The sequence below is a fragment of the Gordionus sp. m RMFG-2023 genome, chromosome 5 (assembly GCF_954871325.1).
Source record: "Gordionus sp. m RMFG-2023 chromosome 5, tfGorSpeb1-WG-v2, whole genome shotgun sequence".
Lineage (NCBI taxonomy): Eukaryota > Metazoa > Nematomorpha > Gordioida > Chordodea > Parachordodidae > Gordionus > Gordionus sp. m RMFG-2023.
In genome coordinates, this window is record NC_088779.1 from 4,405,203 (window position 1) to 4,527,429 (window position 122,227).

Sequence of the window (122,227 nt, forward strand, 5' to 3'; positions counted from 1 at the left end):
GCCAAAATAATATTTTTGTAACCCTAGATATTTTTACTCATAGATTGTAAAAAGGTTTAGTTTGGACCATTAAAATCTCGAGGCTTATATAATGTTCATTTGGATATAATCTTTATCTGGCCATTTTTAAAAATCGACCCGAATCGGGTATTTTAACAACACTAGTTAGCATAATTAAATTGATTAAAATGACGATTAAATCAATGATTTAAAAAAAAAATTATAACTTTTTTTTGAATAAAAAGCATCATTTAAATTAATTCTTATTTTTTTGTATTTATTTAATTCCAATACTAGTTTTATATTCAAATATAAAAATATTGAACCGATTCTGAAGCTGACTCATTTGATTTAGATATCATTGATTGATTCACGTGTAAATATATCAATTAAAATAGCTTAATAATTTTGAAATGACCTACCTTTGTAACCAACCTCCACTTTCCATAAAAATACAAAATACAAGAAAATCTAAAAAAGATATGTTTTCCATACAAGTTTTAATTAATTGCTATTTTTTTGGTATAAACTCCTATAAAATCATTTTAACATTGTTAAAATTAAAAAAGATATCAAAAATCATTTTATATGTATTCTAGTTTCTATAAAATTTAATTATAATAATCTTTAACATTTTTTTTCAATTAAAAAAATGGTAATATATAATTTTATCAATATTCGATACTATTTTTGATATTAATACTTTTTAGTCAATTCAATATTAACATTAACATTGACTCATAACTTATTTTACGCAAGAGTTTATTTTTTTTAAAAAAAACTATTTATTATATTATAAAATTTAATTTTAATTAAATAAATCGTTTTTTTTAAAAGCTTTTGATTTTATAATAAATAATCATAATTTTTGCCAACCCTATCTACCTAGATTGCAAAGCTTTGCGGCCAAGCACGGTAACGATATAAGATCAAACCCCACCCTCCGAACCCAATTTCACGCCATGTGCGCCTCCCTCGGGGTCGACCCCCTTTCTAGCGCCCGGGATCCTTCTCTCTCCATGATCGGAAAAATATTTTTGGGAAGAGAAAGCGGACTTCTAACAAGATTTTACACTGAATTGGCCGTGCAGGTATAATTTAATATTGCGTAGTAGTATTGTCACCGTAATGTAAAGGGGTTAGATCAAAATTTCACAAACTGTTGATCAAATTTTTCCCCAAAATTCCTTATTCAAAATGGCTGATTTTTTTTAAAAAATATTGTTGTTAAACTCCGTTTTAAATTGGATACCACGGAATGGATCCTCATCAAATTAGCACACTTTCTATATTAACGGGAAGTGGGAGGGCAGGTTGGCGGGGTAAAAAGGAATTGCCTCCATATATCTTTCAAGTAGTCCGGTTCTACTAGGGGTATCGGATAAGTTATGGTATGTTGTCTTGAAATTATTTTTCCTCATCAACTCGTTACCTATCTTCAAGTTTATTAGTGGTGACTTAGATATCCTCCATTTTAACCATATTTTTTTCATGTTCGGATGTATTATTTTTACGAATAGGTGATTGAAGCCTGTTTAGCCTCCCGGACGCGTAACGGAGGTATACTTCCACTTAGCCAATTGACTCGTGACGTTACGCGCAGTAGAGGTCCTTACGCGCCGCCCATAAATGACGCTGATATACTAGAGACTATTAGACTCGTGGAAAGACATTTGGGCAACGGGTTCAGGGTTGTTAGGTAAATATAAAGGAATAAAACCCCCTTTTTTTTAAGAAAATTAAATTCAATATCACATTCCTCTCAAATATATACTTGAGTTATTTTAAATTATCTGGACATGTTTTTTTTTATATTTAAAAATCAGCGTATTTATTGGTTTTCATTAAAGTTTCAAGTTTATCAATTTAAATTTTTTGATTCAAAATTTCCTAGGTAGGATATATGTTGAAATTTAGAGAAGAGATGAAAATGAAAAAAATAAGGAGAGTAGAGAAGATAGGAAATTATAAAAAATTAACATCTCATATTTAGGTTGCCCAAAAGTGAAACTAAGATATCCACTACCGAAATACTCGAAGGAAACCCCGGGAAAAAGAGTGAAGAAGATGACGACGAAGAAGAAATATATGTTCAATGCGCTCCAGGAGATTTAACCGTTGACCATTTGAGGCTCATAGAACTAGCCAGGGTCAAGAAAGAAGGAGATAGCAAAAAAGAATCAAGTAAGGTCAGATTAAAATAATTTTTAAAAAAGAGATAATTTTACTACAATATATACTTCTTATTTCAAAATCATTTTGAAAAGTTGGCGCATCAATTTTGATCAATTGAATGGAAAGAATTGAATTGTTAGAAGATATGAGTAATGAAGTATTTTTTAAAATATTTTTCAAATCAGCCAGACACGCCAATACAGATTTGCAAAAATAATTCAAACTTTGGCTATTTGTCAGCTTTTCTTTAAAGATCTTCTTCTAGGCTAATGTTAGATATCGGATAGTCAACCAACATATAGCAATTACTAAACAACGTTCATTTTTTTTAAAAAAATCTTAAGACCTATTTATTTTTTTAATATTTATTAATGGAATCACGTGGTCGAGTTCGATCTACTATATATCATCTCCCAAGTATTGAACCACCAATTTGGCTTAAGAAAGATAAACATGATCTTACGGGATTCGAACCCAGGATCTTCGGATTGAAATACAGGCACTCATCCAACTTGGCCAGAGACGCTTCTAGAAAATGAGTAAACAAGTGCCATGTTATATCTAACATTAACCTCTTTTTTTACAACGATTCACTTTAAGTTTAATTAATTTATATATTATTAATGCAACCGAATAACCATTTCAGTATCTGACATTTACGATCGATTTCATGTGCTTTCTTTATTATGATGTTTTTTGCAATGAACGAAACAATCAGTAGTGTTGTTAAATTGTTGGACTTGGCCGATTTTTTGGATCCTTGGGAACTCGAAAAGGACCAAATCTATCCACAAAAAAGATTTTATCCAAAAAATATATTGACCAATCCTGGAGATTTCTTATCTATGGCACAAATTTTTATATAAGATTAAAACTAATACATACAACACTTACTTTCAAAAAACCTGACGCCAATTGCGCATTTTATGTTATTTATCATATATCTTATTATGCGTAAATTTTTTTAAACTTATGAAATTCTAATATAATATTTTATTCTTGAAAAATAGTCTATTAAAATGCTTTTGCAGATTATTAAAATTTCTAGATTATTATTAAAGTATAAAGTAAATTCTAATAACGCTTCACCCGATCCCAAGCGGACCTGTAGTGAATATCTCCTACTCCCATTATTCTACCTGTATATTAAGCTTCGCAACTTCATGTTTCTATCAAGTGGAAAGTAGAATCCCAACTAGTTATTCATGATCAATGTTGAATTATATAAAAATATTATTAATTTTAAAAATATTAATTAAGACGCCTTATCGGATAGGAATTTAATAATATACCGAGAGATTTGAAAAGTTCTAAAAGTTGAAGCCAATAAATTGTATATTATTAAAAAATATTTATATTACAGATAAGTAAAGATACCGGAAGTACCGGGAAAGCCGCGTTGACATTCGACGAAATGGTTAAAGCCACTGGTTGGGAACCTGAACGGGTTCGGTTAGGTTATTTTTTTTTTTTTATTCATACCTCATAAAATAAAGGGGAAATTTTTGATTCATCCGTCATTAAATAGATGAGAAAATTTTGATTATTTTACATGATATTTATAATAAAACACTTAAGTATTTTTAAAAAAATTAGATATAACGATATATTTTAGTAAATCATATTTTGCAGGGATGTTAATATATCTAAATTGTAGATGCTATCAATATTATCTCCATCTATCTACTTTCTTTATACATTTTTTTATAGAAGGTGTCTGTGCATCTTTGTCAGGATACATTGTTTCATTATCTTGAATTATTGAATAATAAGAAAAGCTCGCATTGTTTTTTTGATTATATAAGAAATTCTAAAGATCATTTTTTTATATCTTCCTCGTGTAAGTAAAAGCCTAAAGATATTATATGGCCTCCATTGGTAGTTAATTTTTTCTTACTTTTTGAACTCGCATAATCTATATTTCGTTTAAATATCGAATTATTTTTCCGAACATAAAAAAATTGCAAAACATTAATTCTGATGCTGAGCATTTAAACTTTAAAGAGAATCAGATCTTTTTATATTTTGTTATTTATAAAAGGTATCAATTATCTAATCAAAGATGGTCTCGTGTGGATAGATGAACAAAACTTGGATCACAATGGACGAAGCGTTAGCATGTATTGGTTCCTCAACTTTTTCTAAATTTTTGTTTTCTAGTCTGGTAAAGGAATTAGAACATCATGAAACTCTTATAACGAAAATTTATTATATTATGATTTATATACTATTTTATAATTTAAATTTTTATAGTGTTATTATATTAACATATTATAAACCTTATCGTATTATTTATTATTAATTGTTATTTGATTCCATCTCCTCCGCGTATTTTGGCTGTATTAAAGGCCTTTCCCTTGACGTCGCTAGCTTTTCACTTTTTGAAATCTTGAAATAAGAAGAAAAATTTTTTTTGTCAAAAATTTAAAAATAATAATCAAGGGTTTTAAGCATCTATACGCCCATCCTCTTCCCCTGACGTTGATACCTCACTTTCTAAGTAGGATTGAGATTTTAGTAAATCTATATTATATTAGGTGGCAAAGGTATCCAAAATTGTATAAAACCTGATAAAAGAATTTTTTTAAAGGAAAGGTTAAATACCACTTATAAGTCAATTGTCTAGCGATAAATGAGGACTGTGAAATTATGTTGGTAAATTGGGTGCTTTTGGAATATGAGGAATAACGTTTTTAAATATGTATTTATATAATATTAGTACCATAAATCTAGCAAATGATATTCAAATCTGACTAATATTTTGGATACAAATAATTTTAATTATTCGAATTTTGTTAATTACATTCGAGTAATTAAACCCTAATATTAATTCGAATAGTAAAAAAAATTGGGCTGTGCAGATATTAAATATCAGATCGGGCCGATACTTTTAAAAACCCGATCCGATATTCTTTGTTTTTAAAAAAATGGAACGGCCTTAAATCTATACAGATAAAAACCTGCATTCGTGTGGCAAGAATTCTCTTGGGGGGGGGGGGGGGGGGGTAGATTAAAGCACAAAAACATAATTAATGTAAATTTATAATAAAAAATTCAATTTTCTTTGGGATTGAGCATTTTTTTAATGATTTCTACAGTGCTTGGTATCAACTTTCTACATATATTCAGAAGGACTAACACCCATTCAAACTTTTTTTATAGGGTAATTCTCACTTAACTTCTTGATTTGAGCCGATTTTAAAAAAAAAGTCTAATTAAATATTTTATCCAGAAAATATTTCGCAAGCTTAAAGATTTTGATCATATATGGCACAAAGGTTTGGACATCTAATAGAGAAACCTCGAGGCTTAGGCAAATTTTTCTGGGCTAAAATATAAGCTGACCAATTTTAAATTCAAAGATAAATTATATTTATGATTTTTTTTAAATAGGTTTAATCGGACACCAGTCTCATAAAATTTCCAGCAACTGTGGAATGAGATCAAATATATTAACCGGAACTAGATTATTTTTTTAAATATAGGAATAGGAAATAAAACAGCTTTTCGAAAATAATTCAAACCCGAAATCTTTTTTAATATGGGTTCTCGAAATTCGAATTTAATTATGGAATAAGGTCATTTTTAAGAAAAAAAATTGAAAAGAATCCTTAAAATTTTAGGGTTCGGGCATAAAAGCAAAATTTATTTTTAATGTGCAAAAAAAGTATGAAAATAATTATTTGATATAGGGTGTCTCAGACTTTGAAACCGAATTATAAATATTAGAGGAACCATTATAAGAATATTTTTCAGAGAACCAACGGTTATAAATGTGTTCGAACCGATTTAAACTTACTTTCAAAATTATTTAATTAAAAGATGGATATAATTTAAAATAATTTTCAATTACTTATTTCATTTCATAATAAAATAATGAAATTCAACTAATTTCTGTTTGGTTTTTATTTGTAAGTTTTCAAAAATATTTTTATTTAATTTTTTAAAATATTTAACAAATTTTATTAAGTTGATCAAATATTATGATTAATTATTCAAAATTTCAAAAACCCTAAATGAAACGACATAAATTCACTTTAAAAAAAAAAGGAAATAAACCAATCATGAAATTTTACTAAAAATAGGAATGGTACAAACCCGTTATAACGATCGGTCTCATAGCCTAAAGAAATTTATACAAATTGTTATTCAATTTGAAATTTATAGTGACTTCTAAATAGAGTTGAATTTCTCCTTTTTCTGACTTGAAACACCCCCCCCCCTCCATTAGATGCCTATATCCTGCCACCCCTCCCCCCCGGAAAGAAATTGGAAGTAAAATGTGCCCTCCGATTTTAACTCATGGAATAAATTTGTAGTAAACGATAAGAGGTACGAATAATAATTTTAAACATTTTAGCAGGTATATAATTTTTTTTGTCTTGGGTAGGATGGGTGGGGGGGGGGGCATTGTCCTCTTGCTCATCGCACCCTCGTTTTTATTTAGAAAAATCTAATTAAATATAACTATTTCGATATTCATCATACACCAACATTATTCAATATAAAATGCATTATATATTTATTTTTTTTGACATCTCTATAATAATATAATTATTTTTTTTAAATTTTAGTCATAATTGTAGAAATAAATAAAAATTAAATGTAGAATTTGACTTTTTTTGCACCGAAAAATATATTTGAGTCAAAGATGGATGGTAAAAAATAAATATCTGGTTCATGTATGTGGAAAGCAATGACATATAATAATACCTAGACTGACGATGCATTCATTAAAAGTGTACATCAATGAAAAACAGCTGGGAATGCCATTTTGGTTACCCATAATTTTAAACAAGAGGTCAATTTATTCCTATGTCTGACGCAAACGTTTTTAAAGAATTGCCTGATCATCGCGATCGAAAGAAGTTATCAATTTAATAGCAGTTTTTATCATGAGAATAATTACTATATGGGTTACCAAAATGGAGGGTGGGTCCAGCTGATTTGTATTCAACGACGCTTTCAAATGCATTATTATGAATGCATAGTCAGTCTAGATATTATTATATGTCATTGGTGGAGAGGCACAGCCCTTAGTATAAAAAATATTCGAATAATTTTCTTAAATATAATATTTTTCATTTTCAATTTATTGTTATTATCAAAATTTTGGCCATATATTTTTGAGAAATTATTTAAATTATTATCTCAATTTTAATTGTTTATAAATTGGTTAACTAGTTTAAAACCCGTTTATGTCATCTGTTATTATATCCGAACAGCTTCTCTTTTGATCTATTTTATATCACCCCCACCCCCCATTTCCTGTTGACTCCCGTTGTTGATTTTCACTAAATTGTAAAAAAATCTCTGAAATCGTCTATTCTTTAAGATTGTGTTTTAAAAATTTTTTTTATAGATTCATAGCCTTAAATGTATTGGTGGCCATATTAGCTTCGTAAAAAAATATTTTTTATATCTATCATATCAAAAATATTTGACGGCTTTATATATTTATAAAAAAGTTATTTGTCATAGATTTCATCGCTTCATATATTGACAGCCATATAAATTTTTAAAAAAATTTTACTTTATAGATTTCATCGTTTCAAATATAATGGCAGCCATTCTACATTTGTAGAAAAATTTGAAAGAAATTTAATTGCTTTCTAATTTTATATGATTTTCAAGGGGGTTTTTTTTATCATATTTTTTTTTAGTCTGTCAATGAATGGTTAATATTTAACTCTTTATAAGAATAGAAATGAAAACTCACTCTAGAATTTCTTAAATGTGCCAAAGAAGTACTAGGTGATTTATAATAAAATAAAAACATTGGCATTTAAAGGTTCCAAATTTTTATAAACTAAATAAGCATTATATTATCGATTAAATATTTATGTATACGTGTAGACACTGTGTTCCCCTTTTAGTTTTAGCAATAAGTCTGTCTCAATCATAAATATAATTTAACAAAATTTTAAAGATTGAAGAGAGGGATAAATTATTAATGATTTTCCAAATTTCATCAAATTATATCAACAGGGTTTAAAGTTATGCCCATTTAAAGTTGGGTAAACAAAATACCTTTCAAACTTGTAAAAAAAAATTTTTTTTATATATTTTACTTTTCCAACTCTACCAAAAAACATGAAAAAAATAATCAACATTTAAAAATTACTTTGATGTTGTACTAGCAATCGATTGACTGCAACTTGCATTTTTCTTTGAAACACCAGAGTTAATGTAAACCTTTTTATACTGAGCTACATAAAATGAACTAATCTCTGAAAGGTATTTTCGTAGAAATTGTTTGGTATTACCAGAGGGGCAATAGTATTCGCATAGGTTAGGTCCTGGGCTTGCTTCCATTTTTCAACTAAAGCTCTTTGTGGATAATCCGATGCACTGGAATTTGCGAAATACCAGTTTCGCGGGATACCTGATGAATTTTTCAGTAAGTGCCAGGCCGGTCTTCTTAGCTCTAGGCAAATATTTCAACCACGGAATAAACATTTCCATAATACCAGCTGTGCGTAATCTACCATACCGTTTTCTGCTGATCTAGTAGCGTCAGCAATCAATCATTCAGATGCGATAGGATAGACCAGTTTCTGTTAGGAAATTCCTTCAGAAACCTTTTTGGTTCCGTAATGTTTTTCTTGTCTTAATTTTTTAATTAAACTCAAGTTATCTTTTAGGATAACAATTTATCTTATTATCGTCTGCTTAAATGTAAAGTTGATATAAAATAAATATAAAAAAATGTCTGAAAATCATTATTCTTGTTATTATCGTCTGCTTATAACTATGAAAAATTGAATTTTGTTTATCCAGAACTTTGGACCCTGTTGATAAAATTTAATGAAAATTGCAGAAAACTTTGATAATTTATCCCCTCTCAATCTATGAAATTATATTGAATTATTTTTGGAATTGACCGGATATACTGCTAAAACCAAAAAAGGGTATGAGTTCTATAAATCATTTCTATAAATCCGGTTAAAAATGGATTAAAATATAGCATAAATTAAGTATTTAAACAGTTAGGCGTATTTCAGAATACAGCCGAACTAACATGAACGTCAAACTTAAAAGTATGTGTATTTTATAAAAATATTTTCTATATTTAAATAAATTCTGCCTGGGCTGAACGGACATTTTAATTTTCTGGTCGGGCTCTTAGGAACAAATAAAAAAAATAAAATTTGCTCGGGTTTTGGCAGGTAAAATTTTTTTTAAAAAATTTTAAGCTGGCCCGGGCTGGAAGAATTAGGTCCTCTGCAGATCACTAATATAAATTTCTCATGCGGAATAACAATGGATTTCGAGGATCGAAGTAAATGTCAAAATTGCTTTTATTATAATATCTAATAAAATAAAATGCTGATATACTTTAAAAAAAAATGGAATAAATTTTAATTTAAAATAAAATTTGGTTCGCCCATAATCAAACCATTAATAAAATCAATTGTTGATTATATTGATGCTATTTAGCAGGCGCGCATGCAGGAATTTGGTCTGGAGGGGGGGGATAATAAAATTTTTTAAGAAATATTATTGTTTTTTTTAAATATCAAGCATAAATTTATTAGGACTAATAACTATTCCTAATACACAATTTTAAATTAATGTGAATTATAAAAAAATTATATGTAAAGAATCACTTAATTGACCCAAAATAGAAATTTGAATTTTTTGAGCCTTTACACAAAATGTTTCTTTGGAATAATTGTATTTTGTATGTTATATATTTACAATGTAAAATCCAATCTTCGTTGGGATTGAGCTAATTTTTCAATTATCTCATCCTCGCTTGTCGTCAAATGCCTAAGAATATTCAAAAGATACAAACCTTTCAATCTACTTTAGATGTTGTCTTGGTATGTTTTTCAGAGGCCTGCAAACCCGGCCTCTGGGCCAGACAGTATTTTTATTTTTTAAAATATACCCGGGCCGGGCCTGAATTTTTGAAAAAAAACACCCAAGCCGGGCCTGAATTATTTTAAAAAAAACACCCAGGCCGGGCTGTATTTTTTAAAATAGCCTCTATTTGAAATCGTTTTTATTAGCTATAAAAATCAAAAATAAATATAATTTATTTTAAAAAATTCCGGGCCGGGCTTGAAATTTTTTAAAAAAAAGCCGAAGAGTTTATAAACCCCTTTAATACATTGGGAATTTAATCTAAAATGTGTTTGAAATAATGCAGAGCATCCATAGCATTTTTTGGGACTTTATCAACCATAGTTAATCTTATAAACATAGTTATTCAGCTAGTAAGGCATCATAAGATACTTTAACATCTTCATAATAAAAATCTAACAAATATTTATTTTTTTTCTATCACCATCTGAAAAAGGTTGGGAAGGTATTTGGGAAGTAATATTTGCAGATTAATAAGTGCTGCATGATGAATTAAAAATTTATTTATTTGGGTTATAAATGTATCCGTATCTAAGATATACTCTTCTACTGATCCTATATTAATGTTTTAACTATGAGCTTGCCTTGCTACAAGTCGAGGGAGACAAATATTAAATACGTATAGCTCTGCTTTTGACTCAACAGTAAAATATAAAATATGAAATTCTTCATCAACATTAGTCCTAATTTCCTTGAGTTCTGATAAAATGCTCTCCGCTATTCTCATCTTCTTAATCAAGTCAATGTTATGTTTCTGAAAAGTAATACTTAAAATAGTTTTATAATTAAATAATACATTCTAATGAGAAATAAAATTTGGAATAAGCATTGAATCCAATAATTTTCTTGCTTCTGAAAATATTTCTTTCAGGCCATTGTGATATAGTAATAGCAAATAATTGGCTCTTCTAACTCCTTAAAAGCTGTTACTGCTTGATGGCAGAGACTCTATCTCGTTGGAAAAAGTTGCAATTTCTTTTTCCCTGTTGGACCAGAAGTTTCAGAAATAATTATTATTTGACTAGAAATTTGAAAATGGTAGATAAATATTACGCCACTAAAAATTTGAAAATAATAAATAAATATTACGCCGGAAAACTTGAATCGAAATTAATTTATAAAATAACTTATGAATGTGATAATAAATGTAATTAAATATATATTTAATATGAGATACGAATAGATATTAACAAATATAAATTTTGAAAAATATATCTGGCATCTGCATTTTTTGGCTTTGGGGGGATGGGGGTGGAAGGGGGAAGGGGGGGGGGGGGGGGGGGGGGTTGTCCCCCTGCCCCCCCCCCCGCTGCGTACGTCAATGCCTTATTTGTGTCCTAAGTTTTAAGTAAAATATATGACCTTACAGTTGAGCTTGCCTATGTCACAAAAGAAAATTTTTTTTAATGGAATATTTTTCCTTTGCTTTGAATTAATAAATCTATAATATAATTTAAAGATCGCTCTAATTAAATTTTATAATAAAAATTTGTTACATAGATGGCGTTAATCTAATTTTTTTCAATTATTTGAAATGATGATTATAGTAAAAGTTTAAAATTATTTTCTTATCATATCCGATAATATTAATCTTATGGTTATAGATAATTTTATTTTGGAATCAATAAGATATATCATTTTTTATAAAGCAACTATTATTCATTACCAACCAATTACAAATGTATAAATAATATGACCGCGTATCGCTGTAAATGTCTTTTCGTGAGACTACAAAAGGTGCAAAAATACCATGACACACGTTTGCATAATTATTGCTTCAACAATTATTTTTTATTTTATTTATTTTTTTTTAAATAAAATTTTTTTTAATTCACAAAATGTAAATTGTATATAATTAGTATATTAAATTATATTTTTGGAGGGAGGAGGTCAAAAAAGGGAGCAGTGAATGGCGATACATTTAGATCTGCATACTGTAAGTCACACTCACAAGTGATGCCGCATTTTTTACCGAGGGATTTGAAGAAATTTAGGGCATGATTGCCGAAAAAATCGGTTGTGTCGGATAAATCGGTATGAGATTGCAATTGGTTAGGGAAATGTATTTGTTAATTTTAGAGTTTTCCTCGCATGAATGAGTTGTTACTAATAATTTTTTTACTATGTTCCAATAATCATAAACTATAATAAAATAAAGTTCTTTCCTGGAAGTGAGACTTACAAGTTCTCAAAAAAAAACAAGAATAATATTTTAAAATTGTAATTCAAATTTTCCTAGGGTTCAGATGGAGAAGGCATTTTATTTTACTTATATTATTTTAAAAAAATTTAAAGTTCCGTTTGACACATGTTCAAGGGAGGCGATAGATTGGTAAAAAAACATAATGTGTTAATTTCGATTTTTTTCTAGACTATATCAATCGGATTAGAATTGACATTTATTTTTGGAAATGAAGAGACGCATGGTAAAAATAATTCCTTGGGTTCAGAAACAATGTAAGTGCTCTTATTTTGGCGCCTATATTTAAAAAAAAATTAAAGTTCTGGTTGAAATATGTTTAGGAGAAACGATTGGTAAAAAAAACTTAATTTGCTAATATCTATGTCAACTGAATTAGAATAATTTTTTGGAAGAGAGGCATGCGAAGTCCCCCAAAAAATGTAATAACACGACATTAGCAAGGAATTTTGTGAACTTAATTATTTTTAATTTCAAAAATATTTCATTCCATTAGACATTTACAATCTAAACCCACCCTACCATTAATAATTTAGTCCCCTCACGCTAAATTTAAATGAGCAAAACGATACCTACTATCTCCGTTTTACACTCTACTTCCCTCCTACCCACTCCACTTTATTTTAAATTCAGTGACTTAAATGTTTCCCGAATATCGGTAGTGCCACTACCGAATTTTCCAGGTTAGCCGCCAATTATTGGCGTCATATCATCAATCCTGGCACTCTCTATTTCATAGCAGGTGTACCTCCGTCAGTGATTAATTTCTCTACATATTATGAAAATATTTTGGCTCCTGACAATGTGTGCTGATTTGGCCCCGTTTAAATTTAATATGAATATATATTTTTTTAATAAATTTTAGATTTAATGTAAAACGTATTTTTTAGTCAATTGAATAGTTAAATTAGTAATGATTACCAATCGAGTAAGAATAGTAAATTTTATTATTAGTATTACGAATAATACGTTGCGTATGATTTTATGCAAATTTGCAACCATTCTGGCCTAATGCTAAATTACTTCTAGCCCGACCCCCAACTCAAGAAAGACAAAATGGGAGGGGATAAAGGGAAATTTCCCCCTCCCCATCGCAAATGGCCTAATAAGTGTACTAAAAATTCTCCAAAAAATATGGGGAAAAAATTTACCTAGCAGTGCTTCCCTCCACCCTCTTAGAAAAATCCTGGGTAAGCCAGTGTGCCCCACACCCCATAAAATTTTACATACTATATATATAAATTAAATATTTTTTTTCTAAACCTTTTTGAGTATATATATATACGTTCTGCCTTTTTTTAAAAAAAATTTACATGTGCCGAATGGTTTTTATATTTTAGCCAGAAAAACATTGCCTAAGTCTCAAGATTTGGCTAAAAGACCTCCAAAACTTTGTAACATCTATAAACAAAATCTTAAGTCTTGATTATTATTTTCCTGGATAAGATATTTAGTTAGTCGTTTTAAAAAAAAAATCGGCTCAAATCGAGCCGTTTAACAACATCTCTAAGAAATACTACCTCTAAAAATAGGTTGAATGGGTGTTAGCCCTTCTTAATATAGGCACTAAGCACTGATGAAATCATTGAAAAAATTAGCTCAATCCCAAATAAGATTGAATTTTACATGATAAATTCGTAATATGTTTATTAATAATATTTTTTCCCCATTTTTAATTATACCATATTTTTATACTTTGTAACTTGTAAGTTTATATATACATGAAATAATTTGCCCATATTAATCTATATTTCCTTCTTGAATATAATTTAAAACTACATACCAAATTTTTAAATGCTTTTAAAAAAAATTTTCGAGACTTTATAATGATATTCTATATGTCGATATATTAATCATGTATATTTAATTTATATTTGAGTTTGTGTAAATTGTCAATATTTTAAAAGGTAGTCTTGATATATTTTGTGAAACTTAAATATTCATAAGTCACTCCTAGGTTATTTTTATTTAAAAATTCAACTAATACCCCCCCCCCTACAGCAAATTCCTGTGTACGCCCCCGTGCCACAGGAAATTTTCAAGCCTCTTGTCAGCCTCTAATCGGAACAACTTTTTTATTTCACTCAAAAATATGAATCAAATCCAAACTACTGAGAATGGATCGAATCAGGATCGAGAAAGAAATTAAATTACTGAGGAAAAGGTGCGACTTTCAAGGAAAACGATATTATAAATAAAAAATCATTTTGGTGTATTTTTTTTATCTTCTTTAAAAATAAATATCTATAAAAAATATTCAAAAACAAAATAATGTAAAATTTTGCGGTGGTCCGTGAAACCCCGAATATTAATTTCAGAAACCTGCAGGCCCAGCCCTAAAGTCCGGTCCGGGTACAAGGGCCGGGCTGTATTTTAATATTTTGAAACATACCCAGGGCGGGCCTAAAAAAAAGCCAAATAATTTAAAACGCCGTTATTTCCTATAAAAATTTAAAATGATTTCTGCAGGTCTCTGATAAATTTAAAATAAATGTTCGCTCAAACCAAATTTGAGAAAATATCTCGAGATTTGGACTTTGTCTTTAGCTAATTAACCATTTCTTTCTTATTATCATACCATGGGTGACGCATATTTGAATTAGGCAAATAATAATCTAATAAAACAATAGAAAAATTATAAATAATTATTGGCAAATTTAGAAATTATTTTTTTTTTTTAAAGAAACAAAAAAAATCAAATCAAACGACGATTTGTTGTTATCAGGGACCGCAAAATAAAAGGTTAAAATTCCCATTAATATCTATTTAAAATATTTAAATTTTTAATCAAAAAATATATATAATTTAATATTTATTTAGAATCTTTAATTTTTTTTTAACGATTAATTTGAATTAATTATAATTATTAATTTTCTTTTTTTTATAATAAAAGATATTTTATTTAAAACAAAATATTTGATTTAATAATTAAAATTTATCTATATTTTTTATATTTTATTTTATTTTTATTTTTAAAGCTTTTAAAAATTGTATAATTTTAAAAAAAATTTTATTTTTTGAATTTAAAATTAAATCTATAATTGAATATATAAAAAAAATTAAAAATTTTATTTATATTATTTTGATATTAATCGATATAAAAAAAGTATTTTTTAAAAAAAATTGCGTATATGCCCCATCCCATTAAAAGAGTATAATCCGAATATAACAATTTTTTATTTATTCTGATTGACTAAATAGTTATTTGCCGCGGTCATGGTTGTTCCTAGGAACGTTGGACCAGTCCGCCGCATTGGCTCATGTTTTATTTAAGCATAATTTTTAGGAAGAACTACAATGTGGAAGGGGTTGGCAAAATCTTATGGGCTGAGGATTATTCAAGGGAAGGAAAGAGATTTTCGTTTTAATTTCTACTTTAAAATAGTTCTGTTACAAAAAAAAAAATACCATAAAATTTTTCACAGAATTTGCGAAATGTGAAGAGACCGAGGCGCTAAACGAGACCACTTTATTTCATTAAAAAAATAATAAAGCTGAAAGAATGAAGTCACAACATAAATAAATATGAATATTTTATCTCGATTTGACTTTCGTAATTATGTATGAGTTTCTTCCCTAATTTCAGATAATATTTCTTAACATTTTTTTCATTCAAAAAGTTTGATATCAAATTGCTAATAGGCAATATCTCTCATCGTGCTTATATGTCCTAAGAGACAAAATATAATAAGCAGAAATTATATCTGAAGTTTCTTGTCCAAACAAGGAGCAACAAGATGAAGCCTTCATCATAAAAAGTATAACGACTTAGTTCGAAAAACCTATCATAAATGCTTATTGAAATAATTCAATGGTCTGGAAAAGACATTTTTTAAGAAGCAGTTAGACAGGGGCGGACTGGCGACGCTACAGCCTCGTGGGCATTAGCAGCCTCATTTATATAAGGGCTTCGCCCCCATACCCCTATTTTGCGGGCCTTCGGCCCGCTTTTGCCTGGACTTCGACCGGGTTCACTTAAATGGCTTCTTTGATTTACATGATTTTTATTACTTCTTATTTTTTGAAAATAAGTTCAAACGTTTTACATTTTTAGTTAAAAAAAAAGAAAAGTATTAGAAGATAATCATATATTTTATTTTAAAAAAGTGCATATCTAAAATCATATTCATTACCTTTAAAAAATAATATTCATTGAAAATATATATTTTATATTGAATTTACAACGATATTGCACTATAAAATCAAATCATGACATGTTAAATATAAAAAAAAATGCATACTCAATATATTAAATCAATTAATTATAAATATAAAATTATTGCAGTTATACAATATTACAGAGAATAAAATTGCTGCACTTTTATAAAATCAGGCACTGATCATATTGTAAATAATATTTATAAGATTCTAATAAAAGAATTAAGAAAATATGTAATTTTTACGTTAATAAATCTCTCATAAACTTTGAACCTTTGCGCAAATATACAGGAATTCAATCTACGCTATTAGTTCTCGTTCAACTGACATCATTAAAAACGCTTCTAATTTTTCTTGGTCAATATTAGCTCTCAGCTTATTTTTATAATTTTTAATTTACTAAATTTTTTCTCACTATTAACCTGCGCAAATGACAAGGTTAAAATGCATTCATATGCCAAAAATAAATTAGTGTCACTTGTATGTGTATGCATACTGTATCTTTTATAATTTCATACACGCATATTAAACACTCGTTACATTTATTATCATATTGTAATATTCCATCTTCTTCATTTGACTCCTCACTTGTACATGCGATATCATCGTCCGTTTCATTTAATTCTGCTACCAAATCTTTGAATACACTGGCAAATGAACATAAATCGTTATGAAATTTAACACTCAATATATATGCTAATTGTGCCAGTTTTTTCAAGGCCTTTTCAGAAATACCTTTATATTTATTTCATCAAAATGTCTTGGATGCAAATATTGCAAATTCAAGATAAGCTCTCAATTCGCAGAGAGTAGTTCCGACAAGCTTTTTATAATTTGATCAATTATAGGACGAAATAGTCGAACCTATTAAGGACAATTGATTCTTGAGGACGTCTTGGCATTTATCACTATATATTCTCTTCCTCGTTCTATTCGATCTTTTACAGAGCATTTTGTACTCAGATACTCTCTGGGAACTATAAATATGAAAATGTTTCATTTAAATTAGCAGCCATTTTATTGCTTTATTTTGAATCGATGTAATAATCGATGATACAGAAGATTTTGCATCTTCTTTCATTTTCCATGCTGACAAAGTACCTAATTTATGACAGTGGCCCCATTATTTTAAAAATTTCCAAATATATTTTAGCTGTACTTAGAGTCTTCAATTTATATAAATTATAAAGTTTTTGCCTTAAATTATTTATTATCTATTATAAATTGAAGTGTCTTTATCGTTATTGGGAGCAAGCTCTCTTTACCATATATCCATCTAAGGGCTTTTTCACGTGCCCACTACCTTATCTCACCTATTTTTTGCAGCCTTCTCAACTTATTTTGGCCAGATGAATTATTCTATTTAACCCAAGCATCTATCCTTTTATCTAATTCACCGACCTGGATTTTATTCGATTTCAATGAATTAAGAACAAGAAATGTTGGCTATATTATTTCTACAATAAATCAATGTATAAAAAATAATATAATAAATTTATCAAAACTTAGACTCTACTCAAACGGAAGCGTTTTCACTTTATTTGAAAATAAAAACAAAGAAAAGATCGTGGTATAGCGTCAAGCGACGTTATTGATATATTATGCATTAAAATATAGTAAACGACATGACAATTCTCAAGGAATGTGATATTCAAATCATAGAGATATCAATAAAAATAAATAAATGATAAGAGAAAATAATGTGATCAATAATAATAATCTTTTTCTAATCGGCCTCTATTTTGATTTTCCTCTGATGGGCCTCAAAAATCGACATTTTTTCGCGGCCTCGTGGACAAAATGCCCACCGGGTCTTATGGCCAGTCCGCCCCTTCAGATAGAACATTGGACACAATTCTACAACCAAAATTTTTTTTAACACGACTATTTTGATTTCTATTTGATTCAATCTATGGGAATAGCTGAAAACATCATATTGGTGCTTAAGGAAATTAGGCCAAATGTAAATGACGAATTTCATAAATAATATGTCGTTGTTGTGTCAAAAGCATATCTTAATGAATTTAATATTTGTCTACCCCGACTCGCAACAAGGCTAGCCTCTTGTTCCAATATTAATATAGTCTCTTGAAGAATACTAAAAATAAAATCCCTTTCTTGGATACTTTTATAATCCAAATGAATAAGATTCTTGATTCTTCAGGCTGCACTTACAAATCAGCCAAATATTAATACAGCAGAATCCTTCCTAATCTATTTCGAATCTTGATAGAGAAAAAATTAAGTATTTGGCAATTTTTATTATGAGGATGTTAGAGTATCCCATGATGCATTATTAGATGAATGCAAACTATGTTATAAATGGTTAACTACAGTTGATAATGTTCCAGAAAATGTTATAGATGCTTTGAATTTCAAACACATTTTAGACTTTCCTAATATATAAAAACTATTATATATAATGGCAACTCTACCCATTAGTATCTCTGTAAATAAAATAACCTTTTCTCTTCCTGAAGAATAAAAACTTACATGAGAAGTTGAAGTACAACCTCTGAAAATAGATTGAATTCTTAATATATGCAGATAAAATTATTGAAAATTTAGCTCAATCTCAAAGAAGATTGAATTTTACATTATAAATATGTAGTATGCTATTATATTTTTTTTCCATGATATATATATATATATATACATGCAATAATTCTTAAGAATATTTTTATGCATTTTTTTTTTAAAAAATTAATTTAAATTTATTTATCATATTTTAAATGCTTCTTAAAAACATTTATTACAAAAAATTTCCTTTTCGAAACATTTATTTTATTGATAATAAATTTCTGAAACTCAAAATATTCTTGAATAAATCCTAGAAACTTTTTTTTCTAACTCCCCCCCCCCATACCAAGTTCCTGCCTACGAACCTGGTAAACTATAATAATTAAGCTTATAAAAAGTAGATTTTTTAAAATTTAAATAAAATGAATTATATACAGATTTTCCAGGGACCTAAAACCTTTATTTAACGGTTCAGTTTGGTTACGGTTCGGTTATGATTCTTAATAAAAAATTTATAAAGTTTCGGTTCTATTAGGTTTGGTTCAGCTAATTGTTAAGGTTTATAAGGGTTCATTTAGGTTTGAAAATTTTTTTTAAAAATTATTTTTATTAAAGTAGCACCATCCTATAATGATTTTAATTATAAAAATTATTTAATCAAATTTTTGCCGTCACTTAAGTTAATAATATTTTTTATTTATAAAATAAGATGAAATTAATTTATTTTTATTATAAGTATCTACGGATAATACAGTATAAAAAATATAAGAATTAATAATTCATTTTTAAATATATTTCTCGAACGTATAATTATAATATATTTTCTTAAGTGAATTTAGTTAGTTGTGACTTAACACAAATTTTAGCTCCGAAAAGGCCCTTTCAACAGAAACTTGTGTTGTTGGGAAACCGCAAATACTATAAGAGCAAGTTTGTATATTTCTGGATATTCAAACTTTTTTTAATTCCCACAATATATATAAAAACGGATGATTTTTTAAAGATTAATTAAATAAATGCAAACTAAAATCAAAAATTTGGTTATTTAAATATTTTGCATACTAAATTATAAAAAATAGTAGTTTGGCTCTAATACTGCAAGAAATAAAATACAAAAAAAAATGTAAGGTCAAAGCAGAACAAATATTGTAAAATTATGATATTGATAAACTAATTAGAATTCGTCATCAATTCGTAAAGCCACATCATATGGATATTATTGGTTTAAGACTTTACAATCCCTCACGCCTAAAAAACAATACAAAAAACAGATTTGAACAATTTGCAAACTTGCATTTCAAGATAACACTAAATATATTATTCATAATAAAAGGCTATAACCAGTGTTGTTTAAAAGGCTCGATTTAAGCCGATTTTTATAAACGGCAAGTTCAATATTTTAATCAAAAAAATATTGTCTAGGCCACAAGATTCCGACTATAGATGTCCAAGCCATTGTGTCACCTATGAGCAAAATTTTTAGGCTTGCCTAATACTTTTCTGGATTATATATTGAGATAGCCTATTTTAAAAATCAGCTCAAATCGAGCAGTTTAACTACACTAACTATAACTACTAATGCTTTAAAATATACTCAAATGCCAAAATTCTGTAAATAATATCTAAAAAAATTAAAACCTTTAAATTTGTCCATTTTGAATAATGACCCTTCTATCAAACTACTCGTGGGTAGGTGATGATATTTACATTAAATTAATTAAGTAAATGCAACTAAAATCAAAAATCTACAAATTAGTTATTTAGATATTTTGCATATACTAAAATAGTGAAAATAGGAATGCGCTAATACTATATGAAGCAGTTAAAGATTGTGGATGGATTTAAGTCATAAAATTACTATATACTCTTTATGGATATTAAACAAATATACTGATCATTTAATAATTATAAATAACGACGCAGATATGGTAAAATTAAACCACAAGGAAAAGAATGTAAAAACGTAAATTTATATAGCTGAAACCGGTTCAAATCGGTTTTTTAATAAAGGTTCTTTAAACTCCTTCGAAAAATTATATCGGTTCGTGTAGGGTTACAGTTCAGATATTTATAAAGGTTTATAATGGTTTAACGGTTCATTATGGTTCATTCCTGATCCATGAAATTTTATTATATATAAATATTACTAAATTGATATTGATCTAAGTGCTGGCATGTGGCTGAGGATAAAATTATCGTGAGGGGGGGGGGGGGGTATTCCAAGCAGCTGCTTCTTAAAATTTGAATGGGGGGTACAAAATTTTAGTTTTTATTTTATCTTTTGTTTTACAACACCCCCCCCCCCCCCCATAACCAAAAGATTTCTTGTGTCATATAAAATTATTTTTCCAATTTAAAAATATGCCCAAAAAATTTCACAAATGCTTAATTAATAATCGCACACGGCATAATTATAAGAGATGATAAATGGATAGACCATAATAGAAAAAACATGGGAAGGCAAAAATTTTAGCGATATATAAAGAAATTGGTTTGAAATAGTAGCTTTTAAAGACATTATTAAACTAATTGCAGATTCGAAACCTGTTCTCTATATATTCAAAAAAATGAAGAAAAGAGAAGGGAGAGAAAACTAAAGGGATTATAATCCTAATTATATGCTAAATAATATATATATTCTCATTGAAACCATGAAAAATATGGTTATATAAAAAAAAATTTAAAAAAAGAGATTAAATTTAACAGGTGTTTTTCAATTATAGTTAATGGTACATGAAGTTTTGAAATCAAAAGCAATAGTTTTGTTAATTAGATATATTGGAAAATAAAATATAATATGAAAACTTAGTTACAAGAATCTATCTCCGCAAAACTATGATGGTGCTTTAAACATGAGTAGAAGGATCATAGGAGTATAGTCTTTGGTTAGAGTAGAGATCTCAAAGGCAGTTTTTTGGTGCTATTTTGTCGATTAAATCTAATCATTGTTCAATTGCTAATTGATAAAAGAACTAAGAAATTTTTTAGGAATTTTAGACGAGATTCACGTGTATTTCAATGGTATTAAAAAATATACAATGCTCAAACATGTCAAAATGATGTATAGACAAAATTGCAACGATTATTACGCATCAAGAATACCACTCGGTTATATTATCTTGCATGTTTATATTTAAAATGTTTATTTTATATTTATAGAAGCTGGCTATCATCATATAACGCTATTGTAAAAAAAAATTCCTCTTGTAATACCTTTTGAGGATAGCTTTGAAAAATATAAGGGGTTCTGAAGATTATGCCACTTTTACCATGGCTGGTGATATTGTTTTTAGATCACTTTGTGTTTTGGATAAAATATTGTTGATAACAAGCTAGGCTTGTACAAAATCGCAACCTATTTCGAAGGATATAGGGTTTGCAATAAATCAAATTGGCAAAACATTGCCTGATTAATTTGAGAAGTATAATTTAAATTATTGTCTCGTATTATTTTTTAATCCTAATAGATAATATAACACCGAATTTCTGAGGTTTTTTTTCAAAAGCACTAGATTTTATGAAGGGGAGAAATCTGCCTTTTGTTTTTGTTCTAGACCTCAAACATTACAATCCAAAAAGAAGAGATTTATATACTTTCATTATTAAATATAATATTTTCTTTTAGCTATAAAACCAGTTTATGCTGCACTGACATTGGGCAGTTTAATGAAAGATTCAATTTGCGAATCAATAAAATTTTTAAATCAAACAATTTTTTACACCAAAGGGAATGGCGGAAAAGACATTTTTTAAGGATGATATTGAGGATATCTATTTTATCATTTAAATTCAAATCAAATTTTTGGAAAAAATGTCTAAGTTTCGAAATATTTATATTTTGGTTAAAACGACGGATGTAATTATTACAAATGGAGGTTAAAGAATCTAAAGATTTGTCAGATTCTGAGAGTTTTAAATTTATTTTATTAAAAAATTTATATCAATATTATTTAACTTCTTATTATTCGATGATGATTCCGAGACTTATGATTCAGACTGGAAAAATTGTTTACTTTAAAAATTTTGTGCTTCAAATTTATCAATTTTATATAAATATTTATTAACCATTCCTACCTTCATGTACTGTCAAAAGGGTGTCAAAAAATTTAACTGTTTTTTATTCGAGGGGGGGGGGAGGTAATTTTTAGGTGGGTATTCTGCTTCCATCGCTTAGAAAGAGTAAGGGGCCACTGGGATGATGTAGCTAGGCTAATATGTTTAACTTTTTAAAACACCTTAGAAGATTTCCCCTTCCCTTCCTAGAAATTAAATGATAAAATTTATGGACATCCGTTCACCCCAATTTTTGTTTTAAAAAATTACCGACCCTCGTTTAGAGCCATATTTTGTACATGCTAACAAAAAGAGAGAACATTTTATCTAATACTTTTTACAAATTAAGCGTTTCAGCAGCTGCGCATCCTAACACAAGTAATGCATTTCGAGCCAAATAAAAATTCGACCAATAAGAACGATACCATTTGAGACGTATTATTTGTGTTTTTGGATTAAAAATATAACATAATCGACCATTTTAGATCATGCGTAAACCGCCAATCAATCAACACAAATTAGCATTATTAAAATTATAATTGACATAATAAAATATTTGTTTTAATATTTATTATCTGAAAACTTCAAATATTATTTAAAAAATGAATATAGTTTCCTTATTAATTATTTTTATTATATATTATTATATTAAATATATACATAAACGTAAACATCCTTGAGGAGTGTCAACTAAAAATCGATATTTGAGAGAGGATATAACTTTGAGGGGAAAGAAAAAGGCAATAAAACATTGGCTTGACATTTGTGTTTTATTATTTCTTCAACATCCCTGTTGCGAACCCGTTACCAACAAAACAGTCACTATTTCTCGGTGAAGCGGGGGTTATGACTATATCTATTAGAGACTGACACGGATCCAAGATTTTCGTAAAAGGGGGGAGGGGATCATAAATTATAAGGAGTATTTTTAGGTCCTCTCTCTTTGGAGAATTTGAGCCGGATTTTTGGGAAAAAATGGGCAGGAGCGTTGAGGAAATTTTTATCATCTTAAAAATGATATTTACGAAAAGCTGACAAATTGGTGAAAAGGGAAAATCTTCGCCCCCCATCTTGGGTTACGCCAATGGATATGGTAGAATCGTTAAGAAAAGTAAATCCTTTTTTAAAATGTAATTAATTTTTTTTTAATGAATTAATTACTCTTGGAATAGGTTAGGCATTGCAGTAACTATGCCACCCCCTCCCCCTTCGAAAAATTGCTTGTTCTAGCAAATATCAAATGCACACAATATATCACTACAAACAAGAAATCTGAAAGAAATATATGTAAAAGTTTAAAAAATAATGATTATAAAATTCAAAATTTTTTAGAGAAAAAAAAAGAAGTGAAAAAACAAAATTATTTTTTTGCAAAAATCTATTATAGCCAAAGGGTTTACAAATAAGTAGACCTAAAGAGCAAAGAACTTCAATAAAATTTATGGGGGAGAAAAACTTTAACTAATAGTGATTTCCCCCCCCCCGTTCTTTAGCAAAATCCTGGCTAAGCCTATGACGTTAGGTTATGGTTAATTAGTAAAAAAGGTCTCGCAAAAATATGGATTTTTAAGGTTTAAATATATATTATTAAAAATGGTTTAATAAATTATATTCCGTATCATTTAAAAATAAAATCTGACTTATGGCTACAGGAAAGTGGTGTAGCAAAAAAACAAACTATTTTTGTGATTAGGTGGTTAAACGATTTGTATATGAGGGTAATATTGTAGAGAAATATAAAATTGATGGGCTATAAAATGGAAAATAAGATAAAAGAAAATTTTGCAAATAATCTGAAATTATTTTATTTTTTTTACGGTAATTTTTTTAAAAGGAAAAAAAGGTCGTTATTTATATAACTATTAAATTTTTTTGAAAACAAAAAAGAAATGAAAATTTAAGGAATCACGAAAAGCACCCGGGGTTACTTTTAGCCTTTATCGCGGGGCGTGTTATAAGCGTTTTTTATTTTTATTTTTTAGATTTTATTATAGATAAAATCCTACGTAAATTAAATGAAAATTTATTTTGGAATATTTTGATATAAAATGAATCCCGAGTAGTGAAGGTTCCCGCCCCTTTCGGTGTTATGTCAGGTCCTATCTATCTTAGAAGAATGTATTAATGGGCAAACCGTTTTTTCGAGGACCGCAGTTCGGACCGGTTTTTTATTAATATTTAAGTTTTGCCTTTTTATTCGATTCATTATTTTTTTTTAAGTAAATTTTTGTATATATGTTATTTTATATTATTTTTCTAGAGGAGTTACTTTCTTCTGTGATTCTTTTTCCTTTTTTTAATGTAATTTTTATTTTGTACATTTAACTATGAAAAAGAAATGTTTGTCAATAAAATAGCATTTTACTTTTAAATTAAATAATAATTTATTTATTTATTAAATAACAGTATATTATTTAATTATTTATATGTGATTTGATATTACTATTAACCTAAAATAGTTTTATATTTAAATTAAAATCATAAAACTAAGAATTTAATTTTAAAAAAAACGAAATTATATTTAAAAATAACCAAAAAAATTAAATGAATAGTCCTGGGTCCTTTTAAAGATAATGGTCTAAATTGGTCTTTTATTTAAGGACATTGGTCCGGTCTGGTCGGGACTAAAGACCGGGCCGGGGCCTTTATTAATCCCGAGTAGTGTTGTTAATCGGCCCGATTTGAGGGCGATTTTTAAAAACGGCTAATTCAATTATTTTAGCCGGGAAAATATTTTGTTAACCCATCTCTGACCTAAATCTTCAGGCTTGCTTAATATTATTTTTCTGGATAAAGTATTGAGTTAGCCCGTTTTTTAAAATCGGCTCAAATCCATGCGTTTAAACAATACTAGTCCCGAGAAAAAAGGTCGTGCGAAAAAAATCGATCAAAAACTATGGAAAATAACTACACCAAAAACTGCGGAAAAGAAAATTGGTTGTTTTATATTTTGACCAGCCCGGCTCGCCCCAAAACGACCCATCAATCGTTTTAGAAAGGTCCGGTTAATATAGGTTCTTTTCTATAAAGATTTTATACAAGTTTTCCTCCCCGGTATAGTATTTATATGATTTGACGTAAATGGTTTCGAATTACAATAATAGCGGTGAGTCAATTTAATAATTGCCTAGATTGCAAACCATCGTCATACCTCAATAAATCTAACAATAAATCGGAGCTCACACCAAACATTCTATAACCTTCCAATCTATCATCAAAAGATAGTTTAAAACTTGAATGATTGCATCCAATCCCTTGGGAATCAGGTAAATCTCTTATTTAGAGTTACGCGTGTATCTCCTCATTCCCATCAGACAAAAGTTAGAATCCTTTACTAACAGCTGAAATAAGGAATGTAAAAAGAAAATACACAAAACTAACAAATATATTTTCATTCCAATCATTTTAAATACCTATGGAAATTTTTCTCCCCTGACTTATGAATTGCTTATAAAGCAATAAATCAAGATGTTCTCCAAATAAACCGCAAGAATTTCTCCATCTTGATTAAAATATGCAGATAATTAGCTCCTTCTTGGGAACCGCCAAAAAATAATGGGATCTGTATATAATTAAATTTTTATCAGTTGATACAATATTGGCAAACGACCTCATCAAAATGTGAATAAGATGCACTGCTCACTATACTATTTTGATCGTGTCATATTATGTTCTTAAATTATTTTTTATATATAATATATATATTTAATTTATTATTTTTGAAACATACATATTTATTAGTTGTACTTATAATTTGTTCGGGCAATGATATATAGCGTTGGAACGTTATTGATTTTTTTTAATCTGTTTTATTAAAAGATTAGATAGCGTCGTAATTTTAATCCTTATTACAAAAAAAAATTGATGTTTTCGAGTAGCGTCGGCTCAGTTGCTGTAGACGTTGATTGCGGGATCACTTTATAAATCTTGTCCTGGGTTCGAATTCAGCAAGTATACAAGATTTTTTTCTGAAGCTAACTAGGTGGTTCAGTGCTGGAAATGATATATAGAATATCGGAAACGACCACGTGATTCCACCATTAATGCATATTAACATAAAATAATATCTAATTGCATTTTAGGTAAATCTTGGTCGTCGTCATGATTTAGTAAATTGCTAGCTATAAGACTACTAACTGTATATTATTTACCCTATTTTTGAAATATATATATAAATATATATTTTACGATATATTATATCATTATTTTAAGGAATCATTACTATAAGAAGATCAACACCGGGGTTTTAAGGCACATTATGTAATCCTAGAAATTTTTGCTCATAGCTGTCAGAAATGATTGGACATCTATTTGCCAAATCTTGATGCTTACATAATATTATTTTAGTTTGAATCTTAATAGAGCCGTTTTAAAAAATCGACCCAAATCGGGCCTTTCAACAACACTATTTTAAGGGGTAGGTGTAAGATCAGAGTTTTAATTATTCAATGATAATACGGTATTATCTCATTTTTTATTGTGATAATGAGGAATCCTATATTTACAATGTGCAAAATTGAGCGTTCGCGTTTTGTCGTGACTTTTTTATTTAAAGTAACGCCTTCCTTGTTTAAATTGTGGTTATCTATTTATTAGTATATAGTCAATTTCTTTAACTAAGGGCTCTCTTATAGTCACTTTATTGCAGCTGGTTAATTTTCGCGTCATATGTTTTCAAATGTTATCATAGCGTTATCATCATAACGCTCTATATTCATCATTTATATATATACTCATTTATTGGCTTGATTCTGTTAATTTCATTGCGTTAAATAAACGCAACGCTTGAACCTAACGCGCTTGCTATAAATGCTGTCTAAGTTATAATAAAAAATTGTTTTTTTTTTATAAATTACATTATAGGCTGCCTTTCTATTTCATCAAATTTCTAAGTAAAATGGATTTTTAAAGATGAGTTATTCTATTTTTTAATAAATAACTAGGAAAAAAGGGGATTTTTAATGCCCTTGCCTTTATTATTCTTATCTGGGTAATAAAGTTTTGTCTGCTTTATTGTGGAGAAAAACTAAACAATCTCTACGATTGTGTAATTTTTCAATAATTTGTTTGGTCAATGAAGATTAAATCTCTATCTATTATATGTATGTATATTAAGTAAATCTAGTCCATTTAATCATTTATTTATATTTTGGAAAAAAAATAGATTATCGTGAAAATTCGAAAAAAAAAAAATGTCCACTATAAAATTAGTGAAATCGTCCTAGGGAAAAATAAAGTTATATTTTTTTATACATATAAGATAGGGGGTTTTAAACCTATTATAACTGTTCGCTTCACTCCTTTTAGCGATCTGGCATAAAGGTTCGGTTACGGTTCAGAAAAAAATAACGGTTAGTTCCGACGGTTCAGTTGGGTTCAATCTGGGTCCCTGATTAATTATCATATTTTATTATTTTCATATTTGCAAATAATAGTATAAATTTTTAATTTTATATAATTAATGATATTTAGTTTTATATAACTATTTTATACTCAAAATAAAAAACTGTCCGAACTTACTATTCGACTCGATTATTCCTTGTTATCCCCGGTTCGTTTTGATCCGGTCTTAAAATCCTGCAATCTTGAATTTTATATTTATCATTAATAAATATATATCTTACCTGGCAAATCTTGCATATGAAATGTCGAGCCTTTTGCATGGGAATGTGCTGATGTGAGAACGAAATTCGTTAATTTTTGCATATATAAATATTAGAATTTTTTAAGATGATAGCACTTGGCCCTAAATTAAAATAAGCTTTGTAAATCGATAATTTATATGATAGTAATCTTTTTAAATGGCAATAAGTATAATACAATCAAGTAATTAAGTTCTCCCAATTTTTAATGTTACTTACATATTGACATCTTACTCCCGCAACGGCTCGTGTCTATGATTTTGATTTAATTTTGATTTAAATCAGATTTAATTATAAAAAAATGTCATTATATCTAGGCTACTCTTATCAAAAAGCAATTTCCAATTGAAACATAAAAAACATTTTTATTCTCAAGCCTATGTAGATAAATGATAAGGTCAGACAACTGATCAAGAAGTATATTCAAATTTTTTTTGATTGATAATATTATAACATAAGTCCATCCAAATTTGTCCTCTGCTCATTATTGCAATCAGCATGTCTTATTTTATATTTATAGTTTCTCAAACCTCAGACAACCCCAAAAAACCATTGACAATTCCTGCCGACCTATCTAATAATAGTCTGATTAATTTAATTAACCATGCAACCTCATTCCAACTGTATCAGCAATTTCTGCCATGCCTAACCGCTAATGGTACAGAATTAACTATATCCCAAACTTTTAATCCAACTATTTAAAAAAATACTAGAAGGGGCTCGTTCTCATTTATTGAATCATTCAGCAAACTCGTCTATTCAATTCGCACTAGCTTCAACAATCTAAAAAAGTTGGAGAACCATTTTTTATTCGTATATTATACCCTCCAACATACAAATTTTAAGGCACGTCAAATCTTCTCATTTATTTTTAACTCTCCTTCAACCACATCTCCCTGGGACAATTCCTGAATCTGTTATAAAAAATATATTTAATTCAAGAAATATCCCCTTCAAAAATAATGAAAGCCATTCAATCGTTTAAAATAAGACTCCGCAAGTGGTCTAGATGGCATCAAAGTTTTATACCTCCAAAGTATTAGGCTAACCAAACAACCTTTTAAGCTATATTCTCGTTAATAATTCAAGAAAACTCCTCAATATCATCCTAAATGTGAATATTCCGTCTCAAATTCCTATAATTTCATATGGTGGCCGGCTTATCGCTAAAAGGATAGTGGCTTAAGGCCTATCACAATTAGATCTATCTTCGATTAAATTCATATGTTCCCACTTCCCAGAATCAAAGATTGTTGTTCTAATTTTCTTAAAACCCCACCAAACCAAATTTATCCGTCGAGGTTCTAAATCTTTAGCCCATGCCACTCTAATTTATCTTTCTATGGCGAACCCTGACAAATGTTTTTAAAACTCGATTTCAAAAGTACATATGATATCAATAAAAGGGACCACTTTTTTCCTCTTTTTTTGTTCAAAGAATTTATTCGAACTATATTTATAGCTATACCACCATTACATTTTTAAGATTCAATAATAATATTGTAATATCGCGGGGTGAGATCCAGCAGGTAGACCCCTTATGAGGCCTTTTGGCTTGGGGTACATAGTTTAATATCTAATATTGAACACAAGTCCAATTTATCTCCCAATTTTTCGTAGTTAAAATCTTATATATATTTTGAATCGTAATAATATTTTTTAAATCTCAATTTTGTATCAAGACGCAATCCGAATCATGAGGTTCGTCAAATAAAGCCCTAATTTTGGAGTTTAGGCTAATATGTAAATGCTTAAAGCCATTTTGATTATATATGCTTCAATCCGTTTGGTAAACAATGCAAGAACAAATATTAATAGAGAAAATTTCTAGTTGGCATCAAGATTTAAGATGGAACGAAAAATATAGAATAAATAAATCAATTATAATACAATAAATGCATATAAAATTAAATTACTTATCTTCATTATAAAAAATCAATTTTTCAATCATATTTTAAAATATGAGACTCAATGTCCCTGGCTCTAGTTTGATACTTTTATGATTTAGTAGTATTACAAAATAATAGTCAATAGGCTTGTGGCATTCTTGCAAGCGCTTAATAAAGGGGTGGGAAATTTCTCTACCTATGGAAATATGCCTTTTCTCGTAAATATCATTTGAAGCTATTAAATAAATTTCCTCTAGATCTCCCTCCCCCATATATACAATATATCGCTATAAATAATGTTAATATTTTTTTTATTTAACCACTAAATCAAAAGCATTTTTATTTTAAAAAAAGAGGTGAAAAACCAGAATGATTTATATAGAAATATAACATAGCCAAAAGTCTACATGGTCCAAAGACCCTCCAATAAATGAAAACCACACCTAGTAATAGCTACCACTCTCTCTAGGAAAATTCTGGGTACGCCTATGAAACTTTGAGAAATGTGACACCAAAAAAGGGAAATGGTTTACTTTGAGATTGAAAAAGATTATACAATGGATCTTACCCTGCAACTGTGAATGAGGGAATGCGGGGTTAAGCCCGGAGGTTGAGCGATTATTTAGTAAAGTAATCATATTAGTAAATGCGCTTTTACAATTGGAAATAGAAGATGTCAAGCGTCTATCATCATACTAATTCTTTGGTTTGAAAAGTATCCCGTTTTTCAATGTGAATATTGTATTTAGAAATTAAATATGCATATAGTATTGTTTATATTAGGTTTTTCGTTTTTTCAATCTCTTACTAAATAGATGAAGAAATTTCTCTAAGTATTAACGAAAACACGCAAAACTTTACCTAATCATATTTTCAAAAGAGGGAGGATGGGGGGGGGGGTCTACTGGTTACAATTTACATTCTTATATTATATTTCAAAAATAACTTGTTACATTGTAAAATACTTTATAGATGATTAAAATAACTGAATATTTTTCATATATTTATTTTTATCACGCAAAATAATTTCGCGAAAGATATAATTGCCTTAAAAAAAATACCACAATATATAATAGTTATTTACACTGAAAAAAATCACTGCAGAATAGGATTTTCTCTCTTAAAGATATATGTTAGGTTAAATCTTGCTTTATATTTTTAAAAAATTTATTACTTTAAAAATAAAGCTAATTCTCGTTATAACTCCGGTTATTATAACCCCCCATTCTCCCCTAGTTACAATGGTAAAAATAATCAAATTATAATGATTAAAACAAGTTTATAGGATTGGGTATTTATGATCATATCAAGGCAGGTGCGCGCGCATGACGCTAAGGGGGGGGGGATAATTAATTGTTTTTACAAATATTTTATGAGTTATTTAAGAATATATTAAGTTTCAGAAATTTATTAGGACTACTAATGACTATAAAATATTGACAATTTCTAACACAAATTCAAATATAAGTTGATGATAAAATATTAAATGTATGTCGGTGTTTGAATAACTATAAAATAAATGTCTCGAAAAAGAACTTCATAAAAAATAGATAAATTTTTCAAGTATTTAAAATTTGATATTGTTTAAAGATTAATGCTGTATATAAACTTACAGAGTATTCATGAAAAAAATATATGGTGCATTTAGAAATGGCAAAAAATATAATTAAAAGCATCTTATAAATTTATAATGTGAAATTCAATCTTCGATGGGATTGAACTAATTTTTCAATGATTTTATCAGTGCTTGGTATCAACTCCCTATGTTTATTGAGAATGGATAACCCAAACAATCTATTATCAGAGGGAGTAATTCTCAGTAAGGATTCTGTTGTAATTATATTTGCAGATTTATAAGTGCTGCTTGATTAATCAAGAATCTTACATTCATTTTTAGTTAAAAAAATGTATCCAAAAGGGGGATAAAAGAGATTTATTTCATAGTATTCTTCGACTCACTCACTCTATATAAATAAGGAATTGCCTTCCTGTGAGTGACTAATATTAAACTCATAGGGGCTCTGCTTTTGACTCGACAATGACATAAAATTTATGAAATTCGTTAACTACATTTGGCCTTATTTTCCTTGCTTTAACCTATTTTCATAGTCTCAAATCATCTCCTTTTTTTTTGAGATATTTTACTTTAATTTTGCAGTGAATCAAATGATTTGATGGGAAATTTTAAAATGGTATATAAATAAGTATAGTGTCGAGGAAAATTTGAAATCAATATTGATTCGTAGAATAAATTTATAGCGCATTTATTTCTGCTGTGAATGTGATAAATAAATGTAAAATATATGTGCGATAAAAGGTATAGGAATGGTTATTATATAATACAAATATATAGTAATAAAACAATAATATTTTTAAAAATTTTAGCCGGAAACGCGAGGGGGGGTTGATCCTTCTATCTCCGCCGCGTATACTCCTGCATCAAGGTTGTATGACTTGCATTTTGTTCATTTGCGAAAAAAAATTTATGCCTAAATTAATAGCATCATTGCATAGCGTCATCTGATTTTGTTAAATGGCTCGATTTGAACCGATTTTTAAAAACGGCTGACTCGATATTTTATCAACAAAAAAATATTACGCATGCCCGAAGATTTTGCCTATGGTTGGCACACAAATGTTTAGACATCTATTAGCGAAATCGGCTAAAATATTGATTTCACCGTTTTTAAAAAGCGGTTCCAAAACGAGCCATTTGACAACACTAGCGTCATCATTTAAATTACAAAATAAATAAAAACACGCGCTTCTTATTTCTTATTTCTCATATTGTTTTTTTGTGTCATTTTACCCCATACCTAGGGAAAAGTAGAAATAAACCTAGCTGCAAATAAGTAGATGTTTATAACTTTTTTAAAAAATAGTTGGCATTTAGAAAAAAATATCCCATAATTTATGATATGTGGACAGGTATCATGTTCTTTTATGAAAATTTATTTATATCCCAAAACAAAAATTACTTAAATTAAAAGAGTATATATATATATAATTATCCTTGCAATTATATATTTTCTTTAGATAAATTATTATTAAAAGAGACATGCTTACAATTTAGTGTTTCTTTAATAGTATTTTTCATCATTATGTAGGTGTATTTCTTTCATAAATGCGCATTTAGTTTAAATCTACAATATGTTAGATAAAGGAAATTTTTTAAAATTTGAGAACAGTATCAGCTGAAACCGATTTCCCATTTTAGATAAAAAAAAACATATATAAAATTTATATTTAAATAAAAAATAATTATAACTTTTTTTTAAGTGACATTTAGCTTTAAAGGGTAGCATATTGCCCAGATATTCCAATTTTTAAAAAAAATGTTAGATTGGTCTACAAAATTCAAAGTTAAGCCAACAAACCCATTTACTAATGATTTTACCAACTTTTGACCAATCTGTTATATAACCCTCTCCAAAATTTTTAATTTCAGTTTTATAATTTGTCAAAATTTTTATATATTATTCAGACAACATATAACATACATATACAAATACAAAGCTCCTTTTTGGTAAATTATATCTATCTCTATAATAATATGTCCGTAATAAAAGTTTTTTATATAATAATAAAAGTAATATACCAAATTTTATATTCGGGTTAATATAATTTGAATCCCATCTTTCTTTTTTTATAAAAAAGATATTATATTTATCATATATACCCTATTTTTATGGCAATTAAAAAAAAATAGATATAAAATATAAAATTTAATTTTTATTATTATTATATTGTTATTATGATGTCGGACAAAGGACAAGAGAAAAAGGAAGGGGCTAGATATATACTAGATATAGATAGATCATTTAATTATATGTATTACAAATGTTTTTTTTTTGGTAACTAACATTAAATATTGTTTCATTTTCTATTTTAGAAGCCAAAAAATTTTTTTATAGGTTTTTGTTTTGTTTAATATAAAATATTTTTGTTGGTTATATTGTTATTAAAATTATAAGATGTATTATATAAGATTTCTCGGAGAATTTTTTTTAAATATATTTTTGAGAAGTTAATAAAAGTTTTATTGATTTTTTTATCCCCTTTTCCTTATTAAAAAAAATGCCGCGAAGAAGTCTTAAAGCAATATTTTTATGAAAATTTATGCCGATTAGATTGGAGTAATGATATATATATATATCAGAGACCTGCAGAGGTACCATTTGTATGGCCCGGCCCGGCCCGGATTTTTTTTCAAAAATTATTTTCAGGCCCGGCCCGGGTATATTTAAAAAAATTAAATAGGCCGGGCGAGGCTTAGGGTCGGACCTGCAGGTCTCTGATATATATATATATAGTGTTTTGCTCATCCTATAGCTATTTGCTAAACAAAAACTAAATTTGCTAAAAAAAAGGAACATATTTTATTAAAATGCGATAAGTCCCATTTATTGTTTTAATATAATATTAAAGAAATCACTCGGTGGTTTCCGATGTTATATATCCAGGAAAAAAAATCCGGTCCTTACTGAATTCAAATCCAGATCTATTAAGCACGTGACATTTACACCCACTTGCTAGACCACTGGTGCTCTACTCAAAAACAACAATTCTTTTCGTATATAAGAATAAATTAAGACGCTATCTAATATTTTGATAAAAACACCCTTTAAAAAATTAATAATGTCAACTGCACGTAGGAAATTAAATGAAATATATCTATGAAATATATCTCTCTCCTATGTAGACAGTTTAATTTTATATACAAAAAAAAATGTTTTCATAACTCTAAAGAATACTAAATTTATTTACTATTCTTTTGTATAGATATTTAATATTTATTTTAGGCATACCATTAATAAATATATCAAATGGGAAGCCTAAATTCTTATTCCTAATTTCGGTGTAAATATGATATTATTTGTACCATATTCTTATATCTATTTGAATTTGATTTTATAAGAATAACTTTAGTATTTTTAGGTTATCATTTGTCTTGATCAAACAGATTCATATATATGACATTATTACTTCTTTCTAAACAATTTTAACTGATACGAAGACAAACTTATATATAAAAAGTTGCCTGAATTAAGTTGTAATTTAAATAAAGTTAGCTCAGGGTAAGGGTTTTGATTAAATATTTCATTTTTATTTATTCTTTAGTTTAATATTTAGGATTTTACCCAGATGGTGCATATAAAAATAAGTGAAGGAGGTTGTTGTACTATGTACCCCGTAACTATGTCACATGCATAGATTTATTATATGCAAAGACTGCTCAATAAACCAAAAGGATTTTAAAATAACCTTCCTTATTTGTATGCTCCATGATTAGATTTCTATTATATAGTGTCCACAATTTTTAAGTTAAAGGATATGGTAGTACTTTTGTGATTTCAGCGCATCTCATTAAATGAAACAGAGCTACATTAGGTACCCCTCATTTACATCAGACTGGATATTAAAAAGAAAATAAAGGAGCCATTATATGTATCATTTTCATGGGTTAGTAGGCCGGCCGCACATATCTGTAGACATAACAGATCGAGACTGTTATTTAAATGGCTTGTAGCCTCTAAACAATAGGCATTGGAGATAGGAAAACAGTTACACCCAATAAATACAAATCATTCAATTTACTTTGATAGGTGGGGACGGTGGCCCAAAAAAAAACATTAAAAAATCTCTATAACCTTGAAAGAGCGCATTTTGTATTTTACAAAATGTTATATTTTATTAAAGACTATATGAAACTTAAACATTGATGTAAAATATTAACGTAAGGGGGTATCGGCGCTATACTTTTCAAAAGCAACGGTAATGTATTACCTTCTGAGCCTCATTATATTTATATTAAAGAAATTTAAATTAGAATCTAAAATTGTTATAAATTATAACATTAGTTAATTATTTTTATATACATATATCGCAATAGTTTTTTATATATTTCGATTTATTTAAAAAAATAATATACCTCCATTCGCATCTGATCAGCTTGTTAGAAACCTTTTAGGAATGCACCATCTCATTATACTCACAATTTCTAATTTTTTAAAATTGTCTTCCTAAATGATTACATTACAAATCCACTCAAAAAAAACATGCCCCCCCCCTTTATTGTAGCAATATTTCCTGAATGTACAAACTATTTTTTCAACTTTCTAGATTGAATAAACTTCTCTTACGCTTAATAAAAAAATATTATCCTTTCAGAATAAGACATGCAATAGAGTGATATACTTGGTTCCGTGATAGTCAATGTGTATGCTATATTATACCATATATAAAATTAGCGCCTAGATAATGATGCCTAGAAGATTTTTTAATACCGAATAATGAAAGTACCATTGTAAATCGACTAATTACTATTATAGGTTTGTTTTTAAATTTTAAATATATTTAAATTCTAATGATACAGTCATTAATATCTTATAGTTTATTTTTCTTAATTATTAAAAAATATGCACCCACCTCGGTTCGTTTATTATGTGTGTGAAAAGTAAATAATAAATTTTAGATCCCCGATATTTAATCGTTTAAAAAAGGATATCTTCAATATTTTACACACAATCCGTTCAGCCCCTTCCTCCACCCATTTTATATAAACTCCGCTTGTAAATCTTAAGAAAGATGTTAGAAACTCATGGAGTCTGCCATAGATCTCAAGTATACAGTTCTCATATAGATGATGGTCTCACTCCTCTTTTGAGGTCTAGGACTAGGCTCATTATATTCCTTAGTTTATCCACCTTCCTTTCATTACTCATTAAATCTTGCAAAAATATTTATAGCATTATAGAACCCGACCTATGGAGTATTACTTCTAATATCTCCTTTAAAGAAAGAGGCTAAGATTTACCTGAACACCGTACTCCGTTGGATACCAATTAGAGACCTTCATGGGCCTAGATTTTAGGACCAAGCCCGGCCCAGGCCCATCGTAAAAAAATTTTAAGCCCAGGCCCAACCCGGCCTGTTTTAAATATTTAAAAAAATTCCCAAGACCGGCCCAAGCCCGCTATAATATTTAAAAAATTTCCCAAGCCCAGCCCAAGCCCATAAAATTATTTTATGTATACTTAACTTATGCTGAAGTAATACTAATAGAAATATAATATTTTATTTAGTAATAAATATTAATAAATGATATAAACAAAATTTAAATTTCTATTTTCAAATTATCATTTAAAAATAATATATTATCTACAATTTCGTTATTTAAATTTGTTCTTCTTTCTTCAATAACCCTTCTAATAGTACTGAAATTCCGTTCACTGGAAACATTAGATGCTGGAATTGCATAAATTTTTTTGGCTAGATTTTTTCATGCTTCTTCCACCAATCTAGGATGCAGTCATCATAGTTGATATTCTCTTTATTTAGCTGAATATCCATATATAAATTAATCTCATCAGCATCCGTCTCATTATGAAGTATTATATCATCCTCCCATGAAGACATATCCAATAATGAGGATGAAGCTAAAAATATTATATAGATAAAAAGATTTATAAAGAATAAATTACTGGTAGCTCTAGTAATCCTCGAAGTAGGAATAGGAACATGCACATGCACTTCATCCAGATCTGAAGTATCTAAAAATATTATATATAGATAAAGATATTTATAAAATATATGTTACTTGAAACTCTAGGGATATTTGCTTCATTTAGTATATAGGAATTGGATGATGATCTGAATAATCAATCATTAAGGCCCTTGTACTATTTTTTAATTCAAGTGCTTCTTCCAAAGTAAGCATTTTTAACTGGCGGAATTTAGGATTTAAAAATGTAGCGATTTTGTATAAAATATCTATTTGGAATTTTGATATTAAAAATTCCTTTGCTCTTAATTTTAACTTTCTAATTTCACTATTATTTTGATACGCTTCGTATAAAATAATGTCATATCGAAAATGTTGGCCATCTTTGGGAACATTTTTGGGAATATTCCCTGATTCGCTGTTTTTTTTCGCTGTTTCGTGCCCAGGCCGTTGTGTTAAGTTAAGTAAAATTATACCAATTTCCGATTTAAAAAATATATACTCTCCCAAGGTGTATAGGAAATTTGATAAATAACACTAATAAAATCAGAATGATTTGTTATATTTTTCCTATTAAATATCCTTAAAATAAGCTAAATTTGAATTTAAAAATTTAGGCCCAAGCCCGGCCCAAGCCCTATTGCAAAAATTTCCAACAAACCCAAGCCCGGCCCAGGTCCGCTAGAAAATTTATAATTAGGCCCAAGCCATGGGCTGGCCCGGCCCGGCTCATGAAGGTCTCTAATACCAATAGCCTAAATTCCCATCCATTTTCTTTCATTTAAAAAATTTCTTCTTCAGCGAGAAAAATGTATAAAATTCCGCTTCTAAATCAAATCCTGCAATTTTTAACCCATCAATAATCCGGTGAAAAAAAATGAAGTAAGTGTTTGAGAAAAATTGGAATATAGATTCTAAAATATATTTAATAAAGTTACTGAAAATTTCATATAATAATTATCAACTGTTTTTATGTAATATCAATTCTAGCATACCTAGGGTCCTATAGACTCCCACCGTAGTATTGAAGGGTTAATCAAACCTTCACCTATCCAGGTTACGAATAACTAAAAGCAATACTCAGCTATACTGACACTCATAAAGAAATAATAACTAGAATCGACCATCAATTTTGTTTTCTTCTAACAAAAGCTATAAGAAAAGATGGTATTTATACTGACATTATCAGCAAAAAGATTGATTCAGATGAGATGTGAACTCTTCTCTGTTTACCCTTTAATTAGATTAATAGCGTTAGCATCCCTCAATTCTCTCCATGTCGCCTTTCAGGTGTATTACCAAACAGACAGTTAATTCCATAATTAAAAAATATGAGGCCAACTATTATAATATTTTCTTCTCTCTTAACTCTCCTCACTCTGCAATAAATAATAGCTAATGGGATAACCCGTATTCCTTAGAAAGAGGTTTTACTCCAGGCTTCAGGTTGTTTCGGTTTTTAGACTTCTATAACTGCCAAATATAGCAGTTTGCCCCCCCCCATATTCTATGATACTACTGCTTCATTTCTATTCGACGTCTCAAATTTCTAAAATGAGGGGAAAAAAATATAAATCAATTAAAGATGATCCTCATTTGTGGCTTAAATTGCATTCCAATTCATGGATCAATAAATTATATTGGTCTATAAAAAAAGAAAATTTTTATTACTTTTATAATAAAAATAATAAAATATTTAAAAATATATATAATATAATGTAAGAAAATGTAAAATAAAAGTTAATCGTTCACTATAAAATTTATAGAAGAAATATAATGTTATATACATTTTTTTTAAGAAAAAAAGGATTTAGACAAATTTTAAAGAAATATATAAAAATTTAAATATTCCAGTTTAGTAGTGTTGTTAAAAGGAACTCAATATTTTATCCAGCAAAGCCTAGAGATTTTGCTCATAGATGGCACATAGGATTGAACATCTATTGGAGAAATCTCGACCCTTCGGGGGCAATATTTTCCTGTCTATAATGTTGAGTTAGACCTTATTAAAAATCGGCTCGTATAGAACCGTTTAACAACACTACTCTTTACCCAATAATAATATAAATTTATAAAAAAAATTTTTTTTTAACTATTACTTTTTTTTAAAGATTCTTTAAGAAGGAAATACATTTCCATTAATACGCTCTTTATTTTACATTCTAATAGCAACGAGAAAGAGTTAATAAAAATTTTTATAAAATATTTCATTTTGAAATGGGTAACTTCCAATAGCAATATTTAAGCTAAAAAAAATTAAGCAAACTTCCAAATTTCGTTAATAGATAATCAAACCATTCTGCTGCTATCTAGGAGCAAAATCTCCAGGATTTACGTAATATTTTTGGGCTAAAATATCGGGGTAGCCATTTTTTAAAAATGGAGCCGTTCAACCGTTTCTATTCTTGTTATCACTATTATACTAAAACGTTATTTTTCATAGCTGTTGCTTATAGCACAGCTTTATTCTTATAAATAACTTGTTTGCTAAAGTATATGTTACCATATTTTTAAGACCTAGCTAAAAAAAAAATGACATAGCCTCCCCCCCCCCCTTTATAAATTTGCAAGTTTTAAGTAAATTTCATTTGTACTTTACCTATATATAGGCATACACAATAGAATAAAATTATCTTTTGAAATTTATTTATAATTTTTCTATTGTGTAATATTACCATACCGACGCAAAAATTTTTCCAGTGAGCCTTGCCGAAACCAGTATTTGTTCACTGATAAACAGACAAATGCTAATGGGATAAACGTGGGAAACTCCTCAGGAGAACAAACCCTTGGGATACCCAACCTACCTAACCAGACCACATTATAAGCAAACCCTCTGTAGATTAGATCATCACAGAGACCTATATACCCATCGCGAATTATATAAATACATATATATATATATTAACCCTCCATCTTGGTTGGAAGGTTCAATAAAAAATTATACCTTACTCTCTCCGCACCTACTTTCCCATAAATTCCAATATAATATACCACTATAAACAATAATTTTTTTAAAAAAATAATGACACTAATTAAAAAGAAAAAATAATGTTTTTATATTTTAACAAAAGGTCAAATCGAGCTAAAATTATAAAAAAAAGGTCTTGTGATCTATTATTATTTTTTCCTTGTGCTACAGGGTGAAAATTCATGTACTATTCCTTAATAGACGTTATTATGCATAAGTCTAAATTTATCCTATTTTTTGAAAAATTATTCTCAAAAATATATTTATTTCAAAGATGTAGGAAATAGAATCTTTGCATCATTACTGAAAAATTTAATCTCCCATAGAGATGCTTTAGATATATTACAGGTAGGGCGGTGGGGGGATTGTTGTAATGTGGAGCTAATATTGTTCTAAAGAAATTTTGATAGAAGTGTGATACCCTTCCCTGCATCTTCGCGCAATTCTTTTAAAGGCTCTAATTAGTGATGCAAAATGGCTTCATTTGTGCTTTTATAAAATGGCCAACTCAATATTTTAGCCAGAAATATATTGCCTAAACCTCAAGATTTCACTAATAGATTTCCAAAACTTTGTGCCATTTTTGATCAAAATCTTCAGGCTTGCGTAATGTTTTTTCTGGATAAAATACTAAGTTAGGCGTGTTTAAAAAAAAACGGCTTAAATGGAGCGGCAATTTTTATATCACTAGCTATAATTATCAGTAATAGGAGGTTTTCCCGATTATTTAATAATTCGATTGCAAAGCAAAATCAGTCTTTTTTTAGTTCCATAATAATTCAAAATAATTAATAATATCTTGAAAGGTATTTAAAGAACAATTTTCTATATGTAAAAGTCGTACCTCCGCAGGTTCTCTGCTAATCATAAATGATATTTTCCATTTTGTAACTAGGAATTTTTATAGCAAATGCATTAAATATGATGTTTAGTTAAATGGTTCGTTTCGAGCCGATTTTTAAAAACGGCTAACAATATTTTTACCCAGAAAAATATTACGCTAGCCTGAAGATTATGTTCATAGAAGGAACAAAGGTCCAGACATATATTATCGAAATCTCGAGACTTAGAACAATATTTTTCTGGCTAATAAGTAATTGTAATTAGAAATTGATTACAATTTTTTTTGAGTAATTATGCCCATCCATCTCTGATATGTGATGATCGTTTTCTCACTTTGACCTTATTTATTTCGAGTAAATTGTTGTGAGGACTTTAGGACCTGAGCGATATCAAAAGGCAGAACACAACAAAATCGATTGAATTTTATAGTTGTATTAAATACAATATATGCAAACCGTTTTAAACTGAATTTGACATATAAAATAAAACTAAGTTTTATTTGCTTTCTAAAATCGATCCTAAGGCAGCCGTCCAGTTTTTAAAAAAATCGGACTGAAGTGAGAAGGGTCGTGGTTTAACTTCTTTAGTCTAGTGTTAAAGCAGCAACATAGATCCAAGCAACCATCTTCTTCTGTTGAAGATAATATTTATCCCTTATTTAGACAATCTAATTCAATCTATCGTTGCGATTAACAAACCCCAAATTATTTGTTATTTAAATTGTAGCAATTCTAGACGCTAAGAATTTGATCGATTAATTTTTTTTTTAAATGGCTGCGAAATTGTTCCATGGATATATAAATTTACAAAAGATCAACTTTTGGTACCAAATGTAAAAAAGAGAGGCAAAAAAAACGAATAACACTAAATTTAATTCGAAAGTAATAATCAAGTTATTACAAGATATATAAAATCTCCAGTAATCAAGCAAGCACTTTTAATGGTTATAACCCTTCCCGAATAAAGTTTATCGTGAAAATGATCAAAAATTATCTTGTTAAGTTACGACGATATATAGTAACCGATAACCGAATCGCGGACAAAGAAAAATTTTGTTCAGAAATCCATTCCATTATAATTTCCACAAAAAGATGGGATGATCGCAAATGACACATTAAGGTCAATTTATCTTTTTTAAGTATATAATTAAATTTATGTTTTTGGATGGACAATAACCGAAAATAATATTAAAAATACTAAATACCATAATAATATGATTAGAAAAAAAAATTACCCCTCCCTTCCCCCAATCTGCAAAACTATTGAGTGTTCCCATGAAGATAACCTTTGCCCTATATAAATAAATTGGCATCAATGCTCAGACTCAGTTCAGTTCAAGGAGAAAGTCTATCAAAATATGCCAAACTATAACAGATTCTTACACAAGATCCAATATAAATATATGAACTTAAAATTCTTATTAACATTATCTAAAAATATAATCCTTATTTCATTTGAAATAATACTGAGGAGGGGTATTAAAGGTATTATGTAAGGAACTCGAACACTTGCTTAACAAAATTATCAGGTCATTTTTTTTTGGTTGATTATATTAGAGGCCAAGTTTTCCCCTGTAAAATTAAAGGGATCATTTTTCTATAACCTGACCTACCAGTTCCTAGAATATGCTGCATCCTATCAAGATACTTATACGGGCTATTAGGGTTAGTTTATATTTAAAAAAAATATGATGGTGTATTACATTCAAATATTGTCACCGGTATATGCAGGGGTAATGGCTAAATGTCGGCTAATTCGGCTCAATTTTCAGGCAACTGCCAGAAAAAAATCCGTTAAAACTAAGGCGTATTAATTTATATCAGTCTTTTCAAATTTGAGATGCTATCTTTTTAAGGAAAACCCCCGAGATCAAAGTGTCATGCTATCTTTTTAAGGAAAACCCCCGAGATCAAAGTGTCAATTTTCGTCTATAAACTAGGTTTAGCCGACTGAAAATTGACTGAAACGGCTAAAAAATATAGTTATTACCCAACTATAGTATTAAGTAATTTCATAACCGTGTTTTACATCGAATTTAAAATAATATAATATAGGTATTACAGCTAATGGCGATATAGGCTTAATTTAGAATTTAAATTATTTCGAATATACCTTCTTTTTTTTCAAGTTAATTTCTAATCGCGAATAATATTAAAAAATAAAAATAAACTCACCCTTTAGCTCTTATAATCAAATAATTATTTAAATATAAAAACAAAATACAATAAATAGAATGGGCTGATTAATCTTATAAGTGAGCATATAGATTTAGTAAAAACACAAAAAAAAGTAATAGTCTTAACCATTTGTCATTTTGTCTTTTTTTAATGAAAATAAATCTAAGCTGGACCCTAATAATAACTTTACGCTTAGAGGGGCAGTAAGAATAAGAATGTTGCTTAAAGCTAATCATCCCTCCCCAATAGTCCTAATGCTTATCCACATCACATAAATCAACTCCTGCACATACTAGGGTTTTCTAGAGTGAACTATTGAAGTGATAAGAGTAGGGGCAGTCATATGGCTGCTAGCAGACAGACAAAAAATATATATAATAAACTCTAGGAAATTACACCCGACCGACCTTGCTACTTTTTATACTTGTCACACCAATTTGAATTTGGTTTATATAATGGGGGTTATTACTGATTTTTCATCTTCTTTTCTTTCTTTCATTATTTAGTATTTTTTTCTTAACCACACCTCTTCTATTCATCCTAAATATGGCGCAATCATCCCCCGGTAAAAAACCGTCAAAGTATTATAAATTTGTAATAGGGTTTTGAGTGAAAATTTTGCCTTCATTTTTGTTTGTCGATGATTTAATTTGGCATTTTAGAATTGAAAAGAAAAATATTACCTCATAAATGTGGTAATTTTTCTATACATTTTTTAAAAAAAAAATTAGACAATCTATAAGTTTAGAGTCTCAGGAGCTTGATGGAAACTCCTTTAGGGTTACAATTTAATGTAAATTTCTTTCTTTTTTTCTTTCTTTCTTTCATACAATATATTTTTTTATTCAAAAAAATATTTCCGTAAAGTTTATTTGGTTTGAAAAATATATAATATTTATCTTTTTAAAAACCATATAAAATTATTACATTTTTTTGCCTTAAATTATGAATGAGTATATAAATATCGTAGATGATAATAATGGTATATAGTATTATAATCTATAAAGTATACTTAATATTAATAAATATAGTTACTTAATATAAAATAAGTTATTACAAACGTTATGGTTGTGTACAATATTGTAATAAAAAAATATTTATATTAGTAACGAAAATTCTAATTAAAAAAAAGAAAATATAAATAAATTTTTAATAGTTATATTTATTATACACATAGCAATTTTATTTAATCATAAAATTAATGTCCCTTTTTTAAAAACCCTATATTGTTTTGTCTCCCTCGTACCCTATCCCTAAGCCTTCTTCAGCAACTAATTTTATACCATTTTATATATAAAAGCTATGATAAATAAATGACATATAATACCTACTAACCCAGACTGTTTTAAATCATTAAACTACATTAAAGAGTGTAGTGCATACACAACGAAGGCAATTAAAATGCATTTCGAAGAAATGTAGGTAAACTATAACTTACATTCATTGATGACTAAAGCTGACTTCAATGTAATAAATGAATCCTCATCTAGAGTAGTATTAATTGTCATTGCATGGAACACTTAGGTGTTAGGGTTACAGAAGGAGGATCGATAAAAAAAAAACACAAAAATTGTCTTTTCTAATTGCAAAAAAAAAAAAATACAAAAAAACGATAGGTTTAAAAAAAAATTAAATTCTGAAGAATAATCTTGCTAAAAATGGTGGCGGGTTAAAACTTTAAAAAAAATCAATAAAATTAATAATAATAAATAAAAATTTTATTTTTTATTTGTCAACAAAAAAAAATAATGTTTTATTTTAATTATTTAATGTATCACATTCTTTTTGCACAAAATATAAAGAATATTGCTATCTTCTTAGAAACTTAATAGAAGGCTTTTTTGAGCCAAGCCAACACTTTAAAATGCGTTTTAAAAGACCTTTCTTTATAATAAAAATAAAATAAAAAGGGTTTATGTTTTTTTTGGTGGTTATAATTTTTAAAATTTTCTATTTGTCAGAAGTAGGGAAAATTATCTAATTCTTGATTTACTATCTTTGATTTGGCAATTGGGAGATGGCTACTTGGGCCAGCAATAAATTTCAACGAATTTTTATAAAAATTTACATTTTTTTTAAATGGGTGACAAACAAAAAATAATTATTATACGCTTTCGTTGTTTTAGCGAGAGGAGAAGGTTAAAAAAAAAAGCAAAAAATTTACAAAAGTTTAAAAGAAAATTATTTTAAGTTGTAATAAATTTATTTATTATTATAAATATAATATAAAATTGAGTATATTTTGGCGTTAATTATTTTTTTATTTAAAAATATTTAATAAATCATATGAGATAAATTGGATAGTGAATCCGTAATACTGATATCGCTATTGTGGTGGTTTAACATACCTTGGTGACCATTGTCGTTAAAGCTATTATTGCTGCTATTGTTATGATGATGGCCACCGCCGTCACCCGCTAATAGCATGCCGTTCTTTTGACTAGACTTCTTGTTTTTCATCCGCCTGTTTTGAAACCAAATTTTGACTTGCCTCTCCGTCAGGTTGAGATTTCGCGCCAATTCCCAGCGTTTTTGCTTGGAAACGTACGCGTTATAGAGGAATTCTTTCTCGAGCTCCAGAGTTTGGTATTTGGTGTAAGGTCGTCGTTTCTTGCGGTTGTTACCGTTGGTAGGCCATTCTATAGAATCAATAAAATATTAATATTATAAAATGTCAGTTAGGCGGATAGTTTGATTTAGCATTGTTTTATAATTTTGTTATTTTTTGTATTTCAAATCATCGATTTTATCATGGAATGCATTCCAATAGGTATAATAATACCCACCGTATAAAATTTCAGACAATTATATATAATTGAACTTTTAAAATTTTTTTTAATTTACATTAAAAAAATATGGAAACATAATTTATAGGGTGGGTATTTCTACACATATTGGAATGCGTTTCCATAAATTCACATCTTTGAATTTTAATAAAAGGCGCTCGATTAATGATTTAAAATGGAAAAAACCTACTGTACATGTCGGGCCTATCAAACTATCACCTTATCAAAATGTCTGTATATACATACTAGCATTATTGTTGTATATAATTAAAGAACCTTTAGAATAAGAGTAATGAAGAAGTTAGGAGATTGGAAGGGTTGGAATACTAAGTTGGATCAAAAGAATCTGCAGGAGAATGATGAGCCTAAATTTTTTTATGATGCTAAAAAGAATGGCGCAAACCAAAAAAAAATTAATAATTTCCAAAAAATAGAGATATTTCAAAGTTTTCGCACTTTTTGTACGTTAAAAATTGTATTGTCTACTTACGAATTTTTATAAATTCCGAACATTTTTCAATATTTTAAGGCGATACCCTATATATAATTTATGGCTATTATAATTAATGCAGTTTTAATACACTACTAAACGCCTCATTTTCTCAAAATACTAGATGATTCAGGCAAGACCGACACTTGAAGCGCTTTATGACTAAATCAAAATTGGTAAAATCCTTTTTTTTTGGCTAAATCTTGGGGATTATTCTTATAAATCTCGAGGGTTAGTTAAGATTTTTTGGCGATATTGATTTGGACGTAAATTGAGGTTTGCGATAAAGCAATAGGGAAGACCGGGGTATGATTGAGCGGGTAAAAATGGTAACACGAATAACTTTTTAACCCCTTGAGCATAAAGACCTTAAATTTGGAAGTGAGGATATTATTTTTATTTTTATATTTAAATTTATTATCTATGTTCATCTTTTGAAAAAACTTTCCAGGTTTGATATATTTTACCAAAAACCCTTATTTACCCAAAAATTATATAAAATTATTCTCTAGTTTTGTTTTTGGCGAAATATATCTAGACTCATAATTAAAAATAATTTCCATACGTGTTCCTTAAAGTCATAGCTATATAAATTTATCAAAATCTTATAGCTTAACTAAAAGCACCCAATAACGTTTTATGTAATATATCACCTTAGGGTAAAGTTATTATGGGTAAAATGGTTAAAATATGTTTCGATTAGATATTCTTGAACAAAAAAGAAAAATTAATAGTTTGCGGTTACTTGGAATAAATTTAAAAATAACCGCAAAGGGTAAAAATAATTGAAATACATACGATATGCCTAAAATAGGAACACTCAAAATGTGCTATTTTTGTTTTAAATGAATGTCAAAAATTGCAATGTTTTGTTCAATAGAACAATTCAATTTTATTTTAACCAATTTATCCTAATGCTTGGCCATTTAACCCTGGGTTATGGGGTAAAAATGGCACACTTCGCATAATTGATCATAGCTCAGAACTCGGTCTCGGATCCCTGAATAAAATCCTCTGGATCGGTTAGAGAATATCTTTTATCGGATTGGGACTAGCATAAAACAAAATAAGTAAGATGAAAGGGGAACGTGGTTCATTTTGAGCCGATTTTTAAAAAAGGGCTAACTCGAATATTTTTTAGGCAGAAAAATAATTAACTAATCCCTCAAGATTTCGTTAATAGATATCCGAACCTTTGTGCTATCATCTATAAATCATAATCTTCAGGCTGGTGTAATATTTTTTTTTCGGGAATATTGAGTTAAGGCCGTTTTAATAATAAAACTAATGTTTTATATATAAATAACCAAACCAACAATTATTTTCTTAAAAAAAAAATATGTATTCAAATTATAAAACTATTATAATTATATAACACTTTTATTAACCAAGGATCAAAAAAAAAGAAAGAACAATAACTTAAAAATTGAAATTCATATATATATAATATACCATGATTTACAGTCGGTTATTTTATTTTTTTTTTGAAATATGAAATTATATACATACATATAAAAAATATATAATACATATTTAATTTAAAATTTTTAATAATTGAAACATTTTATAATGTGTTTTCTTTCATTTTGAAATTTTTTTTTTAATCTATACTATTATTTTATAAGAATAAAAAAATAAATAAGTTTTTCCGAGAGCGGTTTCAATCCCTTTTATATAAATTATATTATCCAATCCAATTGTATATATAATAAATTAATCATTTTATTTTGTTCTTTTTTTTAAATTTAATTCCCTTTTTTTCATCTTTTCTCCCTTCCTTTGGCCGATGTCGGCATCGGAATACCTTTGCCCGGCCATGCAGATTCCTAACCAATCAATCATCATCAAAAAAAACAAAAAAAAAATCGCGATTATAATAATAAATTTTTCTTTTACAAAATAAAAAAACAAATATTTTTTAAAAAATATTTTTTTCGGCTAAAAAAAAATCTTAATAAATAAAATTATATATATACGAATAAATATTCATAAGCTAGAAAATTTGAAAGGCGGTTTCTTTACAATTTTCTACTTCTTTAAAAAAATATAATTATAAATTACAAAATAAAAAGAGTTAAAAAGCTTTTTTTTATTATTATCATTATATTATTAATATACCTTTTTTTCTTTCTATTTCTCGTTTTAATGTTGTTTAAAACGGTTGAATTTTTGTTTTGTAAAGAAAAACGGCCAATTCAAAAATTTTACGGAACACTGGAAGATTTAAGCTCATAATGGAAGAAAGGTTTGTGGAGTTTTGGAACAATCTAAATTCGCGAAATCTACGAGATTCACATAATATTAAACTTAAAATCGGTTAAATCAATTCCTTTTCTTTCGTTCGGGATAGGTTCTAAATCGCCTAAAAATTGGAAATTTCTCTTTACATTTAATTGATATTAATTAGATGCTAAAAAGTGTAAACACTTTGTATTTAAGTTCGAGTTTTCAGAAAAATTACTAAAAAAAATAGTGGAAATTTTATCATTACTCCCAACTTGGGGGAATTCAAACTTGGAATATGGATGATATTTCCTCCATTTTTAGCGATTTTTTTAAAATTCTCAACTTAAATACGAGTGTTGTTAATTTTAAATTTACTTTAAAAAGTTTTCTAGGAGATATAAGCGAGATTCACAATATTTTAGCTCATTTTAAGCGATTTAGAAACGGGAACCGCCCGTTCTTTCTTTTTCTTCTTTGTCAACCTTTTTTTTCAAAAATTTTACCGAAAAAAAATAAAATTATTATAAAAATTATTGGGCATAAGAAAGCGTAAAATTAAACAAGTTTTTTAAATATATAATATCGAAAAAAGGGGGGTTTATATAAATTTTTTATCTTTAATATAATATATATTATAAACATAAACAAAAATAAATGATTTACTGGGCGGTACAGATATCAAATAAAAATATTATTTTCTTTCTTCTTTTGTTCTTTCTTTATAAGTTTCATTTATATTTTATATATTTTTTTTAGACATATAGACAATTTTCATTTTTTAAAAAAAATTACAAAAATATAAAAATGGGAAAAAATCAAAAATTTATATATAATGTACTTCATTTCAATTTATTTCTTTTTTATCCTCAAATTCTTATATAATATTTTGTATTAAATTTATATTTTTATTATTATATTTTTGAAATATAAAAGTTTTTCTTTCTTGTGTTTATATCACCGCCCCTATAATAAATAACATCAGGAAAAAGTAAATATAATATTTTTTTAACATTATAAACTTTTTTAATTATAATTTTCGTATTTTTATTATTTTTTTTATTTTTTTTAGGGGTAGGAAAAAATAAAAACAAATTTGATAAAAAAAAATATTTTGCTTATTTTCAATAATAATATAGTGATGTTAGAGATTATGGCGTAAATGACATTATAATTAATAACCTAAAGCGTCGCTTAAATGCGAATCAGCTAAACCCGCCATTTTGGTAACCCATGTACTAATTCTCATGTTTAAAAAACTTACTATTAAATTGATAACTTGCTTCCTCGATGATCAGGCAATTCTTTGAATAAAGTTTGCGACATAAGAATAAATTGGTCTCTCGTTTAAAATTTTTTAATAACGATATGGGTAACCAAAATGGCGTCCCCAGCTGTTTTGATTGATGCACACTTTTAATGAATGCATCGTGACCGTGAGTCTAGGTATTATTATATGTCATTGGGCGTATTCCCAAAAAAATATTACGACTCAAGTTAGTGTTGTTAAACCGACCGCCATATTTAAAAAACGGCCCGGCCCGATTAAAATATTAGCCAAGATAATATTATGTAGTATTTGTTACTCAATTCAAGTCGATTTTCTAAAAATCGCTAACCTGATATTTAATTCAGAAAAAATGTTACACAAGCCCAAAAATTTTGCTTATAGATTGGCAAAAAGGTTGGGGATTCCTATAAGCGAAATCCTCGAAACTTTAGTCAATATGAATCAGGCAAAAATTTTTTTAAATCATGGTCCAAACAAGATCTAGTCTGAGTGAATGTCGGTTCTGAGATTTGGTTAGATAGGTTAACTGAACTAGAAATATTCTCTTCCTTCCAATACCCATGTGTTAAAATTATTAAACTCTGGTCTTCGTTAACAAAAAAGCATACTTTTTTTTCTTCTTCAAAAACTTAACATTATAACTTATATTTAATTAAACTGTGCGTGTTTACGAAATTTTTTAACTTAGTTTTGTTCAATTTCCCGAAGATGGGATTTAAAAGGGAAGAAGAAAAAAAAATGATTTCCAAAAAACATTTAGACACAACTATATTCGTATTATATAATATCTGATTGTTTAGACCTCAAAGTTAAAAATTTTATATAAGATAGATTCATTACCAATCATTGGACATAATCTCTCGCGATTATATATTTATCGGTTCCCGTTCTAAATCGCGAAATCAAATTGGGAATATGGATAATATTTCCTCCATTTTTAGTAATTCTTTTAAAAAAAACTCAACTTAAATACAAGTGTTTACTTCCCTAGCATCTAATTAGTATTAATTACAAATTTATTTTAAAATTTTTCCAAGCGAAATTCCCAATTTTTAGCGATTTAGAACCTATCCCTACTTATCGTGTCTTATCTTCATTTATAAGTTAGACTTATTATATTTATATATATCATATGGGGATATGGAATCCATGGGGGTTCGGAATCTCTTGATTTTAAATCCTTTACCGAGGGCGATTTAAAAAAATTTTTAAATCCAATTTAACCTGAAGTGTATTCTTGCATGTGTAGAGTATTTACCCTATAAATTTCAACCATATATAAAAATTAATATAAATTTAGGAGTAGTTCTAAAGTTCATTGCAAAATTGTTTGAAATCTACAGTTTGTGGTACTCTGTCGAAATACAATTCATGTAATCTTCAAAATCTAAGAATCGCCCTTAATAAATGATTTAAAATCGAAAGATTCCGAATCCCCACGGATTCCGTATCCCCGTTATGACGTATAATAGCCTTTTTTCTTTTAAAAAGGTTTATAAAAAAAAAATAACCGAGAATATCATTTTCTTAGAGTTGAAAAGAATAAAAACAAATAAAATGTATAAATAAACTAATATGGAAAATGGGAGAACATTTTCCCACCATATTCTTTTCATTGTCAGCTGACATCAAAGATGGGTATAGATAGGGGTTTGAATTTATATTTCTTTTTATAAGATCATAAGGATCTTTAATCCCTCTCTAGGCAAAAATAAAATTAAGAATATCTGGCGTACATAAAATTGGTATATAATAAACATAATTTTTTTCCCATTTTTATTCAAATGATTTTTAGATTAGAAAAATCAAAAAGATCAAAGAATATATATAGATAGACTAATATTAAAAAAAAGAAGTTTAATCTAATCAACGCATTTTTCGCAAATATATTCAAAATTTTTTTTTTTTTTAAAAAAATTAGAAAGATAGCCGATATGATTTATTGATTCTGGGAGGAATAAACAAATGAAAAGGTATTTTATCAATATTCTTTGTTCATTTTGTGTCATGCCAAAGAGTTGAGAACTTTTTATAATAATCATTGTTCTCTAATTATTTCTTTCTTTTCTTTCTCTCTCTCTTGAGGTTAGAATGTGTGTTTTAAATTAAACAAAGTATAAAAACGCCTACAAATAATTTTTTTTTTAGATTTCCATATGTTTTTGTTATTATAATATTGGTTTTCAAAAATATAATTCACATGAATTTATTAATAATTCTAATATAACTAAAATATCTTCTTATAAAAAAGGTTTTCGCAAAGCCTAAATAAATTTTTTTTTTATCTATGGTCAAATTTTGCCTAATACCTACCCCCCCCCCTCCTCATCAATAGAAAATATTAATTATGTAATGCATATCGTATCCCTTTGATTATAAGCATAATTTTAATCATAGATATCCAATAGCCGATCTTCTGGTATTATTTTTTAAATAGATAGAATTTGTTGGATTTTTTCACTATTCAATTTGCAAATTATTTGTTATACTTAGTTAGGAGAACATTTGGACCCTCAGACTCATTTTCGAGCGATAAATATAGTTAATGAATAATTAAAAAAGAAATTGAAGAAATTTACAATTTAAAAATATTTGGAAATAATATTATATGAAAAAAAATTAATGTAAATTTAAGTTTTCTTGTGTCATAAATTGTCTGGAATTTATAGGGTGGGTATTCTACATTTAATTGGAATGCATTTCCGAAAAACCCCATTTTTTTAAAAAAATTTGATAAAACGCGCTCAAATAATGATGTATAAATCCAAAAAATAATTACAATCAAACTATCGCTTTACCAAAAAATGTTACCCCAGTATATATCTTATGGTTTTAACCCAAAGGCTCGCCCATTGTTTCATAAAATTTAACCTGTTCGCTCCGCCGACCAATGTTTAAAATCTATTAGAAAGGCCTGGGCGAGCTATAAAAAAACCCCGACCATTGTAGCCTTCTACAACACGCTCCGTTTCTGCAGTCTTAAATGGAACAATCTACGAGATTGTGAAACCGTCAAGATGACTTAAAAATCTGATTATCTCATATTAGCCATTATAAACGAATTACCCATCATCAGAATTTTGGGAAAACAATAAAATTTGATGCCTAGATTAGTCTAGATTCTAGACACGCTTTATGTTTTAAATTGATAAATTCGATTTTTAGAAAATAGGCGCACTGAATTCCCCCAAACATACGATTTTAACTAGAAATATTTGGGGTGTACCCAGCTAGTGTTGTTAAACAGCTCACTCAATATTTTATCCAGAAAAATATTATGAAAGCCTAAAGATTTTGCTCTTAGATGGCACATAGGATAGAAGATCTATTAGCGAAATCTCGACGGTTAGGCAAAATTTTCCTGGATATGAAGTTTTAACAACATTAGTACCAGCTAGAAGATATACAGTGAGCGTGTTTTTATTAGCTGAGTTCACTTTAAACTCTAGAAGATCTTTAACGCGCCTTCAGTTGATTTTTTTTAAAAAAAAAAGCCCATTAGATTATTATAACCCTATTGATAAAATGAACAACTGTGCCTTATGAAGCTGGTCTGATAAAGAATCTAGTGGTAACAATTATCCATATAAGATGCAGTTGTCGTATCATGATCAGATGATTCTTTACTTTTAGACCTTCGGTCATTAGTTACGCATCTAATCACTTATAAATCCCGAGATATATGTCCTGCGTAGAGAAAGTGTAAAGACATTTATCCCTTCTGAAAGTTACATGTCCTTATAAATATCATTCCAAGCTAATAATATTTTCCCCCCTATGATAAAATTTATGGGGAAAACCCTACCTAATATCCCCTCTAACAAACTCCTGGTAAAGCCTATTCCCAAAGATGTGAGGGATGATTGAGATATGCATCTATTCCATTGTCTTATCAATAAATTGAATACAAGGAATGGAACAATTAGTAAATCACCTAGAGTGCATTATATGGGGGACTGTTCTATCACAATTTGAACCTCGAGATTCGTCACTTCTCAACAGCCGATCATGCTCCCGCTACATGGCATACGGCAGCCACATGTCTTGGGATTTGGCTTGCATTGATATTGTTGCCCCTTCTAATAGCAATTATTAATTCTGGAATTGTCAAAGAAAAAATATATACTCCTTTGTACTATACCATCTATTTCTTTTGATCGTAGACTCAACTTCTTGCATCTTCTGAATAAGCCAAAACACTTAATGGTCAGAAGCCCAAAATCTAAAGCCTCCAACTCTGCATTTACACTTAGCCATGAATTCGAGCTATCTGTGAATGCAAGATAAGACTCTTTTTAATTAAATAATAAAATTAGGAAATTATTCGTTATAATATTAATCATTCAAAAATTTTCTTTCTATTTGCCTATAGAGATGTTGAGCTTAATTATTTTTAACCCTTTTTTGTATTTTTATGTTATAGTGTTTAGGAATTCAAAAGTCTTGAAAAGTTTATAAATGTTTGAATTGACCAGAACAAAATGTCACCAGTTGAGAAATATCTCGAAAAAGCTGTTAAAGTAATATTTTAAAAAATGACTGATCGAAATAAAATATATATACTTCTAAGGGGCAAGAAACGTACAAAATCCGATCAAATGCCGGCCCGATATAAAACCCGGGTACTCGATAAAACCGATAATTATTTATTTAAACATAACATATTTCGATATTCTTCTTTTTTTTTGAAACCATCTATCAAAATACGATTAAAAAAAACAGTGGATGTTTATGACAAAATATATATATATAAAAGATTTTAATAAAATCTAGATTTAAAATTATCCCCAGATATGGCTGAAAAGAAATAAAATTGAACGTGGAATCTATTAACTATAAAAGATTAGGTCTACCCGAAACTGAAACAAACTTATCCTGTAATTCACAAGTTAGCGTTGAATTCACGGCGAAGTATATAAAAAATGATGTATTAATTCTGATTGAAAAATGGGCGGTTTATAAAAGGGCTTTATAGATCAATGTTAGGAATAATATATGGGCATAGACAAGAAAAATATTTTACAAGTCATTCTGGATTTAAACTTTTAAGGTTGGTTATTATTTTTTAAGAGAGATTTGATGGGGATATAGGTTTTTTAATATAATTTTTTACTAAATATATATATATACATGTAAAATGTTTCGTAAACGAAACAAAGGTTTAGGTATACTCTCACATGGTTTAAAATAGAGGTCTGCGAAGCCCGACCCGTTAAATGAATTTGTACAAATCGCGCAGCAACATTTATTAATCCCTGCTCGTTTAAATCTTACTAAAAATCCATAACAATCCTAATTTTTTTCTTTGTGTATTTTCCAGTAAAAACATTTTTTTAGATATTTATCTATACCTAATATTTCCCTCCAATGTCAATTAGGGCTTTTGATATCTTTCTCCTCTATGGTTACCTATCTCTACCCGTTTTATAAAATCAGTTCGATATCTGTATATAATGTATATATTGTGTATTTTGTTATCGAATTCGTAATCATAAATTAAAACTTGTTTAATTTACTATATATTATTTATAAATTTAAGTAATTTTTTTTGTTAGACAGCTCTTAAAGAAATACAAAAAAAAAATTAACATAATTATAATTTATCTTTCAAATAGTAAATTCAAAATATTAGAAAAGTTTGAAATTCAAAAAAATAAAAAAAAATCAATCAAAATTTTAATGCCCCGGGCTATATTAAAATTTTACGAAATCTCAGGGATTTCGCGATACTACTTTGCCTGATATTTTTATAATATTAAATTTTTTATCTCATGCCGGGCCCATGAATTTTTACGTACCACCTGACCCCAGCCCGGGGCCAGAATTTGCAGATCTCAAGTTTAAGGGAGGAGCAGCTTGTTAAATTAATATAATGTGATCCCAAATCTTCGGTAATTTCGTTAAATTTATTTTTTCACATAATTCCAAAATTTCATAGAAAGAAAGAAAGAAATTTTCTCCTCTCTTCTCTTCTCTTCTCTTCTCTTCTCTTCTCTTCTCTTCTCTTAAAGGTCTAGACATATATTATCGAAATCTCGAGGCTTAGGCAATATTTTTCTGGCTAAAAAATTGAGTTAGCCGTTTCAAAAAATCGGCTCAAAACGAGCCGTTTAACAACTCTAGTTTTAAATATATCGGCGTCTCAGTATATTTAAAATATATGTCTAAGTTCCAAAAATCGGTAATTTCCTCCCTATAGTTTCCCCAATTTTAATTTTATGTTCTTTTTTTGATCAAATATTATGTAGATTTTTTTAATAGTATTTTTAGAAAAATATTTTTTTATCCTATTTGGTTCATACATATAAATCAAGGTTGAGTTTTATTTTTGATATAGGTTAATCTTTGAATATAATCATAGCTTAATTCAAATAGAGTAATGATCTTAGGAAGAGAATTTTTTATTTTATTTTTTAATAATTACTGAAATAAGGATAAGGATTGAAGGGGTTACAGATATAGGATAGCCCAACTTTCTCTTCTAATTTTAATTTCAACTAATAATGACTTCAAAAAATAAATTTACGAAATATAATTAATAATTTCGCAGCAGGCATTTTTATGTTAAATTTACCATTCATTTTCCATAAAATGTATAACGTGTAAATTATTTTAATCTTTAAAAAAACTGCATAAATGTTCTAAAAATATTTACCCAGTAAAAAAAAATTTTAAACAGTGAATATGAAAGGATTAAAAAATATAGTCACCTAAATTTAAGTAAAATGATGGGCAGACAAATATAAGAGTTGACAGGGAACTGTTATATTATTGTAAAAATAATATATTGTTATTTTCAATTGATATTGTAAATCTTTATTTTTTTTTACTGTCTAATAATTTCATATTATATTTTGACTTTACATGTCCATTTAAATGTTTTTTATTTTGAGACGTCAATTTAACATATTATACCGATTACCGTGTTTTGATGATTTAATGAAACATATTGACGATTAAATTCAAACCCATTCATATAAAATGATAATATTTGCAAAAATAATTAAAATATAGACAAAGCATAATTGAAATTTCTTTTATTATTTCTTTTGTTGTACATTTGTAAAGATTATAATTATATATGCATGTGTTTTAATTATATCGTCAATCGTTTCATTAAATCATCACAACACTGTAATTTATTTGGCCAAGTATATATATATGCCTGTATTATGTATGTATACAACATTATTATTGAATTTTAAAGAAAATAAATAATATAATTCGTATATATATTATCAAAATATTATGGAATCAAGTCCCCCCCCCCTTACCTTGCAATAGGAACCAATATGCATACAAAAAATATATGTCTAGTAAATTTATTAAAGTAGAAGAAATAGGAAACATAAAAATAACATTATAATTCCTTTTTGAGAAATAAATATCCAATTAATTGAATTAGGGTCTGTATCTCGTAGACTTAATTTATTGTTAAAGGACCTAACAGATAAAATATTGTTAACTTAAATTTGAGAAAGCGCATAAAGTATTATAAAAAAAATATGTAAAATTCATCATTCTTTTACATATTTAAAAACAAATACTTAAAAGATTTCATTAAAGATTTCTTAGCCCAACTCGTTGGACAGTATAGTTTTTGATAATCAATAAGTATCTTTAAAAAAAATATTATAGATTTAATCTTCTAGGTAATGAAATAGTTTTTTTAAATGATATTTGCGCAACTATGCAATTTTATAAAGTCATTTTTACACGAAAAGACGTTAGTGGAAGCGGAAAAATTAAACATATGCATTCTCCTATTTATTCACATCAGAAAAATCTCTCCCGTAACGAAATTATATAGATCGAGCAATATATATAAAGGAAAATTTTTTGACGCTAGGACATAACATTATCCTGGTCATATATTTAAAATTTTTAAAGACAAAGAATTTTGATAAAGAATTAGATGTTAATAAGCCGATTTTCTGGAGACATTGCGAGACAAATTACAAATGGCTCATCGATTTTAGAGAGTCTGAAACAAATTAAATAATTGATATTATATCATAATATTGTTTAAAAAAATCAATATTGTAAAAAAAAATTTTTTTCTTACGGAAATTTCCCATTTTTTTTCCTATTTTCCACAAATTTCCCTCATTTATAGTTTCTCGGGGAAATTTACAACTCTAGTTATGAGATAAATACCCATTTTGAGGTGACCACAATCAATAATCACTCTTTACTTTTTTAACGATTCTTAAGAAGACATTTTATTATAAAATGACAAGTTATTATTTATTTACTCGTGTAAAAGTAAAACATACAATATTTAAAATTGCAGGAAAATATTTATATATATTTTATAATTTTAATTGCAAGATTATTGAATTTTGCCATTGATTTTGATTTAAATCATCAAAATTCTCCCTTATTATTATTATTTAATTTAAAATATAACATTATTCAAATTTTCTGGATATTTAATTTTTACAAAGATTGAATTTAATAAAATAATTATAATATATAAAATAATTACAAAAAAAAAATATATTAATTTTTATATCTTTTTTATTTATTTTCAAATAAAAAAATAAAATAAAACTGTTAGTAAAAATAAAAGTTTAAAATGGTCATTTTTTATGACATCTTTGTAACAAATTTTGAAACCTTTAGAAAGAATCTAAGATGGGGTACAATGGAATGGGGCTTTTAGCAAGGAATAAAATCTGGGAATATTTTTTTGAGGATATTTTATATTTTATGATGATTTGTGAAACCTTTAGAAAGAATCTGAGATGGGGTACAATGGAATGGGGTTTTAGAATCAAGGAATCAAATATGGGAATATTGTTTTTGAGGATAAAGAAAAAGCAATAATTTTTTTTAAATATATTTTATGATGTAGCTATTGAAAGAAAGATGATAATATAATATAAATTTTTAATTTTCATAATAAAAATTTTTTTTAAATAAACATTTTTAATTGCAAAAAAAAGTATTAAAAAAATTTTTTTTTTAACGATTATCATCACTTGTAATATAGTATAAATGGTAAATATAATTATAATAATATAAAATAATACATGTTCCAAAAAAAAAATGTTTCAAAAATCATTAAAATTAAATTTTAGAGGTGTATTTAAATATATTTTATTAGTATTCTTTATTTTTATATTTTTATATATCTTTTTTTACTACTATGAATATGACTGCTACTATTACTACTATACTACTATTGCTGCTAGAGCTATAAATACTGAATATCTTTTTTTTATAACATTAATAAAATAATAAAAAATGTTATAAAAAAAATATATAAAAATTTTATTATCAAAAATTATATGAATTTTACATATCAACAAAAATCTATTAAATTTAATATATATATCTTTTATAAAAAAAATTTATATATATATATTTTATATTTATTTTTCATTTTTGTAACTTTTTCCCAAGATATTTTTATATTTTTTTAGATTTCTTTAATTTAATTTCAAATATTAAAAAACAAAAATTACCTGTCAATATTTAAGAAAATATTTTTCAAGTTATTTTTCTAAATATACAAATGGAAAATTTACTATATCATCCAAAATTTATTATCCATTCTATTCTGAGGGAAGATATGGATTATTCAATCACACTCATTTATTTGCTGTTAGTCCTATGTTCTCAAAATTCCATTTCAAAATAGACTAATAATGAGGTAAAAATTCTTATATAAATCGCATCTTTTCCAAAAAAAAATTCTTAAAATAAAACACCCCGTTTTGTGGAAAAATAAACCAAAAAAATTTTTTTTTTATAATTTTTTCGTTTTTTCTTTGTTTAAAAAATTACATTATTATTTTTTTTCTTATGGAATTATTAAAATAAAAAAATGTATTATTTTTATTAATATTATATATATTTATATTTAAAAAAAATAAAATTTTATAAAAGGAAATTATCGATTAAATTAAATATATATTTTTTTTAATTCAAAAAGTAAAAAAGAAAATTGAAAAACTTCATAAAAGAAAAAAACAAATAAAATTACAAATGGTAAGTAATTGAAATTTAAAAAAAAAAGAAAAGAAATGAAATGAAGAAAATAAATTTAAAATAAAGAAAACTAACTAATTTAAGAAAAAAATAACAATTTTTATATCCTATTTTTATAAAAATGAAAATGAGAAAATAAGCAGGACAATTTGGCTAACGTACTTAAAAAAATTAATATATATACCTGTAAATCATACAAACATTTTAAGTTAATTAATAATGAGATTATGAGAAAAAATTTATATTTTTATTCTTTAAAAAATTACGGTTTGTTAAAGGTTTAGTTTATCTTTGATATTTTTTTTAACAACAAAATTAATTTTGAATTGCCTATTATATTATTTTTAATTTAAAAAAGTCATGAATTTGTGTTGGTTTATAAAAAAAAATTAAAATTAATCCAAGGTCGAGTTAAGACAAAGAAAAATTGGAATTGCAAAAAATTATACTCGTAAACATATAAGTTATTTCATAGGGGTTGTTTTCTTTGATATACCATTTTAGGCCAATTAAAATTACCCTCCCCCCTCCCTCTTTTCACACTAGTGTTGGTTAAAAAGGCCAGATTTTGTGTCATTCTTTAAAAAAAACGCTCCGATTAAAAGGATTTTTAGCTAACTAAAATAACATCATGTAAGTCATATTTAACAAATCTCGAGGGCTCCCACAATATTATTTAGGCTAAATCAAAATCGGTGCATTTTTAAAAAAATCGATCCAAAGTGGGCTTTTTAAACAACATTATACTACTTACTTTCCATAAAATATATAAAATATTGTCAGTTATTAAAAGATCTTTTAAAAGAGAAATAAGTTAAATGCTTAAATGTCTTGCATTAAATAAAATGTACGAAGGGAAACGCTAACTTAGCAAAATACTGGCAAAGGATGGGGGGGGGGTGGTATAAATATGCATTTTAGGTATATATATCAGAGGCCTGCAGGCCTGGCTCTAAACCCTAAAGCCAAATATTTGAAATCGCAATTATTAGCTATAAAAATCAAAAATAAATATAATATATTTTTTAAAAATCCGGGCCGGGTCGTTATATATATAAGAATTATCCGATATATTATTAACATATAAATGGGAATTACCCGGAGAATTGCAAGAAGATTGGGAAGCGTTACCGGCTTCGTTATAACTATCGTCATTGATACCGGTAGCCGATCGAAATTCGGAATGAGGCAAATTTTGGTTATTTTCATCTTCTCCGTCGTCTCTCGTTGACTGAAACAGTAACATATTGTTCCGATGTCTCTTACCATCATTACTAATGTAATTCCCGTAATTAGAGTATTCGGTGTAAACCACTGGGGAAGATTTGATTTTAATAGTTCCCTTGAGTGGGTCTTCCTTTACGCATCGGGTCACGGGTTTATTAGTTGGATCACAGTTATCATCTAGGGAGGTTAAATTGTGACACCCTCCTCTGTCATCGCGTCTTTGGTAATAAGTTAATTCGCCGTCAATACAGTAAGGGGGCACCTTTTGATGTAAAGCGGAGGCGGAGGATAGGTGAGAAGAGTCAGGGGAGGCCTCCAACCCTCCTTCTTCTTCGCCCACTTTGTTATCCGGATGGAAGGGTAATGGTAGGTCGTTATCGCGACCACTGCCGTATATGTTACTGACGTTATTATTGGAAAATGGGCCCTCGTGATTTTGTACAGGGTGAAGAATTATGTTAGAAGAATTTAAATTATAAGAAGGTTCGGCCGAATTTTCGTTGAGGCATTGATTGTTGGAAGGCATGTAATAAGGGTTGGGGTGATGGTGGTGATGCAATGTAGGCAAATGAGAAGGCTCTTGAGTCATTTGAGTTGGGTAGGGCCAGGTGTTATTATTGTACCTAGAAGGGGCGTGATGAGGCGACGGTGGATAATTGTTGTAAAAAAAATTGCCAAAATTGACGTGGTGATGGGTCGGGCAATCGTTGGAATTCAAACCGCTCAGATAATATGGCGAAGCTTGACTATTAACTCTGTGATGGTTATAGTGTGCCATTCTAGCGTTGGCTAAATGGTATGGGTCATTGGTGCGATTGTTGGAAGAGGGAGCATAAAGGGGATGGTACTCGTTTTGATTCTTGTAGTGCAAGATATGATGGTGTATCGATGGATCCTGGGTATTTTGGAACCTTGAAGAACAGTATTCCTGTATATCGTTGTTGTACTTATTGTAAGCGGGTGGCAAGTCAGATGACAGCGATTTCGCGTTAGGGATATTGTAAGGCGAATCAGATTGTGATTCTGGCTTTATTTCACCGATAGACCTCGGTTGTTTATGGTGGATAGTTGTAATGTCGCTGAATTTGCTCTTAGGTTGAGTATAGTCCAATGATGCCGAATAAGAAGAGGAAGATGAATATAAAGGGTTAATACTGTGAATCTTGGATGATGGGTTTTGCAGGAGTGAATACGGGTATGGGTAGAGGGCCGAATAAGGATACAAGCAAGGAGCCGTGTCAATTAACGAATTATCGCATACAGTAACACAAGTTGTTATAAAGGCCATAGGGCTCGTAGAAGAATCGATTGTTCTATCGATCGAAATAGAGGAAATGTTGTTACCTTGATGCATTAATTGATTTTGATTATTCCGCCCAAAGTCTTGGTAAAAGTTATTGAAGTCGTCGCTGTCTATGCCTGTCATTTCTTTTTTGACGTTAATCGAGTTGATGGATTCTACGTTCATCGATGGTTGGTTTCTACAAATTTTTTGACTAAATGATGATGTATCATCGCAAACAAAAAAGAGCGGTTGCGTATTGACAGCGGGGCTCCTCACATGGTCATCATCTCCATTGTTATGAACGCCTCCTTCATTATTACCCCGTTTATTATGGGCCTTATATTTTTCGCGGTCGCTGGTACCTTCGGCCAGACCGGGGCCTCCTAAATTTGGGTTACTGTGAGATAAGAGATTTGGTTCGAAATAATACTGGGGATCTGAGTGAACGTTCATTTGATTATTTATTACGGGTGATGTCTCTACTGGAAGCACGTCGAAAGATCGGTAATCATTGTATAGCTGTGATGGCCAGTGTTTGGTGACCATTGACCTTTAACGCTGGCGGTAGCGCGATTGGGTGATGCTTTAAATCTACGAATCAAAACATCCGCGGTGTAAATCATAAAAAAATATGTTCACTTTTTTTTGAAGGGTTTAAAAATAGATTTATTGGGATCACATATGATTTATTATTTATTTATTTATTTTAATGAATATCATGCAATTTTTGCTTGTTAAATTTTCATGGTATTTAATTACATTTTACTACTATTTTTGATTTGTAACAAACTCTAAATAATAAATCTAAGCTAATTAAATTTTTATATAATAAAAAGATTTTAATTTTATTTTATCATGATAATCTATAATGTAGTATTTTTTATTTTATTTTATTTTATTTTATTAAGATATTTAGTATTATACTAAAATAAAATAGCAAAAATTATTTATTTAAGTTTTTTTTATGATCGAAAAATGATTAATAAAAATATTAACTAAAATAAATTTTTTTTTTAATTATAACATTTTTATAGATAATTTTATTTTTATAAAACAAAATTTACAAGAATATTTTTAAAAAAATTTGGAAAAAAAAATATATTTTTATTTTATCAATAATAAATATAAATAAGAAATTATAAATTTTATATTTTTTTTAAAAAAAAAATATGATTGACAGTTTATTTTTTATTCTGTGTTTTTTTTATTTTTAGATTGACATTTCATAATTATAAATAATATTAAACTTCTTTTTTTTTAATGTTGAGCGACTAAGCTTATATAAAAAAATTGGTTACTCATCGCAACATGCTATTGCTAATAGGTTAATTGAAAGTTATCCCTAAAATATTTGATTCCAAAAGGCATCGCAACATGCTATTGCTAATAGGTTAATTGAAAGTTATCCCTAAAATATTTGATTCCAAAAGGCATCGCAACATGCTATTGCTAATAGGTTAATTGAAAGTTATCCCTAAAATATTTGATTCCAAAAGGTAATTAATATGAAAAAGACAGTGGCAAGCCCGCTTTGACTGACCCATGCCTTGGAGTTTTTTCAACCAGATTGATATCAATATTTTATATAGTTCTATCTACACTCCACCAAAATAACTAATTACCTTAAAATTTTCATTGATAGTTTTTTAGAAGGCTCTCAAAAGTTTCTAGGAGCTATTCAGGGTAGTGTTATGTCCCTGGGCGAAAATTTTATTAGCCCTTTAAAATCTTCCAAATTAAACCTAAGCTTGTCAAACTAGGTTTGTCATTTTTTAAAAATTGGATTCGTGTATAAGCAGCTAATTAGATAATATTTAGGTTAATTTATATAATATTTATGCAAATAAAATTTAGCTGCCCCAAGAATAATCTAATTTTGGTTCCCCTTAGGGCGCCTAGAAATTTTAGTGACAATTTACAAAATCCTTTTTATTTGAACGAAAACGAAACGGTGAGCTAGCGATACTGACGAAATATAAACAAATTACTTATAGGTTGAACCATTTTACAGTAATTTCTGAATTTAATATGATAGGCTGCATTTCTACAATAAAAATGTCAAATTCATTAAAAAAAATTCTGAGCCGTTTGAAAACAGAAATTTAGAAATTTTTTTTTGTATTACATATTATGGGCAAAATTTCTTGGCAGAATTTCCCAATATTTATTTGGTAGGTATAAACATGCTTGAATATGTTTCAGGTATAATCAGAATTTTATCTAAAATAGTGAGTACAATAAATGATTTAAAATTGAAAATATAACACCTTGATGTATAAATATTATATCGTCAATTCGCATGATCAAGTTATACGATATTGACTTTTTAATATCTTATTCAATTCCCATATTGCCAGTAAATTAAAAATGGCTTCAAATTGTCTGAAATTCCTATTCTCCACACTGGAAAAACATATTCTGTTGAATCAGATTCCGGCAAATGATCTTGCTATTTACCAAAACTACATATAATTTATATATCCCGTTTTATTAATTTTATAATATATCGAATTAATTTTTCTGTGTATGTTTACTATACCCAATTCGGTCATTTAGTTCATTTCATATTTCCATACATAAAATAATATATAAACCCAACTAATATTCTAAGTTGCTTGCTCTACATCACAAGTTAAACATTACGCATCAAGAATATCATTTGCTTTTTAACTAATCAGTAATAGATAGCAGAAATCCAGTGCCTCCAGGGTGAAAATTTCTAGTTATGAACTTGTATCTTGAATTTTAGTATAAGAATTTCTTTCTCTCTTTCTTTCCTCCTTCCTTTCCTTTCCTTTCCTTTCCTTTCCTTTCCTTTCCTTTCCTTTCCTTTCCTTTCCTTTCCTTTCCTTCCTTTCCTTCCTTTCCTTTCCTTCCTTTCCTTCCTTTCCTTTCCTTTCCTTTCCTTTCCTTTCCTTTCCTTTCCTTTCCTTTTCCTTTTCTTTTCTTTTCTTTTCTTTTCTTTCTTTCTTTACAAAAAAACAAAAATGACCTGAATGAAACATATGCTAATCACATTTTAAAAAATTGGAGTTGTTTATATCAAATTATTCAAAGAATGAAATTGTTACAATATGCATAGCACAAATAGCCCATTAATTAAATATAATTTTAAAAATACAAATATCTCCAAAATAATGATATACTTTATGATTGTCGTCAGTGTGACTGTACTAATACGAAAGTACCTATATGCAAACTAAAAAAAAATAATCACTTGATTTTTTGTCCTAAAATCGTCAGTTTTTTATTGAGATCTGATTGTTCAAACCTTTTATAAAACTCAGAGCGATGACTTTGAAGGTCTGAAAGGTTCTAGTATTGCCTTGCTACTGAAGAACAGTTATTTGTATTCGAATCTCAAATTATTTCGCTGTCCCGATTTATTTTGGAAGCGCATAGAGAAAGATTTTGAATATACTGATTTTTCTTTATTTAGTCATATTATTTTATGCTACTTTATATATTTTAAGATCATGTTATGATTCTCCCACTAATTACTATGCAACGTCATATAAACTAATTAGATAATTATTGATTAAATATACTCATGTCTAAGTTCTATAATATGGTCAAGTCAACATTAATTATAATTATTAGGAAACTCTAGGAGGGCAATCAATTTTATATTTATATATATACATGGGTTAGTAATAATTGCATCATTGAATAGCCTATTTCATCAAACTACAAAACAAAAAAACCATAACTAATTCTTAATCTCAGTTACGTCCCTATTCAAGAATTAATGAAAATGAATACATTTTGAAATTTAAGAACGACCCGGGGTAAAATGGCATATCAATTTTTACGAATTTGACGCAAAAATGTCTTATTTTTAATATAAAAAAATTATAACTTTATTGCACACAGTTAGCGAGTGTCCGCTTAGTATACAGTTTGTATAGAGAATTTGCCTAGCCATCCTCACTTTGGATTTTTTTTTATATACTGCGAGCATGTGATAATGTTTACATTTTAAAATAAAAACCTTTAAAAAATGGAAGCGATATGGCAGGAGAGGGACTTGTAGCCTCAGGTCTTATAAAGCTGTCCCTTTCTTTAAACTGGGCATTGGTCCTCTACATCCATATTTTGTGAAAGATTGTTCTATTTTAAAATGTATAGGAATATGTAAAAAATTATTATTGTCTATATATAACCCCTCGTTTTATTATATATACCAGAGACCTGCAAGTAGTAACATTTACACGGCCCGGCCCGGGTTTTATATTTTCCGGCCCGCCCGACTTTTCTTTTCTTTTTCTCTTCTCTTCTCTTCTCTCTCTTCTTCTTCTCTTCTCTTCTCTTCTTCTCTTCTCTTCTTTTTTTTTTTATAGATAATATGGCCATGAAAATATTTGGTTTAAATTATCCGGCCTCTCCCGAATTTTAGGCCCGGATCGGATATATTTAAATTAAACTACGGCCCGGTCCTTGTACCCAATCCGGGTCGGGCTTAGGGCTAGGGCCTGAAGGTCTCTATTATTACGAATTCTTACGAGAAACTGGCTATTTATTATGATATCATTAAATCTTTATTAAATTAATTTTAATGGAAACCAGGGTTCTTCGATGACTCAAATTTTCTTTCAGATTGAACTCTAATAATTAATTTTTTTGCCAAAAAATGTGTAACTATCAGCCATTCACATATTTACAATATGACTAAGAAATTTTGATTTTGAATATTTTTTAAAAATAATATTTTTACATAAAATTAACCAATTTTTATTATATAAATAATATATAATTTATTTATATGAGAAGATTCTACAAAAAATTTTTTAGGCCCCATGGATTGCCCCAACCTACCCCGAATATTGGCTCATCATTTCCCGAATTTTTTTACTTTTTTGATGTGCTTTCTTTCTTTCTTTTCATTTTATTTTGAGGATTTAACTTTTACTAAATGTTTTTGAGTTTTAATATCTACATCAATTATTTTGTATATATATTTAAAGTTCCAAAAATAAAAAATTGTTTTACTAGCCCCCAATTATAAGAGAGTATATAATTAATATTTTTAGCAGTCAATATTAATTCATGGTCATTTTAATTTTAATTATTTTTAAAAACATCGATTTTCATAGAAAAAAAAATTAGCCGCCAATGTTTTAGAAGCTAGTATATAATTAATATATTTTATAATCAAAAAACGATTGCAAAAATTTTGGCATAAGTTTTAATTATGCTTCACCTAAGTATAATAAATTTAAATTAAATTTTATTTTTTATAAAATTAAGGTTTGCTCAAATAACGTCAAAATAAAAATAACAAATAGAAATGGAAATGGAATAATCTGGAGAGAATAACTGAAAAGTTAACAAAAAACCATAATTGACTTGCTAATAAAATTCATTATAAATTTAATTTTTCTCCGAGATCACAAAAGCTTATAGAAATCACTTATGCTCAAATTTTAGGTTGAACTAGAAACTTCCGCGACCTTATTTAAGGCAATCAAAAAATTCAGTAAAAAATATATTGTGGAAGCAAAGGGCTTAAATTATTTTTCAGATCACAAAATAACATTTATTTTAATAGCTTTTTTAGTGATTCTCGATTCTCGATTTTTGGTTTTATCTTGAATCTTGAATCTTGATGCCAACTCCCTCTAGTTACCTTCAATGTCTCATTGATTTCCACAACTCATAAGCGAAAGATGATTTACCTTATTACCCTTTCCTACCTCATCATACCCAATCAAAATTAGGAAATTCAAATAAAATTTAGGAAGGAATATACCATAATAGAAAATATCCCCCCTATCCCTCTATTAATTTTAATGACGATTTTGCATTGTACATCTTCTCGTAGAAGAAATCCTCATTAGAGGTTCTGCAATTGGTGGATTTTTAGCCAACCCCACTCGTTGCTTTAATATATTTTTTTTAACCCGCCCGCCTTCCGACCCATTGTTTTCTTATTACCCGCCTACCCATTGATCTATTTTGTTCAACCCACCCGTCCAATGAAAATGATTTTTAATAAAAAAATGTCTTTGTTCCGCCCATTCCGCCCGGAAAAAATATTTAAAATTTACCCGCTCATCGCTCACCCATTGTTTTATGAATATTTTATAACGCGCCCGCCACCCGCTCAATATTTAAAATATTTTAGGGAACCCGAGGGGAAGGGGACTAAAAGAACCCCGCCCATTGGACACCTCTCCGGAAGGAATCACTAAACTAAAATAAATATAAACTCGCGCATTACATATTGGCTTAAGGTTTTATAATTTTATCTTCTTTTTTTTCGATTTGTTTTTTATTTTTATATTTTTTCGATGATTTATGTTCAGCTTTTGCAAAAACGTTCATAAACTTATTTATACAAATTTATAATAAAACCTATATCATTTAAACCGAGATTTAATCTATTTCTTGATAAAATATATTTAAAAAAATCCTATTTTGTTCTTATTTTCTTTTGATGTTTTAGCGAGATTTTCATTTAGTTAACCTGTTGTTCATTAACAAAATAATATGTAATCGAGGAAACTATATAATCAAACAATCCTTAATATATAAGCTTTTCACCTCCCTTGAAAAACTTCTAGTGTTGTTAAACGGCTCATTTTGAAAGAAAGAAAGAAAGAAAGAAAGAAAGAAAGAAAGAAAGAAAGAAAGAAAGAAAGAAAGAAAGAAAGAAAGAAAGAAAGAAAGAAAGAAAGAAAGAAAGAAAGAAAGAAAGAAAGAAAGAAAGAAAGAAAGAAAGAATTCTCTTCTCTTTCTCTTCTCTTCTCTTCTCATCTCGTCTCTTCTCTTCTTCTCTTCTGCTTCTCTTCTCTTCTTCTTCTCTTCCTTCTCTTCTCTTCTCTTCTTCTCTTCTCTTCTCTTCTCTCTCTTCTTCTCTTCTTCTCTTCTCTTCTCTTCTCTTCTGTTCTCTTCTCTTCTCTTCTTCTCTTCTCTTAAAGGTCTAGACATTATATTATCAAAATCTCGAGGCTTAGGCTATATTTTTCTGGCTAAAATATCGAGTTAGCCGTTATAAAAAATAAGCTCAAAATGAGCCTTTTAACAACACTACTCTTGGCTATTCCATAAAATCAAGCTTCCTTGAGTGGCACGGGGTGAATTGGAATCTTATGATTAAAGAAGAATCCCTTCTGATCTATTTCCTTTTTTTTAAAACTCATAGGTAGAAGCGACTAATTAGGAGGACTTTTAATTTTTTTTAAAAAAAATTTGATGTTTGAAACATTGAATGAGTCAATATTATATCTATTTTGTAGAATATTTCAATGAGCCCAAAAAAAATTTATCGTACAAATATTTTAAACATTATTATTTAAAAAAAAGAATAATAAAAAATAGTTATTTATAATTATAATTCAATAAAATTTTACGTTATTCTTATCATGGACACTTAACTATGGCCAGTCATTACCTTATATCTATTATTTAAAAAATATCTTTATATTTATATGGGGCTTGTATAAAACATTTATGTTCCGATTTTTTTTTGAATATAACTTGAAAGTTTTAAGGATCTGTCTATATAAAATAGTATAAATTTAAATAAGGGATGAACCGGGGCACGTTGAGTTCAGGTTCAAAGCAGTCAACTCCAATTATAATTTAAATTTTTATTTTATACGATTGGACATTTAAGCCTTTTATAGATAATTACGTCATACATGATTGTCTAAAAAAGAGATTCCAAAAATATTTAGTATTTTAAACTTTTATAGAGTGAAATTTTGTTTAAACATTCCAAAAGTAACAAAAAATAATGCAAACTTTATAATTGAGATTTATAAATAAAGCTTTTTTAAAAAGCGTAAACCTTATTTTATTAATCTGACAATCTTTCAGAATCATAAAATATGGGTTAATATGATTCTAAATGATATTTGTAAAGTTAATGGGCTAGGTCATGGTTGGTCATGGGATAGTTGGTCCTATTAATTACTGTATCTGTTTTTTTAAATTTGATTAAAACAAATTCAAACTGAATATTTATCATTCCAAAATATTATTTCTTATATAATAATAATATTTAATTTTTTTTTTACAAATATTCATAAAATTTCTTAAAATCTCTAAATTCCATTTAATTTACTTAATTTTTGCTTATTATAATATTATCAATTAATGCAATATCAAGGAAAAAATTAATTTTGTATTTAGACAGTCATTTCTTGGTGGTCCAACTATCGCTTATTATGTTGGACCACAGTACCCAGAGTACGGCATTCAAATTAAATTTTCTAAAAAATTATAGTTTCTTTTGAGTATTGAAAAGATATTTATTAAGTTTTAGTTTGATATTATTGAATTTATTCAGGTTTGAACAAAAAAATTGACCCAACCTCCCCCTGTTTTCCTTACTTTAAATTCTTCTATATTTTTCCAATAGATAAAACTTTAGAAGGAGAGGCTAGTCAATCTTCTATATTGTCTGCACTATGTGCTGCCAAACGATATGAGTGATATCTTATGGAATTTACTGAGATTTATAGAGATAGTACGTGATCCTTAGGGGTGAGAAGGGAAGAGTGCACAAAGGCTCACCCTCTCTCCCCTAAAAAATTGAAAATTTTGAATTTTTAAAAAAAAAATATTGTTAGATTTTTTTAAAAAAAAGAAGATCATAACGAATAAAAATATGCAGAAATAATATACCGTTTTAACTATACTACACACCTTCAAATCAACTGGCGAGGGGGATAGGAGAGTTGTAATAAATAACAAAATTTAATTGGGGTAATTTTATATATTTTAAAGAAGTCTTTATTTTTCAAAAAATAATCTTATTAGATGATCATCTTCACCATTCAAATCTCAAATCCTCATCAAAATATTTTTTATAGAATTTAAATCTGAATTCATATTTTTCATAACGTTTTTAGATTTGAGCTGCTGGACATCGAGGTCGAAATATTTGAGTTAGGACACAATATACTTACAAAGTGTAGATTAAGGTGCCCTTTACTGGGGCCAGTGCAGATCTGAAGAGATAAGTATTATCATAAATTAACATATATCTTGATTGATTAAAAATTAAATATAGATTAATAATCTTGACTATATAAAATTCAACAACAAAAATAAAATTAAAAATGATAAACTTTGTGGTGTTGATCTGACTTTAAAATTCGGCCCTCAAATTATTTATTAAAATTTAATATATAATAAAATAAAATATTTATTTTTTTTCATATTTTATAAAGAAAAAAAATGTAAAGTAACGAGTAACATATTGTGTTACAGTTACTCAAAAAAAGGGAAGCGTGTTACTCTCCTTAGTCTTCACCTTTTTGGAAAAGTAACGAATAGCGTTCGTTTTTCACAAAGGTAACCATTTACTTTACAGCGCTAATTAAATCTAATTTAACAAGACTGGACTGACATTTTGCGATACTTCTATTTTCTGATTACGCATATGTTTATAAAATAAATTCGCTCTGCGGTTTGAGGAAAAATATTCACTTGTTAATCGACAAGAAGAAGCCTAATTATCTCGCCCTCGAGATATTGGCAAAAAGACTAGAAAATATTTTTTTTTAAATTAACTCGGGCCCATATAGCCCCGGCCCGGATTTTTACAAAAATTTTAATACACTTGTTTTTTATATATATATTTTTATAGTTAACAAATGGCGATTTGAAATATTCGGTTTAAAATATATAATACGAGCCCGAGTAACCGGTCCGGGCTTAGGGCCGGACCTGCAGGTCTCTCTCTCTCTCAATTCCACAAATGCTACTTTTATAAATTAATTTATAAAATTATTCATACCCTCCCGACCTCCTCAAAAATTTTTAATCATTTTCTTTCTCTCTTTCATTTTTTGAACTTTCAAAATTTTATTTTCAAGTTATTATTATTAAAAAAATATTAAAAATTTGGGTTTTTATTTTCTCTTTCATCGGATAAAAGCTAAAAAGAAAATTATTTTTGAAACAAACAAATTTTATACAAAAAGGAAAAATTAAAAAGTATGAAAATATTTTTATATATATTTTTTTAAATAAAATCTAGATAGATTATTAGGTAGGCGGTATTATTTGTAAGTTTGTTTTATATATATTATATATATCTAAATAATAAAATAATAAAAATTTGGTTATATAAATTTTTTATTTTGGTAATATTTTTTTTTCTCCCCTTTGAACTATTTTAAAATAAATACTATTTATTTTTCTTTAAAAATATATATATTTTTTGGTTTTTTTTGTAAAACTTACCGCTTAAAAATAATAACACACATCAAAAATAAATTTGTTATTATAAAAATGAAGGGAAAATTAAAATTGTTTTTGCCACCGCCATTTAAACTTCTCCTTTAAAATAATAATTCCCAATGCCTGTTTACAGAAATTTTAAAAAAAAGGAAGGAAAGAAGGAAGGAAGGAAGGAAGGAAGGAAGGAAGGAAGGAAGGAAGGAAGGAAGGAAGGAAGGAAGGAAGGAAGGAAGGAAGGAAGGAAGGAAGGAAGGAAGGAAGGAAGGAAGGAAGGAAGGAAGGAAGGAAGGAAAGAAAGAAAGAAAGAAAGAAAAATAATGATAATTCGATAGAAAATCTCGTTTTACCATACATCAACCATAAATTTTTTTAAAAAAATATGATGGGTTTGGATGCAAAATTTATAAAAATTTTGAAGAAAATAAATAAAACAATTACTTTCCGGACTTGATTTTTTTATGCCACTGGTTTTTTAAAATTTGATTCAATTTTTAATCTGTGTCTCTTATATTTTATTAATATTGAGAATATTGAGAAGCGAATAAATTTTAAATGTTTCCCATCATACGATTTTTAAAACTTATTTAAGGTAAGGAAGTAAGGAAGTAAGAAAGAAAGAAAGAAAGAAAGAAAGAAAGAAAGAAAGAAAGAAAGAAAGAAAGAAAGAAAGAAAGAAAGAAAGAAAGAAAGAAAGAAAGAAAGAAAGAAAGAAAGAAAGAAAGAAAGATTTTATCAAACCTGACAGCCCCGCCAAAAATGGCAGTAAAATGATCAAATAGATCTCAAAACATTAAATATGTGAATACCGGACAATTAAAATTCTAGGTAAAAAAAAGAAATGCCCTAAGGAATCTATCTTTTGGGTACGAAGGAGGTCCCGAAGTAAATAAAAAAAAATGTCGATTTTCAGATTTAATGATTAAACAAAAATTCTTTAATTTTGTTGATAAATTCAGTGTATATACATCATCCTCAAATCATTTCTATTCTTACCAAGTAACATATTGCACTTAGTAAACAAAGTAAGGTCGGGGGGCACGGACTCGAGCCCTCTGAAAAATATGAAGAACTCCTTGAATTTTGAGCCACTTGGGATTGTAACGGCTACGATGCTCCTGCTTCAGTGCCACTCACTCATTAAAGCATTTACGGGGCCCGAGGTGCGGGTTGCGTTACCTTTTATTTGAACCTTAAATTTCCACTCTTGTTCAAATGAAAGCGTGGAAACAAATTGGAGTGGACCAATTCGTCCCCTGTCCTTAACGTGCCTTGGGTTCCCCTGCGTTTTAGGAACTATATATAAAATTCCCTCTACGAAAGGAAAAATAAAAATAGCGCTTAAAATTAATGGCATCTTAAAAATCAAATATTTATTTGGAAGCTAGACTAATGATTATCCTGCCCAAACTCGAGTAAGCGATATTGAATTTATTTATCTATATTAAAATTTTAATATTGCTTAAGTCATTTAGAAGAAAAAACTGCATTTTAGTGTAAAGCCACCCCCCCCCCCCCCGAAATAAAAAAACAAAGATCATATAAATCCTCCGGCCAACATGGGAATTTGGGGGGATGGAGAGGATGAAGCCCCGCTTGGTTTCGAAATATACCCCATTGTGATTGACTTACCACGCATTGATTTTTGTTAAAATTGGTGGTAATGTCCTGTTAGTTGTCTTTTTATCTCTTCCGGTCTCTGGTATTTTTGACTTGATAATCAAAATATGACACGATAAAAATATAATTAATTTTTATTTTTTTTAAATCGAAGAAAAAATATATAATTTTTTTTAAAAAAAAAGAAGAAAATACCAGGAATAAAAAGACGGAAACAAAACTATAGATTTATTGCCCATGTCCATCACATTTGTGATTCCATTTTCTCATCTCTCTTTTTTCAACTTTGTAATAAAATGTAATAAAAAGAAGAAGAAAAAAAAACTAATTTGGAGTACATAATACCTTATTTTATTTTTATATTTATAATTTTGCAAATGCATTTTATATTAAATTTAATATAAAATATTCATTTTTTTTTGCTGCTAATTTGATATGGAAATGTGACTCTTCTGACTTTTGGCGGTATCCCCTTTAAAGATTAAGATTTGTAAAAAAAAAGTTTAAAATTATAATATTATTTATTTTATTATTATTATTTAACAAATTGATATGACTTTAAATAAACTGAAAAAATTATTTTCATTTCCTATTTTTTTTTTATATCTATATATATATAATTATATATAATGATTTCAAATCAAAAACCTTATATATAAAAATTATATATATTTTTTTTTTAAATATAATTTTCTAAAGTCCAACAAACTCTTAGCTCTTCCCCGGCAATTAAACAAAAAACGGAATTGAAAATTTATGTTTTAATTAGTTTTAAATCAAAAAATATATTTTTAATTATCTTATAGGACAGGTCGGGATAGGGCGGAAATGGATATCTAGAGTTAGGAGATGCCGGATCTTAGTTTAAACATTTTTCGTATCGGTTTGAATTGACCTGGGTTGTTTTTCCCCAATGCTTTTGAAATATATTGATAATATAATGTGTCGTAAGGGCCGCCATTCATTCTACTCATAGGGTACTTACTTCTAGGCTAATTATAAAATGCTATAAAATTATTTTTCTTTTAGCCAGGGATTTTGTTAAAGTGGGAGAAGCACTATCATGTTATTTTTACCCATAAATTTGTTGGACTTGGAGGGCTTTTAGGTTTTCACTTATTGTAGGCCTTTGTGAACTATGTTACATTCATTTGTATAAAAAATATTGTTTTGTGAATTATGATAATTATTTAAAAAATTATATACATATTTTTTTTTTAGTGGAGAATAGTGTCGTTAAACGGCTCGATTTGAGCACATTTTTTAAAACGGCTAACTCATCATTGTAAGCCATAAAAATATTGTCTAAGCCTCGCGATTTCGCTAATAGATGTTGTGCCATCTATGACCAAAATCTTCAGGCTCGCGTAATATTATTCCTTGATAAAATTATGAGTTAGTTCAGTTTTAGAAATCGGCTCACCAGTCGTTTAACAACCACTGGAGGAGGGATATATAGGGTGATTAAATTTTTATAAGCTTTAGAATTATATTTATGAGAACAGGCTAATTTTCGAATGGGGGAGGAAACGCCTTATTTCCCCCTCTCCCTTAGTATACCTCTGATTGGTCTAGGATAAGATCCGAGAAATATCGCCGAGATTCCTAGTTTTTTTTTACAAAGATTTAACTCCATTTCTAAATTTTATTTTTAAAAATAAGAAAATCGCGAAATTTTTTGTTATAATAAAAAAAAATTTTTACTAAAAAAATATGTTATTATGGAATAATTATAAATTAACTAGTAATGTAGTTAATTAGTAAAACTTTTTAAAATATAAATATAACAAGTTACTTTTTTTAAAATCGGGTTCAAGGCTGGGTCGGGCCCTAATATTTTTTAAAAAAAATTCAGGCCGGGTCGAGTCTGGCCTTGTAGATTTTTTTTAAAATATATCTGAATTCATGAATTTTATGTTGAATTTTTTTAGGTAAAATAAAAAATATTTTATTTTATTTATAGAAACCTGACGCCACGCCATATATGAAATATATCTTTCATTTTTGAGCAATTTCAAATTTTTTTTTTTTTTAAATTTTTTTTTATATTTAAATAAATCCGGGCCGGCTAAACTTTTTTTTAAAAAAAATTCTGGCCGGGTTTGAAAAAAACTAGTTACCGTTTTAAAAATAAAACCTGTAAGTTACTAACTTTTAAAAACCACATTTGTTATATACCTATTTCAAACCCAATCTGAATTGAACTGTTAACCCGGTATTAACCGTTATTATTTGCCGAACCTAAACCCAGGCGCGTACGCAGCGGGGGGAAGGGCATCGGGACAACCCCCCCCCCCCCCTTCCCCCCAAAGCCAAAAAATGCAGATGCCGGATTATATTTTTCAAAAATATTATTGTTAATATTAATTTATATTTGTTAATATTTATTCCTATCTCATATATATATTTAATTACATTTATTTATCACATTCATCTACTAAGTTATTTTATCAATTAATTTCGATTTCAAGTTTTCCTTGGCGTAATTTACCTATTATTTTCAAATTTTAATGGCTTATTATTTACCTAAATTTCTAGTCAAATAATAATTATTTCTGAAACTCCTTGTCCAACAGGGAGAAAGAAATTGCAAGCCTGTCCAACGAGATCGAGTCTCCGCCATCAAGCAGTAACAGCTTTTATGGAGTTAGAAGAGATGATTATTAATGCTATTACTGAAATATCACAATGTATTGAAGGAAACATTTCCTCAGAAGCAAGAAAATTAATGGATTCAATACTTATTCCATTTCTCATTAGAATGTATTATTTGATTATACAACTATTTTATGTAATACTTTTCAAAAACATGACATTGACTTGTAGAAGATGAAAATAGTCGAGAGCATTTTATTAGAACTCAAGGAAATTGAGCTTATGTTGATGAAGAATTTCATATTTTATATGTTATTGTTGAGTAAAAAGCAGAGCTATACGTGTTTAATATTTGTCCCCCTCGACTTGCAGCAAGCAGGTTCATCGTCAAAACATTAATATAGGATTAGTAGAAGAGTATTATAAAACAAATGTATTCTCTCTTAGATACATTTATAATCCAAATAAATGAATGGTTTTTAATTCATCATGCAGCACTTACAAATCCGCATATATTACTTCTACAAAAGCCTTTCCAACCTTTTCAGATGGTGATAGAAAAAAAATATATATTCGTTAGATTTTTATTTTGAAGATGTTAAAATATCTTATGATGCCTTATTAGCTGAATAACTATAATTAAAAGATAAAATGCTATAGATGCTTTGCATTATTTCAAACACATTTTAGATTATATTCCCAATGTATCAAAATGGTTATATATATATTAGCAACTCTTCATATTAGTAAACTAATGAGAGAACATTCTCTTTTTTTAAGAAGAATAAGGTACCATTTGCAGGGCACAGCCCAGATTTTTTTTTTAAATTTTTTCGGCCCACGTTTTTTTAAAAAAATTTACAGGCCTGGCCCGGCTTTCAGGCCCGGCCCGAATTTTTTTTAAAATAAATTATATTTATTTTTAATTTTTATAGCTAATAATGGCGATTTTAAATATTTGGTTTTAAAATATACAGCGAGTGTTTTTTTTAATTTCGGGCCCGGCCCGGGTATGGTTGAAAAAATTAAAATACGCTCCGGCTATGTGGCCGGGTCGGCAAGTGTCTGAAAAACATACCTATGAAATACAACTTCTGAAAGTAGATTGAATGATTTGGATCTTTTGAATATTCATAGGCATTTAACGCCAAGCAAGGAGGCATTTAACGCCAAAATTGAAAAATTAGCTCAAAACATACAAAATACAATTATTCCTAAGAAACTTTTTGTGTATTAATTTATATTTCCAACATCTTAATTTTTTATACTTTATATATTAAGGCTCAAAAAATTCAAATTTCAATTTTGGGTCATTTCATATCGTGGTTATATTCACTTTATATTTTATAATTCACATTTATTTTATAGTTTTTTAATGCCGGTTTATATATATAATTTTTTTGTAATTCACATTAATTTAAAATTGTGTATTAGAAAAGTTATTAATCCTAATAAATTTATGCTTAGTATTTTTTAATTAACAATAATATTTCTAAAAAATTTTATTATCCCCCCCCCTGCCAGTCCAAATTCCTGCGTACGCGCCTGCCTAAATCAAACCTGAACCGTCAAAAAATTTATCACCCTAACCTGACCGAACCTCTAAAATGCCTTGTGAACAACCGACTTGAACCTTTTGATACTGATAAATATATATACCAGTAATTATTTATAAATATTTTTATCATTGAGAAATGTTCTCAGTGATAAAAATTTATTCTTCCTCCTTAGAGATATAATTTTGACAGAAAAAAAATCTTGAAAAATTTTTTAATCGTAAATACGTCTGTCTCAATATTGATTTTTTTTAAGAAAAAAGTGATAAAAATTTTGAAAAAAAAATTATTTTTTTTAACATTAATTCTAATAACTTGTATGCGAAAAACCTTTTTCGAATCACACCCGAACTCTGAACCGTTATCTTAACCCGACCCTAAAACAAAGCCCGAGCAGATAATCGTTATTGTTAGGATTCCTGTATTGGATCACTTATGCGTTCATTTTTTCTCCTCATATTTTTGGACTTCCATTTGAAACTATTTGTTTGTTAAAGATAACAGTCAAAAATTGGTTAGTTATCAAAAATTTATTCACCCGGATCCAAACATGCCCCTTAAATTAATCAAAATCTTTAAAATCCAAAACTGCCTCAAAATTGACCGGGCTGGAAAATGCGAATTATTTAAAACTTTCACCACACTCGATTTCATGTAGTGATGTTAAACGGCTCGTTTTGAGCCGATTTTTTAAAACGGCTAACTCAATATTTTAGCCATAAAAATATTGCCTAAGCCTCGAAATTTCGCTAATAGATGTCCAAACCTTTGTTCCTTCTGCAAACAAAATCTTCAGACTTGCGTAATACTATTCTGGATGAAATATTGAGTTAGCCGTTTTTAAAAATCGGCTTAAAACGAGCCGTTTAACAACACTAATTTCATGGTTTCTTGCTGATAAGCAAAATTTATACACCTTTTTATATTATAAAACTTATAATTTGACAGATTTATAATGAATCAAATAAGAAATTATAATAAAGTGGGAAAGGAAGGGAGGAAAATAAAGAAAAAAAAAGTATATGTTTTTTTTATTTATAATTTTTATTTTTTAACATAATCTTTGCTAATTTATTTATTATAAAATAACAAAGTTTGTTTTTATGAAAATTTTTATTTTATTATTATTGATTCCATACGCGGCTTCGATATTCTTTGATCTTTTAATTCCATTTCATTTACATAACTTATATATATTTTTTTTTGAAGAGAAAAAGAAAAAAAATAACCAAATTAAAATAAAATTATATTATAATAATAATCTTTATAGTTAACCCCTTCCTTTCCTTTTAATTTATCTTGTCACAATTATTATTTTTTTTTAATATATATAATTTTGTTCCCTGAATCTAGATATAAAAATGTGGTATCTGTATCTAGATAGATTTTTGATTAAAATATCTGTATCTAGATATAATTTTAGACGTTGTAACTGTATCTAGATCCATTTAAAAACTATCTTTTAACAACTCTGATATTTTATAAGTGTCAGCTAGCGTTGTTAAACAGCGAAATTTGAGTTATTGCACAAGCCTGAAGAATTTTCTCATAGATGGTACAAAGGTTCTAGCAACGTATAAGCGAAGTCTCGAGGCTTAGGCAATATTTTTGCGGCTAAAATATCGAGTTGGCCGTTTTTAAAAAAATTGGCTCAAATCGGGCCATTTAACAACACTAGTGTCAGCTCAGAGAGTTCAATTTTTTTTTCGGCATCTATTTCAAAATTTTATTTTAGAGACCTGAGCCCGGGGTCATGTTAAATAAAATTACACTTAATTGTATCGTATACTAATTCCAGAGAAATTCTAATCATCGTTTAACTCACTTATAAAAAGCTTTAAAACACGAAAATATTGATTTTCCTCCATAATTTTTAATCATTTTGTGATTGACGTCTTTTCAAATAAAAAATTCAAACTGGGACTGTCATTAATACTCCCGAATGCATTTAAAGATACAACTGTTTTACTAACTTAATAATAATTTTTCAAAATTTTTTTTTTACCATTAAAATTTTTAGATTTGTAATAATAAAATAGCTACAAATCGATGTATTATATAGTTTAGATAAATTCATATTTCTTATCGGATCTGGGTTAGGACTGTCTGGATATGGATCCATATGGATCGAACTCCATTCTTAAAAAAATTTGAACCTAGACCTACCGGATGGCAAAAATTTTGTCTCTAGAAAATCCCAGACCAAAATAATATTTTCTATTTTATATATTATGATTTTTTAATAAGATATTTTTTTTAAAAAAAAATATATAGAACCGGAGGAACGTATCTTTGGAACGATTTGACTAAATTATTTAGATATTTTGGTATGGAAGAATTCGGCATGATCTGGTTATTTCATAAGGGTACCAGAGAGTAATCTTTAAAATATTTATAGTAATATTTACACGTTTATTTTACATTTTTAAAGATGTGATTTTGCCTGAATTATGTATTAGAAAGAAAGAAAGAAAGAAAGAAAGAAAGAAAGAAAGAAAGAAAGAAAGAAAGAAAGAAAGAAAGAAAGAAAGAGAAAGAAAGAAAGAAAGAAAGAAAGAAAGAAAGAAAGAAAGAAAGAAAGAAAGAAAGAAAGAAAGAAAGAAAGAAAGAAAGAAAGAAAGAATAGACTCTATAAATCCAATGAATTTTTAACAATTTTCCCCCTAAAAATTTGGGATTAATTTTAATTTTATTTTTTTAGACCTGCAGAGGTATATACCATTTGCATGGCCCGGCTCGGATCTTTTTTAAAAAAGAATTTATTTTCAATTTTTATATCTAATAATGGTGATTTAAAATATTCGGTTTTAAACAATATGACCTGGCCCGGCCCAGGTATTTTTGAAAAATTAAAATACAGCCCACTCCGTGTGGGCCTGTCTGATTTTTATATAAAATTTATATTTTACTTAAAAGTTTTATAAAAATTGTCTTGGATTTCACCATGTGGATAGCATACCTTATATGCTATCCACATGGTGAAATCTGAACTACAAAATCCAACTTAATCAGATCTTTCATTGGCATAATTTTGCCTTTTCACTTTGAATTATAGTCGTTATTTTAAAAGATCATCAAATTTAAATTATTTTTCTTTCAAAATTTTGTTTATAGTGATATATTATATTTTTCCAGTATAATCCAAACCGAATTTTAAATCCTATATTTTAACCCATATTTCATATCGAACCTGATGAAATTATTTTCTGTCCGAAACCTAAACTGAACCGCTAAAAATATTTGTGAACTGTTTCCAACTTGATGATTTAAATACTTTATAAAATAATGTGAAATGGTATATAGTGTTGTTAAAAGGCCCGATTTTGGTCAATTTTTCAAAACGCTCCGATTAAGATTTAAGCTAAAATAATATTATGTAAGCATCATTGGCAAATAGATGTGTCCTTGGTTATAATCTTAATAGAGTGTTTTTTTTTAAATCCAACGGATTCGGCTTTTTTAACAACACCATACTAAATATATTGCTAAAATTCTAATTTATATCCGAATTTATGAAAGGATTATTATATCCAATCAATTTTGATTTGTAAGTTTCTTGTCACAGTTTTTTATAAAAAAAATTTTTTCTATAATTGATATTCTTCCCAGATTTCTTTTTTCTTTATATTTATCAAATAGAAAAAAAATGTGCTTCTTTAATATATAATTCTATAATGTACGTTTATATAGAAGAAAAGAGTTCAAACCGGTTTATGGATGTTCGAACTGAACCGATATTATTATTTTATAAGAACCGAACCCGAGAAATAAACCGTTATTTTTATCTGAACCTTAGCCTGAACCATTCTTTCCTGTTAAGATCCCTGTATTTATTTTGGGGGAGGGGGTTGTGTAAGGGGTTTATTTGTTTAAAATGGTATTTAAGAGGTAAAACAAGGCAAATTTCCGATGGGGTGGGATATTTTCCACAGTCCTAACCCTTGGCTATGCGCCTGGTAGTTTAACCCCATATTTTGTTTTTGTTAGAAAAGTTTTACCCCCCTCTCTCTCTCTCCATATGAAGTTAAATCCTAGATGCGCCACTATAAGTCTTTCATAAATGATTTAAATAGTAAAGCCCATCTCGATATACCTTACTGGCGATATATAATATAGTTTAAGCGAATATTTTTCAGGGTATTTGTTATCAAGAGAATTACCTTATCCGCGAGAAATATATTTTTTGTTCTAACTTAGGGATAGTGTTGTTAAATGGCTCGTTTTGAGTCCATTTTTTAAAACCGGCTAACATAATATTTTAGCCAGAAAAATAATTGCCTAGCCCCTCGAGATTTTCGCTATTAGATGTTAAGGCCTTCGGGCCATCTAGGAGCAAAATCTTCAGGCTCGCGTAATATTCATCCGTATAAAATATTGAGTTAGCCGTTTTTTAGAAAATCGGCTCAAAAAGAAACCGTTTAACAACACTACTTAGGGATTAGATTCCTATAGCCTTTAAATTTATTATATCAAATTTTCTTTTAAAAAGTGAAATCGATATTTAAATAATAATATTTTGAAAAATGGGCCTATATTAATATATAATTTCTTCTTATCTTCTAAAAAATTATAAAATAAAAAAAAATAGAATAATATTTAATTTTAATTAAAGATTTTAAAAATTTATAAGAGAAGAGAGCCCTCTAGACCACTTCTCTATAAGTCGGCGACGAGGAGACTACCAAAATAAAAAATGGATACTGATTAGGTTATCTTGTTGAATATGAGCCCACCCCCCCCCCCCCCGAAATAACTCCTGTAGGTTTTTTTTTGACAAAAACACTAAAAATCTTTAGAAGAAATAATTATGCAACGACAAATTGGACCGTTGGGTTAAAGATGGCATTATTATTCCGGTGGATTATAAAGAACAATATATGAATCGATACCTATAACTATAACTAAAGTGCTTTATATAGGTATATTATTCTTTCTTTCTTTCTTTTTTGAAATTTTATTCTTTGTAAAAATTTGAAATTTTGCCCAACAAGCCCCTATAGCGGGGTTAGGCAAACCCACGCAAGGGGCTTCCTAAACCATTAGTTTTTTTTAGACTATGATGAATTGAAATGCATTTTTATATATTAATATTAATAATGATATACGTATAGAATAATTTTATTATTTTATTGTTCAAAATATTATAGTATACTTTTAAATTGAAGCTAATTGATATATAAAAATTGAAACTTAATTTTAATTCATTAAAAGACATATAAAAATTAGGATCTTAAGGAGAGATTATGATTTCTTGATATAAATCCTAAATGTCAAATATAAAGAGCCATGAAATTTTTTTTCCAAGATTTTGAAATTTTTTTTTCATATTAACTGCTATAATTGACGTGTATAGCAAGCCCCGCTAGCACTAAATTGACTAATTATGATTGAAATAATGTCTAGACAAAATAAATACTCATATTTTTTTCAAATTATAAAAGAGAATTAGAACTTTGCTATAAAATTTAATTTATATATAAATTAAATAACTTAATGAAAAATTAAAATTCTGCCATGTAAAAATCTTTTGAATTTTACATCAAAATTTGATTTATTAAAATTAAATTTTTAACGATTAATTATTTCAAAAGATTATTTTTTACCTATAGATGCCTACAAAAAGCTATATTAGGACAAAAATTTAAAACCTTCTAGTCTATTTAATTTTAAAATGATATCAAAAGGTTTGCCAAGTCCCTTGGTTTACCTGACCCCAGTCTCTAATGGTTAAAAATAAAATACACTAAATAAACATTCCAAAGTGAACCATACCAGGGCTTTCCAGGGGAAGTACTAATCAATCAGGGTGTCGAACTGAACCACCACACCAAAGTGAACCGTCATAATTTTTTAATCGACTGACTTAATCGGATCAATTTTAGTGAGATCAAATGGCCTGTCGGTTCAGCATAATTTTGAAAACGACATTTCGAGCAAATAATTTTAAATTATTATTTTTTTTTCAAAAAATAATCTACAATATTTTATTTAATAAAAACTTTGAATAAATCAGGCACACGTTTCTAATATTTTTTTTAAAAAATCTCTTTAAAAACTAGTTTTCCTCCTAGCCGAATTTTTAAGAAAAAAATTAAGGAACACAAAGATTTTACATTTATCATAATAGCCATCTCCACGAGATGGGGTTTTCTCTGATTATGCTTTTAAATTTTCTTAGATCCTCAAGATCGGACAAATGTTCCGACATAATAACAGTTCCTCTTTGGGAACGGAACGCATTATTTTATATTTTTTTATATCATTTGTTTTATAAACCTGGCTTGAAATTTTTTTATAGAAAAAATTAATACCGGGCCTGTCCTAAAATCTCGATATTTATTTAAAATTAAAATGATATCATAATTTGTCATTTTCATTATGAATATTTTATATGCAAAAGTTGTTGATATTTATATATATATATTTTATAACATTTTGCGCATCAAAATTAAAGTATATAATAGTATATAAAATAATTAATTATTCTTTTTAGGAGAACTTATCCCTTAAAGTCATTATACATATCGTAGCATGAGAATTAGAATATTCTATCTTCACTTCTTGTAATTTTACAGTAGAGCAATTAAAAAATATATATTTAATACAGGGCCTATCTAAAATCTCGACCTCTAACACGTCTCCGATATTTTTTTAAAATTGAAAATGATATCATAATTTGTGATTATCTTTATGAATATTTTATATTTAAAATTGTTGACATATATTTTTTTTGTAAATAAAATTTTGCTCATCAAAAATAAAGTTATATAGTAGTATATAAAAATATTAATTATTCTTATAGGAGACTTATCCCTTAAAGTCATTTTTTTTTACATATCATCGCCTGAGAATTTGAATATTCTATCTCCACTTTTTTTTGTAATTTTACAAGGAAAGCTTTCTTTTTTTTTAAAAAAAAAATTAAGTTTCTATTAAATAGGATGGTTAACCATATATCGGATTTAAATTTGAGTTATTTTATAAATAATTCGGATTTTTTTTAAAATGTAGATAGAAAAATATAATAATAATAAAAAAAATTATATTACAAATTGTATTGTGTAAAATAAAAAAATTATGAATTAAAAAGAATCGTACCATATAACGTTTTTTAGCCAGAAGATTTTGGAAATCAAGAGATTTCAAGAAGGTGAAAGAAACTATGTTAAATTATTTAATAAATACATCTAAAATGTTTATGGGATCTTTGTCCCATGTGAATGCCTCTTTTTTCCAGCGGATCCTATAATTTTAAATCCATTCTTTATTTGTTTTGAATTGTCAATAAATTTCGCTAATTTTTTTTATAATTATTTTTCCACTGGCCTTTATATATTTAAAAATAATCAACCAAATATTGTTTTTCGGGAAAAATTAATATTGTTAAAAAAATTATAATTTTTTTTAAAAAAATTTTTTTATCTGTTGCATAAAAGTAAATAAGTGGGAATAAAATGTGATGTTATACAATATTATCTCGTCAGTCTCGAATTGGAGTGCTCCACTCGACATTTTCAAAATCTTTGAGTTAGAAGTGAATAATATATTTATATTCCCAAAATATATTAAAATAAAATATATTAAATAATATTAATATTTGCCAAAGTTACAGCTCTGTCAAAATTGATCAATAAGCCTTTCCTGTATTTGATTTTAAACTTTAATGTTGATTTGATTAGCACTCAATTCTTGGCCGACGATCCAGTAGTTTTTATTTAATTGACGTTTGCCTTTTTAGTCATATCCCCTCTAAATTTTTTTTAATTTCCTTTATACAATTTTTTTTTTAATGACAAATTCATTTTCTTGCAGAAATTATGCAAGATTTGAACTATACAAATTAAAATATTTTATAGATTTAACTCAGTCAAATTTATTTCTATATAGAGAAAAGTATAAATTTTACTGTTGAAAAACATCTCTTTGGCGATAACTTAAGTAACCGAAACTGTATAATTCTTTCTTTCTTTCTTTCTTTCTTTCTTTCTTTCTTTCTTTCTTTCTTTCTTTCTTTCTTTCTTTCTTTCTTTCTTTCTTTCTTTCTTTCTTTCTTTCTTTCTTTCTTTATTAGACAATTTATGCATCCCAGGGAATCGATTATTCTTATTTTGCCGATTGATTATCTAAAATATTTCTAATATTTTCTGATCGTTATAATAGAACCTTTATTTATAAAATATTTCTAAGTATAATTTCGTAACTCCTTTTCATTTTAAAAAAAAAAGTTTTATTTGCTAAAAATATATAATTAAGTCCCTTTTAGGGTCATTGAATTTTAGAGTTTATTTTTTTATATATTTAAGTTTGGTATATTTATTTATAATTATATCTTTACACTCTTCAAATAACATAGGTTAAAGGGGTTACTAAAACCTTATTTTTATAAAAATTATATTTATAGGTTTAATGTAGTTATAGCGGGGGGGGGGGCTCTAAAGGCTTTAAAGTTAACCCCTGTCATATTTTTTTCTCACACTCACAATTATCACATTTATTAGGATAAGAAAAATGCCATATATTCATTTATTTTTTACCTTTTAAATATACAAATAGGAAAATAAAGAAGATTTCCTAATTACATTTCGGAAAAGGATGGAGGCATTGAAAAAAATGGCGGAATGATTAGATTGTTAGCCGGAAATGATATTGGATAGGAAGGAATGAAGATGAATAATTTAGATGAAAATATGACTGACCGTCATTTAAATGGATATTAGGCAGAATCTTTTATATTTATTTATCATAATTTATGTGAAAAACAATTTTCATCATTGATCAATCATCGTTACTTTATAACCTTTTTCATGGATGTAAATATTTTTTTTAAAATAAATTCTAGATTATTTGTATAATGGGCGGTTAATATAGAATTTTAAACAAAAAAAAGTTGTTTATTTTAACGGCAAACCGCTATTTTATTTTATTTTCCCTATCCTCTCCCACTATTCCTATATTTTTTTCCCCATCTTTTTCGGAATTCACCACATATTCCTCATTTTCAATTTTTTTAAAAAAATGTTCCTTGAAATGAAATATTAATCATCATCTCAAATTGCAAACACTATATTTTCTTTCTTTCTTTCTTACTTTCTTTCTTTCTTTCTTTCTTTCTTTCTTTCTTTCTTTCTTTCTTTCTTTCTTTCTTTCTTTTCTTTTAAAGGTCATCTCCAGTAAAAATAAAAAATAAATATATAAAGTATGATCTATATAATTTGTAGACTCTTGTAAATATTCTATATTTCATGACAAATATTTTTCCATTTTTTTTTACAAAAACCATGGCGGAAAATATTTGTGAAATAATTTTTTCAGCGATAATATGGCATTTATATATTATTATTATAATATAATTATATTATAACTTTCAAAAAAAATATTGTTTCATATTTATATAAAGAAAATATTGCTGCTTGGATTGATATAACGTTGAAGTGCGAAATAATTTTTCTGTAAAAGATTTTTGTATAAAAAAATATTAAAATCACGTTAATTTTTTAATAAAGGATTTAAAACAAGGCTGGATAAAAAAATAATTGTAACATGTAAAATAAAAAAAAACTAATTTTTTTCCCCCTTTTATTCTTTTCTTCAACGAATGAGAAATCAAATAAATTGATATAGTATATACGCCAGATTTTGTAACATGGGCTAAGGGTTCTTAGACCTTGCCACATGTCCCGCTTTAGGTTGCGCTCCCGCTAAATGAATTTCTGTCTCGCGAAAAAATAACGTGACCTATTGTCTCGCGACATTGAGGAAATCAAAATAATCCCACTTAAATAGTCATAAATATTAAAAAATTCCAATAAAATGCCAAATTTATGTATGAAATTTAATGTTATAAAAAAAAGCATCTGCATAATTTAATTCAAATTTTATTAAGCATCTGTTATTTTCTTGCTACACCAAAATCGGAAAAGAAGTAGAATACATCAGCGGTAACGTCATCTGCAGTGCTACCCTACAAAAATCCAGGGCTGATGATTAGTGATCTGCATCGGGCCTAATTTTTCAAGCCCGGCCCGAAATTTTTTTAAAAAGGTTTTGCCGGCCCGGCCCAACCCAAATTTATTTAAATATAGAAATTAATTTTTATAATTACTCAAAATAAAAGACATATGTTATATGGCGTTTAGTTTCAATTAAATAAAATCAAAAAATTTATATAAAAATTCAATATAAAATTGATAAATTTAGATATATTTTAAAAAAATTACAAGGTCCGACCCGGCCCAAATTTTTTTTAAATAATTAGGCCCGGCCCTGAACCCGATTATTTTAAATAAAATTAGGCCCGAGCCCGGACCGAAGCCCGTTCGGCCAGGCCGGACTCGGGCCGGGTACGGGCCAGGCTTAACTTTGCAGATCTCTACTGATGATAGCAGAAAAAATTTGAACTTTTGTCGGACTATTAACTTTAAAATTGGAAACACCTTCTATAACCAATAATGCAACTAAAAAAAATGGCATAATATTTTATCCTTTTGATATTGAATTAATAACGATGAAGTATTATAATGAATTTAATAGATAGACAAATAAGGTTAAAAAAGATAATGAATGCATAATTGATCAGGCAAATCTTGTAAAAAAAATGTATCAACAATATGGCTTTCACCTGTTCCCGCAGTTGAAAGTCTATAAACATTTTGAACCTTTAAAAATATTTCTTCTCTTTAAAACCCCAATAATTTAAAAATAATTTTTCTAAGCCCAATTAGCAGAATCGTAGGCTTGATCTTAAATTTAGCGGTCATTTAGATTAGATCTTATAATAAAAATATTTGAATCAATACCATCAATTATGGAGGATATTATAGTATAATAAAGTCTTCAATATCAGCATGGGTTTTACGGTTACAATTGTAAAATCTTCATCAAGCAAGTGTTCTGAAATAAGACAAAGTTGAAGCATTTAAAGAATTAGCTGAGAATTATTCAAAAAACAATTATCCAATATATCGAAAAAAAATATATGATTATAAATGACAATAAATATTTAAGTATCTTAAAATTAATACATTGAACAATACAACAAAGTTCGAACAATTTAAACGAATTGTAGATAGCTTTTATAAACCTAATATGTCAACCTCATTAAACAAATAAGCTTTAAAATAAAATTAACCTTATATCGTATATTAAAGCCACCTTCTTCAAGACCAATGGCATCATTAGCCCTTATAAAATCTCAAAGGGGCTCAAATTTTTATTTAGTTATACCTTGAAATGTTTTCAAACTGGCCTTTTTCTATTATATTTGTTTTAAAAAAAAAATTCGGGAGGCTATTAGGTAATGAATGTAAATGTTTTTAATCCAAGGAAAGGAAAAGGGATGAAATATTATTATTTTATTTTATTTTTTTACAATAAAGTGAGTAGTGATGTATTTGCTGTAAGTGGAATGCAGTAGTGTCTTATTCGGATCTCATTACTATTGGAAAATGACATTATGAAATTGCACAAGGTTAACTATGGAATTAAGAGATCTATACATATTTGAATATCGTGTTTAAAAAAAATTAAACTAATTTTTAGGGGCACGACTGATGAAAAAAAAAATGAAAGGCTCTTAAAGAGGGTAAGAAAAAATATAGTAAAGCAAAAATGGGAAACCAAGCGTTTTTTTGTCCAATATGAAGGTTGCAACAGAAAGTCAAATTTTGTTTTATAACTGTAAAGATCCAAAAGGAAATAACTGAGGAACTAAGTTCATAGAAAGAAAAAGATAAATGATAGAATCCAAGTTGGAAATATCTTGATATATCTAGATTGTAGAAGGATATAACAATTTTTTCAATCAAGAAAATATATGATCGAAAAACTTTTAACAAATTTAACTGCCTTCAGAAAAGATGCTAACCTAAATACTAAAATAGAATATGTGATGGATGCAGAAAATTACAATATGAAACTCCATTCAATATATCAAAGAAATAGTCTATATACGGCACATGCCGCAAATTGAGATGCCAAAAAATTAATGAGTCAAGATATTGGAATAACATTAAAATAAGACGTGATTAATAAGGGAAAACTAGTTTGAATCAATACCTTGTCTAAGTCAATGATTGAGGAATACGTAATTTAAGAACAAAAATATAAAACAAAAAATCGCTTATTTTATATTAAGTTTTTCTAATTAGAGGAATACATTGCTGGTCATCTAAGAGAACTACTATGGTAGATTTTAACGGAAAACTCATTTTGTCAAACTATTTTAAGATATATACGAAGGAATTGGAATTTATGTTCAAACTGAGAGATTCGAAAGTCGCCTTGCTTTTCTAAAATTGGAATTCATCAAGATTTGACACTAAACTCCTTTTATTAACGAGGTTTGTGCCGGAAATAATTTCGTCAATTTTAGAGTCTATTTGTGGTATAATTTAGATCTTTTTTATTTCTGTTTGCATCATTTCCACTTCTCCTTCTTCCCTCGAGTAATTAAAACTGGAATTGTCGTATACCTGTGTTTCAAATGGTAATAATTCTTACATTATTTAATTACTAATTGTTTCTCAGAATATACTGAATTATCTACTTTAAAATGGGGGCCCATTATCAGCAGCTGCGGTATCCGAAAATGGCAAATAGTCGTAACAATACGTCTCCTTACTTCCGTTAAATTATATGTCGAAAAGGTTTTGTATTTCAGGTCATTTACTAGAGCGATCTATAATTACTAAATATATTTCTCCGTTAATTAGTCCGGCAAAATCTAACTTCTCCCCATGGTTTATTTGCGGAGAGCTATTTCCCTGTTATTGTTTTGCTACCAGGATTTTTTTTTATATAATTTGAACTTGTAATTCCATGTCTTCGTTATAATATTATTAGGGCCACCACAGTTCTCTTGGGGATAATAATTTTGTTTTGGAACCTTGCTGGCCCCATATGTAAGAAGGATAAAATTATTATTTGTAGATTTTTCGGAATTATGGTTCATAATCGCCATAAAGTAAACCCTGCCTCCATTGTGAGTTCATTTCGGCGTTGGAAAACACGGTTTGTTCTCATCTATTATTTTCGCCCAACCAGTTGTAATATAGCGGGAAACTTATTATATTAGCGGGTCATTTCTTGTGTGAGATTTTACAACTAACACTGAGATGAATTGTGGAGCATCCTCCATTATTAAATTAATATCTAATTATATTGAAAAACGGTACTTGTGCTACAAGAAAAAGGAAACTGCAAAAAGCCTGCACGGCAAGGTGTAGTCTTCGATATCAAGCTGTTACAGCATTTTTTGGATCTAGAAGAGCCTATTTTGTATGCCCTTGGAAAAATATCAGAATCACCTGAAACACATATTTCATCCGAAATTGATACATTATTAGATTTAATATAACTGCAGATTATTTTTTCATTGAAAATATTAATAAATTATTTATTTACACAACAATTTTATGCAATATTTTTTTTTTCAAAAAAAAATGGATTTGCCTGAAGTTATGAGAATCACTAATATAATTATATTACAACATAGAAGACCAACAGATAATATCGACCAGGAATTTCTCTAGATTTATGTGATTGTTGAGGTGAAAGCGAAATTATTATGATTTTGAGAATCACAAGCCTCGACTCTCCCGACAAACAAATCGTTCAAATATTAACGTGGAATCAATTGAGGATTATAAAATTAAATAACCGTTTTTATTTAACTTTTTGGATTTTAATTTTCCAATATTTTATTATTTGTTGTTCGAAATTATCATATTTTCAATTATGATTAATTCTAATAAATTTTTAATGCTCAAAAAAAAAATTCATTTTAATATTAAAAATAATTACCAACCCCCCCCCCCCCCCTTCCTTTCTATAGAAAATTCTTGGATACGCGCCTATGTACTAGTGTTGTTAAACTGCTCGATTTGAGCCGATTTTTAAAAACGGCTAACTCAATATTTTTTAGCCAGACAAATATGTCTAATCCCTCGAGATTTCGCTAATAGAAGTCCAAACCTCTGTACCACCTATGAGCATAATCTTAAGGCTTGTATGATATTTTTTTCCTAAAAATATTGAGTTAGCTGTTTTTAAAAATCGGCTCAAAATGAGCCGTCTAACAGCTAGTGTTGTTAAACTAACTAACTTTGACCATTTCTATTGTGGTTTAGTCAAGCTTTTAGCCTAAAAAATTAAATTTAAGCTTCTAAGTTAAGCCTCAACTTAGAAGATCGATTATATATTTTTGGTTAAAACCATGGCTACGCTCTTTTAAAGTTGATTGATAACAACACTACTAACAACACCTACTGTGTACATTAATTAAAATAAATTTGAATTTCATTTTTCACTTTTTTTTGCGATTTATTCGTCATTTCAAATAAAAAATTCCACTTTTAAAATATAAAAATATATTTTTTAGAAAAATCATTTTTGCAAATAAAAAGAATTAAAGCACTTACTCACTAACTATAAATGATTTATATTAGCCAGGTAATTGTAATTTTTAAGTTACTAAAAAATATTAAAAGTATAAACGTTATAATTTTCTTTTGAAAAGTAAAACTTTTAAAAAATAGCTAAAAACTATACTAAATCTCTTTTTTGAATAATACATTTATTTTTAAAATATATAAGTTTTAATAATATAATAAGTGAAAATAGAGAATATATAAATAATTATTATAATATAATTTATATAATATTAAAGTAAATTAATATTTTTATTTATATTTTTGCAAAATACTTTAGAGATTTTTTTTTGTAAAAAGTCAAAATTTTCGGTATTTTATTGTCCGCGACATTGCTTTTTTTTTGAAGAATTGAATTCTAATAATAATAAAAAATTTATTAATATTACGTTTTTATGTATATAATTTTTTGTTTCGTAAAATTTGCTTACTTATTTTTTATTACAATTTGAAATTGAAACTTATAATGAAATCGCTAGAGACTTCGTTTCGCATTGAATATTAACATAAGTATTTTAAAATGTTAATTTCCTTTCCTTTCCTTTTCTTTTAAATATAATAAATATGTAGGCAATTAAATTTGAGTACGGTGCGGTCTGACTATGAGATACGTAATGGGGAGTTGATTGATTCGATAACACGCCCCGCCCCCGCCCCCTCCCTCGTCCCACAATCCACTCTATCTGAGATAGGATCAAGATTAGAATTTGCCAGTCTTCCCACATCGGCGGGAGACTCCCGCAATTTGCAAGTCCACGCAGAGCCCGCGAATCGGAAAATTTACACGATTTTAACATTTTAAGCCATTTTTAAATTTATAAATAATAATTTTGAGAAACCGTTGGTAAATAAAGATAAAATTATTATATTTTTTATAAATATCAGAGACCTGCAAAGTACGATTAACACGGCCCGGCCCAAATTTTTTTTTCAATATTTTTAACAAATTTTCAGGCCCGGTCCGGGTATATTTAAAAAATCACAGACCAGACCGGGCTTAGGTCCGGGTTATTTGTATAAAGTTTTGTCTCTTTTTATGCAGATCAAAGTTATTTAATTTTATCATTTTTTTTTTGAAAAAAAAAATTTTTTTTCGCAATTTTTTAAATTTCTTTCTCAAAATAAAAATAATTTTGACCAAATTTTTCCCTCTCAATTCAAAATTTTTGATCTGGCAATCCTGGATCTAGATCACCCTTCCATCTTAGAATTTCGGAAGTTTGTCTAATTCTCTGTATATGCATCTTCAATGGCACACAAGCATCTAGGGTTTTATTTAGGGTTAGTCAAAATTTTATATTAAAAAAAAAGATGGGACGTAAATTTCTAATAACCAGTAAACATATTATGGGAACAACCCCTATTTCAATAAATTAGAAAATCAAATTTAAAAGGTACAATAACAATATTACAATGAAAAATAATGCTATAAACCTTTTACAAATGACTGTATATACATTGAAATACTATTATACAAGATGCCAATCAAAACTGTAAATCGTTGTTAATTAGATTTTCGCGATAGTAAATTATGATAGAAAAATTATATAATCTGGAATCCTGAGACGAAAGTTATTACCAAATAAAAAAATAGTTGTAAAATGGCATTCATTCATTTTGTATTTTTTTGAAACTTTTGATTTGAAATTTTATGGCTTCCGGGAACATATTCCATTTATAAATTAAAAAAAAATTTCGGTGGATGGAGAAAGGGGAGTTCAAATGTCCAGTTTACAATTTAAAAGATTTTTTTAAAAAAAATATACAAAATATAAATGTTTCCTAATTATATCAACTTTATAGGGTCGAAATATTGTCGAAGAGTTTGTGACCTAACCCATCGAAGGTTATCGGTTCCGATTCCAGTCCCTAAAACATTGAAAAAGGTTCTGGTCAGCAGTTCTTGGAATTTTACGCGGCTCCGAGAGTTACATATTGGTACTCTACGAAAAAAAATTTAAGAGATGTATAACCATTTTAACAACAAACATTTTGTACTATGTTATATGTATAAAATTACTATTAATCCTGGAAATTTTAAAATGGTAATATACTAGTCAATATATTATATTTGAATACAAATAATTTATAATATAAATGACCAATAAGGTTTATATGTAATATTTCATACTTTAAAAAAAAAAAATTATAATTCATATTATAAATCATACAAAAATTTAGGCACCCAGGAAGCTCTAAATCCTATTCTCTGCTCGTTCTTTCCTTTTCAAGGAACTTTATTGGTTGCTAATTATTTCGATATATATTTCCATATATATTGTTATGTCTGTCATTTGGATTTTTTTTTAAATAAATGAACAAAAAAAAAATGATAGAAGCTTATGAGAGCTTTTGTAATAAACAGTTCCCCCCGGCTTTCATAAATAGTTTTTGCATTGTATGAATATAATCTAATTTATAGAAAATATTTTTACTCTTATATATATGTTATAGTATAACGGTGAAAGGGATGAAACTATTTCCTATTCCTTCGCTCGCATGGTATGGTATTAAAGACTAAGAGCTGCTTATTGAAAAAACTGATGTTTAGCCGACATGAAAAGAATTGCCGTTTATTCCTGAGCCCGCATGGCATTTTACTAAAGAAGACGAGCTGCTTTTTTTTAAAAAAAATTCCATATCCTTTTATATATATAACTATTATAAGTTCAAAATGTAATATATAATTTTAATATCCATATTAGAATATTATATTATTAATTACATTTTATATTTAGTTTCATAAGGCCTGGTGTAATGTAATATTTAAAGTTAATCTATTATTGGAATTATGATTACAAATAACAACTATAAGGTAAATTAGCTCCATATAGTGTTAATTATAGTTTTTTTTTAAATTTAAATTATAATTACGAAGGACTAGTTTGGAAAAGTTTTGTTTAACGGCTCATTTTGAGACGATTTTTAATAACAGCTAACTCAATATTTTACCCAGAAAAATATTAGTTAAGCCTCGATCTTTCGATAATATATGTCTAGACCTTTGTTCCTTCTAAGAACAAAATCTACAGGCCTGAGTACTATTTTTCTGGATAAAATATTGATTTAGCCGTTTTTAAAAATCGGCTCAAAAGAGCTATTTAACAACACTAGTTTGGAAAGCTATATTAACACCCCTCCCCCCACACACATACATATATTTTTTATGAAATTTTGGCATATTAATTATTGATATTTAATCCTTTTCCCATTTAACATATTACTTTTTTTTACTTCTCATTTTTGAAAATTTTATTCGATGCATATAATAATATGATATAATTATCATTTTTATATATTGCTTTGCGTCTACAAGTCAATATAATGGAAAATTATAAACTTTCTTTTTTTATTAAACAATAATTACATACTTAAATTGATTTAATATAATTTATTTTCTTGTAATAATAATATTCAAATTTTTTTTTATATATAAAATTAACTTTTACCGAAATATATACATATACCGATGAATTGTGATTAGTGTTGTTAAACGGCTCGTTTTGATCCGATTTTTAAAAAGGCTAACTCAATATTTTAGCCTGAAAAATATTGCCTAAGCCTCGAGATTTCGATAATATATGTATAGACTATTGTTCCTTCTATGAGCAAAATCTTGAGGCTTGCGTAATATTTTTCTGGATTAAGTATTGAGTTAGCCGTTTTTAAAAATCGGCTCAAAACGAGCCGTTAATTGTGACAAACATTATTTATATTACCGCTTAAATAAATATCTTTAATTTTTGCCCAACTCGATCCTAAAGATCCCTACAGAGAACTATACAATAATGATCATTTCTAATATACAAATTTTAAGATGAATTAACGAATAACAATTCTAAAATAATGAATCCACTATAAAATAAAAATAAAATGTAAACTTTTCTTAAAAATTAGACATGTATATTTAATTATTTTTTTTTTATAGTGGTATTTTATTTTATTTTCAAATAAATTTATAATTTAAAAAAAATATATTAAAACTAGTATAATAGGGAAATTTGTTTTTTTTTAATAATAAATATATATAAAAATATATGTATTGGGATTTGGAATCTCTTCATTTTGAAACCTTTACCGAGCGATTTAAAAAATTTTAAAGTTCGATTTAACCGGAAACATACTCTAGCAGTAAAATCAGATTTTTAAAAAATCGCCCTTAGATGATTTAAAATTGAGAGATTCCGAAACCCCATACGACATATGTATTAAAAAATATATGAAAAACGATAGGAGGAGGGGAGGGGGAGGGATTAAAATTATATATTTAATAATCTGGAACTAGGATGGAGATAAAATTGGATCTTCATATTTTGGGAGATATTCTTTGTTTATGCCATAAATTTTCATGGACATTTCCAGTGATTGTTAATAGTTTTTTTTACCTAACGTTTTTAAAAAAGATCGCATATTCGTCGAATATGCTAATTAAAAAAGTAACGAAAGGTAAAAGAAAAATAAATTTTATAATTGGGAATTTTTGTTACATTTGGTTAGTTCGGCAGCCGCCATTGTTGCGTATTGTGCGTTCAATTTTGTAATGGCATCTATAATCACATATCAAAGATCTGGCTTTCGGCCACGTAAGTATGACACCGTCTAATTTTTTATTAGATATATTTAGTTCAACTGGTTGTAAGGTAGGAGGAATGTTGGCTATTAGTAGCATTTTTTTAGACTTAGAAAATTTGCAGTGCAGGGAGATCGAGTGTGGTGTTATGATAATGCAGTTAAAGCAGAGCCCTAATGACATTCTGAGTTCTTGAGGGGGGGGGGATATATATCTGTGGTTTGAACAGGGGATGGCAACAAACTATATTTTAAAGAAAATAAATATTAGAAATATAGATTAATGCACAAAAATATTCTAAATATTGCATTTATATTTACAAAGTATATATTATGGTGTATTAAAAAATGAAAAAAAAAAGTAATTAAGAGGCATATTATAAATATATAATGTATTCAATCTTCTTTGAGATTGAACTATCTATTTTGGTTTTATTTAGGCTTGTTGTAAAGTCCATATGTATATTAAGAAGGTCTGCGTCAATTTATTTTTAAAGGTAGTACTTCTCCGTAGTTGTGTTGTTAAAAGGCCCGATTTGAGTCTATTTTTCAAAACGGCCCGATTAAGATTATGGCTAAAATAATATTATGTAAGCATCGAGATTTGGCAGAGAGATGCCCAAGCATTTCTACCAGCTATGTGCAAAATCTTTAGGCTAACTTAATGTGTTATTTTGGTTAGAATCTTAATCGAACCTTTTTTTTAAATCGACCCGAATCGGGTTTTTAACAACTCTACTCCGTCATGCTGTTAAACGACTCGATTTGAGCCGATTAAAATGTTTAACTTAAGTCTAAATTTTTTGCTCAGAGTTGGCACAAAGGTTTTGACATCTATTAGAAAATTCTCGAGCTTTAACAATATTTTCAGAATTGAGTTAGCTAAGCCGTTTTAAAATCGGCTCATATTGAGCCATTTAACAATATTATCCCTCACTTATTCTTGGTAAAAAAAATTCTTTAATTGTGGAAATACTAATGGGTAATATTGCCAATATATATATAAATATTTGTATATTAGAAAAATACTATACAATATGTTTAAAATTATGTGAATAGAATAATATCAACCATACCTAACCTTTTATATCATTACTTGCATTCATCTAGTAATGCACTATGAAGTATATTAACTTCTTCATAATTAAAATCTACCAAATATTAAATTTTTCTCCATCAAGATTAATAGACAAAAATTATACGATATGTTTACATATTTGTAAGTGCTCTTCTGATTAATCAAGAACCCATTCATTTGTGTTACAAAAGTATCCAAGCGAGACATGAAGAGATTTATTTTATGGTATTCTTCTACTTAGCCTATAATAATATTGGAACGATGGCGTCTTGCTGCAATTCGTGGTGGTTGTGGTTGACAAATTATAAATTCATGTGTTTTTTTTAAACCTTATAATTTGAAAAATTTAACATCAACGTTTGCCTATTTTTCTAAGAAATATTTTTGAAATCATTTTATAAAATATTTTTTAAATTACCTTTATTTTGGGAAATATTTTTAAGATAACCTTTTCTATGTATTTTTTGAAATTTTATTTAGGACTCTTCAAATTATACAGGGAACTCGAGCTTCTCCTTCCTCTTTGATACGCTTCTGTTACTCATCTTTTTTGAGTAGAGATATATATTTTCTAACCGGTCAAAGTCTAACACCAGTAAATAATGCCAACATATCTTAATAAAAATTTGTAGGTGGCATAGCATATCAATCCTTTGTGCTATATCCTAGATGCACCTCCTCGCGTTCTTTCTCTCTTTTTTTTTATTACATTACAGTATTTTATTACCTTTTTTTTAAAAAAAAATTAATAATAAAGATTTTGTATTTTTATATTGCTCATCCTTTTATTGTATTGTATACATTTTAAAATCGTATATATATTATATATATATATTAAAATGAAAGTTTAATGTTAAAAAAAAGGATTTCATAAAAGAATTAAACAAATCATTCATTCGGTCGTCAATTAATTTAAATTTTTTCTCACGACAATAATGACGAAGCTAATTAAAGTGAAAAATGTAATTATTTCTACATGGTTACCAGGAGTTTTTGAATATATGATAAAGGCTTTTCCTGCTATAGAATTTTTAGAAATCCCTGTTGAAAGTATTTAATATAAATACATTTTTTTGTTTTATTGCTATAAATTTTGCATAAAATAGTTATCATTTTAAGTGTTGTAAGTAAATTAATATGACAAATTGTTGCAGCAATATAATTTTTTGATGAATTAATTTAGTATCTATTGCCATTTGTTTAATATATTGGATATTACAAGTTTTGAAGATATAATAGAAAAATTTTTGGTTCATTTGCAAAAAAAATTTATTGCCATTATTTTAAGGTCTATCAAATTTATATTTTTAGGTATTTGCAAATAAATTAAAAACATGAAATGTGTTCCATCATACCTTCACATCACTCTATATATGATGGAACACAGTTTATTATTTAAAATCAATAAATTTAGACTGAAATAGATTGGTACACGTTCTTTACATTTTGAGAAATAATGGCAATTATAAAAAATAATTATATTTAAAATTAACTAAATATTAAAAATGAGTGGGAAAATTAAACAATTGATAAGATAGAGTCTTCTTGATCTAGTGTTTATTAAAAGCTTGATTTGAGCTGATTTTTTAAATTGGCTAACTATATTTTAGTCAGGAAAATATTGCTAAACCAATAGGGGTCCGAACCTTTGTGCCATATATGACTAAGATCCTCAGGTATGAGTAAAATTTTTTTATATAAAATATTGAGTTAGCCTTGAATCAAGCCTTTTAATAACATTTCTCTCATTTTAAAATAATGTAGATCAAAAGAAATTTATTAAACCTATAATTTTGATCAGATATATTTATAAGATGTTTAATTAGGAAATATTCTAAGTTTTAATTTTACTCACATTAAAAAAAAATACTTTAAAAATAAAGCATCATTATAAAATTATTATATATATATTAAAATGAATGAAACGGTAGGATTGTATTGTCCATAAATATTTAAGAATCATTTTATAATTCACAAAAAAAAAACTAGGCTAATACATTATATATTTTACACTATACACAATTAAAATGCAAATATATAAAGGAAATGCTAAAGAGTGCAAACCTATATTAAATGATGAAATCAAAAGAAATGTAAAACACTATGAATTTGTATTGGCTGATGCTGCAGTAGGTGCCTTATTAATACCTTGCATACCTAATATCAAATGGATCCAATCTGTTTCTGCTGGTTTTATTTACATTTAATAATATTATTTCCCATTTTATTAATTTAAAATAGTAAATTAAATGCTTTATTTTATGTTAAATTATTTTGTTAGAAAATTTTTTTGTTAATAAGTAATTTAATTTAATACCCTAAACAGTTTAAAAAAATATTAATATCTATTTGATAATTTGTTAAAAGGTGTCGACGGATTTTTCAAAGACTTAGATAAAAAACAGGTGATATTTATATCTTCATTTTCCTTTATTATTCCTTTGAATTCCTTATTGACTTCCTTTTTAATCTTTATATTTTATTCAAATAAAATATTAATCAGATTCCAAAAGAATTAGCTTTTACTCGAATGACTGGTGTTTTTGGAACTGTTATGGCAGAATATGTCATAGCACAGATAATCATTCGAGAAAGACACTTTTATCAAATGCACGATAATCAAAAACTTTGCAAATGGTAATGACATTTCAATTTATATTTTCAATTTCAAATGATTACAAAATAGAAATATATTGTTGTCACCACTGCAAGTCCTTGTAAATTGCAAGTAGCATTTTTTTTCAAAATACCTTTTTATAACATTCTCAAAAAATAATGACTCAATTAGAGATCTGCATATTAGGACCAGCTCGAAAAGTTCAGCTACATTCAATAAAAAATTTTTTGTCTTACCCTGAACTAAAAAAAATTTCAAAACTTAGGCCCACATAAGACCAAAGTAAATTCATACCCTGGGGGGGGGGGGGATTGGGCTGGGCCCTTTAGATCACTAGTTTCAATATATATTTTAAACCAAATAACATTAAATTTTAAAAAACAAGTCATCAAAACCTCATAACTGATCAACAAAAACTTGTAAGTGGCATGACAGTAACATATGTAAAAAAAATTTAAAAAATCATTTTAATGAAGAAATATTATAATTAAAAGTTAAAATTCATTAATAAATATAATATTTTATAATTATGTAATAACAAGTTAAATAGTTTTATTTGTGTCCCCTGAACAATTTCAAAAATACCTAAGAGGCCTTGCATGGTGACAACATTATATTAGATTAATTTTTTTAAAATATTGTTTTTAACAATATCTTTTCTTATCTAAAAAGAAAGATATTATAAATTATATCTAAAATTTCTTCAACAAGTTATTTTTTCTATTATGATGACAATAAGTAAGGTATTTTAAAATTTCCTATTAGGGACAGTGTAGAATGGGGCTATAGAACATTCTCAGATCTTACAATTGGATTCATGGGTCTAGGCGATATTGGAGAAGAAAGTATATTAGTTTATTTCAAAAATTTTTAACCCACTTTAAATTGTCATTTGTAAAATAGAGAAAAGTGTGAGACTAAAAAGATTTTGGTATACCTGGCAAAGCCACTTAGCATAAGATAACATATTGGTAAAAATTCCTTATCAATTCTCATTATATAATCTTTCAAAAGATCATGTATTTATAAAATTTCGGGGGAATTGTAAATTTAGTAAGGTTATTTGGCATAAAATTGTAATATAACGAAAATAGTTTTAAAATAAAAAAAAATGATTATTTTGACGATTTTCACCTTTTTTGAATTAAATCATTACTGAAATTTTACCAAAACAAATAAGTTCAAAAAATCACTTATTTTTAATATAAAGCAATAAAGATAAAGGTAAGATAATCCTAACTCTAAGGATTTACCAAGCTATATCGATTTTAATGTGTTGTTAAGGTTTTGAGACAAAAACGTAGGTAATTTTTAACTCTATCCCAGAAAATACTTGCCAAATACCACAAAATCATATCAATCTCTTTAAGGATACTCTAATGAATGCTTTCAAATTGAGCATTAACGTTTATGCGGAGACTTTATTAAAATAAAAACACCCACAGGCCCATTATATATTTTCCACAAGAAAGAAAGAAAAGAGGGTACCGGATCCTTAACCATTTTTTTTTTGTTTTTAAAAAAATAAAATGTCAATATTTAAAAGTCTCCAGGTCGTGCAAAGCTTTTGGCGCGAACATCGTATCCCTTACCCGCAGCAGGAGGCGAAAGAGTGAAACTTTGGATATTTCTATGTAAACTTTAAAAAATCAAAAACAGAATTTGTTATTTTTAATTTACTGTAATAATTTTATATAAATTTTAAACTTAGAAGTATAAACTTGACAAATGCATGGATCGAACATTTTTTAGAATTAAAATATTATTCTATTTTTTGGATTTTACTAATCATTAATCTTTAAAACGTGTAAACAAAATATAAAAATAAAAAATGAATATATATATATATATATATTAAAAGTGAATGTATATTTTAAAAAATGTCGATGGCTCTAAAAAGAGCTTATAGTAAAAATGTTCCTAAAGAATTAGAGTTGGAATTTTTTTTAAAAAAAAATGTAATTAATCGAAAAAACTATTTAACAGGGTAAATGACGAAATGGAAGTATTCTTAAAATCGTGCGACTATATCGTATCCGTTTTACCTAGCATCCCCTCTACCAAGGGTATGTTAAATGGAGACGTTTTAAAGGCTGCCTCAGACAAAGTAATTCTTTTTATAATCTAAATTATTTATCAATCTCCCGAATAAGTTAGGTTTGAATTAATCCCAAATTTTATTTGATTGTTTGTAAAAAAAATTTCTTTATCACTCCTTAAACACACAAGCCAAAATGTACTTTAACAATTATTATGTATTTAATATAGTGTAAATTACTATATAATATTATTGTGTTAAAAATGAAAAAGGCATCAATAAGCAATTTCATAATAGTATTTATATAATTATCAAAAATAAAAATAGATAATAAGTCACATAAATTGCTATTATATTCTTGTATTTAATATACTAAAAATCTGCAGGTCATGCTTACTATCTTATGAAAACATTCAATTTTTCAAGTCGTCTAAGTCCAGATTTTGTTTATATACTATACCAAAAATTTTAAATAAAAGGAATTTAATATCTTCTTTTTAATCAATGCACGATACATAATTTCACAGAAACCTATACTAGTCAATATTGGTAGGGGTGATTTAATATCCGAAGAGGACTTGATTCGCGCCATTGAGTTAGAATTTTATTTTTAAGTTTCCATTTTTTATAAATTGTTTCCTTTCTTTTTGAGAAATATTTTATACACTTCGAATTATACTATGAATTAGAAGTCGGTGCCATGGTCCCTGACAAAACGATTTTTTGGGATGGCCAAATTATGTGTTTCTAGGCTAAGGTCAAAGTTTTTTTAAATGTTCTTATAACTGATTATTAGGCAAATTTATGTATGTTTCCCTACATAAAATTATTACGGGCCCGGGCATGAAAATCTATACAAAATTAATTTACAGACTGGGCCAAGTAAAAATAATTACTGGGAAACTCTGATTAAAATAAATTTCATGGCTCAGGTTTGGCTAACCCGCTTCCACCTTTGCTATGATTATCGTTCCATTTAATTACTATATTTATCTTATTTAACACTTTTTGTCATAAATTTGAGTTTAGGGTCCAGTTTAAAAAATTAAAATCCCTTCAATATTAATGGCAAAAAATTTTTTTTAGTAAAATATACGAGATAGTGTTTTTGCAATTTTCAATAATTAGCGAAAAGACAACTTAATTTTAAATACAATATTTTCCCGATTTTATGGTGGTGAAAAAAAAGAAATTTAGTTTTAATTCGGTTCCACGTCTTTATAGAGAAACCATTATAGAGAATGTATTTTATAGAGAAACATTTATAGAGAAAACAATTATAGAGAATGCATTTATAGAGAATGTAATTTATAGAGAATGATTTTTAAGAGAATTATTTTATAGAGAATGTCCTTTATAGAGAATGACTTCAAAGAGAATGATTTTATAGAGAATGCCGTTTATAGAGAATGGTTTTATAGAGAATGTCGATTATAGAGAATTATTTTATAGAGAAGGTCCTTAATAGAGAATGACTTCAAAGAGAATGATTTTATAGAGAATGATTTTAAAGAGAATTACTTTTATAGAGAATTACATTGTAGAGAATCATTTTGTAGAGAATTACATTGTAGAGAATTACATTGTAGAGAATTACATTGTAGAGAATTATTTTATGGAAAATTATTTTCTAGATCTTGATTTTATAGAGAAATATTATATATGGGACAATTGTAGAGTTCAAAAAATTTATGCGGGATTTGAAAAATATATCAAAATTAACATTTTAATAATACAATTCAGTTTATTTGTTGTATTTTTTCGATGACTTTATTTGTTTCAACAATGGTTTTTTTGTAAAATCTTTTTAGTTCATATCAAGGTTTAGCTTGATTATTAACTCAGCTAAACCAAACCTGAAACGATTTGTTAAATAGGTATTAACCGTTATTAAAGAGAATCTAAACTGAACGAACCATTTTTAAAATTTTTATATATTGCATTTATATGTCAGCTACCTAAATTAGCCTATAGAAGGGTTCTTAACTTTACCCTTATGGATATAATATGACGGACGAGAATCTTGATTTTAATTTTAATTAAGAAAAGGTTTTAACCAGTTGTTTGGGTAAAAAATATGTCACATTCCCGTTCGTTCTGCGTTTCGGAACACGTTTCTAAATATAATTTTCTTTCTATTTTATTATACAAATTTTATTCATAAATCTTTTTAATATAGATAACTAAGAATTCATTAATCTCTAATGATACACATTTAGATGTATGCGATGGCTTTAATATATTGAGTGTCGAAAAGTGCCGATCTCTATTTGGGGTTCCACATATTTATAGAGAAACCAATATTTTTGATTTATAAGCACCATAATTTTGTCCTTCTTAAAAAACCAAAACCGTAAATTGAAGGTTTCTATATAAAATATTATAGCGAATGCATTACCGCAAATGCATTATCGCGAACGCATTATCATGCATTATAGCGAGTATAATACAGCGAAAATATTATAGCGAATGCATTATCGCAAATGTATTATCGCGAATTCATTGTCGCGAATGCATTATCTGAAATGAATTACATCAGTTGCTATATCGGGAATGGAGTTTGATAAAAACTACAATTTTATATTTATCGGTATTTAGACAGACTTAGTTGAACCTGGAAATTAAGTTAAAGTTGGGCTTGGGTCTAAAAATATTTTTTTTTTTAAATAGGGTTAAGGCTTTTGATTTTTTTCGACTCAAAAAATATAAAAAAGATTCTAAGCTATAAAATAGATGTCTCTAAAGATTAGGGTAAAGGAATTAAATTTTTATATTAATTGATTGTTTAATATGCGTTTAGGTATATTTTTCAATTAAATTTGGGACAGGACAAGCTCAGGCCTAAAATTTAAAATTATGGCTAGGCTCCTAAAAATAAAGATTTTGGATGGAGCTTTGGCCGAAATAAATAAAATTTGCAAGGCACTAAGAAAAAAAGTTTTATTTTAAACATTGAGCCAAAAAGATAATTAGACCTCGGATTTATATTATTCTTTGACAAAGCATGCTTTATTTAGTGAGGGATTTAGTATGGACTTGATAAACATTTTTTGATAATAAATTTATATAAAGTTCTCTTATTGTTTAATCAAAAAGACAAGGTCAAAGCTTATCACAACAAGACATGAAACAATATTCAGCATCATAGGTAGATTGTCGAATTGAATAACTATCCATCTCAGTACTTAATTCGTGTAATCTCTGATGATGAAATTGCCACTATTGTGACTTAGGAATTGGGAAAAAAATAGATTATTGATTTCCTTAATTGATTCTTGCTAAGTTCTTGCTTCCTGACGAGTCTTTTTCCCAATTATGTGATCAAAGACAAAATTATATAAAAATAGATATAGAAATATAATAAATATAAGTAGAGCTAAAATTGAATGAATTGAACATGCCTCATATACTATTAAAAATAACTTAGCTATTTTTAACACAAATTATAGTACATTTCCATTTCAGTTCAGTTGCTATATTTTATTGATCTGATGAATGTCATAAATTTTATTAGAGTGGCGATAATAGTGTTTGGACGTTACTATCATCGCTGAAGATGAGAAAATTTAATGAAATGAAATATTTACTTTGTGAGTTGTACTTCAAGGAGTAGATACAACCCTAAAAAATCGAAAGGTGGAAAATATCTCTTTTTTACATTTTCTATGCCTTTATATATAACTGTCTCAGGAAGCTTAGATAATGAAAATCCTTATGCTATGCTGGAAAATATAAATATTGCTTTAATCATGAAAATTTTTTTATTAAGAAACATCCACCCCTCCCCCCAACAGAAAAGTTTGAATAAATAATTAGCCCTAATGATACGAAGAAATTTAAATATTAATGATAATTATACTTGCTTATAACCAGATCTATGGACCGACTACCAATAATAAAAAGACGCTTCTTAACCATTCAAACAATGTTAAACAGGATCTTTTACCACAGGGGAAGGGGTTATAACTCATGATTGGCATTGAAATTAAAAAGGGTAGTTTGTATTTGAAATTCCGTTGTTGATGTGGTATAGGAAATGAGGAGAGTGGGGGAAGAAGGGGGTAGTATTATAATATATGATGAAAAATCTTTTGATAATTAGGTACTTGAAATAACTTCTAAGTGTAAAAGAGTTAGTAAAATATTGTGCAATCTGCTGCAAATATCAAGTTTCGATATTTTTTAAAGAAAGACATTACAATGTGATGGAAATCAGTGTATATCATGATACAAAGCTTCTTATAATCATATGATGACAAGCTTGTCTGTGAACCAACCATATTTAAACAAATTGGTATCAATAAATATAATCCCTATATGTAAATAAAAAATTTCTTATAAATATTAAAAGTCTGATCTTCGGAATGTTTAACAAGTTCAAAAAACCTATAAAAAACATTTTAAACTTTTTGATTCACCTTTCTCCACACTCCTAAGGAGTTTAGGCTTGTAATAAGAAATTTTTATTTTACTAAAATCAATTTAGAGAAAAAAGTGTATTATTTTAAATTTTGTCGGTGTATAATTTTTAGGTAAGGGTTTGAACTATCATTTTGTATTTTGTAAATTCAGATACAATTATTTTCGGACCTATGACGATTTTGACAGAAATTGATCCAACCACCCCCTGGTCTTCCCTGCCTACCCTGTGAATATTAGTCAGTACTCTAATGATCTTTTAACTAAACTTAATGTTGGTAAGGCGATAGTTTAATGGGTAATGTTTTATTTTTTGTTATTATTTGCATTTAAAATCATTAATTGAGTGCGTTTTATTAAATTTAAAAATCTGATTTTGCCAGAAATGCACCTGAATAAGTGTAGAATACCCACCCTTAATGTTGCGCAATCGGTTAATTTTAGGCAATTCCAAAACGGTTAGCCAAGTTTTTAGGTTAAAAAATTGGCTAAGCATAATTAATTAGGCTTAGCATAAAAATAGGCGAAAACTAATTATTCAAAATTAGGCATCGGCTAAGGAGCTCGGTTAATCGCCCGTCATATATCGTTACATAATAAATATATAAAATAATTTTAATAAAGGCTAGGCTTAGTGTTGCGTAACGCTGACGGGCGATTAGCCTAGCTCCCAGTCCCTACATTTTGTCTAATTAGTTTTAGGCGATTTTTCGTTTCAGATTAATGTAAATTAAAATTTCTTCAGAAGTTCAATATAAGATCTTCTGAAATTTATAGGGTGGGTGGGTATATTCTACACATATTATAATGCATTTTCGGCAAAATCAGATATAAAATTTAATAAAACGCGCTCAATTTATGATTTAAAATGAAAAAATAGAACAAAATAAAATTATTAAATACAAAAATATTTTGGCGCAATCGTATGAAATTCCCATGGTAGATTCTCTTCGGAATTGGTAAAATCAGATTTATTAGGGAAATTATAAAAGCGCACTATAAATCAGAGACCTACAGGCCCGACCTTAAACCCGGGCCGTATTTTAATTTTTTTAAATACACGGGCCGGGTCAAAAAAAGCTTTTTTTAAAAAACTCGAGCCGGGCCATATATTTTAAAACCAAATATTTTAAATCACCATTATTATCTAGGCAAATTAAAAATAGATAATATATTTTTTAAAAATCGGGGCCGGGTCAGCAGATTAAAATAATGCACAAAGCAACTAAATATTGACAAAATTTTCTAAAACAATTGGCGTAAGGCTGGCTTTGTTGCTAATAGTTTTTTTTTAAATGGCTACTCTACTAGTTAAAGCAAAGCACTAATAGAAACTGATAAAGAAGGAAACATTTTCATAATTTTAGTATTACTACTTCTAATTGTTCAGCGTATTATAACAAGAGGAAACTCAAAAATATTATCATAATTATTCATAAGCAATACAAATCAGGAACGTGAATAAATTTTTTTATGATTATTTTTTCCCTTTTTCTATTCAAGGGTTCCGAGAATTTATATGACGGCATCTGGCTTTTTTTGAGAAAATTTATTTCTAAAATAATACTTAATTCATTTTCTATAAAATCATTCTCTATAAAATTATTCTCTATAAAATCCTTCTCTATAAAATAATTCTCTCTAAAACAATTCTCTGTAAAATATTCTCTATAAAATAATTCTCTGTAAAACAATTCTCTGTAAAATATTCTCTATAAAATCATTCTCTATAAACGACATTCTATATAATTGTTTTCTCTTTAAAAGTTTCTCTATAAAATAAATTCTCTATAAAATCATTCTCTATAAACGAAATTCTCTACAAAATCATTCTCTATAAATGAGATTCTCTATAAACGACATTCTCTATAAACGACATTCTCTATAATTGTTTTCTCTTTAAAAGTTTCTCTATAAAATAAATTCTCTATAAAATCATTCTTTATAAACGATATTCTCTACAAAATCATTCTCTATAAATGAGATTCTCTATAAACGACATTCTCTATAAACGACATTCTCTATAATTGTTTTCTCTTTAAAAGTTTCTCTATAAAATAAATTATCTATAAAATCATTCTCTATAAACGACATTCTCTACAATTGTTTTCTCTATAAAAGTTTCTCTATATTTGCATTCTCTATAAAAGATTCTCTGTAAAGACGGGATACCTTTTAATTCAAACCCCGCGTTTAAAAAAAAGGCCAATTAACATATGTTCTAACATCAACTCAAACTGAAATGAACGATGTTATTATGCACAACAATAACGTATATATTTAACAGCTGTTCTGGAAAATTATTTTGTAAAGGTTGCAATTTTTTCTAGAGGATTTAACAGTAACAATATCAGGGATTTGGAACAGAACTTTGAATAAATTTACGGGACGAAACCGGAACATTCCAAAAAATATATTTTCTATTATTAAAAGAGAATAAAAAATTTTATGCATATATAAGTTCTTTTGATTATTTATTTATAATAATAAATAATCATTAATCATATTAAACTCAATGACATATAATAATGCCTAGACTAACGATGCATTCATTAAATGTGTACATCAATGAAAACAGCTGGGGATGCCATTTTGATTACCTATATCATTATTAACAATTTTAAACAAGAGGCCAATTTATTCCTATATTTGACGCAAACTTTATTAAAGAATTGCCTGATCATCGAGATAATTAGGAAGCAAGTTGTCAATTTAATAGTATTTTTAACATTCGAATAATTACTATATAGGGTCCAAAATGACGGATCCAACTGATTTACATTCAACGACACTTTCAAATGCATTATTATGAATGTATCGTCAGTCTAGGTATTATTATATGTCAATGATTGAACTATATAGCAAAGTAATAACAATTAGCAAACAAGTAGTAAAATTAAAAAAATTAAAAAGAGGGGATAAAGATTATTTAAAATGTGTAGATTTAAAAAAAATATATTTATATATTTTTCTAAGAACGTTCCGAAAGCTGGAACGGAATCGGAAAAAAATGTAAAATAAATTAACTTGCCTTTTAAAATGGAATCATCTATAAATTATTAAAATATAAAAAAAAGGCAGACGATAATATAATTTACAAACCCCAATCCTTTTTGTTTTATAATATACGGTTACATTTATATTGAACGCCTTATCTTCAAGCGTTGCGTTATTTAACGCTATCGAAATCACAGCTGATTCAGATTTAAAAATTAATTATTTTGGGAATATTTAAGAAAAAACCATAGACCTTTTTTTTTATCGAATTCGCTATTATTTTTATAATCGTTTCGTATATATTTTAAACCCATCGCAACATATGTTTACCGAATATATCAGAATTATCAAATCAACATAACGCATAATATTTATAAATTATACCTATTTTATTGGCATCATTTTGTAGTAAAGCTGCTTTAAATGACGCCACGCTTTGAACATAAGCCCGTTTACTATAAGGATTTAGATGCAATCCCAATTTAAACAAGGGATTCGTTAGGTTTTATTTTTAAATTAAAAAGAACGAGGCAAAACTTAAACGCTCAATTTGTACGCACTATAACTGTTGCATTTAAAATTTTCGAGATTTTATACGTTTCCGCCCCATTTTATTTGTCATATGGTATTATATATTTATTACAATTTAATAGGCAAAATTGGATATCCGGTGCCATTTTAGACGTTTTCGAGACAGAACCATTACCTCCCGATAGTAAATTATGGACTATGCCCCAGGTTGATAAATTTGATTGGCATTCAATATTAACAGTTTAGCAACTCTCGTAGGTTGTCTTACGATTAATTTACTACATTATATTTTTCTCGATATTTTTTCTGTTGACTTATGAACCCTTTTAAATTATTCAGAATTTTAAACTGGAATCAAAAACCTCATTAAAAATTATAATTTTTGTTAAACCCTTATAGTTATGATTATCAAACCTTTCTTTCTTTCTTTCCTCTTTCTATATACATATTAAATAATTCATACATTTTTTACTTTAAAAAGCATTTTTCTTCAGCTTTAAAAAAAATAATTAATAAAAACATAATTAGAGAATTCCTTTAATCAAACAACAAAACTTTTATATGTATAGTATACATTAAAATAAATATTCATGCCAAGGTTTGGAACCTTGACTGCTAAGTTGTTTGGGTTCTTCTTTTTAAATTTTATGTTGTTCCTAATTAATAATTTAATTAGTTAATAAAACCTATAAAATGAATATATATGACATTTTGAATATAGTTGTTATATATCGTAAGCTTATTCGAAATACGTGAAGATTTGTAAATCTCTCATTTTTAGGATTATTTTACGAGAAAAATTTTAAAAATTCGATTTTTTCCCATTAGAATTTTCCATCAATACCAGATACATAAACCTATGAATTTTAAGCAATTTTCCAGGAAAACATTTGATACTCTTTGTAAGATATAGATTTTTCCATATAAATCGAAAAAAAAATCACAAATGTTTACGGCGAAAATTGTTGAAAATTTATTTTGTTGACGTTTTAGTCTAATTCTAAAATGCTTGAATGCGTATCCCGATAAAATGGGCTTTTTCTTATTTAAATATCGTTCTAGTTAGATGACCTAAAAAATGAAAAAACTCCGAATCCCCTCATAGCGGATATCCGATGAGTCGTTTGTTTTTAGAAAAACTAAAACATAATATAAAACAAATTAGTTGCGATTCTCTTAAGAAATAATGGTTTGTTAAACGGCTGCTCGTTTTGAGCCGATTTTTTTTTTAAAAACGTCTAACTCAATAACTTAACCCAGAAAATATATTGTCTTAAGTATCGAGTTTTCGCTAATGGATTGTCTAAAACCTTGTGCCATCTTTAAGCGAAATCTTTAGGCTTGCTTAATATAATTTGGTCAAATAGAGCTGTTTAGCAACACCAACTTAGAACCAATTCTGATTCCTGGAAATTCTAAATTTGGCTCCGGGTGATATCTATTTTATATATCAAACTTAAAGCGTCTTATTATTTTTTTAAAAAAAAAGATTACGATAACTCCTCACGTATCGGGAACGTCAATGCCATCAATGGTAATAATAATAATAATATTATTTTTTTTAATAATTTTTAAGGCTATATCCAAAATATCAAAAAATACGATTTCTCAAACTTTCGAAACTTTGACGAAAAAGAAGATATAAGCTTCTTCCAAATATAAAAATAAAAACATGTCCAAAATGTAATTCTAGAAAATTTCAAAAATTTAACGTAACGATTTCGTTAAAATTTTATAACTACTTCTTGAAAGTCGTTTTAAAACTTTTTCGAATTTTTTTTTAAAACTGATTTTGGACATAGCCTAAAATTAGAATATATTCCCAAATTAATTATTTTCGGGTCAATTAGGACGCGTTCATTAATTTCGGGGTTGCTTTTTTGTACTGAGAATTGAAATGGTTCTCGGGTAGGAGTTAAATGTTGAAAGAAAGAAAAAATTGGCGCGGAGATGTAGGGGTCTTCCTCGCCCATCTTTTTGTTGCTAAGTGAGAATGATAGAATAGGAGATTTAAGATCGTTCAAATATTAGCTTAATCATTTGTGATACTTATATTTTAATAAGCGAGCACAAATTTCTGTCGCGTATTATTGGAACGCTGTGCTCAATGACATATAATAATAATACCTAGACTGACGATGCATTCATAATAATGCATTTGAAAGCGTCGTTGAAGGCAAATCAGCTGGACCCGCCATTTTGGTAAACCCTATAGTAATTATTATCATGTTTAAAACCACTATTAAATCGATAACTTGCTGCCTTATTATCTCGATGATCAGACAATTCTTTAATAAAGTTTGCGTCAGTAGGAATAAATTGGCCTCTCGATAAAAATTTTTAATAATGATATGGGTAATCAAAATGGCTTCCCCATCTATTTTAAAATTGTACATTTTTAATGAATGCATCGTCATTCTAGGTATTATTATATGTCGTTGGCTATACTTGTGACATTTAAAAAATTCAGGTTAGCTCTAAAAATGGATAAATGATTTTATGATTACAAAAGCAAGTTTTGGATATAAATATTTATTGACATATTTTTTTTAGCTTATTTCATTTTTGCTTTTATATCTGCATAAATTTTAAATATTTTTCTTATTTTTTTTAAAATAATCGCGCGTTAATAATATTTATTTTTATACACCCAAACTAATTGTTTAGGTGGCCAAAGTTTTCAAAGAAAATATGGAACGTTACGAAAACAATATGCCACTGCTAGGCTTGGTAGATTATGAAAAAGAATTTTAAAAAAATTCTCAATTTTTTTCTTCAAAAATTCGGGTTATCATATATTTAATATATTAAAAAAATATTTCAAGGGTTCTAAATTTAATTTATTATTTATTACCTCATTTATTTTTTTTTGTGATATCTATCATTCATAAATATTTAAATTTTGAAAAATATATTTATTTTTTTTTATAGCTTTTAAAGACTATTGACAACATTTATATTACTCTTTTTTATATTTTACGCAAATATAGTCAATTATTTATACTAATCATTATGAATGGAAAAATGTGATATAACGGTTAAACTTAATACGCAAATGTAAACCCTATATAGTCAATTATTTTATACTAATGATTATTAATGTAAAAAATGTGATATAACAATTAAACTTAATACGCCAGTATAGACTCATTATTTATATAAACGCGAATTATATTTGTTAATCATAATTAATAATTTTAAAAAATATTAAATTTGTAATAGAATTATTGTTACTTTATTATAAATATTGTTATAAGAATATGATGATTATAAATTTAATTGTTGTATTTGATGTAAATAACATCTGTGGGGTTATATCATCAGCATCACTAAATCAAATCGAATATAAAATATATACTGTTTTTCTTTTGACATAATTATAATATAATGTTTTCATATATTTTGACAATTATTCTTGGTAATTGGTCAACTTTTACGAAGAATCTTCAATCCGCATTGCAGTATTCATTAGTTTGATAATGATTAGGCTATCAAAAATTATAACCTATAAAGTAAATATTAAAGAGACCAAGGATCGTATTCAAGTATGATGGTCCTGAAATAATTTTTAGGTAAAACATATTTAACAGTCAACTTCCAAGGAAGTAAATATAAATTGATCAATAAATAAGGATCCAATGACAGCAGTTCCAGGATGGTGTGTTCGGTACAGCCAATAATCATTTTAGGGTTCGTCTTCAGGAGCCGAAACCTTATGGGAGAATTTGATGTTAATGGGAGAAGAGTTTAAAAAATTTTTTTTTTTTATATTTGATTGTAGAATATAGTCTGTGCTGATAAATACCTCTTGCTCATAAAGGGGTGGCATGTCTCAATATGTATAATATTTAATATAATTATAAAACTCAACCATATATTGTTGATTGGTCGGAAATTAAATAATATTTTGTCGGTCTGGCGGTACGACCTTTTCCATCCTAATTTACCCAAGATAAAAAATAATTAAAAAAAGGAAATTGGTTATTTATTTTTTAAAATATTAGTGAATAAGAAGAAGTTTAGAATATGACATAGGTAACATTTGAGCTGTAAACATTTTTTAAAAAATGAATTCGTTAGCCTTAGTCTTTCATTAACAGTATTGAAAGGTAATAATTATTAAATTGAGACAGGTTGTAATCTGAGAATGGACAAACTAAGTAAATTTTCCTATATTTAAAAAAAATGATTAATATATTTTTAACATTCATCGATCCTTCTGGCTTTTAATTCATATTTTTAAGATTAATTATGTTCAAGAAAGAGGCCTCCTAATCTTTATATGAAAATTTATAAGGAATTTCAATTTGTTGTATTACTTTTTTACAAAATTATATTTAATAAGATTTGTGGAATATTGATATTTCTAATTTTAAAGATTTTATATATATATTATTTATTGCCATAAAGATGAAAACTTCAAAAATTTTTCGTTTTATGTTTATGTAATTTAGTTTACACGAAATAAGTCAAAAAATTTTTTAAAAAATGACTAAACTGAGAATTGACATCATAACTCCAAAAATAATGGAGGGAAAAATTTTTTTTTTCGTTTTATATACGAGTTAGTTTACACAAAAGGAATCATAAAAATAAATATTTTTAAAATCTAAAAATAAATGACTAAACTGAGAATTGACATCATAACCCAAAATAAATTATGGAAACAAATTTTTATCGTTTTATGTTTATATAAATTAGTTTACACAAAAGGAGTCAAAAAAAATAATATATTTTTTTAAAACCCAAAAATCTAAAAAAAAAATGACTAAACTGAGAATTGACAATCATAACTCCAAAAATAATGAAGGGAAACAAATTTTTTTTCGTTTTATGATTATATAAGTTTGTACTAAATAAATTAATCCAGAGCAAAAAATCATACTCCTTTGATTCATATTATTATTTATTAAAAACTCAATTATATATATATTGCGCCATCTAACGGAAAAATATATATATGTGAATTTAAAATTTTATTATGGATATTTTCTATTTTGTTCTATATTACATATTATAAGACTAATTTTTCTTCCATATTGAAGGTTTCTAAATTTAATAAGCAATTGTCCATCCAGAATGTTTACTGGTAATAGGTACAACAAATTTAAGAGATTTTATTCATCAATTCAAATTACAATCATATAAGATTTATTTTATTTAAAAAAATAATTGGGTTTCTGACATTTTATTCCTCCATTTTCATAATAGGAAATATATATATCATGATGTTGGATCAATGTAATATATTTTCCTGCTTATATATAGCTTGTAAAAAATCAATTTTTATAAACGAAAAATCAATTTAATAATTTACATAAACGAAAAATCAATTTAAATCAAAATTAACGAAAAAGAAATATGTAAAAAAAGATTAATCAGGTCATCTCAACATTCCACCCTTTTAGAAATGAACTCCACTCAGGTTCTTCTTGTATGTGAATCTTATAAGTTCATGATATAAACTTGATATCGCGCAGGCAACGTTTTATTTCTATTGGGCCTCTAAACGTCAGCTAGACGGTCATTATCTTGGTCGATGACATTTCACGTTTTCGCCCTCTGTCTAACATCTTATCGTTTGTCTTTCTTACCGGTTTCTTCATCATTTATTTGTTCGTTTGTCCTTTGTTGAACTTGATAGTTATATAATCATCATTAGTATATTTCATTAGCTTTAGCTATTGAAAGTTTATTTAAAAGAAAAATATTTTATTATTTATTATATATAATTATTTTTTTATTTTTTTAGTCCTTTTTTTAATATTCATTATAAAATTATCAAATTTTTGGGGCAATATTATATTTCTGCTTGGTTTTTTACTATTAAGACTCTGTTTTTGTATTCCTATACTTAGATCATCAATTCTTCTAAAACTTAGAGCAAAAGATATGTTACCACTCCTTATATAGGATTGTAATTTATTTGTCAAAGCTAGTGGGAGAGACTTAATACAATTAAGGAACCTAGTATTAAATAAAATTGATATATAAATATTTAATAATTTCGGTTAATAATCTTACGAATGTTACTATTATTTATATGACTTGTAATCAACCATGCTATTAATATCCTGAATTTTGCACCATAATACTAAAGCTTTTAAAATCATAAAACTAGACAACTGTTTTATTTGGAAATTTTATCCCATTTATATACATTTTTTTTAATATGCAAAACAAAACTACAAGTATATTAAAAATTCATAAAAATAATAAAAATTACAAGTATTCATAAAAAATAATTAAAATTACAAGTCTATTCAAGTTCATAAAAAAATTAATTCCTAGACTACATATTCAATATATTCACAAACTAATTTGTATTCAAATTAATACTTAGCAATCGTCGATCACAAGCGAATATAACAAGATATTGTATTGTATCTACTTCATATAATAAATTCCCATTTTTGCGTTTTACCGTGCCTTTGTTCCAAACATTATACTTGAAAGTTTTATAACTTTGTCACCATTCATGATATTTCTATTTAACGATATTTACGATTAAATTCATTTACTTTATCTTCCTGTGGTTTAATTAAATCCCATCTGGTTCTTATAGTTCTGTTAAACATCACTTATCTTGGTATCTTGTTGGTTGTTGCGTTTGGTGTGTTACGATAATTAAATAAGAACTAAAGCTATATCTAAGTCTATTTTATTATTACTTTCCATATTCCTTTTCATGTTTATTTTCATTGATCTTATCATTCGCTCACACTGACCATTGGACTGTTGGTGGTGAGGCGCGGTGAGAATGTATTCAATTCCATGATCTTCGCAAAATTTCTTGAATAAGTTACTAGTAAAGTTGGTACCATTTTCACTGACTATTTTATTAGGTACACCAAATAAGCTGATTATTTTCATCAATTCTTTAATTGTTGACTCAGTGGTTAGGTTTCTCATTCTTCTAATGATAGAGAATTTGCTAAGTGCGTCAACACATACCATAAAATTGCTATTTTCAAATTGCGCAAAGTCTATGTGCACGCGTTCGAATACTTTTGTTGTTTTTTCCCAAGGGTTTTGTATATTATGAGGATTATTTGCATATTTATTACATGTATCACAATTTTTCACCTCCTGATCTATTTCAGCGTTTAAACCAGGCCACTACAAATAATCTCTCGCCAATGATTTTGTTTTCCCAGCACCAAGATGCCCTTTGGGTAATTCTTGCAATATATTATTTCTCATATTTTTCGCTATTATGATCCTATTTTCTTTAAAGATAATATTTAATTAAGCTCATCCATTTCCATATTTTTATATTTCATGATTTTTTATATTGTTAATTACTTCCATTATTCTATATCAATACTAGTTTCTTGAACTATTCTTTTAAAATTTATTGGAAAGTCCTAAAATTTGTCATCAATTATTTCACCATCTATTTTTTGTACTATCTCTTCTGTGTTTAAAACCCAAAAATAGAAAATAAAATGACTAAACTGAGAATAACTCCAAAAATAATGATGGAAACAAATTTTTCGTTTTATGTATATATAATTTAGTTTACACAAAAAAAGTCAAAAAAATTATATATTTTTAAGATCCAATTATCTAAAAATAATGACTAAACTGAGAATGGGCATCATAACTTCAAAAATAATGATGAAAACTTAATAATTTTTTTATTTTATGATTATATAAGTTTGTACCAAATAAATTAATCCAGAGCAAAGAATTATACACCTTTGATTCATATTATAATTAATAAAAACTCAATTATAAATATATTACGCCATCTAACGGTAATATATATACGATTTTAAAATTTTATTATGGATATTTTCTACATAATATACCTGTTCTATACATATTATAAATTTATAGACTAATTTTTCATATTTTATTTAATTTATTTAGATAATTTTAATTTTGGATAAATTTGATTAATATAATTAAAAAAAACATTTTATTTATATTTTTAATATAATTGATAACTTATTTATATGTTTTGTAGTCTTAAAACATAACTAAAAAAAACTTTATTCTTTGAAAAAAAAGAATAAATTACAATCTTCGAATCGTAAAAAAAACAATTTTTTTTTTAAATAAAATAGAAAAATATCTTTGACCTCATTTCTTTTTCTGCACACAATTTCTATATATATGTCCAAATTCTCCACATGCATAACATCTTATATTTTGCATATTAATCTTTGGACGATTAAATCTATTTGGAAAAAAATTTTCTTTTTCCCAATTTTCCTTTTCATTTCTCTGCAAGTTCATTGACGTATTCTTTAAAATGATCGTATTCCTTTTCATTTCTTCGATCATCTCTTTTGAAATCCCTTTCATTATACCATCTCTCACAATTTTCTCCATAACTATAATAATTTCGTTTATTATCTCTCATTCCATTTTCATCTTTAATCTCTATTTCTCTTTTATTATCAATATCTTTTCGTTCCTCTCCCGATCTAATAATATTGATACTTTTCCTCATTCCTTCTATCATATTTACATTTAACATTTTCCATATTTCATCCTTTAAATTTAACATCTCTTCCGTAATTCATTCATTTTCATTAACGTTTTTTACTACCCCTTTTTCAATTTCATTATTTTTCATTTCAATTTCCTCCGTAATTTTTATTCTATCTCTTTCTATAACTCTTTTTATTTTTTTCCGATGTATCATAATACCAATTATCCATAAACATATCACTACTACAGCTATAATACAATTACTCTGTGGAACCATTTCCACATACTTTTGAGTTTTTATACTTCTTTTATGATTAAAAATTTATTCTTTATTCACAAATTTATAAAAAATTTATTAAAACTTTTATTATAAATATATCAACATTGCTAAAAGTTAAACAATATATTAAACCTAATATAATTAATAATATCAAAATTATATAAATGCACATCATTTTATATATTCCAAAAATTTTTACCTTTTATCTTTAAGAATTTTTTTTTTTTATTTAAACGTGATTATATATTTTATTAGTACACTGCGTCCTCTCCCCAGATATCTTGTCCGTTAGTTAAATAAAAATTAAACGGCACCACTTTTGTCGACTTACTTTTGTAGTCTTACGGAAAACATAACTAAAAAAAAAACCTTTATTCTTTTTTTTCTGAAAATCAAAAATATGAAAAAAAATAAATTACAATCTTCGAATCGTAAAAAACATTATTATTATTTTTTAAATAAAATACAAAAATATCTTTGACCTCCATCGTCTACATGACAGGATTTTCACTGGATGCAAACCCCCTTTAAAAACCTTTGCCTACCCCCCTTAAAATTTACTCCACCTTCGGCGGCGGTGTCTCTTTTTTATTATTTTCACCTATTTATTTATTGATACTCTCTTCAAAGAATTTATTTATTAGATAATAAATTCAAATAAAACCTACATTATTTACAATGAATCAATTATTATGGCATTACGAGCTTGCTGAAATATCTAAACCTTTTGAATTACATTTAAAAGGATAGTTTATTTGGAAAACAATGTGTATGATTGTTTGCAATATATAGATTTGGTCGATGAATTGCATTATAATAATACTATAATAAAAGTATCAATTTTTATTTTGTCTTATTTCATCTCAAAATTTAATAGATAACCTCCCAAAAAATTTATCCTATCCCCATTAAAGCAGCTTACCCCCTACCCTCTCAAAAAAATAGGATGCAAACTGTTCCTACCCCTCCCGCCCATGTAGACGCTGTTGACCTCATTTCTTTTTCATATAAAAATACAATATATCCTTGACATACTACAACACGCCTCCCTTAACAAAAATCCTAGCCGGGTGCTAAGGATACTCGTCCAATAAACAAAAATGAAGGAAACAAATGTAAATGTGAAACCTAGGGCGTTCCATCCAAGCGACGCGCAGGGTGTAGACTAGAGGTCTGCATTGGGCTGGGTTTCGGCCCCGTCCATCTAGCGGGTAAAAAATTTAAAACTATGGGCGGGCGGGTTAAGGAAATTTAAAATTTTTGTTCAAAAACATACTAAAAAAAAATAATTGTTTAAATGATCTATAACAATATTTCTTTTTTTTTATTGTAACCAATCGTTTTTTTTTTCTTAAGTGAAGAACATTTACCTAACTATATTTATGTAATAAACACAACAATAAAACTTTTTTGTTAAGAATAAATAAACATTTTTGTCTATTAAAAATTTCCTTTTATGGGAATGTAATAAAACTTTTCTAGTGCTTCTTCCGAACGCGGATTTAGCATTACTGGAAGATTTTTAGAACAAGGAAGAACGTGTTCGAATCCAGAAAATGTCGATTCATT

General features: G+C 27.5%; 3 protein-coding genes across 3 annotated transcripts in view; 2 read left to right on the top strand and 1 right to left on the bottom strand.

Annotated features, from left to right (window-relative positions):
- The window catches only part of LOC135929511 (vacuolar-sorting protein SNF8-like), a 6,598-nt gene extending 2,202 nt beyond the window's left edge, over positions 1-4,396 (top strand). The window contains exons 3-7 of the mRNA XM_065466123.1: positions 890-1,091; positions 1,521-1,699; positions 1,994-2,189; positions 3,539-3,632; positions 4,217-4,396. Coding sequence (XP_065322195.1) covers positions 890-1,091; positions 1,521-1,699; positions 1,994-2,189; positions 3,539-3,632; positions 4,217-4,320 — 775 coding nt within the window. The 3' untranslated portion in view covers positions 4,321-4,396. The remainder of the gene's footprint in view (positions 1-889; positions 1,092-1,520; positions 1,700-1,993; positions 2,190-3,538; positions 3,633-4,216) is intronic.
- A 41,120-nt stretch (positions 4,397-45,516) lies between these two features.
- Positions 45,517-64,067, bottom strand: LOC135930587 (GATA zinc finger domain-containing protein 14-like). Its single transcript, XM_065467431.1, has 2 exons — positions 61,886-64,067; positions 45,517-46,640 (listed from the first exon to the last, which is right to left on the bottom strand). Exons 1-2 carry the CDS (start codon positions 63,843-63,845, stop codon positions 46,276-46,278), a joined length of 2,325 nt encoding a protein of 774 aa, XP_065323503.1. The 5' UTR covers positions 63,846-64,067; the 3' UTR covers positions 45,517-46,275.
- Positions 64,068-100,277: 36,210 nt separating this feature from the next.
- On the top strand, positions 100,278-114,754 carry LOC135929958 (glyoxylate/hydroxypyruvate reductase A-like). The gene is made up of 11 exons (XM_065466714.1): positions 100,278-100,384; positions 101,378-101,524; positions 101,702-101,739; positions 101,838-101,971; positions 102,717-102,796; positions 103,498-103,585; positions 103,938-104,058; positions 104,517-104,584; positions 112,059-112,143; positions 113,426-113,470; positions 114,604-114,754. Exons 1-11 carry the CDS (start codon positions 100,336-100,338, stop codon positions 114,688-114,690), a joined length of 942 nt encoding a protein of 313 aa, XP_065322786.1. The 5' UTR covers positions 100,278-100,335; the 3' UTR covers positions 114,691-114,754.
- Positions 114,755-122,227: the final 7,473 nt, after the last annotated feature.

Coding starts and splice junctions, on each gene's coding strand:
- LOC135930587 (XM_065467431.1), bottom strand. CDS start 63,845: ATGGTCACCAAACACTGGCCATCACAGCTATACAATGATTACCGATCT. Junction 46,641..61,885: donor ATCTTCTTGCAATTCTCCGG/GTAATTCCCATT, acceptor TTGATTCTATAG/AATGGCCTACCAACGGTAAC.
- LOC135929958 (XM_065466714.1), top strand. CDS start 100,336: ATGATAAAGGCTTTTCCTGCTATAGAATTTTTAGAAATCCCTGTTGAA. Junction 100,385..101,377: donor TTTAGAAATCCCTGTTGAAA/GTATTTAATATA, acceptor AAATATATAAAG/GAAATGCTAAAGAGTGCAAA. Junction 104,059..104,516: donor TAAAGGCTGCCTCAGACAAA/GTAATTCTTTTT, acceptor ATAATTTCACAG/AAACCTATACTAGTCAATAT.